The sequence below is a fragment of the Zea mays genome, chromosome 6, assembly GCF_902167145.1.
Source record: "Zea mays cultivar B73 chromosome 6, Zm-B73-REFERENCE-NAM-5.0, whole genome shotgun sequence".
Classification (NCBI taxonomy): domain Eukaryota; kingdom Viridiplantae; phylum Streptophyta; class Magnoliopsida; order Poales; family Poaceae; genus Zea; species Zea mays.
In genome coordinates, this window is record NC_050101.1 from 167,006,785 (window position 1) to 167,148,583 (window position 141,799).

Sequence of the window (141,799 nt, forward strand, 5' to 3'; positions counted from 1 at the left end):
TGGAGAGCTTCCTCTACCCTGTGTGGCTCAATAGAGGAAACAAAAGAGTAATGTTCACAAAAATGTGCAACACGAGACCGAGTGGTTACCCCCTTGTGAATGTCGCCGAGGATGGTGTCGACGGGATGATCTCGTTGGATTGCTTGGTGGACTCTTGGGTGTGGCGGCCTTGGTTCTTCCTCATCCTCCTTCTCTTGATCATTTGCATCTCCCCCTTGATCATTGCCATCATCTTGAGGTGGCTCATCTTCTTGATTTTGCCCTTCATCAACTTGAGCCTTATCCTCATTTTGAGTTGGTGGAGATGCTTGTGTGGTGGAGGACGGTTGATCTTGTGCATTTGGAGCCTCTTCGGATTCCTTAGGACACACATCCCCAATGGACATGTTCCTCAGCGCTATGCATGGAGCCTCTTCATTACCTATTTCATCAAGATCAACTTGCTCTACTTGAGAGCCGTTAGTTTCATCAAACACAACATCACATGAGACTTCAACTAGTCCAGTGGACTTGTTAAAGACCCTATATGCCCTTGTGTTTGAGTCATAACCAAGTAAAAAGCCTTCTACAGTTTTAGGAGCAAATTTAGATTTTCTACCTCTTTTAACAAGAATAAAGCATTTGCTACCAAAAACTCTAAAGTATGAAATGTTGGGCTTTTTACCGATTAGGAGTTCATAGGATGTCTTCTTGAGGATTCGGTGAAGATATAACCGGTTGATGGCGTAGCAGGCGGTGTTGACCGCTTCGGCCCAAAACCGGTCCGGTGTCTTGTACTCATCAAGCATGGTTCTTGCCATGTCCAATAGAGTTCGATTCTTCCTCTCCACTACACCATTTTGTTGTGGCGTGTAGGGAGAAGAGAACTCATGCTTGATGCCCTCCTCCTCAAGAAAGCCTTCAATTTGAGAGTTCTTGAACTCCGTCCCGTTGTCGCTTCTTATTTTCTTGATCCTTAAGCCGAACTCATTTTGAGCCCGTCTCAAGAATCCCTTTAAGGTCTCTTGGGTTTGAGATTTTTCCTGTAAAAAGAATACCCAAGTGAAGCGAGAATAATCATCCACTATTACAAGACAATACTTACTCCCGCCGATGCTTATGTAAGCAATCGGGCCGAATAGATCCATGTGGAGTAGCTCAAGCGGCCTGTCGGTCGTCATGATGTTCTTGTGCGGATGATGGACTCCAACTTGCTTCCCTGCCTGACATGCGCTACAAATCCTGTCTTTCTCAAAATGAACATTCGTTAATCCTAAAATGTGTTCTCCCTTTAGAAGCTTGTGAAGATTCTTCATCCCAACATGGGCTAGTCGGCGGTGCCAGAGCCAACCCATGTTAGTCTTAGCAATTAAGCATGTGTCGAGTTCAGCTCTATCAAAGTCTACTAAGTATAGCTGACCCTCTAACACACCCTTAAATGCTATTGAGTCATCACTTCTTCTAAAGACAGTGACACCTACATCAGTAAAAAGACAGTTGTAGCCCATTTGACATAATTGGGAAACAGAAAGCAAGTTGTAATCTAAGGAATCAACAAGAAAAACATTGGAAATAGAATGGTCAGGAGATATAGCAATTTTACCAAGTCCTTTGACCAAACCTTGATTTCCATCCCCGAATGTGATAGCTCGTTGGGGATCTTGGTTTTTCTCATATGAGGAGAACATCCTTTTCTCCCCTGTCATGTGGTTTGTGCACCCGCTATCGAGTATCCAACTTGAGCCCCCGGATGCATAAACCTACAAAACAATTTTAGTTCTTGACTTTAGGTACCCAAACGGTTTTGGGTCCTTTGGCATTAGAAACAAGAACTTTGGGTACCCAAACACAAGTCTTGGAGCCCTTGTGTTTGCCCCCAACAAACTTGGCAACGACCTTGCCGGATTTGTTAGTCAAAACATATGATGCATCAAAAGTCTTAAATGAAATGCTATGTTCATTTGATGCATTAGGAATTTTCTTCTTAGGCAACTTGGCACGGGTTGGTTGCCTAGAACTAGATGTCTCACCCTTATACATAAAAGCATGATTAGGGCCAGAGTGAGACTTCCTAGAATGAATTTTCCTAATTTTGTCCTCGGGATAACCGGCAGGGTATAAAATGTAACCCTCGTTATCCTGAGGCATGGGAGCTTTGCCTTTGACAAAGTTGGACAATCTCTTAGGAGGGGCACTAATTTTGACATTGTTTCCCCTTTGGAAGCCAATGCCATCCTTAATGCCCGGGCGTCTCCCATTATAAAGCATGCTACGAGCAAATTTAAATTTCTCATTTTCTAAGTTGTGCTCAGCAATTGTAGCATCTAATTTTGCTATATGATCATTTTGTTGTTTAATTAAAGCCATATGATCATGAATAGCATTAACATCAATATCTCTACATCTAGTGCAAATAGAAACATGCTCAACGTTAGATGCAGAGGGTTTGCAAGATTTAAGTTCTACAACCTTAGCATGCAACATTTCATTCTTAGTTCTAAGGTCGGAAATGGTAGCATTGCAAACATCAAAATCTTTAGCCTTAGCAATCAAATTTTCATTCTCTAATCTAAGGCTAGCAAGAGAAATGTTTAATTCTTCAATCCTAGCAAGTAAATTATCATTATTATCTCTAGGATTGGGAATTGAAACATTACAAACATGAGAATCAACCTTAGCATTTAAACTAGCATTTTCATTTCTAAGGTTGTCAATTATCTCACGGCAAGTGCTTAGCTCACTAGATAATTTTTCACATTTTTCAATTTGTAAAGCGTAAGCATTTTTAACCTTAACATGTTTCTTGTTTTCCTTAATAAGGAGGTCCTCTTGTGAATCCAAAAGGTCATCCTTTTCATGAATAGCACTAACCAATTCATTCAATTTTTCCTTTTGAGCTATGTTAAGGTTGGCAAAAAGGGAACGCAAATTATCTTCCTCATCACTAGCATTGTCATCACTAGAGGATTCATATTTAGTGGAGGATTTAGATTTAACCTTCTTTTTGCCGTCCTTTGCCATGAGGCACTTGTGGCCGACGTTGGGGAAGAGAAGCCCCTTGGTGACGGCGATGTTGGCGGCGTCCTCGTCGTCGGAGGAGTCGCTTGAGCTCTCGTCGGAGTCCCACTCGCGACAAACATGGGCATCGCCGCCCTTCTTCTTGTAATACCTCTTCTTCTCCTTTCTTCTCCCCTTCTTGTCGTCGCCTCGGTCACTGTCACTAGATATAGGACATTTAGCAATAAAATGACCGGGCTTACCACACTTGTAGCAAACCTTCTTGGAGCGGGACTTGTAATCCTTCCCCCTCCTTTGCTTGAGGATTTGGCGGAAGCTCTTGATGACGAGCGCCATTTCCTCATTGTCGAGCTTGGAGGCGTCTATGGGTTGTCGACTTGGTGTAGACTCCTCCTTCTTCTCCTCCGTTGCCTTGAATGCAACGGGTTGAGCTTCGGATGTGGTGGCATCATCAAGCTCGTTGATCTTCCTCGAGCCTTCGATCATGCACTCAAAACTTACAAAATTCCCGATAACTTCCTCGGGGGTCATTTTAGTATATCTAGGATTACCACGAATTAATTGAACTTGAGTAGGGTTAAGGAAAATAAGTGATCTTAGAATAACCTTAACCACCTCGTGGTCATCCCACTTTACGCTCCCGAGGTTGCGCGCTTGGTTCACCAAGGTCTTGAGCCGATTGTACATGTGTTGTGGCTCCTCCCCTTTGCGAAGCCGGAACCGACCGAGCTCCCCCTCAATCGTTTCCCGCTTGGTGATCTTGGTGAGCTCATCACCTTCATGCGCGGTCTTGAGTAAATCCCAAATCTCCTTTGCGTTCTTCAACCCTTGAACTTTGTTATACTCCTCTCTACTCAAAGAGGCTAGGAGTATTGTTGTTGCTTGAGAGTTGAAGTGCTCGATTTGGGCCACCTCATCCTCATCATAGTTCTCATCCCCTACGGATGGTACCTGCGCACCAAACTCAACAACTTCCCATATGCTTTTGTGGAGCGAGGTTAGATGAAATCGCATTAAATCGCTCCACCTAGCGTAATCTTCACCATCAAAAGTTGGTGGTTTGCCTAATGGGACGGAAAGTAAAGGTGTATGTTTGGAAATGCGAGGGTAGCGTAGGGGGATCTTACTATACTTCTTGCGCTCTTGGCGCTTAGAAGTGACGGAGGGCGCATCGGAGTCGGAGGTCGATGTTGATGCAGTGTCGGTCTCGTAGTAGACCACCTTCCTCATCCTTTTGTGCTTGTCTCCTCTCCGATGCGGCTTGTGAGAAGAAGACTTTTCCTTCTTCTCTTTGTGGTGAGAGGAGGAAGACTTTTTCTCCTTCCGTTTGGAGGAGTCCTTCTTCTTCTCCTTCCTCTTGGTGCGGGACTCTTCCGATGAAGTGCTCCCATGGCTTGTAGTGGGCTTTTCGCCGGTCTCCATCTCCTTTTTGGCGTGATCTCCCGACATCACTTCGAGCGGTTAGGCTCTAATGAAGCACCGGGCTCTGATACCAATTGATAGTTGCCTAGAGGGGGGGTGAATAGGGCGAAACTGAAATTTACAAATATAAACACAACTACAAGCCGGGTTAGCGTTAGAAATATAAACGAGCCCGCGAAGGAGGGCGCAAAACAAATCGCAAGCGAATAATGAAGTGAGACACACGGATTTGTTTTACCGAGGTTCGGTTCTCGCAAACCTACTCCCCGTTGAGGAGCCCACAAAGGCCGGGTCTCTTTCAACCCTTCCCTCTCTCAAACGGTCCCTCGGACCGAGTGAGCTTCTCTTCTCAAATCAAAAGCCGGGAACAAAACTTCCCCGCAAGGGCCACCACACAATTGGTGCCTCTTGCCTTGATTACAATGGAGTTTTGATCACAAGAACAAGTGAGAAAGAAAAGAAGCAATCCAAGCGCAAGAGCTCAAAAGAACACGACAAATCTCTCTCGCTAATCACTAAAGCCTTGTGTGGAATTGGAGAGGATTTGATCTCTTTGTATGTGTCTAGAATTGAATGCCTAGCTCTTGTAAGTGGTTGAGAAGTGGAAAACTTGGATGCCATGAATGGTGGGGTGGTTGGGGTATTTATAGCCCCAACCACCAAATGTGGCCGTTGGGAGGCTGTCTGTTCGATGGCACACCGGACAGTCCGGTGCACACCGGACAGTCCGGTGCCCCCTGCCACGTCATCACTGCCGTTGGATTCTGACCGTTGGAGCTTCTGACTTGTGGGCCCGCCTGGGTGTCCGGTGCACACCGGACATGTACTGTTTGCTGTCCGGTGTGCCAGCATGGGCGTTTCTGACCCCTGCGCGCGCAGAGCGCGCATTAAATGCGCGGCAGAGAGCCGTTGGCGCGGAGAAGACCGTTGCTCCGGAGGCGCACCGGACAGTCCGGTGCACACCGGACAGTCCGGTGAATTTTAGCGGACGAGCCGTTGGCGTTTCCCGAGGCTGGCGAGTTCCTGAGGCCGCTTCTCCATGGCGCACCGGACACTGTCCGGTGTACACCGGACAGTCCGGTGAATTATAGCGCGAGTGCCTCTGGAAATTCCCGAAGGTGGCGAGTTTGAGTCTGAGTCCCCCTGGTGCACCGGACATGTCCGGTGGCACACCGGACAGTCCGGTGCGCCAGACCAGGGGTGCCTTCGGTTGCCCCTTTGCTCCTTTGTTGAATCCAAAACTTGGTCTTTTTATTGGCTGAGTGTGAACCTTTTACACCTGTATAATCTATTCACTTGGGCAAACTAGTTAGTCCAAAGATTTGTGTTGGGCAATTCAACCACCAAAATTAATTAGGACTAGGTGTAAGCCTAATTCCCTTTCAGGAGGTCTGCTCGGTAAAGGTGGCGGCGCTAGTCTACCTAGACTGGTCCGACAAGCCCATCACCTTCGACCAGGGCGACCACCCCGACCGCGTGCCGAGCCTGGGGAAATATCTGCTCGTTGTCGACCCCGTCATCGGCAACGTCAGGCTCACCAAGGTCCTCATGGACGGAGGCAGCAGCCTCAACATCATCTACGCCGAGACCCTCGGGCTCCTGCGGATCGATCTGTCTTCGATCCGGACAGGCGCGACGCCTTTTCACGGGATCATCCCTAGGAAACGCGTCCAACCCCTCGGACAACTTGATCTGCCCGTCTGCTTTGGGACTCCCTCCAACTTCCGAAGGGAAACCCTCACGTTCGAGGTGGTCGGGTTCCGAGGAACCTACCACGCAGTACTGGGGAGGCCATGCTACGCCAAGTTCATGGCCGTCCCCAACTACACCTACCTCAAGCTCAAATGCCGGGCCCCAACGGGGTCATCACCGTCGGCCCCACGTACCGACACGCATACGAATGCGACGTGGAGTGCGTGGAGTACGTCGAGGCCCTCGCCGAATCTGAGGCCCTCATCGCCAACCTGGAGAGCCTCTCCAAGGAGGCGCCAGATGCGAAGCGCCACGCCGGCAACTTCGAGCCAGCAGAGACGGTTAAGTCCGTCCCTCTCGACCCCAGCAACGACGCCTCCAAGCAGATCCGGATCGGCTCCGAGCTCGACCCCAAATAGGAAGCAGTGCTCGTCGACTTTCTCCGCGCGAACGCCGAAGCTTTCGCGTGGAGTCCCTCGGACATGCCTGGCATACCAAGGGATGTCGCTGAGCACTCGCTGGATATCCGAACTGGATCCCGACCCGTGAAGCAGCCTCTGCGCCGATTCGACGAAGAAAAGCGCAGAGCCATAGGCGAGGAGATCCACAAACTGATGGCTGCAGGGTTCATCAAAGAGGTATTCCATCCTGAATGGCTTGCCAACCCTGTGCTTGTAAGAAAGAAAGGAGGGAAATGGCGGATGTGTGTAGACTACACTGGTCTAAACAAAGCATGTCCGAAGGTTCCCTACCCTCTGCCTCGCATCGATCAAATCGTGGATTCCACTGCTGGGTGTGAAACCCAGTCATTCCTCAATGCCTACTCAGGGTATCACCAAATCAAGATGAAAGAGTCCGACCAGCTCGCGACTTCTTTCATCACACCTTTTGGCATGTACTGCTACGTTACTATGCCATTTGGTTTGAGGAATGCGGGTGCGACATACCAAAGGTGCATGAACCACGTGTTTGGCGAACACATTGGTCGGACCGTCGAGGCTTACGTCGATGACATCGTAGTCAAGACGAGGAAAGCCTCCGACCACCTCTCCGACCTTGAAACGACATTCAAGTGTCTCAAGGCGAAAGGCATAAAACTCAATCCCGAGAAGTGCGTCTTCGGAGTCCCCCGAGGCATGCTCTTGGGGTTCATCATCTCCGAGCGGGGCATCGAGGCCAACCCGGAGAAAATCGCGGCCATCACCAACATGGGGCCCATCAAGGACTAGAAAGGCGTACAGAGGGTCATGGGATGCCTTGCGGCTCTGAGCCGCTTCATCTTGCGCCTCGGCGAAAGAGGCCTACCTCTGTACCGCCTCTTAAGAAAGACCGAGTGCTTCACTTGGACCCCCGAGGCCGAGGAAGCCCTCGGGAACCTGAAGGCGCTCCTTACGAACGCACCCATCCTAGTGCCTCCCGCTGCCGGAGAAGCCCTCTTGATCTACGTCGCCGCTACCACTCAGGTGGTCAGCGCCGCGATAGTGGTCGAAAGACAAGAAGAAGGGCATGCATTGTCTGTCTAGAGGCCAGTCTACTTCATCAGTGAGGTATTGTCCGAGACCAAGATCCGCTACCCACAAATTCAGAAGCTGTTGTACGCGGTGATTCTGACGCGACGGAAGTTGCGACACTACTTCGAGTCTCATCCGGTGACTGTGGTGTCATCCTTCCCCCTGGGGGAGATCTGAAAGGGAATTAGGCTTACACCTAGTCCTAATTAATTTTGGTGGTTGAATTGCCCAACACAAATCTTTGGACTAACTAGTTTGCCCAAGTGAATAGATTATACAGGTGTAAAAGGTTCACACTCAGCCAATAAAAAGACCAAGTTTTGGATTCAACAAAGGAGCAAAGGGGCAACCGAAGGCACCCCTGGTCTGGCGCACCGGACTGTCCGGTGTGCCACCGGACATGTCCGGTGCACCAGGGGGACTCAGACTCAAACTCGCCACCTTCAGGAATTTCCAGAGGTACTCGCGCTATAATTCACCGGACTGTCCGGTGTACACCGGACAGTGTCCGGTGCGCCATGGAGAAGCGGCCTCAGGAACTCGCCAGCCTCGGGAAACGCCAACGGCTCGTCCGCTAAAATTCACCGGACTGTCCGGTGTGCACCGGACTGTCCGGTGCGCCTCCGGAGCAACGGTCTTCTCCGCGCCAACGGCTCTCTGCCGCGCATTTAATGCGCGCTCTGCGCGCGCAGGGGTCAGAAACGCCCATGCTGGCACACCGGACAGCAAACAGTACCTGTCCGGTGTGCACCGGACACCCAGGCGGGCCCACAAGTCAGAAGCTCCAACGGTCAGAATCCAACGGCAGTGATGACGTGGCAGGGGGCACCGGACTGTCCGGTGTGCCATCGAACAGACAGCCTCCCAACGGCCACATTTGGTGGTTGGGGCTATAAATACCCCAACCACCCCACCATTCATGGCATCCAAGTTTTCCACTTCTCAACCACTTACAAGAGCTAGGCATTCAATTCTAGACACATACAAAGAGATCAAATCCTCTCCAATTCCACACAAGGCTTTAGTGATTAGCGAGAGAGATTTGTCGTGTTCTTTTGAGCTCTTGCGCTTGGATTGCTTCTTTTCTTTCTCACTTGTTCTTGTGATCAAAACTCCATTGTAATCAAGGCAAGAGGCACCAATTGTGTGGTGGCCCTTGCGGGGAAGTTTTGTTCCCGGCTTTTGATTTGAGAAGAGAAGCTCACTCGGTCCGAGGGACCGTTTGAGAGAGGGAAGGGTTGAAAGAGACCCGGCCTTTGTGGCCTCCTCAACGGGGAGTAGGTTTGCGAGAACCGAACCTCGGTAAAACAAATCCGTGTGTCTCACTTCATTATTCGCTTGCGATTTGTTTTGCGCCCTCCTTCGCGGGCTCGTTTATATTTCTAACGCTAACCCGGCTTGTAGTTGTGTTTATATTTGTAAATTTCAGTTTCGCCCTATTCACCCCCCCTCTAGGCAACTATCAATTGGTATCGGAGCCCGGTGCTTCATTAGAGCCTAACCGCTCGAAGTGATGTCGGGAGATCACGCCAAAAAGGAGATGGAGACCGGCGAAAAGCCCACTACAAGCCATGGGAGCACTTCATCGGAAGAGTCCCGCACCAAGAGGAAGGAGAAGAAGAAGGACTCCTCCAAACGGAAGGAGAAAAAGTCTTCCTCCTCTCACCACAAAGAGAAGAAGGAAAAGTCTTCTTCTCACAAGCCGCATCGGAGAGGAGACAAGCACAAAAGGATGAGGAAGGTGGTCTACTACGAGACCGACACTGCATCAACATCGACCTCCGACTCCGATGCGCCCTCCGTCACTTCTAAGCGCCAAGAGCGCAAGAAGTATAGTAAGATCCCCCTACGCTACCCTCGCATTTCCAAACATACACCTTTACTTTCCGTCCCATTAGGCAAACCACCAACTTTTGATGGTGAAGATTACGCTAGGTGGAGCGATTTAATGCGATTTCATCTAACCTCGCTCCACAAAAGCATATGGGAAGTTGTTGAGTTTGGTGCGCAGGTACCATCCGTAGGGGATGAGAACTATGATGAGGATGAGGTGGCCCAAATCGAGCACTTCAACTCTCAAGCAACAACAATACTCCTAGCCTCTTTGAGTAGAGAGGAGTATAACAAAGTTCAAGGGTTGAAGAACGCAAAGGAGATTTGGGATTTACTCAAGACCGCGCATGAAGGTGATGAGCTCACCAAGATCACCAAGCGGGAAACGATTGAGGGGGAGCTCGGTCGGTTCCGGCTTCGCAAAGGGGAGGAGCCACAACACATGTACAATCGGCTCAAGACCTTGGTGAACCAAGCGCGCAACCTCGGGAGCGTAAAGTGGGATGACCACGAGGTGGTTAAGGTTATTCTAAGATCACTTATTTTCCTTAACCCTACTCAAGTTCAATTAATTCGTGGTAATCCTAGATATACTAAAATGACCCCCGAGGAAGTTATCGGGAATTTTGTAAGTTTTGAGTGCATGATCGAAGGCTCGAGGAAGATCAACGAGCTTGATGATGCCACCACATCCGAAGCTCAACCCGTTGCATTCAAGGCAACGGAGGAGAAGAAGGAGGAGTCTACACCAAGTCGACAACCCATAGACGCCTCCAAGCTCGACAATGAGGAAATGGCGCTCGTCATCAAGAGCTTCCGCCAAATCCTCAAGCAAAGGAGAGGGAAGGATTACAAGTCCCGCTCCAAGAAGGTTTGCTACAAGTGTGGTAAGCCCGGTCATTTTATTGCTAAATGTCCTATATCTAGTGACAGTGACCGAGGCGACGACAAGAAGGGGAGAAGAAAGGAGAAGAAGAGGTATTACAAGAAGAAGGGCGGCGATGCCCATGTTTGTCGCGAGTGGGACTCCGACGAGAGCTCAAGCGACTCCTCCGACGACGAGGACGCCGCCAACATCGCCGTCACCAAGGGGCTTCTCTTCCCCAACGTCGGCCACAAGTGCCTCATGGCAAAGGACGGCAAAAAGAAGGTTAAATCTAAATCCTCCACTAAATATGAATCCTCTAGTGATGACAATGCTAGTGATGAGGAAGATAATTTGCGTTCCCTTTTTGCCAACCTTAACATAGCTCAAAAGGAAAAATTGAATGAATTGGTTAGTGCTATTCATGAAAAGGATGACCTTTTGGATTCACAAGAGGACCTCCTTATTAAGGAAAACAAGAAACATGTTAAGGTTAAAAATGCTTACGCTTTACAAATTGAAAAATGTGAAAAATTATCTAGTGAGCTAAGCACTTGCCGTGAGATAATTGACAACCTTAGAAATGAAAATGCTAGTTTAAATGCTAAGGTTGATTCTCATGTTTGTAATGTTTCAATTCCCAATCCTAGAGATAATAATGATAATTTACTTGCTAGGATTGAAGAATTAAACATTTCTCTTGCTAGCCTTAGATTAGAGAATGAAAATTTGATTGCTAAGGCTAAAGATTTTGATGTTTGCAATGCTACCATTTCCGACCTTAGAACTAAGAATGAAATGTTGCATGCTAAGGTTGTAGAACTTAAATCTTGCAAACCCTCTGCATCTAACGTTGAGCATGTTTCTATTTGCACTAGATGTAGAGATATTGATGTTAATGCTATTCATGATCATATGGCTTTAATTAAACAACAAAATGATCATATAGCAAAATTAGATGCTACAATTGCTGAGCACAACTTAGAAAATGAGAAATTTAAATTTGCTCGTAGCATGCTTTATAATGGGAGACGCCCGGGCATTAAGGATGGCATTGGCTTCCAAAGGGGAAACAATGTCAAAATTAGTGCCCCTCCTAAGAGATTGTCCAACTTTGTCAAAGGCAAAGCTCCCATGCCTCAGGATAACGAGGGTTACATTTTATACCCTGCCGGTTATCCCGAGGACAAAATTAGGAAAATTCATTCTAGGAAGTCTCACTCTGGCCCTAATCATGCTTTTATGTATAAGGGTGAGACATCTAGTTCTAGGCAACCAACCCGTGCCAAGTTGCCTAAGAAGAAAATTCCTAATGCATCAAATGAACATAGCATTTCATTTAAGACTTTTGATGCATCATATGTTTTGACTAACAAATCCGGCAAGGTCGTTGCCAAGTTTGTTGGGGGCAAACACAAGGGCTCCAAGACTTGTGTTTGGGTACCCAAAGTTCTTGTTTCTAATGCCAAAGGACCCAAAACCGTTTGGGTACCTAAAGTCAAGAACTAAAATTGTTTTGTAGGTTTATGCATCCGGGGGCTCAAGTTGGATACTCGACAGCGGGTGCACAAACCACATGACAGGGGAGAAAAGGATGTTCTCCTCATATGAGAAAAACCAAGATCCCCAACGAGCTATCACATTCGGGGATGGAAATCAAGGTTTGGTCAAAGGACTTGGTAAAATTGCTATATCTCCTGACCATTCTATTTCCAATGTTTTTCTTGTTGATTCCTTAGATTACAACTTGCTTTCTGTTTCCCAATTATGTCAAATGGGCTACAACTGTCTTTTTACTGATGTAGGTGTCACTGTCTTTAGAAGAAGTGATGACTCAATAGCATTTAAGGGTGTGTTAGAGGGTCAGCTATACTTAGTAGACTTTGATAGAGCTGAACTCGACACATGCTTAATTGCTAAGACTAACATGGGTTGGCTCTGGCACCGCCGACTAGCCCATGTTGGGATGAAGAATCTTCACAAGCTTCTAAAGGGAGAACACATTTTAGGATTAACGAATGTTCATTTTGAGAAAGACAGGATTTGTAGCGCATGTCAGGCAGGGAAGCAAGTTGGAGTCCATCATCCGCACAAGAACATCATGACGACCGACAGGCCGCTTGAGCTACTCCACATGGATCTATTCGGCCCGATTGCTTACATAAGCATCGGCGGGAGTAAGTATTGTCTTGTAATAGTGGATGATTATTCTCGCTTCACTTGGGTATTCTTTTTACAGGAAAAATCTCAAACCCAAGAGACCTTAAAGGGATTCTTGAGACGGGCTCAAAATGAGTTCGGCTTAAGGATCAAGAAAATAAGAAGCGACAACGGGACGGAGTTCAAGAACTCTCAAATTGAAGGCTTTCTTGAGGAGGAGGGCATCAAGCATGAGTTCTCTTCTCCCTACACGCCACAACAAAATGGTGTAGTGGAGAGGAAGAATCGAACTCTATTGGACATGGCAAGAACCATGCTTGATGAGTACAAGACACCGGACCGGTTTTGGGCCGAAGCGGTCAACACCGCCTGCTACGCCATCAACCGGTTATATCTTCACCGAATCCTCAAGAAGACATCCTATGAACTCCTAATCGGTAAAAAGCCCAACATTTCATACTTTAGAGTTTTTGGTAGCAAATGCTTTATTCTTGTTAAAAGAGGTAGAAAATCTAAATTTGCTCCTAAAACTGTAGAAGGCTTTTTACTTGGTTATGACTCAAACACAAGGGCATATAGGGTCTTTAACAAGTCCACTGGACTAGTTGAAGTCTCATGTGACGTTGTGTTTGATGAAACTAACGGCTCTCAAGTAGAGCAAGTTGATCTTGATGAAATAGGTAATGAAGAGGCTCCATGCATAGCGCTGAGGAACATGTCCATTGGGGATGTGTGTCCTAAGGAATCCGAAGAGGCTCCAAATGCACAAGATCAACCGTCCTCCACCACACAAGCATCTCCACCAACTCAAAATGAGGATAAGGCTCAAGTTGATGAAGGGCAAAATCAAGAAGATGAGCCACCTCAAGATGATGGCAATGATCAAGGGGGAGATGCAAATGATCAAGAGAAGGAGGATGAGGAAGAACCAAGGCCGCCACACCCAAGAGTCCACCAAGCAATCCAACGAGATCATCCCGTCGACACCATCCTCGGCGACATTCACAAGGGGGTAACCACTCGGTCTCGTGTTGCACATTTTTGTGAACATTACTCTTTTGTTTCCTCTATTGAGCCACACAGGGTAGAGGAAGCTCTCCAAGATTCGGATTGGGTGGTGGCGATGCAAGAGGAGCTCAACAACTTCACTAGAAATGAGGTATGGCATTTGGTTCCACGTCCTAACCAAAATGTTGTAGGAACCAAATGGGTCTTCCGCAACAAGCAAGATGAGCATGGTGTGGTGACAAGGAACAAAGCACGACTTGTGGCCAAGGGATACTCCCAAGTCGAAGGTTTGGATTTCGGTGAAACCTATGCACCCGTAGCTAGGCTTGAGTCAATTCGCATATTATTGGCCTATGCTACTTACCATGGCTTCAAGCTTTATCAAATGGACGTGAAAAGTGCCTTCCTCAACGGACCAATCAAGGAAGAGGTCTATGTTGAGCAACCTCCCGGCTTTGAAGACAGTGAGTATCCTAACCATGTTTATAGGCTCTCTAAGGCGCTTTATGGGCTCAAGCAAGCCCCAAGAGCATGGTATGAATGCCTTAGAGATTTCCTTATTGCAAATGGCTTCAAAGTCGGAAAGGCCGATCCTACACTCTTTACTAAAACTCTTGAAAATGACTTGTTTGTATGCCAAATCTATGTCGATGATATTATATTTGGGTCTACTAACGAGTCTACTTGTGAGGAATTTAGTAGGATCATGACACAGAAATTCGAGATGTCTATGATGGGGGAGTTGAAGTATTTCTTAGGATTTCAAGTGAAGCAACTCCAAGAAGGCACCTTCATTAGCCAAACGAAGTACACTCAAGACATTCTTGCTAAGTTTGGGATGAAGGATGCCAAACCCATCAAGACACCCATGGGAACTAATGGGCATCTCGACCTCGACACGGGAGGTAAGTCCGTGGATCAAAAGGTATACCGGTCGATGATTGGGTCGTTGCTTTATTTATGTGCATCTCGACCGGACATTATGCTTTCTGTTTGCATGTGTGCAAGATTCCATTCCGACCCTAAGGAATCACACCTTACGGCCGTAAAACGAATCTTGAGATATTTGGCTTATACTCCTAAGTTTGGGCTTTGGTACCCTCGGGGATCCACTTTTGACTTGATTGGTTATTCGGATGCCGATTGGGCGGGGTGTAAGATTAATAGGAAGAGCACATCGGGGACTTGCCAGTTCTTGGGAAGATCCTTGGTGTCTTGGGCTTCAAAGAAGCAAAATTCGGTCGCTCTTTCCACCGCCGAAGCCGAGTACATTGCCGCAGGACATTGTTGCGCGCAATTGCTTTGGATGAGGCAAACCCTGCGGGACTACGGTTACAAATTAACCAAAGTCCCTTTGCTATGTGATAATGAGAGTGCAATCAAAATGGCCGACAATCCCGTCGAGCATAGCCGCACTAAGCACATAGCCATTCGGTATCATTTTCTTAGGGATCACCAACAAAAGGGAGATATCGAGATTTCTTACATTAACACTAAAGATCAATTAGCCGATATCTTTACCAAGCCTCTTGATGAACAATCTTTTACCAGACTTAGGCATGAGCTCAATATTCTTGATTCTAGAAATTTCTTTTGCTAGCTTGCACACATAGCTCATTTGAATACCTTTGATCATATCTCTTTTATATGCTATGACTAATGTGTTTTCAAGTCTATTTCAAACCAAGTCACAGGTATATTGAAAGGGAATTGGAGTCTTCGGCGAAGACAAAGGCTTCCACTCCGTAACTCATCCTTCGCCATCGCTCCAAGAAAAGGACCTTGTCTTTGGGGGAGAAAGTAAAAGCCCAAAGCAAAAGGACCGGATTTCGTCTTTGGTATAATCTTAACTCATTTACTTATGACCAAAGGGGAAGAAATTACTTCGAGGGCTCTAATGATTCCGTTTTTGGCGATTCATGCCAAAAAGGGGGAGAAATGAGCCCAAAGCAAAAGGACCGCACCCACCACCAAATTCAAAAACTTAGTGCTTTCCAAAAGTATTTATCAATTGGTATCCTATTGTGTTCAAAAGGGGGAGAAAGTAGTATTTCAAAAATGGTATATCAAAACCCTCTTGAACACTAAGAGGTGGATCTCTTTTAGGGGGAGTTTTGTTAAGTCAAAAGAAAAGCATTTGAAACAGGGGGAGAAAATTTCAAATCTTGAGAATGCTTTGCAAATCTTATTAATGTACCTTTGACTATTTGCAAAAGAACTTTGAAAAGGATTTACAAAAGAATTTGCAAAAACAAAACTCGTGGTGCAAACGTGGTCCAAAATGTTACATAAGAAAGAAACATTCCATGCATATCTTGTAAGTAGTTATATTGGCTAAATTCCAAGCAACCTTTACACTTACATTATGCAAACTAGTTCAATTATGCACTTCTATATTTGCTTTGGTTTGTGTTGGCATCAATCACCAAAAAGGGGGAGATTGAAAGGGAATTAGGCTTACACCTAGTCCTAATTAATTTTGGTGGTTGAATTGCCCAACACAAATCTTTGGACTAACTAGTTTGCCCAAGTGAATAGATTATACAGGTGTAAAAGGTTCACACTCAGCCAATAAAAAGACCAAGTTTTGGATTCAACAAAGGAGCAAAGGGGCAACCGAAGGCACCCCTGGTCTGGCGCACCGGACTGTCCGGTGTGCCACCGGACATGTCCGGTGCACCAGGGGGACTCAGACTCAAACTCGCCACCTTCGGGAATTTCCAGAGGTACTCGCGCTATAATTCACCGGACTGTCCGGTGTACACCGGACAGTGTCCGGTGCGCCATGGAGAAGCGGCCTCAGGAACTCGCCAGCCTCGGGAAACGCCAACGGCTCGTCCGCTAAAATTCACCGGACTGTCCGGTGTGCACCGGACTGTCCGGTGCGCCTCCGGAGCAACGGTCTTCTCCGCGCCAACGGCTCTCTGCCGCGCATTTAATGCGCGCTCTGCGCGCGCAGGGGTCAGAAACGCCCATGCTGGCACACCGGACAGCAAACAGTACCTGTCCGGTGTGCACCGGACACCCAGGCGGGCCCACAAGTCAGAAGCTCCAACGGTCAGAATCCAACGGCAGTGATGACGTGGCAGGGGGCACCGGACTGTCCGGTGTGCCATCGAACAGACAGCCTCCCAACGGCCACATTTGGTGGTTGGGGCTATAAATACCCCAACCACCCCACCATTCATGGCATCCAAGTTTTCCACTTCTCAACCACTTACAAGAGCTAGGCATTCAATTCTAGACACATACAAAGAGATCAAATCCTCTCCAATTCCACACAAGGCTTTAGTGATTAGCGAGAGAGATTTGTCGTGTTCTTTTGAGCTCTTGCGCTTGGATTGCTTCTTTTCTTTCTCACTTGTTCTTGTGATCAAAACTCCATTGTAATCAAGGCAAGAGGCACCAATTGTGTGGTGGCCCTTGCGGGGAAGTTTTGTTCCCGGCTTTTGATTTGAGAAGAGAAGCTCACTCGGTCCGAGGGACCGTTTGAGAGAGGGAAGGGTTGAAAGAGACCCGGCCTTTGTGGCCTCCTCAACGGGGAGTAGGTTTGCGAGAACCGAACCTCGGTAAAACAAATCCGTGTGTCTCACTTCATTATTCGCTTGCGATTTGTTTTGCGCCCTCCTTCGCGGGCTCGTTTATATTTCTAACGCTAACCCGGCTTGTAGTTGTGTTTATATTTGTAAATTTCAGTTTCGCCCTATTCACCCCCCTCTAGGCAACTATCAAGATCATCCAGTGCCGAGAGGCCTCGGGTAGGATTGCAAAGTGGGCGGTGGAAATCATTGGTGAGACAATCTCGTTCGCCCCTCGGAAGGCCATCAAGTCCCAAGTCTTGGCGGACTTTGTGGCTAAATGGGTCGACACCTAGCTCCCGGCAGCTCCGATCCAACCGGAACTCTGGACCATGTTTTTCGACGGGTCGCTGATGAAAACAGGGGCAGGCGCGGGCCTGCTCTTCATCTCGCCCCTCGAGAAGCACCTCCGCTACGTGCTGCGCCTCCATTTCCCGGCGTCCAACAACGTGGCTGAGTACGAGGTTCTGGTCAACGGGTTGCGCATCGCCATCGAGCTAGGGGTCCGACGCCTCGACGCTTGCGGTGACTCACAGCTTGTCATCGACCAAGTCATGAAGAACTCCCATTGCCGCGACCCGAAGATGGAAGCCTACTGCGACGAGGTTCGGCGCCTGGAGGACAAGTTCTACGGGCTCGAGGTCAACCACGTCGCCCGGCGGTACAACGAGACTGCGGACGAGCTGGCGAAGATAGCTTCGGCACGAACAACGGTTCCCCTGAACGTCTTCTCTCGGGACCTACATCAACCCTCAGTCAAGACAAACGACACGCCCGAGCCCGAGAAGGCCTCGGCCCGGCCTGAGGCACCCTCGGCCCCGCCCGAGGCACCCTCGGCTACCAAGGGTGAGGCTCTGCGCATCGAGGAAGAGCGGAATGGGGTCACGCCTAATCGAAACTGGCAGACCCCGTACCTGCAATATCTCCATCGAGGAGAGCTACCCCTCGACAGAGCCGAAGCTCGGCGACTGGCGCGGCGCGCCAAGTCATTTGTCTTGCTGGGTGATGGGAAGGAGCTCTACCACCGCAGCCCCTCCGACATCCTCCAGCGATGCATATCCATCGCCGAAGGCCAGGAGCTCTTACAAGAAATACACTCGGGGGCTTGCGATCATCACGCAGGGAGCCCTTGTTGGAAACGCTTTCCGACAAGGTTTCTACTGGCCGACCACGGTGGCCGACGCCACTAGAATTGTCCGCACCTGCCAAGGGTGTCAATTCTATGCAAGGCAGACGCACCTACCCGCTCAGGCTATGCAAACAATACCCATCACCTGTCCGTTTGCTGTTTGGGGTCTGGATCTCGTCGGTCCCTTGCAGAAGGCACCCGGGGGCTACACGCACCTACTGGTCGCCGTTGACAAATTCTCCAAGTGGATCGAAGTCCGACCCCCTAAACAGCATCAGGTCCGAACAGGCGGTGGCATTCTTCACCAACATCATCCATCGCTTTAGGGTCCCGAACTCCATCATCACCGACAACGGCACCCAGTTCACTGGCAGAAAGTTCCTGGACTTCTGCGAAGACCACCACATCCGGGTGGACTGGGCCGCCGTGGCACACCCCATGACGAATGGGCAGGTAGAACGTGCCAACGACATGATTCTGCAAGGACTCAAGCCGAGGATCTACAACGACCTCAACAAGTTCGGCAGGCGATGGATGAAGGAACTCCCCTTGGTGGTCTGGAGCCTGAGGACGACACCAAGTCGAGCCACGGGTTTCACGCTGTTCTTTCTAGTCTATGGAGCTGAGGCCATCTTGCCCACAGACTTAGAATACGGTTCCCCAAGGACAAGGGCCTACGACGACCGACGCAACCAGACCAACCGAGAAGACTCACTGGACCAGCTGGAAGAGGCTCGGGACGTGGCCTTACTACACTCGGCGCGGTATCAGCAGTCCCTGCGACGCTACCACGCCCGAGGGGTTCGGTCCCGAGACCTCCAGGTGGGCGACTTGGTGCTTCGACTACGACAAGACGCCCGAGGGCGGCACAAGCTCATGCCTCCCTGGGAAGGGTCGTTCGTCATCGCCAAGGTTTTGAAGCCCGGGACGTACAAGCTGGCCAACAGTCAAGGCAAGGTCTACAGCAACGCTTGGAACATCCGACAGCTACGTCGCTTCTACCCTTAAGATGTTTTCAAGCCGTTCATATACCTCGTTTACATATGAAGTCTAACCATCAAGGAAGGGTCAGCCTTGCCTCGGAAAAGCCCGACCCTCCCTCGGGGGCTAGAAGGGGGGAACCCCCTCCGCATCAAAATTTTCCTCGGAAAAAGTGAAAGTCACCTAGAGGGGGGGTGAATAGGGCGAAACTGAAATTTACAAATATAAACACAACTACGAGACGGGTTAGCGTTAGAAATAAATACGAGTCCGAAAGAGAGGGCGCAAAACAAATCGTGAGCAAATGCGGAGTGAGACACGATGATTTGTTTTACCGAGGTTCGGTTCTCGCAAACCTACTCCCCGTTGAGGAGGCCACAAAGGCCGGGTCTCTTTCAACCCTTACCCTCTCTCAAACGGTCCCGCGGACCGAGTGAGCTTCTCTTCTCAAATCAAACCGGGAACAAAGCTTCCCCGCAAGGACCACCACACAATTGGTGTCTCTTGCCTTGATTACAAGTGAGAAAGAAAGAAGCAATCCAAGCGCAAGAGCTCAAAAGAACACGGCAAATCTCTCTCGCTAATCACTAAAGCCTTGTGTGGAATTGGAGAGGATTTGGTCACTTGAGTGTGTCTAGAATTGAATGCCTAGCTCTTGTAAGTGGTTGAGAAGTGGAAAACTTGGATTACTTGAATGTGGGGTGGTTGGGGGTATTTATAGCCCCAACCACCAAACTAGCCGTTTGGTGGAAGTTGTCTGTCGTATGGTGCACCGGACAGTCCGGTGCACACCGGACATGTCCAGTGCGACAGCCACGTCACCAGGCTGTTGGGGTTCCGACCGTTGGAGCTCTGATGCTGGGCCCGCCTTGATGTCCGGTGGCGCACCGGACATGCACTGTAGGGTGTCCGGTGTGCCAGCATGGGCGTGCCTGACCTCTGCGCGCGCTGGCGCGCATTTAATGCGTTGCAGGTAGCCGTTGGCGCCTGAAGTAGTCGTTGCCCCGCAGTTACACCGGACAGTCCGGTGTACACCAGACATGTCCGGTGAATTATAGCGGAGCAGCTGATACGAATTCCCGAGACTGGCGAGTTCGGAGCCGCGTCCTCTTGGAGCACCGGACACTGTCCGGTGTACACCGGACAGTCCTGAGAGCACCTAGAGGGGGGGGGGTGAATAGGTGATCCTGTGAAAACTTAAACTTATAGCCACAAAAGCTTGTTAAGTGTTAGCACAATTATTGCCAAGTGGCTAGAAAGGAGTCCCAACAAAACACAATACCACAAGAGATCAATCACAGAAATGACACAGTGGTTTATCCCGTGGTTCGGCCAAGACCAACGCTTGCCTACTCCACGTTGTGGCGTCCCAACGGACGAGGGTTGCAATCAACCCCTCTCAAGCGGTCCAAAGACCCACTTGAATACCACGGTGTTTTGCTTGCTTTTTCTCAATCCCGTTTGCGAGGAATCTCCACAACTTGGAGCCTCTCGCCCTTACAATTGAAGTTCACAAAGAAACACAGAGCAAGGGGGAATGAGCAACGCACACAAGACTTCAAAAGATCAGAGCAACAACACACACACAAGTCGCAACAAGAGCTCGCAACACAACTCAAAGAGTTCACAACTCCACAAGAGCTCTATATGCTATCACAATGAAACGAATGCGCGAGATCGATGTCTTGGTGCTTAGGAATGTTGTAGGATTGCTTGGTGTTCTCCTCCATGCGCCTAGGGGTCCCTTTTATAGCCCCAAGGCAGCTAGGAGCCGTTGAGAACAAATCTGGAAGGCCATCTTTGCCTTCTGTCGTCGGGCGCACCGGACACTGTCCGGTGCCCGATTTCCTTCCTAAAACAGCGCAGTCGACCGTTGCAGATGCGGGAGCCGTTGGCGCACCGGACATGTTCGGTGCACACCGGACAGTCCGGTGCCCCCTTCTGACCGTTGGCTCGGCCACGTGTCCCGCGCAGATCGCGCGGCCGACCGTTGGCCCGGCCAACCGTTGGCTCACCGGACAGTCCGGTGCACACCGGACGGTCCGGTGCACACCGGACGGTCCGGTGAATTTTAGCCGTACGCCGTCAGCAAATTCCCGAGAGCGGCATCTTCGGCCGAGGCATCCTGGCGCACCGGACACTGTCCGGTGCACCACCGGACAGTCCGGTGCCCCAGACCGAAACAGCCTCTTGGCTGTACACAACCAACTCTCTTCTTTTCTTCTTCTTCCTGTTTCTAATACTTAGACAAGTATATTAGTACACAAAACCAATGTACTAAGACTTAGAAACATACCTTTGCTCTAGATTTGCACTTTGTTCATCCATGGGCATTGATTCACGTTTAAGCACTTGTGTTGACACTCAATCACCAAAATACTTAGAAATGGCCCCAAGGGCACATTTCCCTTTCAATCTCCCCCTTTTTGGTGATTTATGCCAACACAACATAAAGCAACTAGAACAAGTGCAAAATCACTTAAAATAAAACTCAAATTGATTTTGATTCAATTTTGGCATATATGGATCATCCTTTGCCACCACTTGGTTTGTTTTTGCAAATCAAACTCAAATCTCTATCTCTAAGTCAAACACACATGTTGAAGCATAAAGAGAGTCATTCCAAAGGAGATTGATCAAAGATTTCAAAAACTCCCCCTATTTCCCATAATCAACACTTCTCCCCACAAGAAACCAACTTTTGACAAAAGAGACACTAAGAGACAATAAAAGAGTTTGACAAAATAAAAACTCTATTCTACTATTTTCAAAATCTCTCAAGTGGTAGCTGATCCATTTATCGCTTTTGCCTTTATTTTCTCCCCCTTTGGCATCAAGCACCAAAACGGGATCAATCTTGGCCCTTTAACCCCATTGCCTCACCAAAATCTTCAATAAGAATAAACAGGCAATAAGAGTCTAAAGATGAACTTGGAATAAGTTACCCTCTCATCGGAGTGCAGTGGAAGTCTTGCATGGTCCAAGTCCACCTTTTCCCTTTCAATCCTCCTTCGAGACTAAATCATCAAACTCAAGCACATGGTTAGTCTCAAAGGGTCAAGTTGTAACACATCTCCCCCTAAACATGTGCATCACTTTGCAACGGACTTGTGAGGTCCAGGGAGTGTTTGTACAACTTGAGCACCATAGTAAGCAACAAAATGCAAAAAGGAACATAAGCAAAAGCATAAATACATGTATGCTACAATTCAATCCAGGTTCCGCGAATCTAAGACATTTAGCTCACTACGCAACCTGCAAAAGGTCTTCTCATCTAGAGGCTTAGTGAAGATATCGGCTAGCTGGTTCTCGGTGCTAACATGAAACACTTCGATATCTCCCTTTTGCTGGTGGTCTCTCAAAAAGTGATGCCGGATGTCTATGTGCTTTGTGCGGCTGTGCTCAACAGGATTCTCCGCCATGCGGATAGCACTCTCATTATCACATAGGAGTGGGACTTTGCTCAGATTGTAGCCAAAGTCCCGGAGGGTTTGCCTCATCCAAAGCAGTTGCGCGCAGCACTGTCCTGCGGCAACGTACTCGGCCTTAGCGGTGGATAGAGCAACAGAGGTTTGTTTCTTAGAGTTCCATGACACCAGGGACCTTCCTAAGAATTGGCACGTCCCTGATGTACTCTTTCTATCGACCTTACATCCAGCATAGTCGGAGTCTGAGTATCCAACTAAGTCAAAGGTAGACCCCTTTGGATACCAGAGCCCGAAGCAAGGCGTAGCAACCAAATATCTAAGAATTCGCTTCACCGCCACTAAGTGACACTCCTTAGGATCGGATTGAAATCTAGCACACATGCATACGCTAAGCATAATATCCGGTCTACTAGCACATAAGTAAAGCAAAGAACCTATCATTGACCGGTATGCTTTTTGATCAACGGACTTACCTCCTTTGTTGAGGTCGGTGTGTCCGTCGGTCCCCATCGGAGTCTTTGCGGGCTTGGCGTCCTTCATTCCAAACCGCTTTAGCAGATCTTGCGTGTACTTTGTTTGGGAGATGAAGGTGCCGTCCTTGAGTTGCTTCACTTGGAACCCAAGGAAGTAGTTCAACTCGCCCATCATCGACATCTCGAATTTCTGCGTCATCACCCTGCTAAACTCTTCACAAGACTTTTGGTTAGTAGAACCAAATATTATGTCATCGACATAAATTTGGCACACAAACAAGTCACCATCACATATCTTTGTAAAAAGAGTTGGATCGGCTTTCCCAACCTTGAAAGAATTAACAATTAGAAAGTCTCTAAGGCATTCATACTGTTGGGGCGAAGGCAAAGACGCCACCCTTCGCTCGAGGCCTTCGCTGCAGCCGCTGGTCCGACAGAGACAAAGCGGGCAGGGACACCCTTCGCAGGACTCGGCACTTTGACGAAGGCCTGCGGCGACGTCCTACCACGGCGCGTCCTCGTTCAGTCCCAAGGCCCACGTGCGATCTGGCCCATTGTAACGGGCCCCGCGTGGCCGCCTCTGTATTACGGGCCTAACTTGTAAAGGAATACTTGTAATTACGGTCTGTAACCCTGCTTTATGGGAATATTCTGGGGATAAAATAGGTGTCTGAGGGCACATGCGTCCTTAACACAAGACGCTGGGCACTCAGATACCTATAAATACCCCCGCACAGTGCCCGTGAGAGGCTAGATCAACAGAGCTATTGCCCCCGTGCACGTAACCCTGTTGTCACCACCGTTCACCCTTGTTGGCCTTCTTGCTGCTGAGAGCGAGTACCAACATTTGGCGCCCACCGTTCGTGCTACGACAAAACCACCCGCGATGGCACCTAAGAGAGCTAACCCCAAGGCTGACGAGGCTGCGAAGGCAGCACTGCTGGCCGCAAGAAAGGGCAAGGCCCTCGTCCTCACCCAATCCACCCACCAAGAGCCCACTGAAGACAATGTTCCCCACACCGGCGAAGACGACACCTTCCGCACCTGCGGAACCGAAGGACAGTCACAGCCGCCCCCAGGCTTCGCCCCACTGGAAGGCGCGGACCTCTCCGAGGACGACGAGGTCCTCGGCGTCTCAACAGAAGAACAGCTGCAGCTGCGCGCCCTGCGCCTCAGGAACCGCAATCTCCAGAGGCAGAAAGAGATACTGGAGGCCAAGCGCCAGCGTGTGTCCGCATTAGCCAAAGTGCGGCAAATGATACGCGACGAGGAGCAGAAAGCCCAAGACCTCGAGCGCGAGATCGCGCTGATGCAGCGCGAAGGCCACCTCGGTCTACAGCAAGAGCCACCCCTCCAACAGCGCACACAACCGGAGGACACGCGCGAAGGCCACCTCGGCCGGCAGCATGGCCCACCCCTGCAACACCGGGCGCAGCCGGAGAACCCGCGTTTCCCCCAGCATGACTACGTCTCCCAGCACGGCGCGCCATTCCAAGGGGTCAACTACCTCGACGAGCGAAGTCCCCTGGCGCCACACCTACAAGTGACGCCTTGGCCGGCTAACTTTCGAGCGGGGGCATACCCCAAGTACAACGGCAGCACCGACCCGACGCAGTACATCATGAGTTACCAGGTCGCCGTTGCATCAGCCGGAGGAGACGACGCCACAATGGCGAAGTCTTTCATCATCGCACTAGAGGGCCCAGCACTCACCTGGTTCACCAGATTGCCTCCGCTGTCCATTGATTCGTGGAGAAGTCTCAGGGACAAGTTCCTCCTCAACTTCCAAGGCTACCGTCCAGACACCGACGCTTTGGCCGAGCTCTCGCTTTGCAAACAGCTGGAAAAAGAGACTCTGCGTGAGTATTACCGCAAGTTCTTAACACTCAAGTCACAGCTGCCCTCTGTCGACGATCAGATCGCTATCCACTACGCCATCAATGGCCTTCGGGCTGGCGTCCTCTACAGCCATTGTATCAGAGATCCACCAAAGAGCTTGCAGGAGCTATATCAGCTCTTCGAAAAATATGCCAAATCCGAAGAGCTCCACCAGCGCAAGGTTGAGTCACAGCGGAAGCCCAAAGATGCCCCGCAGTCCAGCCGCACCTGGACGAGGACTCCGCAACCAGACTCCGGTCGAGATGGCCGCAGTCAACAGCAAGTGCACAACATCGTCAACCAACAGCCTGCTGCTGATCCCCCTCGCCGCCAGGAATATCCCCCTCAGGGCCGCGGAAACGGAACTCGCGGCAGGGGTCGAGGGCGGGCGCAAAAGCCGCCGCGCCGATTCTATTGCCTTTTCCACGGCGAAGACTGCGCCCACCAGACCAAAGACTGCCCCGAGACGAAGGCCACCAGAGACAGAATGGCGCGGGCGCAGCCAGCAGACAATCCCAGAATTGTCGCGCATAATTACCAGCCACCCCCTCCACCATATATTCACGCTCCCGCTCCGCATCCACCGCACCACGCTTACCAACACCATCAGGAAGTACAAATCGTACCTCCTCCACCCCCACCACCACACCAGCAACATCAGAACATCCCCCATGCCCCAAAGCAGGAAGACTTCGCCGATCAACCATATCGCGGAGTCATTCACATGATAACAGGGGGGTCTAGCACTGACTTCGACACCAAGCGGCAGAAGCGGGACCACTACCGCAGCATCAACCATGTCGCCGTCACTGGCCCAGTCGTACAGACGAAGTGGTCCCACATACCGCTAACCTTTGACGCACGAGACGTCGACCTGCGCAGCGCCCCCCACATCGACGCTATGGTCATCAATTGCAGCGTGGCAGGCTGGGACTTACACAAAGTCCTAGTCGACAACGGCAGTCAGGCGGACATCATCTTCCTCCACGCCTTCGACCGCATGGGTATAAGCCACAGCTTGCTGAAGCCTTCGGACAACCCGTTGTATGGTTTCGGCGGCAAGGGCACCTTTCCAGTTGGCAAGATAGAGTTGCCCCTCTCCTTCGGTGTAGCGCCCAATGCCCGAAGTGAGCAAGTAACCTTCGACATTGTCGACATGGTATATCCATACAACGCCATCATGGGCCGGGGCTCCATCAACAAGTTCGAAGCTGCCATCCACGGGTTGTACCTATGTATGAAGATACCAGGCCCGCTAGGCGCCATCACAGTCTACGGCAACCAGCAGACGGCGCGCAACATTGAGCGGGACTTCGTGCCCGGTCAGAGAAACGTACACTGTCTCTCGACCCAGCGCGAGGTCCCTGCGCCGGCCAGCCCAACCGACAAGCAGCACGACAAGACGCAGTTGCAGTGCCAAGACGGGACCAAGACTGTCCCCCTCGATCAGGCCACACCCAAGCAGACAGTAACTATCAGCGAAGACCTCACCTCACTTGAAGAAGACAAACTTCTCTGCTGCCTGGCCAAGAATAAAGATGTCTTCGCCTGGTCTGCCCTCGATCTGGTCGGAGTCAGCCGAGCCATAATTGAGCACAGCTTGGGCATTGACCCTTCGGTGCGACCCAAAAAGCAGAAGCTTCGCAAAATGTCAGACGAAAAGACAGAGGCCGCCAAGGCGGAGGTGCATCGCCTCCTGGAGGCTAAATTCATCGAGCCAGTGGCTTACCCCACGTGGCTCTCCAATGTCGTGATGGTGCAGAAAAAAAGCGGAAAATGGCGCATGTGCATAGACTTCACCAGTCTCAATAAGGCCTGCCCAAAGGACAATTTCCCGTTGCCGCGGATCGACAAAATAGTCGATAGCGCGGCCGGATGCGAGGTCATGTCCCTCCTCGACTGCTTCTCCGGCTATCACCAGATATACATGAAGGAGGAAGACAAGGCTAGCACCAGCTTTATAACACCCTTCGGCACTTATTGCTTTTTCAGAATGCCGGAGGGTCTCAAGAATGCCGGATCCACCTTTTCCAGACTCACCAAAACAGTGCTCGAGGGGCAGGTCGGCAGAAACATATTCACATATGTGGACGACATCGTCGTCGCCAGCAAGAATAAGGAGGACCATCTCGCCGACCTAGCAGAGACATTCGCGAACATGCGAGATGCACGACTCCGCCTAAACCCGGAAAAGTGCGTTTTCGGTGTTCGCCAGGGCAAGATATTGGGCTACCTGGTGTCCCGCCGCGGCATCGAGGCCAACCCAACCAAGATCCAGGCCATCGTCGATATGTCGCCTCCGCAGTCTGCCAGGGACGTCCAGCGCCTGACAGGCAGGATGGCAGCTCTCAACAGATTCATCTCCAGGTCCGCCGAGCGAAGTCTCCCCTTCCTCAAAACACTCCGCGGAGCGAAGGACTTCGCTTGGGGACCGGAGCAAGCAGCGGCCTTCGCCTCACTAAAACAGTACCTGTCGGAGCTGGCCATCCTCACGAGCCCCGACTCCTCGCTCCCCTTATTGCTCTATGTCGCGGCTTCGCCGCACGCAGTCAGCGCGGCACTGGTACAGGAGCAGACAGTCGAGGGCGCAGTCAGACAGTGCCCTGTCTACTATGTCTCCGAAGTCCTGACACCGTCCAAATGCAACATGACAGAGCTGGAGAAGATAGCCTACGCAGTTGTTATGTCCTCGCGCAAGCTGCGTCATTATTTTGAAGCATTCAAGGTCCGAGTCACCTCAGACAGGGGGCTCGGCGAACTATTCAGGAACCCGGAGGCATCAGTGAGGATTGCCAAGTGGGCAGCCGAACTCTCCGGCTACCACATTTGCTTCGAGCCCAGAACAGCTATCAAGTCGCAAGTCCTGGCAGACTTCGTCGTCGACTGGACTGGGCCAGTAACGCAACCGGACCCATCCACAGAAAAGGTCTGGACCATCCATTGCGACGGTGCATGGTGTCATGCGGGGGCAGGCGTCGCTGCAGTTGTCACCTCGCCAGCCGGAGTCAAACACAGATATGCAGCACGCCTCAGCTTCGCTCTGGAATCCGACAAATGCACAAACAACATAGCAGAGTATGAAGCAGTCATCCTCGGCCTCCGCAAGCTAAGGGCCCTCGGAGTCACCACATGTATCATCAAAACAGACTCCAAGATAGTTGCCGGTCAGGTCGAGAAAGACTATGCAGCAAAAGACCCCGCCCTCATGCAATACCTCGCGGCTATCCGAAGTCTCGAGAGACAATTCAAGGGATTCACCCTGCAGCATGTGGATAGGGCCAAGAACGAGGAGGCCGATGCCTTAGCCAAGGCCGCCGCCAGGGGCGAGCCCCTGCCCTCCGACGTGTTTTTCCACACCATCGGCACCCCAGCTGTCCGGAGCCCCGAAGGGCTCCAGATAACTAATGATAGCGAAGGCCACCGTATAGTCAACCTAATCATGACAGAAGACTGGAGGGCACCAATAACCCTGTTCCTGCAGGGGTACTATCATCCAGCCGACGTCAGTGAGGCAAAGTGCCTCAGACACCGAAGCCGGGACTTCGCTCTGATCGAGGGCCAACTGTACAAAAAAGGGGTCAGTCTGCCAATGCTCAAATGCGTCACCGAAACCGAAGGCATGCAGATCCTACGCGAAGTCCACAGTGGCATGTGCGGCTCGCACGCAGGGCCAAGGGCCCTGGCTGCCAAGGTGATCCGTCAAGGGTTTTACTGGCCCGCAATGATCTGCGCCGCAAATCGGGTCACGAGGTCCTGCGAAGCCTGCCAGAAGTTCTCCCCTCGGTCAGGCAACCCCTCGCAATATACAAAGCTGATTGCCCATACATGGCCTCTCCAGCGCTGGGGCCTGGACATCGTCGGGCCCCTGCCCACCGCTCAGGGGAACCTTAAGTTCGCCTTCGTAGCTGTCGAATACTTCACTAAATGGATTGAAGCGAGGGCTGTTTCCACAATCACATCAAAGACTGCCCAAAAATTCTTCTGGCAGAACATCGTTTGCCGCTTCGGAGTACCGTCCGAGCTAACAGTCGACAACGGCAAACAGTTCGACAGCCAAGATTTCAAGGATTTTTGTTTTTCCATCGGCACCAAGCTTGCCTTCGCTTCAGTCTATCATCCGCAGTCCAACGGGGTCGTGGAGCGCGCCAATGGGAAAATATTCACAGCTGTCAAAAAGATGCTCCTCGATGAAAGAAAAGGCAGGTGGACCGATTTATTACCAGAGGCAGTCTGGGCGCTAAACACAACCGAGTGCAGAGCGACCGGGTTCACTCCTTTCCGCCTTCTATACGGATCGGAGGCAATGACCCCGCAAGAAATAAAGCATGGGTCCCCGCGTACAGTTCCGTCAGCCGTCCCCGACGTGGATGAGCCAACTTCAAAAGATCTCATTGACGGAGACCGGGTCTTCGCCTTACAGGCCCTGAACAAATATCAGGCCCAGACCAAAGCATGGCGCGACCGTGCAGTCATCCCGAGGGAGTTCAACGAGGGGGACCTCGTACTCATCCGAACAGCTCGGACGGAGTCCAAGGGCAAATTGGAGCCCAAGTGGGAGGGCCCCTTCATAGTCAAGTCAAAAGCTTCCCCCAGTGCTTACAGGCTCACAACGCCAAACGACGAGGACCTAGAGCACTCCTGGAACGTCGACAACCTTCGCAAATTTTTTGTTTGACCCATTTAGGGCCGATTTCGCCCTTGTAATTCGCCGCAAACAATCTTGTACCGGCCCGCACTCTTTTCCTCCCGGGGGGTGAGGTTTTTAACGAGGCGGAGCCATGTAATATATGTGAGAAAAATCCCCCGCAAAAGCATGTGTCGAAAAAAGACCGCAACAACGGTCTTCGGCATTCGACCAATTCGAAGTCACCGCGAGGCTAAGCGCTAGCCACCCTCGCGTGCGACCAATCCGCGCAGAAGTCGCCTAAGGGTGCAGCCGGACTTAGCACAACAAGTGCGCAAAAAACGAAGTCTATCGCGAAGACTATCCGCGCAGAAGTCGCCTAAGGGTGCAGCCGGACTTGGCACAACAAGTGCGCAAAAATCCGAAGTCTATCGCGAAGACTATCCGCGCAGAAGTCGCCTAAGGGTGCAGCCGGACTTAGCACAACAAGTGCGCAAAAATCCGAAGTCTATCGCGAAGACTATCCGCGCAGAAGTCGCCTAAGGGTGCAGCCGGACTTAGCACAACAAGTGCGCAAAAATCCGAAGTCTATCGCGAAGACTATCCGCGCAGAAGTCGCCTAAGGGTGCAGCCGGACTCAGCACAACAAGTGCGCAAAAAACGAAGTCCATCGCGAAGACTATCCGCGCAGAAGTCGCCTAAAAGGTGCAGCGGGACCAAGCACAAACGCGCAAAAATCCGAAGTCTATCGCAGGAGCCGCCTAAGGGCGCAGCCAGCACAGTATAACAAAAAGCAGAAACGACAGCAAGACCAATCAATCAATCACACCAGACAAAGTACACAGCGCCCTCGCAGGCACAGGCACGCGAGGGCACACAACTCCATTTTACAAGCCTTTACACATACACAAGCGAGGGCACCACGCCCTACATCGGCTCAACCTTAGGAATAATCCCCATCTCTCTATAATTAAATAACATTATCCTAAGCTCCTCACCCGCAAAAAGGCTTCGCAGCTCCCCTTCCCCTACACCCGAGGCGGCCGGCAAAGACAGCAGCTCCTGCCGGCCAGCCCTACTAACGCGAAGCCGAGCCCCTTCCTCCGCACTAATCCTACGCTTTGCAACCGCCCTTCGTCGTCGGTGCCCGGTGCTAGGACCGGGCACGCCTGGCGCGTCCGCAGCATGTGGTGCAGCCTCCGCCGCAGCCACGTCCAAGGCCGCAAAATAATCCAAGTCCTCCTCCGACGACTCCTCAGTCCACTCAACCGAGCTCCCAGAGTCAGTAACATCAAAAAACTCAGAAACAGACCCACCACATTCATTTCCATCTTCTGCGGTCGAAGCCGCCAAAAACTCAGTGGTAGCGGTTGCGTGCGCAGGCCCAAAATCTTGAACCTGCGCAGCAACCAAAATTCAGTACAACATCCAAAAATCCCTCAACCCTAAACACCACCTATGCCACCTGCGAAGGCCCGGCCGCTGCGGGAGCCTCCGCCGCTGCCTCTGCTGGATCTTCAGCGCTCGGCACAGCAGCTGCGGGGGCATCTGGCGCGCCTTCGGCCACCTTTGGGGGAAGGTCTTCGCCGGCCGCGGCAGATGCAGGAGCGCCCGGTGCATCTTCCGCAGTCTCCGGGGTCGGTCCCGGGGCGACTCCAGTCGCGGCCTCCGCAGGGGTCGTCTCCGGCTCAGGCAGCGCGCTGTTCAGCGCCCCGAAGTCGTCCACCCGCTCGCCGCGCTCCGCCTAAAACAAAACGCACAAAAACTCAGCAAACACACGCACAGACCGCATCCAGCAGACGCCGGGCAAACGACAACGTTACCTGAGCCCTCGCAGCCTCGGCCCGCGCCCGGACCACCTCACGACCGTATGAACCCCACATCCGGTCATAGAGGGCCCCGGCGGATTCCTTCACCACGGGGTCTTCGACCTCAAAGATATCACGCCCAAAATCCTCATCCACCTGGTCGAGGGCCTCAAAGTGCCGGCAGCCTTCGCGAGAGAGCGCGTTCATCGCTGCCTCGCAGGTGACCAGGGAGGTGAACGCCATCAACCCCGCCAAGACAGTGGGGAGCTCCTGCAGTTCCTCCTGCACCCATTCCAGACAGCGAAGCCCGGCCTCTCGCTCCGGCACCTCGAAGTCACCCGTCCGCACACCCAGCTCGCGATATGAAGTCATGAGCTGCGTGCGCGTCCGTTCGGCCTCCGCTCGCATCGCGGCCTCGGCCCCCTCCGCGCGGCTCTCCTGGGCAGTAAGCCGCCGCTGCAGCTCTCCGGCGAGCTCCTTGGCGATATTGCCTTCCGCCCGCGCCAGCCTGGCCTCCGCCTGCGCAGCCTGCTCTTTGGCGATGGCTTCGTTGGCCTCCCTCCTCTCCCCCGCCAGCTGGCGCCGGAGGTCAGCCTTCTCCTTCTCAAGGGCGGCCACCTTCTCCGCCAGTTTGCGGCACTTGCTGTCGGAGGCCGACTTCTCACGGACAGCGTCCGCATGTTGCGTCCGAAGTCTCTCGACCTCGGCAGACAATGCTGCCGTAAGGGCCCCCGACGCAGTGCGGCTGGTGAAGTCAGCCACCTGCAGAACACACGTAAGGTCGTTGTGTAAAAAAAAAATTGTATAGCTCGGCGGACCTGACTCAGCGCCTCCGTCGCTCGACTCAGCGCCTCCGTCGCTCCCTTCAGCCGACGGGTCGCCACGCCCGCCTCGTCTCTGACCAGCGCGAGGGCAGACACCTCGCCTCCGGCGCCAAGGGTCTCTCCCCCCGCCTTCGGCGCTGGCGCAGCCGTCGCGATCGCCGCGCCAGGCACAACTAGAGCAAGCGGGCCCTCGTCCGACCCTGCAACGCGTCAACAAATTAAAAAAAAGGTATATATATATTCATATAGACTTACCCCCAAGATAATCCTCCACATCAATCTCGGTGCCGAAGTCGGCAACGCGTTTGCCAGGCGGCGGTAGCGATCGGGCCGCCTTCGCAGCCTCCGCCACCCCGCTGACAGACGGCACCACCTTCGACAGCTTGGGGCCTCCGGCGCCCACCGTCGTCTCCGGCGCCTTGCCAGGCGCGGAGGCGCCCACCTTCGTCGGCAGCGGCGGCTTGCCTCCGCCAGAGGCCTCAGCCTTCGCCGTTCCCCGCTGCTTTTTCGGCCGGGCTTCGTGAACCCTCACAGTCGCCTGGCGTTTTCGCGCCGCGCCTTGGCGATCCTTGTCCATCACTGCCCACACAACATGACCGATATTTCACCCATAAGGAAAAACTTTCCACCGATGAACCATACGAGATGTAAAACAGTCCTCCTCAGCCGCGCAGGGGATAGGAATGTTTTTAGGCCAACAACCCCCGGTAACCCTCAGCATCCGAGCCGAAGACTCCCGGAGCTCGGGCGAAGACATCCTCTCCCCCGGGGCCGCACACGTCCTCATTAAATCTCTAGCGAAACTATCAGACACCCCAAGTCTTCCCATCGCAGTACCTAATTTTCTCTTTTTCGAGGAGGCGGCGGCCACCAGCGCAGGGTCGCCTCCAGTCTCCACCGCCGGCTTCTTCCCACGGTGGTCCGCTTCGTCTTGACCAGGGTAACCGTCGTACGGCAGTTGATTTAATTCGAAGACCCTGTTCAAACGTTCATTTGACCCGTGGATGTCAAAGCTGCGCTGGCCTTCCGTCCTCGGCACGTAACGCCCCACGAGCCGCACCGCCAAGCCCTCCGCATCACGCACAAAGGCGGCCGGGTCACGGTTTCGCAAATTCAGTGCGAAGGCAGGACTTCGCACCACCCTTCCTCCGTGAAAGGGCATCTGGCGAGGGCATACTTCGCCCAGCGCCCAGCCGTGCGCCAAGGGCCAGACCCCGTACGCCACGAACTCTTCAACTAAATCTCGACCGCTGCTCTGACCGGCGGCGCACCGAAGGGCCCCTTCGTCTGCATCCTCTTCTGCCACTTCATAAGGTGGATACGCAGAGTAATAGTGAGAGCACATTAAGGACACGGGGAGCCCTTCATGGCCTTCGACAGTAGCCTCAGCAACATAAAACCAAAATTCATTCCAATTGCCCCACTTGTTGCGGGCGCACGGGACCAACTCCACTACTGGCATTGTGGTCTTGCCGGTCTTCGGCGTGAATGTGCATGACCCGAACTGGGCAACTCCGTCCTCAACCACCCTTTTCTGCCAATGCAAACAATAATTCTTCGCAAAAACTTCAACTGACGGCTGTCCGCCGTACGAAGTCGTCGCCCAGACATACTTCGCCAGCGCCACTATGGCGTTCGGTGTCAGCTGATGTATTTGAACGCTGAATCTACGCAGGACTTCGCTGACAAAACGGTGCGCAGGCAAGCGGAGTCCGGCGACGAAGAACGCCTCGAAAACAACCAACTCGCCCTCCGGCTCGGGGACTTCCTCCGTCCCCGGAGCACGGGTGACCCCGCCGCCAAAGTAGCCCAACCGCTGCATATCTTCAATACGGGCTGACGTCATCCGTGACACACCAAATTCAACAGAGTCGCCGGCGCGCAACTCCTCCACCTCCACGTTACTCAACGTCTCCTCAGACGATGCGGCGGCCGGCGACGCGGCTTCGGCGGAGGAAGAAGAGGATGGCATTGCTACGTACCGTCGTCGGCGGCGGGCGGTCTGCTTCACTCGAGCCAGAACGCCGGCGAGCTAAGGGAGCAGCGGAGGAAAAGGAGCAGCAAGACGGCGGGCGGCTAGGGTTTTACGGAGCGCGGAAGGCAGAGTTCAAAAAGCGCCGCCCCCGCCCCCTTTTATAGGCGGGGCGCGGCTCTTCGGGAAACCCGCAATCCGACAGGCCGCGACGCTTCGGGAAACCCGCAATCCAACAGTACGCCGTCCATCAACGGTCACATCAAAAACCTCCGCGGAACCACTTCGAGCGAGGGCAGCGTCTCCGCCATCTAGCGACGTCTTCGGCACCAGGTGACTTTGTCGAACTGGTCCCTCGGAGGGCAAATGTTGGGGCGAAGGCAAAGACGCCACCCTTCGCTCGAGGCCTTCGCTGCAGCCGCTGGTCCGACAGAGACAAAGCGGGCAGGGACACCCTTCGCAGGACTCGGCACTTTGACGAAGGCCTGCGGCGACGTCCTACCACGGCGCGTCCTCGTTCAGTCCCAAGGCCCACGTGCGATCTGGCCCATTGTAACGGGCCCCGCGTGGCCGCCTCTGTATTACGGGCCTAACTTGTAAAGGAATACTTGTAATTACGGTCTGTAACCCTGCTTTATGGGAATATTCTGGGGATAAAATAGGTGTCTGAGGGCACATGCGTCCTTAACACAAGACGCTGGGCACTCAGATACCTATAAATACCCCCGCACAGTGCCCGTGAGAGGCTAGATCAACAGAGCTATTGCCCCCGTGCACGTAACCCTGTTGTCACCACCGTTCACCCTTGTTGGCCTTCTTGCTGCTGAGAGCGAGTACCAACACATACCATGCTCTTGGGGCTTGCTTAAGTCCATAGAGCGCCTTAGAGAGCTTACACACGTGGTCGGGGTACCGTTCATCCTCGAAGCCAGGGGGTTGCTCTACGTACACCTCCTCCTTGATTGGCCCATTGAGGAAGGCGCTCTTCACATCCATTTGGTACAACCTGAAAGAATGGTGAGCGGCATATGCTAGCAAAATACGAATGGACTCTAGCCTAGCCACAGGAGCAAAAGTCTCCTCAAAGTCCAAACCTGCGACTTGGGCATAACCTTTTGCCACAAGTCGAGCCTTGTTCCTCGTCACCACCCCGTGCTCGTCCTGTTTGTTGCGGAACACCCACTTGGTTCCCACAACATTTTGCTTCGGATGAGGCACCAGTGTCCAAACTTCATTGCGCTTGAAGTTGTTGAGCTCCTCCTGCATGGCCAACACCCAGTCCGGATCTAGCAAGGCCTCCTCTACCCTGAAAGGCTCAATAGAAGAGACAAAGGAGTAATGCTCACAAAAATTAACTAATCGAGATCGAGTAGTTACTCCCTTGCTAATGTCACCCAGAATTTGGTCGATGGGATGATCCCTTTGAATCATCACTCGAACTTGGGTTGGAGGTGTCGGTTGCGCTTCTTCCTCCATCACTTGATCATCTTGTGCTCCCCCTTGATCAAGCGCCTCCACTTGAGGTACCTGTTCGTCATCTTCGGTTGGAGGATGCACCATAGTTGAGGAAGAAGGTTGATCTCGTTCATCTTGTTCCTGTGGCCGCACTTCTCCAATCGCCATGGTTCGTATAGCGGCCGTCGGAACATCTTCTTCATCTACATCATCACAATCAACAACTTGCTCTCTTGGAGAGCCATTAGTATCATCAAATACAACGTCGCTAGAGACTTCAACTAGACCCGATGATTTGTTGAAGACTCTATACGCCTTTGTATTTGAGTCATAACCTAACAAAAACCCTTCTACAGCTTTGGGAGCAAACTTAGAATTTCTACCCTTCTTCACTAGAATGTAGCACTTGCTCCCAAATACACGAAAGTAAGATACATTGGGTTTGTTACCGGTTAGTAGCTCATACGAAGTCTTCTTGAGGAGGCGATGAAGGTAGACCCTGTTGATGGCGTGGCAAGCCGTGTTCACGGCTTCCGACCAGAAACACTCGGGGGTCTTGAATTCTCCAAGCATTGTCCTCGCCATATCGATCAGCGTCCTGTTCTTCCTCTCTACCACACCATTTTGCTGTGGTGTGTAGGGAGCGGAGAACTCGTGCTTGATCCCTTCCTCCTCAAGGAACTCCTCCACTTGAAGGTTCTTGAATTCGGACCCATTGTCGCTCCTTATCTTCTTCACCTTGAGCTCAAACTCATTTTGAGCTCTCCTGAGGAAGCGCTTGAGGGTCCCTTGGGTTTCAGACTTATCCTGCAAAAAGAACACCCAAGTGAAGCGGGAAAAGTCATCAACAATAACTAGACCATACTTACTCCCTCCTATGCTCAGATAGGCGACAGGTCCGAAGAGGTCCATATGCAGCAGCTCCAGGGGTCTTGAAGTGGTCATCACATTCTTGCTGTGATGTGCTCCTCCCACTTGTTTACCTGCTTGACAAGCTGCACAAGGTCTATCTTTTTCGAAATGCACGTTAGTTAAACCTACCACATGTTCTCCCTTTAGAAGCTTGTGAAGGTTCTTCATCCCCACATGTGCTAAGCGGCGATGCCACAGCCAGCCCATGCTAGTCTTAGCTATTAAGCATGTATCTAGACCGGCTTCTTCTTTTGCAAAATCAACTAAATAAAGTTTGCCGTCTAATACACCCTTAAAAGCTAGTGAACCATCACTTCTTCTAAAGATAGACACATCTACATTTGTAAATAGACAGTTATATCCCATATGACATAATTGACTAACAGATAGCAAATTATATCCAAGACTCTCTACTAAAAATACATTAGAGATAGAATGCTCATTAGAAATTGCAATTTTACCTAACCCTTTTACCTTGCCTTGATTCCCATCACCGAATATAATTGAATCTTGGGAATCCTTATTCTTGACGTAGGAAGTGAACATCTTCTTCTCCCCCGTCATATGGTTTGTGCATCCGCTGTCGATAATCCAGCTTGAACCCCCGGATGCATAAACCTGCAAGGCAAATTTAGGCTTGGGACTTAGGTACCCAACTCTTGTTGGGTCCTACAAGGTTAGTGCAAATTTCCTTAGGGACCCAAATGCAAGTTTTGTCTCCCTTGCATTTTGCCCCTAACTTCCTAGCAACTATTTTCCTATCCTTTCTACAAATAGCAAAGAAAGCATTTAGGGCATGATAAATTGTAGAAGGTCCATGAACTTTCATATGAGCATTAACAACATTTCTCCTAGGCATATTGTGAATAACATTTCTTCTACCAACCTTTCTATCATGCACAACATGAGAACTAGAAGCAGTCATAGCATAAGAATCATAAGCATGTGAATCAAAGGCATCATAACTTCTAAAAGCATTTCTAGAATTTTTCCTATCATGATACAAAAAGGCATGGTTCTTTTTAGCACTAGTAGCCATAGGTGCCTTCCCTTTCTCCTTAGCGGGAATGGGAGCCTTATGGCTTGTTAAGTTCTTGGCTTCCCTTTTGAAGCCAAGTCCATCCTTAATTGAGGGGTGTCTACCAATCGTGTAGGCATCCCTTGCAAATTTTAGCTTATCAAATTCGCTTTTGCTAGCCTTAAGTTGAGCATTAAGACTAGCCACTTCATCATTCAATTTAGAAATTAAAACTAGATGTTTACTACAAGCATCAACATTAAGATCTTTACACCTAGTGCACGTTTCAACAATTTCTACACAGGATGTTGATTTGCTAGCTACTTCTAGTTTAGTAATTAAGTCATCATTAACACTCTTTAAAGTAGCAATGTTTTCATGACAAGAAGATAATTCACTAGAAAGCACTTCATTTCTTTTAACTTCTAAAGCATAGGATTTTTGTGCCTCTACAAACTTATCATGTTCATCATACAACAAATCCTCTTGCTTTTCTAAAAGCCTATCCTTTTCATTCAAGGCATCGATCAATTCATTGATTTTATCAATTTTATTTCTATCTAATCCCTTGAACAAACTAGAGTAATCTATTTCATCATCACTAGACTCATCGTCACTAGAAGAATCATAAGTGACATCATTACGAGTGATTACCTTCTTCTCTCTTGCCATGAGGCAAGTGTGACGCTCGTTGGGGAAGAGGGATGACTTGTTGAATACAGTGGCGGCGAGTCCCTCATTGTCGGAGTCAGACGAGGAGCAGTCTGAATCCCACTCCTTGCCAAGATGAGCCTCGCCCTTTGCCTTCTTATAATTCTTCTTCTTCTCCCTCTTGTTCCCTTGGTCCTGATCACTATCATTGTCGGGACAGTTAGCAATAAAATGACCAAGCTTACCGCATTTGAAGCACGAACGCTTCCCCTTGGCTTTGGTCTTGCTTGGCTGTCCCTTGCGACCTTTAAGCGCCGTCTTGAATCTTTTGATGATGAGGGCCATCTCTTCATCATTAAGTCCGGCCGCCTCAATTTGTGCCACCTTGCTAGGTAGCGCCTCCTTGCTTCTTGTTGCCTTGAGAGCAAGGGGTTGAGGTTCGTTGATCGGTCCATTCAAGGCGTCGTCCACGTATCTTGCCTCCTTGATCATCATCCGCCCGCTTACGAATTTTCCCAGTACCTCCTCGGGAGTCATCTTCGTGTACCTGGGATTCTCACGAATATTGTTCACGAGATGAGGATCAAGAACGGTAAATGACCTTAGCATTAAGCGGACGACGTCGTGATCCGTCCATCGCGTGCTTCCGTAGCTCCTTATTTTGTTGATAAGGATCTTGAGCCGGTTGTATGTTTGCGTCGGCTCCTCGCCCCTTATCATCGCGAATCGTCCGAGCTCGCCCTCCACCAGCTCCATCTTGGTGAGTAAGGTGACATCATTCCCTCATGAGAGATCTTGAGGGTGTCCCAAATCTGCTTGGCATTGTCCAAGCCGCTCACCTTGTGATACTCGTCCCTGCACAAAGAGGCTAGCAACACAGTAGTAGCTTGTGCATTTTTATGGATCTGTTCATTAATAAATGAAGGACTATCCGAGCTATCAAATTTCATTCCACTTTCCACAATCTCCCAAATGCTTGGATGGAGAGAAAATAGGTGTGTACGCATTTTGTGACTCCAAAATCCGTAGTCCTCTCCATCAAAGTGAGGAGGCTTGCCAAGTGGAATGGGGAGCAAATGAGCATTTGAGCTGTGCGGAATGCGCGAATAATCAAAAGAAAAGTTTGAGTTAACCGTCTTTTGTTTGTCGTAGTCGTCGTCCTTGTGGGAAGAAGTAGACTCGTCGCTGTCGTAGTAGACGATCTCCTTGATACGTCTTGTCTTCTTCTTCTTCCCATCTTTACGTTTGTGGCCCGAGCCAGAGTCGTTGGATTTGTCATCTTTTGGCTCGTTGACGAAGAACTCCTTTTCCTTGTCGTTGATCACGATTCCCTTCCCCTTAGGATCCATCTCTTCGGGCGGTTAGTCCCTTTCTTGAAGAGAACGGTTCTGATACCAATTGAGAGCACCTAGAGGGGGGGTGAATAGGTGATCCTGTGAAAACTTAAACTTATAGCCACAAAAGCTTGTTAAGTGTTAGCACAATTATTGCCAAGTGGCTAGAAAGGAGTCCCAACAAAACACAATACCACAAGAGATCAATCACAGAAATGACACAGTGGTTTATCCCGTGGTTCGGCCAAGACCAACGCTTGCCTACTCCACGTTGTGGCGTCCCAACGGACGAGGGTTGCAATCAACCCCTCTCAAGCGGTCCAAAGACCCACTTGAATACCACGGTGTTTTGCTTGCTTTTTCTCAATCCCGTTTGCGAGGAATCTCCACAACTTGGAGCCTCTCGCCCTTACAATTGAAGTTCACAAAGAAACACAGAGCAAGGGGAAATGAGCAACGCACACAAGACTTCAAAAGATCAGAGCAACAACACGCACACAAGTCGCAACAAGAGCTCGCAACACAACTCAAAGAGTTCACAACTCCACAAGAGCTCTATATGCTATCACAATGAAACGAATGTGCGAGATCGATGTCTTGGTGCTTAGGAATGTTGTAGGATTGCTTGGTGTTCTCCTCCATGCGCCTAGGGGTCCCTTTTATAGCCCCAAGGCAGCTAGGAGCCGTTGAGAACAAATCTGGAAGGCCATCTTTGCCTTCTGTCGTCGGGCGCACCGGACAGTCCGGTGCACACCGGACACTGTCCGGTGCCCGATTTCCTTCCTAAAACAGCGCAGTCGACCGTTGCAGATGCGGGAGCCGTTGGCGCACCGGACATGTCCGGTGCACACCGGACAGTCCGGTGCCCCCTTCCGACCGTTGGCTCGGCCACGTGTCCCGCGCAGATCGCGCGGCCGACCGTTGGCCCGGCCAACCGTTGGCTCACCGGACAGTCCGGTGCACACCGGACGGTCCGGTGAATTTTAGCCGTACGCCGTCAGCAAATTCCCGAGAGCGGCCTCTTCGGCCGAGGCAGCCTGGCGCACCGGACACTGTCCGGTGCCCCAGACCGAAACAGCCTCTTGGCTGTACACAACCAACTCTCTTCTTTTCTTCTTCTTCCTGTTTCTAATACTTAGACAAGTATATTAGTACACAAAACCAATGTACTAAGACTTAGAAACATACCTTTGCTCTAGATTTGCACTTTGTTCATCCATGGGCATTGATTCACGTTTAAGCACTTGTGTTGACACTCAATCACCAAAATACTTAGAAATGGCCCCAAGGGCACATTTCCCTTTCAAGTCCGGTGAATTATAGCGCGCCGGCTCCGAGAATTCCCGAAGGTGAAGAGTTTACAGTCGATCTTCCCTGGTGCACCGGACACTGTCCGGTGGTGCACCGGACAGTCCGGTGCACCGACCAGGGTGCCTTCGGTTGACCCTTTGCTCCTTTGTTTGAACCCTTTCTCTTGATCTTTTTATTGGCTTATGGTGAACCTTTGGTACCTGTAGAACTTATAAACTTGGGCAAACTAGTTAGTCGAATTATTTGTGTTGGGCAATTCAACCACCAAAATTAGTTTTAGGAAATAGGTGTAAGCCTAATTCCCTTTCAAAAAGTCTTTCTGCCAGAATATCTTTCGTGCTTTTCGACTACTTCGGTAGTGGGATCATGAAAACGACGGAGTACACGTAAGCAGGCAAGGCCGACCGAGCCGAGGGACTCCTACGCCTCCGGGATACAGATACCTCACTCATCACCTTCTGCGAGAAGTAACTCGTGTTCGGATGAGCGATCCTGCTGACCGAACAAGCCTTAACGCTCAAAAGACTTTCTGCCGAAACGGTTTTCGGGTTTTCTCGGCTACGTCGATAATAGAATCCCGCGGACGAGCAAGAGTACACGTAAGCGGCAAGGCCGACCGAGCCGAGGGATTCCTACGCCTCCGGGATACGGATACCTCACTCATCACCTTCCGTGAGAAGTAACTCTAGCTCGGATAAACGATTCTGCTACCGACGAGCAAGCCCTGATACTCGAAACAAGAGGAAAAGAAACGCAGCTTTACAACGCGATGACAGTATGTTTGGGCCTCGGCGGCCGCAAAAAACATATGCATACTACAGGCGAACCGATCCTGCAGGCTCAGACGTCGATGGAAGGGGAGCAACAGCACCCTCGGCGTCAACACCACCTTCGGCGAAGTCCGACCGAGCCTCGGACGGCAACACGGTCAGAGGATCTCTGCTCCGAAGAACGACGTCAGCACCACGCCCGGGCCATCGCCGCCAGGGTCTCCTCCAGGAACCCGGCCCAAGCAGATGGCTCGGCCGGCCGCCCCGAAGCCTCAGCCAGCTGTCCCCCGAGGACACCAGCCCGGCTCGTGGCCTCGACAACTCGACTCCGGCGTTGGTCCCGCCAGTGGACGACCCGGCCAGGCCCCGGCCGACGAAGCTTCCTTTTTTGAGCCAACTCTGCCTCTGTCCACGCTGACACCGCTGCCCTCGGCCCTGGCTCACCGCAGAGCGGCCGAGGGTTTCTTCGACTAAGCAAGTGAAGCCTCGGGCGACAAGGCCGACCGAACCGAGGGATTCCTACGCCTCCGGGATACAGATACCTCACTCATCACCTTCCGCACAGAGCAACTCACATTTGGTTAAGCGGTTCGGCTAGCCGACAGGCGAGTTCCAGTGCTCGAAAATGAGGAAAAAACACGGTATTACACCCAAAAATACCTACATGTTCAGGCCCCGACAGCCACAATAAACAAACACCGGCACTCAAGGTGCCATTACAAACGGAACTCCGGTTCCACCCCCGCGGGTATGAACAACCTCCACATCGGAGAGCCTGTGGGACGACAGACTCCGGGCGACTCGCCAGCGACCTCCACAGCAGCAGCCATGGTCCCAGGACGGACGCAGCCACCAGAAGGCTCTCGTTCGCGCCCCCACTCAAGGGACGCGAACCAGATATTAAAGCCAAAGAGCCGGAGGTCGGTCCGCGGGTGGCGCTGACGGTCTCGTCGACGGAAAAGCCTACCTCTCCAGCTGCCACCACTTCAGCACCGACGGCGGCGTCCACCTGTCCACCAACACCGCACCGGCGGGCGCCAGCCGCTCCAAAGCGCACCGACAGGTCCTCACTCCCATCCTCGCCACGAAAACGAGAATGGAGTGAGACCTCCCGATGCGGCTGGCCACCGTCGCCCGGACAAAGGATGGAATGTTGCACCCTGGCTGGGTAGCAACAGTTCGCCTTCCCCGGCATGGCTGGGGGGCACCTCCTCCGCAGAGCTGGAGGATGGTTTCCACCCCCAGAAGCTAGAAGAGGCGGGATGCCAGCCCACGCGAAGGCAGGCCCCGGCTCGCCTCGCTCTCCGCCCCAGCAAGGATGATGAAGATCCTTGAAGCTGAGGGCGGGACTGAGGTCGCAGCCCAGCTCGCTTCTCCCCACCATCGAACTGGTGGTCACCGTCTTGGGTGACCACCGGTGAGGAGATGCAGCCGGGCTGCCTGATGAAAATCCTTGAAGCCGAGCGATGGCTGAAAGGTACCAACTTCTGCGAAGTTGCGTTCCTCCAACGACTGCAAGACAAAGCGACGCGAGTGCTCCCCATTCGGGGGCTCGGGAGGTGGAAGGACGCGATGCATGAAGGGAGTGCGAAGACATGGTTGCCATCCAAGGGAGTCGCCCTCCTTTTAAAGGCGACTCTCCCCACTTGCGTCCTCAGCCGGCACGGACTGAGTCTTCTCCAACACGCTCCAAGGTCCTCCCCCTACGACACGGGGGCTGGGTCCCACGCGTCATGCAAGCTGGCCAAGGACAGAAGAAGCCAAACCACCGCGCGCGGAGCGCACAACAGCCCAGCGGTTACAAGCATTCCTCCATTATCGCCCGGACTAGCGGGTGAAAGGGCGGACCGCCATGCAGGCGGCATGCAACCGCACCAAGGGGGCACACCCTTTCGACTTCGACGCGTCCAGCATGGAGGCCCAGGCCCACACGTCATGTAACCGTCGCGCCGGTTACTACGTGCGAGAAACTGCATCGCCACTCGCGCCAGTACCGTGCCTCCTCGACTGCGGAACCGGTGCCGCGACTCGAGGCGACCCTGCGCATGACCCGACAGTGCCAACCGAGCACATCGGTCACGGGTCAGTCAGCCGCGGGAGAAGGCGCGACGGTCGATACGGCCAGAAATGGGCCGGCAGTAATGGCGGTGGCAGGCGGGCGGAAGCAGCAGTCAAGTCGTCAGCAAGCTCACGCCCCCTCCTGGGACAGCGAGAGAACCCTCTCCCACGGCGTGAAGACGACGCGCCCGTGTTCCGTTCCTCGAACGGCTCGCGCACGCACAACGGCTGTCCCGCGAACCACTTGTCCCATCGCATTAACTTTGCGGCGGGACAGGCATCACCTTTGGCAGGCAAAGCAGGCGACGCTTCACCTCCGCCATAATGACCGCGTCAAAAAAAGGTGTGCCACATCATTCGATTTCGTATCCTTTTCCACTTCCTCTTTCTCTCTCTTGCCATAGGGACCGGGAAAGGGGATACTCCGAAAGGGATCCTTCTCCGCGAAGGAAGCGGGCCCTGAGCCCCCCTACTGATCAGAGGTTCGAAGGCTGGTCTCTCGGAAGGGTTCAACAGCCGCCTCAGAGCACTCGGGCTCCGCGCCCACTACTGGTCAGAGGTTCGAAGGCTGGCCCCTCGGAAGGGTTCAACGACCGCCTCAGGCCACTCGGGCTCCACGCCCACTACTGATCAGGGGTTCGTAGGTTGGCCCCCGAAGGGTTCGACAGCCGCCTCAGAGCACGCAGAGCGAGGGATGACCCTGGGTACGTTCGATACATAACCAAGGCTCGGGCTACCTCCCGAGGTACCCTAGGACATTTCCGAGACCGACGGGAACGATTTTGTAACGGAATCCCACCAGAGGGAGGCATCGAGCCCTCGGACCCCGTCAAAAGGGGACCGGGTCCGGCGAATCACCCGCATGTACTTTTGGAGCGCGCCTCCGGGCCACTAGCCGACCCCTAACGAATGGGGCACGGGCATCCACTCGGATTACCCGTTAGCAACTCACTGGAGACACCATGTCCGACGCCCTCCGAGGGCAACATGGCACTTTCCCCCCTCCTCCTTGCGGAAAGGCGACGCAGGGGCGTATGAAAAAAGTCGAGTCTGTCCTTGACCGTCCTCTCGCTCTGTGCGGAGGCTCGGGGGCTACTCTCGTAAACCCGGCTCCGGCCAAACCGTTGACAGCGTCAACATACCAGCCCGAGAACTTGGGACCTGACTAAGCACCCGGGCAACGACCAGTTCGCATGAGGGAACAACCAAAACGACCAAGCCATCACGAAAGGCACTAAGACCTCGAAGGAGTCAAAACACTCCTCCGAGGCCTCGGGGGCTACACCCGGCGGGTGCGCTCGCGCGCACCATCGGAACGAAATGCAACCGAGAAAGGCCGGTCCTCTTGCAAAAAAGTGCGACAAAAGCCTCCAAGCGAGTGCCAACACTCCCTTTGAGGCTCGGGGGCTACTGTCGGGGACCATAATTAGGGGTACCCCCAAGACTCCTAATCTCAGCTGGTAAACCCCATCAGCACAAAGCTGCGAAGGCCTGATGGGCGCGATTCAGGCCAAGGCTCCGCTCAAAGGACACGATCCCGTCTCGCCTGAGCCCGACCTCAGGCAAAGACAGCCGACCCCGGAAGATTCACGCCTCGCCCGAGGATCCCCTCAAGCAACGGACGCACCGTCGACTCGCCCGAGGCACAGCTCGGGTAGGCTTCGCGGAGAAGCAACCTTGGCCAAATCGCCACACCAACCGACCATATCGCAGGAGCATTTAATGCAAGGATCGCCTGACATCTTATCCTGACGCGCGCTCTTCAGTCGACAGGGCCGAAGTGACCGCAGTCACTTCGCCGCTCCACTGACCGACCTGACAGGAATACAGCGCCGCCTGCCCTGCTCCGACTGCCGTGCCACTCGCCAGAGTGAGGTCGACAGCGGCTAAGTCCAGCCTCGGGCGACATAGGAAGCTCCGCCTCGCCCGACCCCAGGGTTCGGCCCCCGTCTCGGCCTCGGAAGATGGACTTCGCCTTGCCCGACCCCAGGGCTCGGACTCAACCTCGACCTCGGAGGAATCGCCACCTCGCCCAAACTCGGGCCCGGATCGGCCACGTCGCCAGGGGGGCCATCATTACCCTGCCCCTAGCTAGCTCAGGCTACGGGGAACAAGACCGGCGTCCCATCTGGCTCGTCCCAGTAAACAAGTAATGATGGCACCCGCACGCTCCATGACGACGGCAGCTCCCAGCCCCTTACGTCAGCAAGGAGACGTCAGCAAGGATCCGACAGCCCCGACAGCTGTACTTCCACAGGGCTCCAGCTCTCCTCCGACGGCCACGACATCACATGAACAGGGCAGCAACACCTCTCCGACAGCCATGACGGCATGTACATAGGGCACTAGCTCATCTCTGCTAGACACGTTAGCACATTGCTACACCCCCATTGTACACCTGGGCCCTCTCCTTACGTCTATAAAAGGAAGGTCCATGGCTCTCGTACAGAGGGTTGGCCGCACGGGAGAACGGGCCGACGCATAAGGCTCTCGCTCTCTCTCTCCCACGCGAACGCTTGTAACCCCCTACTGCAAGCGCATCCATCCGCCCTGGACGCAGGACAACACGAAGGCCGCAGTTTCCCCTTACTGTTCTCCCCCCTTTGTGTCCCGTCTCGCGCCGACCTATCTGGGCTGGGACACGCAGCGACAATTTACTCGTCGGTCCAGAGACCCCCGCGGTCGAAACGCCGACAAATACTAATTCCCTTTGCTTTTTTGAACATTTTTTTCTGAATAAGTAGCTTCAGTTTTGGCTGTGCCTGTTTGTTTTTTATCTGTTCCTTTGCTGAAGCTGGAAGGTGCTGCTCGTTTAGTGCTATGTTCTCTTTAGAGTCTTCGTTCGATCTAGCCAACTTTATTCCATTCAGATTGCTAGTTAGAGTAAGGTGTGCTTGTGATCATGTCTGGTGAGCCGGTGACTGTTCCCAGTTTCGAGAAAAAGATAAGCAATCTGTTGGCTGGAGTAAGTTTCTAGCCATAGTCGCTCCAGGTGTTGGCTGCGCACCAGTTGTTGCTATAGTGTTTTGAACCACAGCAGCAGCCGTTCGTCATCAGCGGTCAGAATACCATTAGCTTATACATACATGGTTCGAATTTGCAGATCTGTGTCCCATTCTTTCTATGCTTTGTGTTTTGGAAACGCTGCAGGCTGCACCACCTAAAGTTGGCCTTCCCGTCAGAAGTACACCTCAAAGAAGCACAATGTTCTGAACAACAGGAGACACTGAGAGCTGGGAAGAGTCCGAGATGGCTTATGCAAGTCCCGGGTCAGTGCATTACTAATGTGGATATTGTTTTTTTTTTCTAAAAAAAAAGGTTCTAGACAATCCTGTATCTGAACATCAGTACAACAACGAAACCGTAATCGTGGACCATAGATTTATTGGCACTGACAAAAACAAGACCCACTAATTCAGAAAGAGGAACTTACAGAAGCTGTCCTGCTGCTGCACAATACAAAACCTCGGTGGCATATAGAACTAAGAGTACAAGAACGTAAATACGAGGAAATGCTCTCTGCATGCTTGCTTGAAGCGGACCCCCTATATCCGCTTCAGAACCTTCTCAGCGGCCTCGACGGTCTTCTCGATGTCCTGGGAGGTGTGCGCCAAGCTGGTGAACCCCGCCTCGAACTGCGATGGAGCGAAGTACACGCCCTCCTCCAGCATGCCACGGTAGAACCTCCCGAACTTCTCGGTGTCGCTCTTCTTGGCGTCCCCGAAATTGTGGACGGGCCCGCCGGTGAAGAAGAAGCCAAACATTCCTCTGATATGTCCTCCGCACATCTCATGCCCTGCTTTCGCACCGACGTCCAGTATCCCACGGACGAGTTCGCCGGTGATCTTGTCCAAGTACTCGTAGGTGCCGGGCTCTGTCAGCCGCTTGAGCGTGTGGATCCCAGCGGTCATGGCTAGAGGGTTCCCGCTGAGAGTTCCTGCCTGGTACATCGGCCCTGCGGGGGCAACCATCTCCATGATGTCCCTTCTCCCACCGTAGGCACCAACGGGGAGGCCACCCCCGATGATCTTGCCCAAGGTCGTCACGTCAGGGGTGATCCCGAAGTACTCCTGAGCTCCACCGTAAGACAGACGGAAGCCGGTCATCACTTCATCGAAGACCAGGAGCGCACCATCCTGTCTGGTCAAGTCGCGGAGAGCGTTAAGGAAACCAGGCTGTGGGGGGATGAAACCAGCGTTGCCAACAACTGGCTCGAGGAAGACGGCAGCAATCTCCCCCGCGTTGTCCTCGAACAGTTTCTTCACTGCCTCGACATCATTGTAGGGTGCCGTTAGAGTCTCGTAGGTGGCCCCCTTGGGGACGCCAGGGGAGTCTGGGAGGCCAAGGGTGGCGACACCACTGCCAGCTTTGACAAGGAAGGAATCGGCATGGCCATGGTAGCAGCCTTCGAACTTGATGATCTTCTCCCGCCCGGTGAATGCGCGCACGAGGCGGAGCGCTCCCATGCAGGCTTCTGTCCCTGAGTTGACAAAGCGGACCATTTCGATACTTGGCACGGCAGAGATGACCATCTCAGCCAATACGTTCTCCAGCAAACATGGAGCACCAAAGCTAGTTCCTTTCTTCAGAGTTTCAATCAATGCAGCATTAACCTGAATCAAACAAGATATAGTACGGTGATTTAAATTTAGCTTTGTCAATTCTCAAGCCAGCTTAAGCCAAATGTTGCCGAATCAAATATAGTATTTTTCCAATATTCCACAGTGGTTCAAAAATCACACTATAAGTTGACAAATATTTGAAGTTGAAGTAAAGCTATAAACCGTCATGGATTTCACCAATTTGATTTACAAAATCAGACCAAGAAAATTTTATGATACATATAGAGGTTCAGAAATTTTAGAACAATCACAAATGGGATGGAGATTAGTCTAATTAATCAACTATTAGGCCCCGTTTGTTTCCTTTCATTTCGAGGAATTGGAATCTTACTAATGGAATAGACTATTTTTTTAGAATATGACATTCCACCACTTTCCAAAGTTATCATATAAGCCTACCTCAAATTCATGGGTTGAGAGATGGAAATTGATTCTATAGATTTACATGATATTTTCCGATGTACAACTTATATCACATTCTTCTACTTGCGCCTTTATAACATAAATGTAGTATATAACTATCTCTCTCACATGATTTAGGATAATATACAAATATATTATATATATAAATATATAAACTTAATTAGTTATGTCTAAAATATAATTATTAAAATGGAATTCAATTCCAACGAAACAAACGGGCCCTTATAGGAAATACAAGTATGCTACTCCATCAACTATCATGAAAGAACAAAGAGATAGGAAACAGAAGCAGACCCATAGATTAACTAACAAAATAATTATGATGAAATACTTCATATTCACATAAAACATATTGGCCAGAACCAACATAATCAATTATGTACCTTATCATCTGCATGGCCGATGATTGCAGGACCCCAGGAACCAACGTAATCAATGTACTCATTCCCATCAACATCCCACATACGAGAACCCTTTACAGAGTCGAACACTACTGGCTGCCCACCAACAGATTTGAAGGCACGGACCGGCGAATTAACACCTCCAGGCATCAGCTCCTGAGAAAGTGAAACATCAGTCAATGAAACATCCAAAACCATGGGCAAAAATGATGACAAGATGACTGAGATCTCAAAAGGTGAAAGATCCTAACACTGGTCATTGTGATAATAGTTCCCACCATTTCATGATATTTTTATATACAATCAGGGTTGTACTCACAAGTCACCTTTTGTGCAGTTTACAGCTACAGATCCAGGACCAGGACTAAAGCATGACTCACGAAAAATGGCTACTAACTTCATAAAGGTATGGTATTTTACCGGTTTGTCACATCAAAAGTAATGCTTGCTGCACCTAGGTAATCCTATCTCAATAGGATTGCTTTCATCTACATGGCTTACTCATGTGTCAATTGGGTTGAGGACTAAGGCTGACTCCAATTCTTCTTATACATCGCCCCTTATTTGTACTTTCTAATATATCTTACTATATCCCCCTAAAGATCCTCCCCTTACATACAGTTCGTCTCCAACAATTCCCCTTATACAACACCCCTATCTAACTAAGTTAATGAACACGTATTTATCATTTTTGAAATTTTAAAAAATCATACAATATTTGTAGTATCATAATATATATTATCATTATGTCACAGGGCTTAATTAAGGTTAAAAACATGCTAATTAACATATAGGGGAGCATATTGCCCACCCTATATATACAAGGAGATTCCTATCTCCCTATACACAGGGGGAGTAGGATGGCAATTGGCAATGGGTCGGGCTCACATCGGATGGAGAAAAAACCCGCCCTCTGATCGAGTGGTACGATCGCATCCATGAAGTCTACCTAAACCCGTCTGTGATGGCACCCGCGGGTGCAATTCCAAACCCACACTCGAACCCGTCAGGTTTCAGTCCACCCACGGGTTTTTACTAAGTGTACACTTTTAAACAGTAAATCAACTATAAGCAATTATGTACCACCAATAATTGAGTTATACATATGAATGTTAAGCCTTCTCTCATTAAGCAGCAACAAAACATTTTCATGAATCATTAGCTAAGTTACTTTTTTTTAAATAATTACTAGTGTATATCATTTTTGCGCAAAATAAAGAATGAACCAAATTTCGAATCGAGTGCGGGTCACCCACGGGTTAAAATAGAAACCCACACCCACACCCACACCCACACCCGCAAAACTTTGGATCGAGTGCGGCCGGGTGCACATGTGAGTCAAAATCTTCGCCCACACCCACACCTATCAGGTCGGGTATAAGTCGGATTTTAGGTCTGCAGCTTAAATTGCCATCCCCGGGAGCTACAGGGGAGTTGTTGGAGACGAGGTCCCCCTAAAGCTCCCTTATGTTCGGTTGAGAGAGCTTTACGGTGTGCTGTTGTTTACGGTGTGCTGGTGGAGTTTGCCTTACTAAGCTCACAATATCGGGCCCATTCCAGACCCTTTTCCCAGCCCCCGGTTTCCGCGTTCCACGCCATCTTTGACAATCCACCTCTTATTGCGTTACCAGCAACCCTTGGCGGAAATACAGAAAAGAAAAGCGAACCGATCGGCCACAATTTCCACGACAAAGACAAACAATGCATTCCCCAGCTGGCCGCAAGCGACGTCTCTTCTTCCGAATTCACACCTCAAAAGCGACGAGGGCCTCCGAAACGAACGGGAACCCTGGCAGACGGCATCTAGGAGACGCGGAGCGAAGGAATTAGAGAGGGCGGTACCTTGGCGGCGTTGAAGATCTCCTCGGACTTCTGCACCGTGTACGCCTTCTCGCCCTTCTCGAGGGATATCGCGGCCCGCACCACCGACAGCCGAGCGCGGCGTCCCGCAGAAGCCCTCCTCGGCGCGGCCGGCCGGGCCGAGACCCCGGACGCCACGGCGGCGGCTGCTGCTGCTCCGGCCATACTTGGGCTTGCTCGTCTCGCGCGATGTCGGAGGTGGAGCAGATGAGGGGGGATAAGAAATTTCAGAGGGGTTTGCGGCGATTGGGTCTTAAAGCTAGGCCGGGCCTACCAATGCACCGCACGACCTCTTCTCTGTATTAATTTTTTTTTACCCCGCCTTTGTAACTTGTAATTGTAAGCGAGACGTCTGGTGGCGCTTACGTCCAGCCTGCAGGTAGGCTGGGCCGAAAATTTTATCCCAAAATCGCTTTTGGGTTAGGTGGTCTGTGGGCTGCTACTTCGCCTCCGTACTAGGGCGGAGGTGCAGGTCTCAAGCCCGCTAGCTTACGCTATACATAAGCACATATTTCTTTTTTTTATAAATATAAAATATTTAAAAATATTAAAAACTATGGGTCACAAGTTTACAACCCAATCCTCGGGCGCTATTGCAGACCGAGCCTGGTGTAGTTGTCTGGTGGACAAGTATTCTACAGAATATGAACAGATTTCTTATACAAGATCGAAAACATGAACAAACAGGCAACAGCTAGGGCTTGCAAGTTTTTAAGGCATGTACAGTGGTGTTTAATGGGGAGGCTCTTAAGGTGTTTAAGGGGGTTATTTGCAAAAAAATCTTAGAGCCGTCTCTCCGTGAAAAGACGTCTCTGGCTCGTAAACCAAGTAGCAACAGACACCTCTAGAGATGGCAATGGGTAAATACCCATCGGGTATTACTACCCCATACCCATACCCACGACACAAAATTAACCCTATCGGGTCACCCATATACACTGGTGGGTATGGATTTACCCCCATACCCATACCCATGTGGGTATGGGTCACCCATCGGGTCACCCGTACCCACAATTAAACATCTATCAAAATATTATATTATACAAATGTCAAGTATATCCATCTAAATATCAGTACAAAATTTCTAGCATCATTTAACCATCCATTCAACACACCAAAGATAGTTGGATAAAGTAGTAACACTAGGATAGTACTAAATAGCACATTACATGTTCTATTACATGGTCATTAAATTGTTGTTAAGCCTTCTATGACATTATGGCCTAAAAGGTTGTTAAATAGTAAAAAAGATGGATGACTAAAGTCCAAGTTCAGGCTTAGGCTAAGTTTATATTGGGTATTTTATACCCACGGGTTAACGGGTATGGGTAAAGACAGAACGTTCTAATACCCGTTTACCCATTGGGTGAAGTTTATTGCCCAATAACAGACCCACGAGTAGAATATTTAGCTCACATACATACCCTAATGGAGTAAATACCCATCGGGTATCGGGTCGCGGGTACCCATTGCCATCTCTAGACACCTCACTTCCCGCTGTACGAATTTGTCGTCTGTTCTATCGATCTGATGCTATATAAATACATTTAATTCTGTATTTATTAATAAACTATGTTTATAGACACTCCATTGTACAATAGAGTCTCTTAGTTGTCTCCTGTGCTTGAGAACCGTTTTGGTGTCTCTCCACTATACATGTCCTAATGCTTATTATTATAGGTTTTCTGGAATTGTCCGAGCTTACAGCACCAAAATTAGTTGCATTAAATCGACCAAGATTAATAAACGGTCAGCTGCATGTTATTATTGTCAAAATAGAAGTGCCTAAACTCGTCCGTTGTTACTTGCTTGATAAATCGGGGAAGAAACGTACAAGCACCATGTCGACAACGACAGACTGACTTAGGCTATATTTGTTTCCCTCCTAACTTATATATAAGCTAGATTATAGTGAAAGTGTAGGAGGATAAAATATCTCTTTGAAACATAAATAAGCTAAAATAAACTAGTATTGGGTAGTTTATTTCAGTTTATTCGTAACCTCGAAGTGATATTTTACCCTCATATCATTCTACCATAATCCAACTTAGATCACTGGAGCACCATCAGCTTGCAATTGCATTGCAATGTCCGACACGTGACCATGTCTGACACCACCATCTCCTCTCTCCATCCTTGCGTTCATTTCCTGCCATGGAACTCGGAATGATGAAGCAGAGGGTTTATATGCTTATTTCCACGGCCAAATCACCTCATATGCACAATCAGCGCCACGCCGCCAACGCCACGTAGGAAGAGTCCATCAAGGAGCAACCCATTTAGAGCTTGTTCGGTTATTTGCAATCCATATGGATTGGAGGGGATTGATATGGATTGTGAGAGATTTTGACTTACTAGGGATTGAAACCCCCTCAATCCCTCTCAATCCATATGAATTGGGGTTGAACCGAACAAGCCCTTGATTGAAAACATAGATCCTATATTCACGAGAGAGCCGAAGATGCCTCTTTTTGGACTCCCGACTTCACTCCGTGTCTGAGAGTGCTCCTCTCTATTTTTAGGAAGAAGACAATAGAGAATTTTCTTGTTTGGTACATTTTTTGAAGTAGCTATTAAAAGAGCATTTGAAAGAGCCCTACCAAAGAAGACACAAGTGACACACTTGAACGATATTATAGTGCCAGAAATGTATTTTGAAAATATATTTTGAGAGTTTGTGGACCGAAGGGGTACACTTAAATAATACTAGGGTGCCAGAAATGCATTTTGATAGTTTGTGAACCTAAATGGCACCTCCAGACAAGTTCAAGGGACTACTATATATTCAACTCTACAATATATGTAGCAGACATGGTAATCTACTGAGCTGAGACTTGTGCGCACCTGATGATCCAGTCAATGATGCGAAGTGGCGTGCACCTGTACATGGAGCTTCTTTTCAAGATTTTCTATCCAGCACGGGCCAAACAACGTTGACTAGAGAGGCAATGGAAGGATATATAATAGTCCAATATGTGCCCTTCAATCGCCTTTCCAGGAAGTTGCCATGGTTGATTCCTTCACTTTGTTTCCAGAAGCACAGTTACACGTGAGGAATTAGCAACTTATCCCATTTCAGAACCCATTTCCCAGACTTGCAATGGCATGACAAAAAAATCAGACTTATTTCTTCGGAAAAAATATGTTACTAAATTCTACAGGTAACAAGAGCAACGACTTCAGGGTCAACAACAACAACAACAACAACAACAAAGCCTTTTTTGTCCCAAGCACGTTGGGGTAGGCTAGAGATGAAACCCCGTATGAAAACCTCAGAGCTCAACCCCCAAAGAACAGAAAAGGGAAACAAAGGCAAAGGAGAACCGAAAACAACGAAACGGGGAAACACATAAAAGAGATAAAACCCACAAGGACCAGCAAGATCTAAAATGGACACAAGAAAAGGTCAAACGATTAAGGAGGAAAAGCGAAACTATCAATCAGGGTTCTGGCACGTGAATGGTACAGAAATAACTCTGAGTGCCCTCAACCACCACACCAGCAGTTCAGCATTCCCCATTTGCATTGCTAGGGGAGAGACAATAGAGAGCCAAAGAGGGGAGAAAAGACACTATGCCGATTGGAGAGGTTGTGCTATCTGCCTTCACGCAGGCACTCTTTGAGAAAGTGCTTGCTGCTACTATCGGAGAGCTGAAACTCCCTCCAGATGTCACTGAAGAACTGCAAAGCTTATCGAGCATCCTGTCAACAATTCAATTTCATGTCGAAGATGCCGAGGAGCGGCAATTGAAGGATAAGGCTGCACGCAGCTGGCTTGCCAAGCTCAAGGATGTCGCGGATGAGATGGATGACTTGCTTGATGAGTATGCAGCCGAGACTCTGCGATCCAAACTAGAAGGTCCATCCAACCATGACCATCTGAAGAAGGTTAGGAGCTGTTTCTGCTGTTTTTGGTTGAACAAGTGTTTCTTTAATCATAAGATAGCGCAGCACATAAGGAAGATTGAGGGGAAACTCGATAGGCTTATCAAGGAAAGACAAATTATTGGTCCCAACATGAACAGTGGGACCGACAGGCAGGAGATAAAGGAGAGGCCCAAAACAAGTTCGCTGATCGATGACTCAAGTGTGTTTGGAAGAGAAAAAGATAAGGAAACCATTGTAAAGATGTTGCTGGCCCCTAATAATAACTCAGGCCATGCCAACCTTTCTATTATTCCCATAGTGGGCATGGGGGGACTAGGAAAGACGACTCTAACACAGCTCATCTACAATGATGAAAGAGTAAAGGAGCATTTCCAGTTAAGGGTGTGGTTGTGTGTTTCTGAAAATTTTGACGAGATGAAGCTTACCAAGGAAACAATTGAATCAGTTGCTAGTGGATTCTCATCAGCCACAACAAACATGAACCTGCTCCAAGAAGACCTCTCAAAAAAGCTGCAAGGTAAAAGATTTCTTCTAGTCCTTGATGATGTATGGAATGAGGATCCTGAAAAATGGGACAGATATCGTTGTGCTCTACTTAGCGGGGGAAAGGGAAGCAGGATTATAATTACCACGCGAAACAAAAATGTGGGGATACTAATGGGTGGGATGACTCCTTACCATCTAAAGCAGCTATCAAACGATGATTGCTGGCAGTTGTTCAAAAAACATGCATTTGTAGATGGTGACTCCAGTTCACACCCAGAATTAGAAATAATAGGCAAGGACATCGTGAAGAAGTTGAAAGGCCTGCCACTAGCTGCAAAAGCAGTCAGCAGTTTACTATGTACCAGGGATGCAGAGGAAGATTGGAAGAACATACTAAAGAGTGAAATATGGGAATTGCCATCAGACAAGAACAACATATTGCCAGCTCTGAGATTGAGTTACAGCCATTTGCCAGCCACACTGAAGCGATGTTTTGCATTTTGTTCAGTGTTTCCCAAAGATTACGTCTTTGAGAAAACAAGGTTGGTTCAAATATGGATGGCCCTTGGGTTCATTCAGCCTCAAGGAAGGAGAAAGATGGAAGAAATTGGGAGTGGCTATTTTGATGAATTGCAAAGCAGATCCTTCTTCCAACATCACAAAAGTGGATATGTCATGCATGATGCCATGCATGACCTAGCACAGTCTGTCTCAATTAATGAATGCCTTAGATTGGATGAAGGCCTAAGGCTGCATGATCCCCCGCACAGCAGCAGCCCTGCAACTGCAAGAAATGCCAGGCATCTATCATTCTCTTGTGACAACAGAAGCTGGACCCAGTTTGAAGCTTTTCTTGGATTTAAGAGAGCTCGCACACTTCTTCTACTAAATGGATACAAATCGATAACAAACTCTATACCCAGTGATCTGTTCATCAAGTTGAAGTACCTTCATGTGCTTGATCTGAACCGACGAGACATTACTGAGCTGCCTGATTCTATTGGTAACTTAAAATTGCTTCGATATTTGAATCTTTCAGGCACTGGAATAGAAATGTTGCCTTCATCAATCGGTAGGCTCTTCAGCCTGCAAACATTGAAGTTGCAAAACTGTCATTCACTAGATTACCTCCCAAAGACCATAACCAATCTCATAAATCTTCGATGGCTAGAAGCAAGGACGGAGTTGATCAATGGCATAGCTGGAATAGGGAACTTGACTTGCCTTCAACAGCTGGAGGAATTTGTTGTCCGTAAGGACAAAGGATACAAGATCAGTGAATTGAAGGCAATCAACGGGATCACAGGACAAATCTGCATTAAGAATCTTGAGAGCGTGGCAAGTGTGGAAGAGGCTGATGAAGCTTTGCTAACAAAGAAGACAAACATCAACAATTTACACCTTATATGGTCCGAAAGTAGGCGTTTGACTTCAAAAACAGCAGATAAAGACATGAAGATACTTGAACACCTCCAGCCACATCATGAACTCAGTGAGCTGTCAGTCAAGGCCTTTGCAGGCATATACTTTCCAAATTGGTTAAGTAAACTAACTCAATTGCAAACCATCCACCTGTCTGACTGTACAAACTGTTCAGTTCTACCAGCACTTGGAGTACTTCCCCTACTCAAGTTTTTAGATTTCGGGGGTTTCCATGCCATTGTTCACATCAACCAAGAGTTTTCAGGAACCAGTGAGGTCAAGAGGTTTCCATCACTGAAGGAACTGGTATTTGAAGACATGTCTAACCTAAAAGGTTGGACTTCTGTACAAGATGGTCAGTTGCTTCCATTGCTCACAGAGCTTGCAGTGATTGACTGCCCACTACTAGAAGAATTTCCATCTTTCCCATCATCAGTAGTGAAGCTCAAAATTTCTGAAACAGGGTTCGCTATTCTTCCAGAAATATATACTCCAAGTTCTCAAGTTTCATCATCATTGGTATGCCTAGAAATTCACCAGTGCCCAAATCTTACATCATTAGAGCGAGGACTGCTTTGCCAGAAATTATCAATGCTCCAGCAATTAACCATCACCGGTTGCCCAGAATTAACTCATCTGCCAGTTGAAGGATTCAGAGCCCTGACTGCTCTTAAGAGTATTCATATCTATGATTGTCCAAAGCTGGAACCATCCCAACAGCATAGCTTGCTGCCCTCCATGCTTGAAGATTTACGCATCAGCTCATGCTCCAATCTAATCAATCCTCTTCTTCGAGAGATTGATGGGATATTCTCAATGACAAATCTTGCCATAACTGATTGTGCCAGCCTTCGATATTTTCCAGTAAAGCTTCCTGCCACTCTGAAAAAGTTGGAGATCTTCCATTGTAGCAACCTAAGATGCTTGCCTCCTGGCATAGAAGCGACATCTTGTTTGGCAGCTATGACAATTTTGAAATGTCCTCTTATACCGAGCTTGCCAGAACAGGGCCTCCCACAATCACTGAAAGAATTGTACATCAAAGAATGCCCGCTGCTAACAAAGAGCTGTAAAGAAAATGATGGTGAAGATTGGCCTAAAATTGCTCATGTACCAACCATAGAGATTGAAGATGATAGTACCATGACCGACTGGAGCATAAGAAGATCATTCTATACACATCATAGTGACACAGGAGGTACGGACTAGATGAATTTTCAGCAGCTACTGTTTCACACACACACACACAACAACAACAAGCTCAAAACTATTTTTGGCAAATGTTTGTATACTCGTTTTTCATCAATTTGGTATGCTGCATATACTTAATGCTTGATTGCACTTTATATGTCAACCATAAAGAACCAATATACAAACATACACAAAAAATCAGTTGCAAAGTAGTACATGCAAGATTTCAACCTTTGTGTTTGACATCTAGCTGTAGCAGTATATATATCTTAGAATAATGCACCTAGAAGCAGCCAATTACAGTACAGCAAGCAAACTAAAATGAAACAACAATAGACAACCGTGTGTACCTTTACTATTGTGAAAACCTAATGTTCCATGTTTTCAAAAAGCCTGTCGGCAACAGTTTACTTCATATCATCAACCATGCCCAAGTCATATTTTCTCAGGGAAAACAAAAAAAAGGTTTTAATTGTGCTACAAGCAAGTCTCCCATGCGTGAATGCATAGCAACAAGTTTACAGAGTATACTATCCAGGGTACTAACATATTTATCAAAATGTTGATGACTGTATCTCGTGCTTCATTATTGAAGTTAGGGGAGCTCTGTTAAATATGTAAGATCTGCAATTTTGTTCTGCATAAAAAGGATTCGGATTTCTCAGTTATATACTTATTTTCTTCGTTTACAGATCATCACTGAATTATGAATGTTGCTTCAAGAACATTATACCTGATAGGTTCCATCCAGCATCAGATTGCAGTATCCAAATGTATGAATCTACAGCTAGATGGTTCAGTCAATACTTCTCAAGAAAATAAGGTATTTTCACTAGACAACATCACAAGAATACTGGCAAGTAGCCATGTCAGTTTCTTTCTTCTGTGTAACCACATTCCAATCATCAGGAACCTGTGCCTCTGATAGTACCGCCATGTCAAGGTATTATGTCGCGGATCATTAGTTTTTTTTGGTTCTTTTCTTTTTAGCTTTTTGAGGGATTTTGTGGTGCTAGCATGAACCTTTGTATATAAAACTGAGAGAAAATTTGGAGGCATGCAGAAGTTACAGGGTGGAAGGTACTACGCTTATCCTCAAACTTTCATCTACTGCACTTTGTCTTCTTCTGCATCGTGAAGACTACCGCTTCACAAAGTATATACTCATGGTACTCGACTTATCAAATGCGTCATGGCAACTTTCAAGAGCTAAACAAACATTTTCTCAGGTAAATTTTTACCTAGAATCCGAAGAGAGAAAAAAAAGCAAAGGTGGTTGGCTAATTGTCATCATCCCCGGCGCAATAAATGCTAGTAAACAAGCAGAGCAGCCTACGAGAACGGCATAGAGCACTCAATAGCGCCAAAAGGTAATTCATCATACGGGTGGAGGAGAGCCATGGCCCACGGAGATTGCGCGGGTCTCCATAAGATTGACTGAATGAGCATGCGGATGGCGGAGAATCCGCGATAAGCGAAAAAAGCAACAATGAGCTCACCGCCTCCAAAGCGAAGGGAGCATTGCAGTATCATGACTCCTGGTACTGCTTGCACTTTTCGATTAGGGTTTAGTAGTTTTAGTTCTTTATTTTGCTTCTAAAGCAAAGAACTAAAACTACTAAACGCTAACAAAGAAGTTCCAGCAGTAGCAAGATTCATGACATGCAGACTCCCCTGCAATTCGTCCTCTCTCCTCCTCCCTGGCTCCACTTTATGGCGCTGGCGGCTATGGGATGGTGTAGTTGCGCGAGGTGATGGTTGGGCACCACCGCACCGGGGTGTTGTGGTTCATCTTCCCTGGCGAAGAAGTTGGTTTTGTGGCTGGTGCGCAGCGCCGCCGTCACCGCCGCCCGCCTGTGAGCCTCGGGATGACAGTTACGCGGAGCTTGATCTTCAGATTTTAGTAAAGGGCTGAATTCCATTTGATTGGGTCCCCTTGATCTCCGTCTGCCCAATATACGTACTCCCTCCGTTTCATTTTAGTCGCTGGATAGTGTAAAATTGCACTATCCAGCGACAAATAAAAAGAAACGGAGGGAGTATTGCCTATCAGGACATACAGAACGGGCTGGTCAGAAAGTGCTTCAGCTTTAAAAACATAATTTGGTAAAGTTCGTGAAGCAGTAAATTTTTAGAAAGACTTTCGGTGTGGTATAAGGACATGTGCAGTTCGATTTTCCAAATATTAGAAACGGCTACAAGATTGTATGACACAATCCTAAGACATTTGATTATAAATGTAGCTAAAAGACAATATATATAAACAGTCTTGAAAAGACGGTGGTATTTTTTCAGTTTGATCTCTTAGAGACCCCACAAGACACTCTATATTAAATAGAATTGTACAGACCCTAAGAGCAGTCCCAACTATCCACGTCATCCAGTTTCTATAGCATTAATTTAACTTCCACATAAACTAAAAAATGTGTGGCAAACAATTAAATGAAGAAAGAGTAAAAACTAGATCTTGTATAAGACTTGATTTCAATACAATATCCAAGACAACATAAAAGAAAAGAAGTATTAAATTCAGTTAAGTAATATTAATATTTGTATTGGAGAGATAGTGTCTAGTAGTAGTTTTTAAATGACGTAGAGGTCATAAAAACTATAAGTATATTTTGGTTTGAGACTGCTCTAATACTTGTTCGATGACTCATATGCTTACTATCACTAGTTCATTAAACGAGTTATGTAGTTGTCTTTTTTATGAGCCAAATCGTCCGTTTTGAACGTTGTTTCGGCTGATACGCCATTGGCCTCCTCATAGAAATAGACAGACCGTAGGCTCAGTCAGAACTCAGAAACAGCATCCACTCCAAAAGCATAGCGACCGGTTTCGCCGGCAGCCATCAGCCATGCACAGCCTTCTGCCCATCCTCCTCTGCTCGTTTCTCCTCGCAACGGCAGCCAACGCCGACAACCCGTTCTACACAGGCTGTCCGAACAACACGAACTACACGCGCGGCAGCGCGTTCCAGGCCAACCTCAACGCCCTCCTCGCATCCCTCCCCTCCGCGGCCGCCGCGTCAGCGGGTTTTGCCACGAACACCACCGGCACCGCGCCCGACCAGGCGTATGGCCTCGCGCAGTGCCGCGCCGACGTGAACGCGTCGGACTGCCGCGCGTGCCTCGACGGCTCGACGCGGGACATGGCCAGGGTGTGCCCAGGCCAGAAGAGCGCCATGCTCATCTACGACGCGTGCCAGCTGCGGCACTCCAACGCGAGCTTCTTCGGCGCCGTCGACGCGTCGGTCGTGGTCTGGCAGCCTAACGCGCAGAACGCGACGCAGCAGGAGCAGTTCACGACGCGGCTCGGCGCGCTCATGGGCAGCGTCACGGAGAGGGCGGCGTACGCGTCCCCGCGGAGGTTCGCGGTCGGCTCGGCCGCCGTGACGCCCTTCGTGAACGTCTACGGCATGGCGCAGTGCACGCGGGACCTCGCCGGCGACGACTGCAACCGCTGCCTCGTCGGCGCCGTCTCGTTCATCCCGACGTGCTGCGACGGCAGGCAAGGCGCCCGCATCGTGTACCCGAGCTGCTCCATCCGGTTCGAGGTGTATCCGTTCTACGACGCCCAGGCTGCCGACGCGGCGATGTCGCCGGCACCGGCACCGGGAGCCGGATCCGTCAACGGCAGCGACCAGTCGGGCCTAGGAGAAAGCGGTGAGTCCATGGTGTCCACTCCTGTCACTTTCCTTACTGCTGCTGCCGCGGGCACAAGAAGACACGGTGCTGGTGTTCTTTTCGTTTCAAAAATGGACAAAAATGGCTACCTAAATTTGGAAGTTGACTCGACCGGCGACTTCGTTTCCAAAAGACTAGTCGACTAGATCTATATTACTCCATCCGTTCCATCCGTTCATAAATGTATGACACCATTTATTTTTTAAAAAAACTTTAATCACTCATCATATTAAAAAAATAACGAGTTATCATTCATGTTTTTTATTTGTTTTATCACTTAAAGAGTTTGTGCTTAACTTAAAATTTTTATATTTTTTAATAAGATAAATGATCAAAGTTTTCGAAAAATTCAACGGTGTCATATATTTGTGAACGGGGTAGTATTACGCTACAGAAAAAACAAAAATGTGATTGTCAGAGGTAAATTCCAACCAGGTAGCAGAATGCACCCGTCTAATTTTAAAAACAAAGAAGCCATATAAGGTTAGTCTGTCAAAGATGCAAGAACACGAGAATTTACAATGGTTTAGGTCGTTAAAGTGTAATACGCTACGTCCACTATAAGACGTATTGTCGAGAGCTTGAGTGTGGTGAAGTTGAGACTGAGTGAACTCGAGAGAACTTGTGTGTGCTTGAGTCTAAATAAACATGTTCCTTTGTTTCGCATTTGTCCTCCCTTTTATAGTCAAGGGTGGCACATAGAAGGATGTTCATTAGCCCTGACAGGGTCCAGCGAACTAGTATTAAATATATACTATATAGAGCAGTAAGTGCAACTGTAGACAGAGGTCTTCTCCACGGACGCTATGCGGATCTTCTGACTAGACGTGTTCTCCGCTCCGTTTGTCGGCATGCGCCTGTCGCGGAGTGTACCTTGTACGCTGACATTTGTAGGGGCCGAGCACGCTGACATGCGGGGGAGTTAGACTATCTCCAACAGCTTACTTGTCTCCATACTCATATTCAAACTCCACTCTGCGAACAGTGCAATCTATAGTGCATAACAGTGCAAACACATTGCCTTTAGATAAACTATGAATAGACTGCTGCAGGCGGTCTTATGGTGATGGACCTGATTTGTCGCCACTAGCCGGTGCTGCAGTGGCCGCTTTACCCGAGGCAGCGACAGTTCATGATAGTGTTGCCCACGCACGCGGCGCTGAGACACATCCGCTCGCCTCGGTAACACGTGGCTTAATGTGCGAGCCATGCGGGCGGCGCTGATAGACAACTGCCCGCCTCGATAACCCGCGGAACAGTCATTCGAGCCTGCACGGTCTGTCCAAAGCCTGCCTAGCCCTGTGCATAGTAGGGCATGCCTTAGTCGCTCGCATTGAATGTGAGCGCCGAGGCCCGAGCTTGCTTCCAACTGAAGGTTTGTGTCACACGCCCACGAGCCACGTGGCGTCTTCAGACCTCTACCTGAGCGGAGAGTGGGGACCAAGATTGTAGACTGCCTTGAAGCCCTGGCCCCCTTGGTTGTGGGCTGTGGCCAGATGACGTATGGGAGGTTCGGACCCTCTTACGGGGGTCCGGATGGCACACGTGGAGGTTCAGGACCCTACGGGGTTTGTACTCATGGTAGTAGTCTATGGTCATTTTTTAGCCTTGGAGCGCGTGACGGCACCGAACCCATCCTCGAGTAGGGAGTGGGTCTCGAGGTCAATGACCCCGTTAGATAGGTCCGGATCCTAGATCTGGATGCTCAGTTTCTAATACACGGTTAGAAGTAACCACACATACATTTTCTTAAAACTGAACAAAAATGGCAACCTAATTTGAAAGTTGATTCCACCAGCGACTTCTTTTTTGAGAACATGAGATCTGTTTCTCTATTATTACGCTACAGAAAAAGGTAATTTTTCTGTGGAACACTAATGGGGTGTTTGGTTTGAGTAATGAGCTAGTCCATCATCTTCTCACTCCTAACTTTTTTGTTTGGTTTGTGGAATGGAATGAGTTGATACATCACCACCCCATTCCTCATAGTTAGTTAATTAGTACTAATATGTGGAATGAAGTTATCCTACCAAATTTGAGGAATGGACCCATGATGCACCACTTCATTTTGAATGGAGTGGTTCTTCAAACCAAACACCCCATTAGATTTCCACGGCGACAAAAACGTTGTGGCTCTGAACTCTGCTGTTGTTCTTTTGGACTTGCTCGCGTCTTTGACTAGGTTAAACTGCTAAAGAGTCGATTCTTCAGTTCTAGCACCCACGAACGGAAACGGTAGTGAAAACCTTCTCCCGTTTTCGTTATTTTTTTACTAAAAAGGAGCGCAGAAACGGTATAGCCGAAAACGGGAACGGTTACGAGATATGTGGTTATATGAAAACAAATTAAAATGAACGGATATGTAACGAAAACGGACATTAAACGAAAACTTTATCCGAAATGTGCAATATTGTACCATCACTCACCAAACTACAATATTATAAGTTTAGGACACAATAAATTATGACCTCATAGGTTTAAAAATTGACAAAAAAAACATATGTTTTTTAAAGATCAATATCTTACACAAAGGTAATACTTTTTTCGTCAACATTCTTCAATCATGAACTCCAAACTTGTAGATACATAGAACAAGACTAAGTACCTTATACCGTTGTAACATGCTAACATAGTAACATCAAAGATTATGCAAACATGACATAGAAGGTAGGGCTAAAATGGTACTTTTTGTATATTGTTTTATATGTTATCTATAAACGAGATTATATAAACGGGAAAATGATAAAATCCGGATAAAAACGGGATTTTGGAAAAACGGCAGAAAACACTGAACCATTTTCGTTCTCGCATATATACTATCTCGTTTTTGTACCATTCCCGTTCCCGTTTTTGACCGGATAAAAACGGAATACAATACGGTACAAAATGAGATTTTTTTCGTCCCTACTAACAGCCATGGGTTAAACCTAAGGCCATGTTTGGTTTCTTTAGTTTAGGAACTAAAGTTTAGTTAGGGGACTAAAGTTTAGTCCCTAACATGTTTGGTTCTCAGGACTACAATTGGTAAGAATATATTAAATGACTCATAAGAAGACTGAAATGACCTTTAACATTATCATGATATTAGCACAATTAAACTAAATGAGGAGCAAATGTGAAATTAATATGATGTAGTCTCTTTTAGCCACATCTTAAGAGACCAGAGACTAAAGCAATTTAGTCCCTTAAACCAAACGGGTCCTAAATGTGATGGCACAAAGGGAGTGGAAATTCTATACTAGTGGCAATGATGGAATGACTAATTTTTGGGTGGTGAACAACGGATGAGTGCAGTTTTTAATGGCTTGTAAGGGATTGGCTCTTCTTCAATTGTGTCCACCGTTTGTTCAGGGAGCGGCAGTCACAAGGTCCGGGCAGCTCTTCTTGTGGCAATTCCTGTCGCTGTTGCGCTGCTGCAAGTTGCTGTCTTCCTCTTCCTCCGCAAGAGGAACAGACAACCGCACAAGCATGTGCAGGTTGCAAGCAACGGTAAGTGTGCTGAAACCATGTCCTTATTGCGGTTGAAGAAAGAACAGCGCGGTAAAGCATTCAGGCTTGAGTTTTTCGAATTCCCTTTTCGTGAACAGTACACGAAGATGAAGAAGACATGACAAGCTCAGAGTATCTCCTCTATGATCTGAGCACCCTACGAGCTGCCACGGACAACTTTTCGGAAGAAAATAAGCTCGGCGAGGGAGGGTTTGGGCCAGTGTACAAAGTAACTCTGAACCTGCCGGGACATGAAGATTAATCTGACTAACCGGCTCTAAAGCGCCTGGTTTTGACCTGATTGCGATGCGACTTCCAGGGCACGCTGCAAGACGGGCAGGAGATTGCAGTGAAGAGGCTGTCAGCAACTTCGCAGCAAGGGCAGGTGGAGATGAAGAACGAGGTGGTCCTGTTGGCGAAGCTCCAGCACAGGAACTTGGTACGCCTGCTCGGCTGCTGCACCGAGGAACACGAGAGGCTCCTCGTCTACGAGTTCCTCACCAACAACAGCCTCGACAAAATCCTCTTCGGTGATTCATTGTTTCATTGAGACTAGCAGTACACTTGAGAGTCAGATCACATACACTGATAAAACTGAGCTGGCAGATCCAGCACGGCGGCAGGAGCTGGGCTGGGGACTGAGGCAGAGGATCATCGAGGGCATCGGCCGCGGGCTCCTCTACCTCCACGAGGAATCGAGGCTGACCATCATCCACCGGGACCTCAAGGCCAGCAACATCCTGCTGGACGCGGACATGAACCCCAAGATCTCCGACTTCGGCTTGGCCAAGCTGTTCAGCCTCGACTCCAGCGTGGGAAACACCAGCCACATTGCCGGAACATAGTAAGTCCACAGCGATCTCCAGTTCCCGAAATGCATGCTGAACGCCTCAAGACTCCTGTGACATTCACCGCCCGCGTCTTCCATCTTGGATTGCAGCGGATACATGGCGCCGGAGTACGCCATGCACGGCCTCTTCTCGGCCAAGTCGGACGTCTTCAGCTACGGCGTCCTTGTCCTCGAGATCGTCACCGGCCGCCGCAACTCGTACACGCATGCTTCAGGACCGTCTGAAGATCTGCTTACATTTGTACTATACTGGAACCATCTTAACGCATCAACTAGAACTAACCTTTTTCGGTATCCTTAAACGTTATGCATGATGCCATGGTGGGCAGGTTTGGACGCACTGGAGCCGTGGGAGCGTGCAGCCTCTGCTGGAGGGGTGCCCCGACGAGGGGCTCCGTGCGCAGGAGATGCTGAGGTGCATCCACGTCGCTCTGCTCTGCGTCCAGGAGGATCCGCTCGACCGCCCCAGCATGGCATCGGTCGTCGTCATGCTCAACAGCCGCTCCATCACGCTGCCGGCGCCCGGCGCGCCAGCGTACGCGGTGCCCCGCCGTGGAACCACGGTCAGGAGCGCGGCTCGCCAGGGCCTGGTGGATGCCGCGGCATCTAGGGAGCAGTCCGTTAACGGCGCCTCCTTTTCTGACATGGAGCCGCGCTAATGAATCTGCTGCACTGCAACATGGACGTCAATCGTGATGTTTTATTAGGTTCAATTTTGTAAGTACGATTTTTGAATTACTGGAGTTGTTTAAAGTAGGTTTGTATCGTTGTGTTGCCACGGTAACGGGGGGAAATCGATGGAATGAAATAGCATGATCTTAGCAATATTGTAATGTTTTGGGCCACACTGGAAAATATATAAGTATATTTTTTAAGTAACATTATGAAGGCAAACATTTAGAAGAACGCAAAAACACATAGTTCAAGTAGGTACTTTTTTTTGAAAGGAAGGGGCAAAAGACTTGACGCAACGATATATATTAGATTAGGGAAGAAAGAAAGGGAGAATACAAAACCTGAGCAACTGGAGGCAAGAAGAAAAGAAAGAAAAAATAAAAAGAATTAAAAAGAAAACAAAGAACCACTAGTCAAGTCCAACAAGACCTCAGCTACTAGCAATATCCTTGACTGCAAGAGCAACTTGATCTACACTTCTATGCTGACTTTGAAAAATTCTGTTATTTTTTTCCAACCATAAATTCCACCAAAAATGAATTAGCAGACCGTCGAAACATCTTCTTGACTGTCTGTTGCAAAGGCTACGCAGACCCGTCCACCAATCGTACAAAGATGTGGTACTGGGAATCCCAGTCAGGAAAGGAAGGTTGGCCCAAGACAACACTTTGTTCCACACCTCTCTACTAAAGTGGCAATCCTTGCATAAGTGGAGAATTGTTTCTGGGGCCGAGTTGCAGAGACAACATATTGGGTTGCAAGGCCAACCCCTTTTATGAAGGTTATCGGCAGTTAGGATTCTCTTATGTAGTAGTGTCCAAGCAAAAAAACGGCACTTCGGTTCCACTTTAGCCTTCCAAATAGGACAGAGATTCATTTTACTATAATTGGCTGAGAATTGGATTTTGTATGCACTGTTTGCACTGTACTGCCCATCTGTCGTCCATCTCCAAGAAATGGTGTCCTCCAAACCGTTAAGCTCCTGCATGTTACCTATGGCCTGCCAAAGAGAGACGAACTCTCTTAGCTCCCCCTCACCCGTGTATGGGGAGCATAATCATATTCAATTGTTGTTAGTGAGCGCTTTGTCAACCGTGATGTTCTTCCTCTTTGCCTTCTTGAATAGTGATGGTGCAATGTTCTTAGGGGCTTGGCCTTGGATCCAACTAGATTTCCAGAATTCAGCTATCTTTCCATTGCCAACCGTCACAGTTGTGGAAGCGTTGAAGAGATCTTCATCAGTTTTGTCACAAGGAAGCTTCATGGCAGTCCACGCCCTGTCTCTACTCTTCCATCGCAGCCATAGCCATCTTAGTCTTAACCCCCTCGCAAAACGATCAAGATCCAGAATTCCAAGACCCCCTTGTTCTTTGGGAGGCAAGTTATGGGCCAGTTGATAAGACAGTGACCCCGTTGCAAGCTTCTGGATTGCTCCCTTTCCAAAGGAAGTTTCTTCTTATTTTGTCAATTGTTTGCATCAGCCATTTTTGAGGTGAAAAAACCGTTAGGTGGTAGATTGGTTGTGCGGATAGCACTGATTTTACTAGAGTTTCTCTACCAGCCTTGGACAGCAGTTTGCCTTTCCAGCCTGCCAACCTGTTGTTGATTTTTTCGATTAGAGGTTGGAGATCAATCCTTTTTACCTTCCTGTAATGAAGGGGTAACCCAAGGTACTTCCCGGGTAGGCTAGTGTAATTGTCAGGAAACACATCCATTAGCGTTGGCCATAATGATGCTGGATATCGAATTGGGAAAAATTATGTTTTGTCATAGTTGATCTTTAGCCCTGAACACCCCTCGAACGCGTTGAGGATCCCTTTCAGCACCTCCAAGTCTGATTTGTCAGCTCTAACAAATACGCCTGCATCATCTGCGTAGAGAGAGCACCGAAGCTTAGCCCCTCTAGGCAGCACCTGTCCAAGCAGTCCATCGTCAGTGGCCTTCACAATCATCCGATGCAGCGGATCCATCGCTAAAATGAAAAGGAAGGGGGATAGAGGGTCTCCTTGTCGCACCCCACGCCTGTGTTTGATTGCATTTGAATGTTGCCCATTTATAATTATTCTTGAGGAGGAGGATCCCAGGATGTCAGCTACCCAATTGCGCCATTTCTGGGAGAACCCGCCGGCTCTTAGCACATCCAGGAGATATGCCCAATTCAGGGTGTCAAAAGCTTTAGGGATGTCGAGCTTGACAAAGAGAGTTGTGTGTGTTCTGTTCGTGGTGTGGCTAAGATATTATCATACAGGGGCGAAGCTAGGTTGTATCTAGCGGATGCAAATGCACCTCCTAAAAATGTAAATTCTATAGATGCAGTTAAAATTTCATCATATATGCATCCCTAGAAAAAATTAGTATGCATCCACTAGACCAATTGCACCCTCCTCAATTTTGCTCTAGCTTCACCACTGTTATCATACAGTCGTAGAAATGATACGATCATGCATGTACTCCTGTTTAGGAGAGCTTCTCTTTAGGTGCAGCACCCACACCGTGATATTACGGCTCCTTTTTGGAAGAGCTTCTTCAATGCTCTAGACCAGGTGGAGACACAAAAAATACTGACATTTTTTTTGTTGGCCCGTACTTTAACTTTGACCCACATTAATTCCAATTTTGTGCCCCATGTTATTTTTTACTTTTCCCCGCTACGTTTGGTTTGGTTTTTCTACACCACGTTAGATGCAGTTCGTTTTTATCTTAATCTATATAAATTTAAGAGAATTAGATAGGTTTAAATCCATAGTAAATTAAAATCTTTTAAAAAATTTCTACCCGTTTAATCCATATGGCCGAAGGCCTTAGGTTTTCGCCGAAAATATGGCCTTTGCGCGATAAAAATCATGGCCCGAGTCCATGAACAGTAGGAAAATAGGAATCCCTCTGAAAAATTGTGTTTCGAAACTAGCCCTTAAATAAAAAACTAGTCGGTTGCCCGTGCGTAGCGACGGCTTACAACAATACCCACGTAAACTATCCATAAAAAAAATTCAAGATTTTTTATTGATTGTCTCCGCTCTGTATAAAATATTTTTTGATTTGGCTAACTGATGTTATTGTTTACTCCATACAAATATGTCTTGATACAACACGGCCAATGAAGTGAGCGGTTAGAAGATAGTTCACAACGATTGACTGAATGAACAAAGATTATAAAATGACATAATTCCATCATACAAAGACCAATTAAGAGAAAGTTTGTGAGATCAAGTTTATAAAATAAGTCCCATGAAGTCAAACTTATAAAAAAATAGATCAAAATATGGAGTGATTGCTAAAATCAGGCATCAATAAAAATTGGATGCACTCCATATAAATTACGCTACTTCGTAGCAATTACTAACGTTTAGAACCAATAAATAACCTTTCATTTTGTTGTTAGTGTGACAAATCATTGCTGCTCCATCCAATTCAACAACCTCAAACACCATGTAGTCTATTGCGCCAATGTGGTCTCAGAAACGACCTAATGCTTGCAGAGCAAAGAACGTCGTGCAGTGTTTGGGCTGTAGCCTCGGCCCTTAGTGCTGGCCCGGCCCGACACGATTATTTTTTTATTTTACAAAAAAACGTATATACCTATATACAGTTTATATTCAATATTAAAAACATCTTAGCGTGATGTTCTACTGGTTAGACAGTTTCACCCAGTGTCTCCCGCCCTTCTTCCATCAGGGACGGGCTAATGGGCTGGCCCGACACAATTAGCATGCCGTCATGACGTGCCTGTGTCATAGTTGTCGTCCACGTGCATCTAGCCCATGTCGGACGTCGTTACGCTGATTTAATTAAATGGATCGACGGGCTAACGGGCTGGCCCGACACAGTTAGCAGGCCGACATGACGTGCCTGTGCCATAGTTGTGGTCCGCGTGCATCTAGCCCGTGTCGGGCATCGTTTGGCATCTATAGACGTGCAGCGGATTAATTTGAAATATCTGTGAGGGGTTATTTGTAAAAAAAAATGTCCGCGTGCATCTAGCCCGTGTCGGGCATCGTTTGGCATCTATAGACGTGCAGCGGATTAATTTGAAATAACTGTGAGAGGTTATTTGTAAAAAAATAACGCACGACGTGTGCTTTAAGTATAATATAGATATAGATTATGATTAGGACAAATTTTAGCCAAATGCACTCTGTTGAATTCGCTCTAGCTTCATCATTGACCCACAAGATCTGGTAAACTGGCCTACGATACGAGAGGAGCATCCGAAAGTGAGGATGAGTCTGTCTCTTTCTTTGTTTCTTAAGAGAGGAGCATCCGAAAGTGAGGATGAGTCTGTCTCTTTCTTTGTTTCTTAAGTTAGGCTGTGCGCAGAGGAGAGCTGTAAACGTTACGCTATGAACATAGAGTAACACTTGGAGTAAAAATCTTCTGCAGCCGCTTACTGGATGTCGTGCGCTACCATCGAGTAGACCCGTCCAAACGCTAAATACAGCGCATCCCGCTCGCATGCGCTAAAACGAGACGGGGGTGCACGGCTCCGCGCGTCACTGGGTGAATGGTCTATCCACTGTGCGCGACAGCGACCCGCCGACGATGGATTTTTTTTGGGATAAAAAAGTGTGGGAAAAATGATAGAATATGTGGTAGTTGGTATAGGGTAGATATTTAGGGTGAATATGAACGCGGAGTATTATAGGATAGAGTAGAGAATCTCGCTGACCAGGATGAAATATTCTTTTTAGAGTAGAAATTTAGGGTTCCATGAGTACGGATAGCCTTAGTACTCCTGTTCTTGTTCTTTTCATATACTCCGGTAGTCCTGTTCCTGTTCTTGTTGCAGTTCCCAAAAAAATACCACCTGATCCTCAAACCAAACGCACACGCACTATTGCACGCACGAACAAATGGCTGAATATATATCTGAAGCAACTAAAACATCACAACCATCTTGCGCACAGCATATATCAACCATATTGGCAAAAAGTTAATTTCGGTAGTATTTCATTTCATGTTTCGTATCATATTTCACATCCAATTAACCTTTGCAGTTACGGAGTGACCACATACCAACGTTCATTTGATCGTCCTTTCTGACGCAATCCAAGTCATAGTAAGCCACACCAACCCATGACCACAACAGGGTGAATTCTGCAGAAGAAGATGGCTCAATCTGCCATCGTCAGAAAGAGACCTCACCTCACCAGTCAGTCAGTCACCATGTATCGTCCGCAGCCGCTCTGGCGTTGGTGCGCACGCGCTCGAACGCCTCGACGGGGACCGTGAGCGTCCCGGCGCGCGCGCGCCACCGGGCGCCGTGCCGCGCCACCTTGCCCGACACGTCCTCGACGGCCTTGAGGAACTCCTTTGCCTGCGCAGGCGCGAGCACCTCCCTGGCGGCGGCCTCCACGGCGCGCCACCGCAGCTTGTCGGCCCTGCGCGCGGCGCGCGCCATCTTGCACATCTCCTCGGCGGCCGTCTCGGCGACGCGGTCCTTGGTCTTTTCGCACGCCAGCTTCATGGCGTAGGTGGCCTTGTACTCGGCCACCTCTTCGTCTAGCGCGGCCTCGCGGGCGCTCAGGCGACGGGCCGCGGCGGAGAGCGCGTGGCGGGCGTGTACGGGCAGGGACGGGAACAATGCAGGCAACAGCGCCACGAGCATGCAGGACGGGCGGAGGTCCCCGCCGAGCCAAGAGAGCGCGGACACGGCGAGCGGCGGGTCGTCGGGGCGCGCCACCAGGCCGGGGACGTCGCGGGGGCGGACGGGCGGGCCGGCGGCCAGACGGTAGTAGCGCTCGCGGAGGCGGGCGAGGTCGGCGGTGATATCCATGGCGGCCGCCGCGTTGTCGCTGTCGCTTGAGTCCGAAGACAGGAGGCGGCGGTGCGCCGTGGGGTCGGAGGCGCCGGGGGCTGACGACCATGGGAAAACAAGATGGTAGAGAATTAGACAGCAAGACCACGAGGATTGGTTGGTTTGAGGCCAAGAATCGATGAAAGAACACCAAGAACCCAATGGTTGAAGCCAGAAGGATTACTTACAGCAGGGGATGAAGCAGGGGAGGCAGGAGAGGAAGCCCTTCTCCTTTTTCTTCTCCTCTTTCTTGGCGCTCTTGCCCGCGCCGCCGCTGCGGTGGTACCCGGCGTCGTAGCCGAAGTAGAAGTCGTCGGCGTCTTCGCCACCCAGGGGGCTCAAGAACGGCATCGCGGTATTGGATGCGCCCAGCCCTGCTCTTCTCGCCCGCAGAGAAACGTGCTGGACTGCTGGTGGATGCAAGATGTTTAACGGCGCCCGGCCCAGCGGTGAGACGAGACGCGAGGAGGTGCGATGGCAGTATGGCACAAAGGAGCGTCTCACCGTATCTTCTGCTCCTTCTACTTTATACTAGGCTACAGGAGATTTGATGCCAATAATCTCATTGTTCTAATAAGGTCCTGTTTAGGGCTTGTTTTGGATCTATCTGGTAAACCATTTGTCGGATAATTTTAGCATCTTAGTCTTCAATCAGACAAGCTATAAATTGGACAGTTATTTGTCCATTAGCCATTTGACCATGTTAATAGGTACTAATAGATTATAAAAAGAGAAAAAAAATACGATCTCTCTATCCTCATCGGTTTCTTTACTATCTCTTCTGGCTAATTAAGCAAGACTACAAATATACCCTAGCTAATTGTTTCCGCTAGCAAACAATTAGTTGATCTAAAGAGGGCCTTAGTTTCTTTAGTTTTGGAACTAAATTGTAGTCTAACTTATTTAGTTGCACGGACAAAAAATTATTAAAACACCTGAAAAAGGGCAACATTGTTTTGCACTATATATAGTATTGCTTGTAGAGTAAAGTTTGAGACACTCTCTCTATCCTAGTATATAAGGTGTAATCACTTTTTATTCTAGTTCCATATTATAAAGTGTGTTTTTCCTAAGTATATACGTAGATCAATGCAATAGTATAGAGAGAATTAAAAAATGTTTCTTGGTCTTTGAACCAGTAATAATTACGCTATATATTGAGACAGATGGAGTAGAAGGTGGGATAAAAGATGGGATAGAAGAGTTAATGTTGATGGAGGTAGCCTTCAACTATCTCCGGTAGGCTCTCTATCTCATTCACTATTTCAAACTCCACTCTGTAAATAGTGCAATCTACAGTGAAAACAGTACTTTGCACGGTCGTTTACACGGTCTGTTGGATATGTCTTTAGAGTATAAATAAGGTATAATAAAAATGTTGAGTGAAAAGAGGTAGAAAACTATTTTTATACAAATAACACTCTAAGTAAAAGTCGCGTTTGAATTCCCGAACATTATTACTTATAGGACGACCTTTAGAAATATTTCTGAAATACTCTAAAAAAGTTATTTTCATCCAATCTATATTGTTCATGACTAGTTAGTGCCGATACATAAAACCTAAGGCTGTTTGATTAAGGTCCGTAGCTTGTCATGGCCCATGCGCGGTGACACCGTGAGTGTGGTGTGGCATCAAAAACCAACGCCACACTCTATATTGAGCATCTAATTTATTTTTTTGTTGCCTCAACTTTTCCGAGGCATCATTTTATGTTGTCACTGATTTCAGGGTATGTATAGAAGCAAAAGGAATGGAAGGGCTAAATTGAATAGGAAGGAAAATTTAGTCCCTCTAATCTTTTCATTTTCCTAACACCCAAACAAGCCCTTAATATGGCTAATAGGGACGCGGAAGGCGGAACCGAGTAGCCCTTGAGTAATGTCAAAGATCGTTGTTGGAGCATCAACTCGCAATCATCCATCACAATAGACCCAAACCTTGCAAAAGCCTATGATATCTTGCCTATTTTGGACAGAGTCCAGGCACTGGGATCCTCTACAGACACTTCCCAAGAAGTAACTGCAAATGGATCATTGACATGCGGGTCCGATCTTGGTTTGGATCCACATGTCAGCGATGGGAAGTAACCGCAGAGGATTGATTTTCCAGAGTCTAGGGTGGCCCATATGTACATTGATATGAGATTGTAGGGGTTTAGTTTCAACTTTGATTATTAAAGATGGGTTACACCAATATATAAGGTTTTAGAATTAAGATCATCATCCTTGGGTGAACTCTTTTAAATAGAGTGAGAACAAAAAAGCGTAATTAGGTTGATGATAGCATGCGGTTCACTTAGTGTGCAAACTATGTTTGAATCCTTTGGACTTTAGGATGCTACAAATGGTATTAAAGCTGATCTTAGTGGGCATACTCGTGTAATCTATATTTGGAAGAGGGCTCCGATTACCATGACAAACATCGTTACGGTGACCCAATGAGGTTGCACACCTCTGTATAATTAATTGTATTTGTGGACAACAAAATTACAATATTACAACAAACATGTTGATGTTGGTAACGTGTATAGCTTAGAAATAAAGATAACTATAATTACATATGCAATCTATCTCTAAGCAGTATGAATATATATTTAACAACCTTTTGTTGTAATTCTCTATTTTCGTTTTAATAAAGGGAGCATATTCTATGTATAAAACTCCCTTCGTTTATAAACATACAAATCTAATCTGGGCCTTTCGTCCAAAAACATGAGGTCTTTTTTTAAAATATGCAGCTGGACCTACCTGAGAGAGGAGAGCGTGGAAAGTTTTTTTTTATATAAAACATACCATTCGTTGATTGTTGGACGCTAATGGTTCGTACCGTCCTATTGCCTAAAGAAAATAGACTTGGCCCACTTGGTCTTTTACAATATTCGTGCTAGTTGAATCAAACAAGCATGTCAGAGCTCATCTTTTACAAGCGTCTGAACAAAATCCCGACGAGAAGTTCCACAAACACTTTCCATGGGACAATTTCGAATACAAACTGTACTCCCGAATTCAAAACGAAGATTAAAAAAAACGAACACAAAGCATCATTGTTGTCCATCGATTGATCGGCGGTCCGGCATCCACGCCGATTCAGTGATTCAGTGACTCGTACAGCATCAACGAGGGTGCAACTCAGACACGGAAGCTTCGTTGATAGAAGGCTCCCGAGCTGCCGCCATGGGACCCTGGCGACCCAAGCTCATCCTCCGCGGCGGGTTCTCTGATGCCGTGACCGCGCGGCCGGGCACCGCGTACGCCGGCGCGGCGGGCGCCGGTAGCGTGATGGAGCGGCTGTTGAGCATGACGACGACCGATGCCATGCTGGGGCGGTCGTGCGGATCCTCCTGGACGCAGAGCAGAGCGACGTGGATGCACCTCAGCACCTCCTGCGCACGGAGACCCTCGTCGGGGCACCCCTCCAGCAGAGGCTGCACGCTCCCACGGCTCCAGTGCGTCCAAACCTGCCCGCCATCATGGCATCAAATCACGCACCATAACGATAAGGATACCAAAAAAAAAGTTGTTATGCGTTAAAAGATGGCTCCAGTACAGTACAAAGGTAAGCAGATCTTCAGACGGTCCCGAAGCATGCGTGTACGAGTTTCGGCGGCCGGTGACGATCTCGAGGACAAGGACGCCGTAGCTGAAGACGTCCGACTTGGCCGAGAAGATGCCGTGCAGGGCGTACTCCGGCGCCATGTATCCGCTGCAATTTTCGAAGACGTTCAGCATGCGTTTTCCGAGACTGGAGGCGCGCGCCAAGATAGATGCTGTTGACTTACTATGTTCCGGCAATGCGGCTGGTGTTTCCCACGCTGGAGTCGATGCTGAACAGCTTGGCCAAGCCGAAGTCAGAGATCTTGGGGTTCATGTCCGCGTCCAGCAGGATGTTGCTGGCCTTGAGGTCGCGGTGGATGATGGTCAGCCTCGAGTCCTCGTGGAGGTAGAGGAGCCCTCGCCCGATGCCCTCGATGATCCTCTGCCTCAGTCCCCAGCCCAGCTCATGCCGCCGTGCTGGATATGCCAGCTCAGTTTTATCAGTGGATGTGATCTGACTCTCAAGTGTACTACTGCTAGTCTGAATGAAGCAAGCAGTCACCGAAGATGATTTTGTCGAGGCTATTGTTGGTGAGGAACTCGTAGACGAGGAGCCTCTCGTGCTCCTCGGTGCAGCAGCCGAGCAGGCGCACCAAGTTCCTGTGCTGGAGCTTCGCCAACAGGACCACCTCGTTCTTCATCTCCACCTGCCCCTGCTGCGAAGTTGCTGACAGCCTCTTCACCGCAATGTCCTGCCCGTCCTGCAGCGTGCCCTGGAAGTCGCATAGCAGTCAGGTCAAAACCAGGCGCTTTAGAGCCGGTTAGTCAGATTAATCTTGTTGTCCCTGCAGGTTCAGAGTTTACTTTGTAGACTGGGCCAAACCCTCCCTCGCCGAGCTTATTTTCTTCCGAAAAGTTGTCCGTGGCAGCTCGTAGGGTGCTCAGATCATAGAGGAGAGACTCTGAGCTTCTCATGTCTTCTTCATCTTCGTGTACTGTTCACGAAAAGGGAATTCGAAAAACTCAAGCCTGAATGCTTCACCGCGCTGTTCTTTCTTCAACCGCAATAAGGACATGGTTTCAGCACACTTACCGCTGCTTGCAACCTGCACATGCTTGTGCAGTTGTCTGTTCCTCCTGCAGAGGAAGAGGAAGACAGCAACTAGCAGCAGCAGCGCGACAGCGACAGGAATTGCTACGAGAAGAGCTGTCCGGACCGTGTGACTGCTGCTCCCTGCACGAACGGTAGACAAAATTGAAGAATGGACAAAGCTGTCACTTGGCTTTAATCTAAATAGCTTCTACTGATTCTACAGTGTTTTGTTTTTATTGATTACAGCTGCAGCCCTTTAGAAGGGTTGGCTTTAATCCGAAGTGCCCGTTTAGCCTCGTCAAAGACGCTAGCAAGTCCAAAAGAACAGCAGCACCGTCTTGTGGCAGCCGCAGAGTTCAGAGGTCAGAGCCACAGCGTCAACTATCAAACATCAAACGCGTAAGCCGGTAAGCCTAAGGAAAGTGACAGGACTACGGATCTCAAGTCCTAGAACCATTCAACGTTTCGTCGCCGTGGAAATCTAAGTGTACCACAGAAAAGAACACCTTTTTATGTTTTTCTTTAGCGTAATAAACTAATAATAGAGAAACAGATCTCATGTTCTGGAAAAAGAAGTTGCCGGTGGAGTCAGCTTTCAAATTAGGTTGCCATTTTCGTCCGGTTTGAAGAAGCAAAGATTGAAACGAAAATGTCCAAAATCAAGAAATAAACTAGTAGAAGTGGTCCCTCGACGGTGGACACCAGAGGTGTGTGCCTCACGGACAGTGGACAATGGACACGTTAACGGCGGCTTAACGCGGCAAGAGTCGCAAATGTGGACTGAATAAAGGGACCGAAGACGTTGGCCGTTGTTGACTCACCGGTGTTTCCGTCCACGGAGTGCCCGCTGCCGTTGGTCGGCCCGCCTCCGGGGACGGGGGCCGCGGCCGGCGACATGGCCTCCTGGGCGCCCAAGGCGTCGTAGAACGAGTACACCTCGAACCGGATGGAGCAGCTGCGGGCGATGACCCGGCCGCCCTGCTTCCCGTCGCAGCAGTTCGGGATGAACGCGACGACGCCGTCGAGGCAGCGGTTGCAGTCGTCGTCGGCGAGGTCCCGCGTGCACTGCGCCATGCCGTAGACGTTCGCGAAGGGCGAGACGGCGGCCTTCCCGGCCGCGAACATCCGCGGGGACGCGAACGCCGCCCGCGCCGTGAGGTTGCCCATCAGCGCGCCGAGCCGCGTCCTGAACTCCTCCGGCTGCGTCGCGTTCTGCGGGTTCCACGCGCAGAACCTCACCGACGCGTCGGCCGCGCCCAAGAAACTCGCGTTGGAGTGCCGCAGCAGGCACTCGTCGTAGATAAGCATGGCGTCCTTCTGGCCGGGGCAGGTGGCGGCCATGTGCCGCGCAGCGCCGTCCAAGCACGCGAGGCACGTCGACGCGTTGACGTCGCCGCGGCACTGCGCGAGGCCGTAGGCCTGGTCGGGCGCGGCGCCTGTGAAGTTGTCGGCGAACCCGTACGACGCGGCCGCGGCGGCGGGGAGGGAGGAGAGGAGCGCGTCGAGGTTGGCCTGGAACGCGCCCCCGCGCGTGTAGTTCGTGTTGCTCGCGCACTCGGTGTACCACAGGTCGTAGGCTATGGTGGTTGCGGCGAGCAGGGACGAGCTGAGGAAGAGGAGGAGGGGGAGGAGGCTCCACATGGCTCCCAACCCCGGGGATGGCAATGGCAGCTGCATGCTACGGTGGAGGTTGCTGGCTCGCTTCGCTTGCCTCGCCTGACTCTCGTTGGCCAGTCTTGTATCCTCGTGAACAAAGGAAGGTAGACGGGAAAAAGAACAGAGAGAAAAAATGTGCTGATACAATTGAAGTTAAAGCAGCGTATGGCCCGACAGGCTTCGTAGGCCATAGTAGTAGTAGCTTTCACGTTCAGCCCGTTGGGCTCTACATATCACCATTTCCATTCGATGGGCTTACACGTAGTGGCGTAGTGCTCTCCAGCTCTCCTCCTGTCTGTTGCCTCTACCCGCGGCCCGCGGTGTCCGGCGTGTGCTGCCAGCCGTCTGCCCATCTCTCCATGTTTTACTAGCTCGCCCACGTGTGCTGCTATGATCCTGGAGACTGGAGAGGGAGACATCGACAGTGGTAGTATGCAAAGAGGAGCTTATTATTTTAAACGGTAAATATTTTTTTTTATAGAAGTAAAATAATTTTAAGAAAAAAAAAACTTGGAAGCCTAAAGCAAGAAAATACCATACACTAAGTCAAACAATAGTTTTATTAATACTCTTGTGGAGTATGAAACAGATGTTGCCCTTGAAGAATATAAATCACAACATATGTAAACTAAATCAAATATTAAAAATTAAAAATTCTAAGTTATAATATATTCATGAATGAATATTGAAGTCTAAAGTAGGGCATGCATGCCCTGGAAGCACGAATAAATTCATTGAATAACTTTATAGTGAATGACATTATCTGATTATGTATATCACACAATAATCTATCATTGAGTAGAGACTATCTCATAGAAGAGAATTGGTTTCATTGAAAATAGAAAGATCCTTGATGGGAGTAATCCATGAAAAAATTACTAGCCAATTCTTGAATAAAACATCACTCCCTGAAAATGATATAGACACGAGAAAAGCAAAGGAGGAATCATGAACATCATGCATGTGCCACACAAACACTTATAAAGTGCATATTGAAAATCTAGCAACGAAGTGATGATACCCTCGTAGAAAGTATAAGGACCGTGATGGTTTTGAATTGAATTATCCCCTAAATAACAAATTCAAGCTTGGATTTATTATTTAGGGCGGGTTTGGGAACTCATTTTTTTAAGGGATTTTCATTTTCCCAAAGAAAATTAGTTAACTTTTCCTCGGGGGAAATATAAGCCCTTGGAAAAACGGTGTCCACAAACTAGTCCTTGGTGGTGCAATCAAAATCCTGAAAGTTTTTTGAACATATAGTTTGAAAATCCACTGAGGAAGAATTATAGCTATTCAAACCCTAGCATAAGATTCGATGCACTCCCTAGAAGATATTAAATGTTATAACTTCTTTACCCCCATAATCGTCGGGAAAGATTTACTACCTCGAAGGATAAATTTGATTTGCAAAATTAATAACAGGTCATTTATGTATGAAGCATATGCCATTGTTTACACATATTATAATTTTTTTAAACAACGACGAGGCAACTTTTTAAAAAGATACGGTGTTGTGTTACTGCATGCCATTTATTAAGCACACATTTATAAAAAGGTATAATTTGAACAATAAAGTTTAAAGAAAATGAGAAGCATATTTGATTGAATCTATCTTGAAGGTAAATCACTTTCGAATTAGAGATTTGAGAGACATGTTTTTTTTGTTCTAAGGATAGCCATATCTAATTTTGCAAAACCTTTTAGCTCCTCTTGAAGTTGCGCTAATATGGCCGATGCAAATTTGGTCATTCTGCTCACACCCTTGGTCCCCTGTCCTTGCTTCCTAATCTCAGGGCTTATTTGGAAATTCAAATCTCTTTTGAAATTGAAGTAGGGCTTATTTGGAAATTCAAATCTCCTTCCTAATTGAAGTAGGTTGAGAAAGAAATGAACTATTCTTTCTCTCAGTTCTCTCCAATTCTGAAGGAGGTTTAAGTTTCCAAACCAGCCAAGGAGGTTTAAGTTTCCAAACCAGCCATGTGGCTCTGATAAATTGGCACCTCTGCAGACAACGTTAACCTTGCATACTGGAAATTGAAGTAGGTTGAGAAAGAAATGAATTATTCTTTCTCTCGGTTCTTTTCAATTCTGAAGGAGGTTTAAGTTTCCAAACTAGCCATGTGGCTCTGACAAATTGGCACCTCTACTGACAACGTTAACCTTGCATACTGCAGAGCGAACATATATTACAGGCATGCCATTCTAGAAAGCATTTTTGGTGTTCTGTTCTCATCTGGTGCCGCCTCAGCATTAACACGTACTTTGTCAACGCAGTCATTAGCAGTCCCGGTATACGCAAACACCTGTCGTTAATTCAGCCTTCAGTTCTTCAGAGACGTTTGACTCCCAATCCCAAGCAAGCACGCCATCGGTCGACCGTTCCCGTTCCGCGTTCGGGTTCTTCGGAGAATCAAACGCTGCATAGCCCTGTTGCGTCGGTCACCTTGTCTAGAAACCGTGTACCTTTGTCCTCTCTATCTGATGCGCCACTGTCACGGTGCCAAGTGCCATGTGACATGCACAGACAAAGAAGTACGTAGTGCACGTTTTAGCTGGCACGTTAGCATCAGACCTGTGTCTTTCTGATCCGTCATCGTCAACGCCCCCGGTCTAATGCCTTGATGAGTAGTTACACCCTGTTACGACCTAACCTGGCCGTCTAAGTACTCTGTACTTGCTTCAAACTCTTCCAATTTTGATGAAAAATAACGAACGCTACACTCCAGTGGTATAGTTGTAGACTCATGTACGACTACAGTTATCTAATGACTTATAATTATTAGTTTAAAACAACAGTCATAGATTAACAATGGTCGTAGTTCAGTTGCACGGCTAGATCGTCCGTGATAAATAAGCTGCTTCGATTAGTTTTCGATAAAGTACATGTAAATCACCGTCACGTCTGTAGGAATTTCACAGTCGTTTGATTCATAAAATATAACGTAAATGGCAACGATAATGATTACCAGCGACAATAAGTTTGAATAGCACGATATCAACTTATCGTGTGATATCTAATTACGGTTGGATTTAAACAAACATAGTTTAATGTTATCAGTTATCGTTCGCGTTACAAATATGTAAACCAAACAACACCATAGTTCAGTGTATTGTCGACTCTAGCACGCGAGAAATCGTTATCCAGTTATGTTCTTCCCTTCAACGTGCTCCTCTGGACTAATGGCTCTAAATTTTACACTATAAAAATTTAAGAACCAGATCATATTAGGGGGTCGGACTCTATTTCTATTTATTTTTAAATTAAAATTAATTAAGATCTCAAACGAATTGTGAAGAAATATTTGGGTCGTGGTCTATTATCACCCCTACCTGAACCACACCCATGCAAAAATGACGATTAAAGTTCAATTTATTTATCTTCTAGATTATATAATCTAGCGTAAATAAATTAAAGGGCAGACAAACAACACGGATTATTAAGTAAATTATATAATCTAGATACCTAGATTATGGTAATCCACAAACATCTTATTAGGTGTTTATATAATTCATAAGCTGGATTATATAATTCCCTAAGAAAACAAACAGTGCCTAAAGCGCTCCTCCAGAATTTTCGAGTGGCAAATAATGTTAAACAGAGTGTGAATGTGAATAGTAAGCCACAGATGTAATACATAAAAAAATGGCAAATACTATACAAAAGGTGCATCATTAACCATAGGCACAAAGTGATGATACAGCACATCGATCAGTTTTATCAGCACGCAGCAACCCTTCCCAAGAAGAAGCTTCCAAAACTGAAAAGGGAGAACGAACGCGCAAGGGCTGCGAATCCTGACAACCCAGTCGCCAGTTGCCACTCCCGTCCTTCTAGATGTCCTTCCGTGTCTTTTCTTTGCTTAACCCGGGGCATCGAAGCCCAGGTTAGCCGCCCACACGTCATCCTCCTCTATCTACAAAAGCGACGGCGCGGCACACCATCAGCCTCCCAGGCCAGGCACCGCTCCCAAAACCTCACGAGCAAGCGCGCGCGGCCACGAACACCATACGCGCTGCTCGCTCCCTGTCCCGGCCGTCGCCGCGCGAGGCGGAGAAAAGAGAGTGCGGATCGCCGATCCATGAAGGAGGCACTCGCGCTCGTGGGCAGCGCAAGGCGGCTGTCCGCGCCGGAGGAGGATGAGCTGCTGGGCCTCCTCGCGGGCTTCCCCGACGAAGACGGCGGCGGCGGCGGCGGCTCCGACCGCGAGCTCTCCTTCTCCGACCTCGTCGAGGCCGGCGCCAGGCAGGCGATCGCGGACGCGGACCTCGGCGCCGCCAAGGCGCCGTGCGGGGATCGCCCTTGGGCGGCCGTGGCGCTGCCGTCGTCGCATGAGGCCGCGGGCGCTGCGGCATCCAAGCAGCCGGCGGCGAGGCAGAGGGCGGCGCGGCGGAGCGGCGGCAGCAGGGGCAGCTGCGGCGGAGGCGGCGACGGCGTGCTGCTCAACTTCTACGTGCCGGGGCTTCTCACCAGGAGCATGACCGCGCCGAGGCCCAGCCGCGGGCCGCCGTCGCCCGGGGCCGTGCAGGGCGCGCCGGCGAAGCCTGTTGCCGCCGCCGGAAAAGCCAGCAGCAGCAGGTCAGTGCCCAACGCACGATCACACGCGGTTACAGATGTTTTCATGAAAGCTTTAAATTTCTACTGTTAATCGCTACTGCATTTCGTGCTTCTCTGTGTACCAGCAGAACTAGTCATGCGTACATGTGAATCCATTTATATAAAAAAAACATCAGCATCTGCAGTTAAGAGTCTGCAATTGACACTGGCAGTTGACTAGTCACTTAGATGACAAAGCGTTACTGACATTCTTGGATGATTTTTTTTTTGCTGGTACTCAAATTGGTTTGTTTGAAACGCATGCACAATTATTACGTTATGGAAATCAGGCCCTAATCCAGCAATATACTACTGCTGTACTGCATCTGCATGGTACCAATATATGTCCTCGTCAGTCACTTTTCGTTTGGTCAGCATGAGTGTATCTGAAAACCTGTTTTTTTCCAACCACATGCCGCTGAAAGTTATCATCGATGGATGCATTTTCCCCCCCTCGCTCCTCATGGGACCGGTATCCAACGGTTCCTCCATCCTTTTGACCTATATTAGCTTTGTGGAGTCAACAATGGAACAACCTACTATGACCTAATGACCATGAAAGTAAGGAAATCTGACCGAATTACACAGAACCAGTCCACCCTTGCCCGTCAGAAGCTTCTTCATTGACACATCTTTTCAGGAACAGTTCGATTGCTAAAAACAGTTTCGCATACTGTTCATTCTCCGCTGCTTCAGATTCGGTTGTGAATTGTGATATTATATGTGTACGAAGCTGACAGAACCGACACCCGATCTTTCAGGACGCAGACGGCCCAGGGCATCGGTTGCTGGCCGGCGCTGTGGGGACGCGGGCGCCGGCCAGCCAAGGCCTGCAGCTGAAGCTGAGAGACGACCGCCGTCGCGCGCCACCAATCGGAGTCCGGACTCCGGAGAAGCAAGCTTGCTTTCTTTCTTTCATGAGCTTTCGTTCTTGAATCTACAGCAGTCTACAACCGACCTCAGACCCCCTGCTACCTGCACCTCTGTAAAATAACGCCGTCGCCGTCGTCGCCATCTCCCTTTCTGGTGTGCGTGTGACGCAGCGATCTCTGTCGCAGCTCTTGACGTCTGAACCGTAGCTCCTCCCGCTTTGAGCCGGCGCGGGGCGCGGGCCTCACGTTCCAGCTGCCGCATTGCACGTGTTCAGAGAAAGCGAACAGAACAGAACAAAACCCGACCCAGACCCTGAAGAGTCTGAATGAGTGGCCCATGGCCAGTGAGACGCGCTGCTGCTGGCAAATCAGAGGAGGTGCAGTGTAGGCATCGGGGGGAAAAATGTCTTCTTGGGCTCGTGCTGCGGCTTCGTGCTTGTCAATCGTCTTACTACTGTTAATGTGGACTGTGCTGTGTTTTCCGAGCTGTGGAGAGCGCCTGAGACGCCACATCGCACGACGCGGCACACATGAGTACGTGACACATGGGTCTCGGAGCTCAGCGTAGCCAATCCGGCAGCCGAAACGACTGGTCGGTGTGCCAGCGATGGGACTACGACATGACGAGCGAGCGAGGCATCGATGTGCCGTGTCGTACGCTGCTGGCTTCCAGGTTCCAGCCCGGGGATGTGGCCGGTTTCCGCGGAGAGGCGCGTCCGTTTCTGGCGACCTGAAATCGGCCGTCTCGTCAGGGAGATAAATCGTGCCCCGTACTCCTTCCGTAGCATAGCATAATCACATAATTGATTGTTCATTGAATCATTGTTCTGTTCACCTCAAATCTACAAGTGCAATTGTTTTTGAGACGAAGTGGGCACTTCGTGCACCTCTCGAGTCTTGACTCCGTCGCGTCACGTCACGTCCAGTCCGATGCTGGGAAATACTGTTGCAAGGAAATCTGACAAGGACGATTCACCAACACGAACAAGCTGGAGCGGGGAGCCACCGTTAATCTGCTCTCTAAACTCTGTAAAGGGAACAATGCAAACAATCTTATATACATCTACATTTGCATTCCCCACAAGAGTAGATTTTTTGTATAGTTCAGTCTATGCACCCAGCAAGTAGCAAAAGGGTTTCTAGCTAGGTTGATTAAGTGGTCTGAGTAGCACTCTTTAAGTACTTAGTTCGAATCCTAATTGGAGAGAATTTCAGATTAAGTTTTAAAAAGTCACTTATTGGTTTTTTTGGTTGTGTGTATATAAGGAGGCGAACCCTAATGTAGGGGTTGGGAGCGCTTAAAGCACGAGTAAAGATCCGACTTACAAGGGCATACCCTCATGCTATATGAGGGACTAGCTTTCGTGATCTTTATTAGTCAGAGCTCCGATTGAGTTTCTTCTTAATGTAATATTGTGGGCCGGTCTTTCCCCTACTAGCCGAGTCTATGCACCTAACAAGTCTTGTTCACCAGCACCGCTTAGTTTTATCTCTTTCTAGTAGTAATAGATTATACGTTTTTTTACTACTAGAGACGAACAAAAGTGACCAGTGATGCTGAACTAAAGACACGGATTTAAAAGTCTTTTTATTTTGGATGTGGTGAAGGGTCGTAACCATTTTCGCTGTAGTTTATTGTGGCTTTAGTCCGTCCGCAACTGCGACTTATATAGTATTTTGTCTCTATGGATTGCAGCTACAATCCAAAGCTTGACACCATCCTCCACGATCAACAGATCATGCAAGCGCTCTCCTCCCCTCCCGCACTCTACGAATCCCTGAGGTTCTAGGGTTATCTCCAACTCTCCTATCACATCTTTTATTTTAAAGCTTTCTATAAGGTAAAACAATATTTTACATGATTATATACACATCTGTTGGCCACCGCCTAAAACTTCATTGTTGATTCGAGTGGCATGGATGGGGGTGTGGTGCTCATAAAGCTTTTTTGTACAATGATGATCAGGGAAGTCCTGAATAGAATGGTCAGCTCCCATGCTGCTGCTAGTTATGCGAAGCTGAAGACTGTCTACCAGAAGTACGCCAAGAAGCAGTTTCGGCGTGTACTCTGCAGACTGCACCCACTGGCTGCCCTTCCCGACCTTGTCTATAATTTTTTACTAGCTCACAGATAATGGAAGGAATTTGGTTGAGTTTGCTTTGAGTTTATACACTGCTTCGTCATTTTTGTACTATCGACTATTCACAATTACATGAATGCTTCGTGATTGACTGAAGCACATTTGTTTGAAAGAGAAATGAAGCAGCAATTGTTTCAAAGAACCCAGTGACCCACTTTCAAAGTTTTTTATTTATTTAAGAAAATGCTTTGTTACATTGTTATTGACTGGAACGTTTCCTTCTTTCGGATGATTTCACGAAGTGAATTTAAAAGAACGAAACTTGTGAGGTTTTCGAATGTTCTGAGCTTTCATATGAACAATTAAAAGAGCTACTTTCAATTGGATGCAGCAGCATGTTTATTGTTGCCGAAAGATTCTGCTAACATTCAGATATCACACTAACTCCGTGAGAATCGATCACAATTCACTGCAGCTACAGCTGACTCCGTTTGACATTCGGAGATCTCAACGTGAAACGAAGTTGATGAAAGACGTAACATCTTTCCACGAGGATCCACCCTCTTCAGACGCAGCCCGAGCCGCGTCCTTCCACAGTGTCACTCGCTTCCTCATGTCCTGGAACTCCGCCGCGTCAGGGCGCATCAGCCTGTCCACGGCCGAGGCTATCTCACCTCTCCCGATGACGCCGTCGGCGCGGGCCATGTCCCTGAGGCCGATGCCATTCTTCCACACCTCGGTGACGAGCCGGCTATTGGTCGGCTGGTCGAACGCGATGGGCAGGGTGAGCATGGGCACGCCAGCGTACACCGCCTCGAGCGTCGAGTTCATGCCGCAGTGGGTGAAGAACCCCCCGACCGAAGGGTGGCACAGCACCCTCAGCTGGTTCGTCCATGGCACGATGAGGCCGGCGTCGGGATCGCGGATCAGGCCTCGCACGCGGGAGCACGCGTCGGCGTCGCGGAGCACCCACAGGAACCTGGCCTTGCTCCCGGCCAGGCCAGCGGCGATCTCGTCGAACTGGGCGGCGGACACCGAGAGGAAGCTGCCGAGCGAGACGTAGAGCACCGAGCCCGCGGGCTGTGCGTCCAGCCACGCCATGTAGTCGTCACCGTCTGGGCTGGCCTTGTGCTCTTGCAGTGCCATGAAGGGGACGCAGGGCCCAACTGCGTACACTGGGCAGTTTTGCCTCATAGCGCCGATGGCGTCGCTCTCGAGCTCTTGGAAGGTGGTGAAGACGATACATTGTGCTTTCTTTACAGAGGAGTGGGCTTCAAGGATTTTGTCTAGAAGTAACGCATCGGTGTGTGTAGGCGCAAGATCGGCGAACCTGATTGATTTCGTGCCAGGAATGTAGTTTTCAACAAAACAAGAACCAGTGATATCTGCATAAAGAGCGCGAGATGAGTTTGCAGAAATGTTGACATGCCAAAGAAGAACAATGTTTGTACGAGTTGCGCAACTGCTAGTACCCGGAGACGCGCCGCCGCCGGCCGCCGCGGGTGGTAGCAGGTGGAAGTTGTACTGCACCGCGAACATGGTGGCGCTAATCGGGCACATGATGCACACAGGCACGCCCCTCCGCTCGCCGACGCCTACGGTCCACGGCACGAACATGTCGGCCACAATAGCCGCGGGCGCCGGCGGCGCGAGCCTGTCGAGAAGCTGCTCGAACGGCGACGCCATCTTGGTGTACACGGCCTCCATGAAGCCGACCATGTCGTTGGCGCGGCCGTGCTCGGAGGGGATCACGTTTGGAATGGCCTCAAAGCGAACGCGCAGGCCGAGGTCCGGCAGCGCCGCCGGGGCGCCGAGGAGGCTGAGCCACTCCTCGGTCACGATGATGGTGATGGTGACGCCGTCTCGAGCTGCCAGGAGGCGGCATAGGTTCAGCATCGCGTTGACGTGACCACGGCCCGGGTACGGCACGGCCACGATGTGGCAGGGCGCCGCCGCCGTGGAGCCCATTGCTCCACCTGGTCGAGGCTAGGTAGCAACTAGTTAGGTACGCTGAAACCCTAAGGTGGTCATGTGAACTATCCGCCATTGGCGGTCCACTATTAAAGCTGGCCACAGCTGTCCTGCTAAATGGGTGTCCCAGGCAAATGGATCTCTTGCAAAAAAGGGCTTCGTCAAGGAGACCCACTGTTAGGGGTGAAAACGGGCGGATACGGACGGATATTAGCTCATCCTGTATCCTACCCTAATGTATTTAAAACGGATTCGGGATCGGATACGGATAATTAGAAACGGGACGGATACGGATACAGGGACCGGATATTTATCCGGGCGGATAAGTGACGGATACGGATATTATTTGATCGGATATCGGATACTTGTCGGATAATGCATTAATTGGTTATCAAAAAATATTCTTGTTCGACCACGAAATTGCAAGTAAATTAATACTAATAAGCATTTAATAGAAGATAATCTCAAGTTCCCACGTAAAAATGGTAAAGTGAAGTATTGATTATGTTGAAACTTGGATACTTAGAGTGATTTCACGTGTAACTCACGCAATAAATGGAAATAAAATAGAAGAAACGTTGACATCCTGTGGATTTTATGGTCCCATTATTTTTTATGACTATATGTGGCCATATGTTGTACCTTCGTATAATTTCATAGATTTCTGAGGCTATTTATACATTATTAATTTCTTTCTACATAAAATCATCAAAGTATAATTAAAATTCATAAATACACTAGTTTTGATCCAAAATTGCAAAAAGCTTACCAAAACAAATAAACATTCTATTCAAATAAAACCTCAAGTCGCCACATGAAAATGATAAGTGAAATATTAATTATGTTGAAACTTCGATACATAAAATGATTTCACATGTAACTCACGCAATCAGTGGGAGTAGAATGGAAGAAACACTAACATATTGTGGATTTTATAGTCCAAATGTTTTTGAGAACTATATGTGGATATATGTTGTGTCCCCGTAAAAATTCATGAATTTTTTAGGCTATTTGGTGTATTATTAATTTCTTGTTGTAGAAAATCATCAAAATACAATTCATAAAAATATTGTAGCATCGACCGAAAATTGCAAATAAGTTACCAATATTAATAAATAGTTTATAAAAAGATAATCCTAAGTTCCTACATGGATATAATCTTAAGTCCCCACATGAAAATGATAAAGTCTATTATTTTGATATAAATTTAGACATTATTTTAATGATTTTGGCCTAAAGATATGTTTAAACAAAAATGTGATGTACTACAAAGTTATAGATCTCTTCGAGCTCTACAATTTTCATATAAATTTTATCTTCATCCGATTTCATATGTAAAAGTTATGATTTTATAACTATATTATTTTGCAGAAAAAGAAAAAACGGGTACCCGAATTCCGGGTACCCGTATCCGACCCGAATATCCGGGTATTTACCGGGTAGTACTCGCTCCGTATCCGACCCGAATCCGAAGCCATACTATCCGGGTATTACCCGTATCCGTCCCGAATCTAAAAAATACCCGTATCCGTATCCGAAAAATGGTCCCGAATCAGTATCCGTATCCGGTACCCGTTTCGGGTACCCTACCCGTTTTCACCCCTACCCACTGTCCCCTTACTTGTTCATCCTTGTCGCTGATGTGCTGCAACAACTTTTGACTAGAGATTGCGTCATCCGTCATCCCCTAGCAGCACACCGACCGTGCACTGTACTTCAGTATGCCGACGACACACTTATCGTAGCAAGAGCAAATGAGTCGGCTATGGTGCGACTCAAGGAGCTACTCCGAAGTTTCACCCGGGCGACTGGTCTGGACATAAACTATACCAAAAGCACCTTGGTTCCTATGCATGTGCCTGCACTGGAGGTTGCTCAGTTTGTGAACATTCTTGGCTGCACCGAAGGGGCTTTCCCTCGGTCCTACCTTGGTCTCCCCCTCTCTAATGAGAAGCTTAATTTGGCTGCCTTCGCTCCCATCATTGCTAGTGTTGATCGCTATCTATCAGGGTGGTGGGCGAGCCTCCTCAATCACCATGGCCGCCTTGTCCTTGTCAATTCTGTTCTGGACAGCCTTCCTGTTTATGCCATGGGAGCTCTAGTCCTTCCCCAGGGTGTGGTGGAAGCTCTTGACACTAGGCGCCGGGCTTTCCTCTGGGCAGGAGAGGAAGGCATCTCAGGAGCTAAATGCCTAGTGAATTGGAAACGTGCCTGCCTTCCGAAAAAAGATGGCGGCCTTGGCATTCGTGATCTCCGCTTGCAAAACACATGCTTGCTACTAAAGCTTCTGCACCGTGCTCACAACTCTCCAGATTCAGCATGGTCCTGTTGGCTACAAGTGGAGTTTGGTGGGCCTTTATCTGCACCAGACAATGCCACAGCGGGTTCGCATTGGGCGGCCCTTCGTCGGCTCCTCCCAGACTATCGGTTGCTGACCACGGTGGAGGTTGGTGATGGGCGTACTACGGCTTTCTGGTATGACTGCTGGCTGCCCTCAGGGCCCCTCGTGGAGGCAATGCCGTCGCTGTACACACACGCACGACATAAAAATGCCTCAGTCAGCGACGTTCTTTCAAAAGGTCTGCGCCTCGCCTTCGTCTCTCGGCTCTCAACGGTAGCTGCTGCTGAACTGGTGCAATTGATGGGGCTGCTTGATGGTGTGGTGTTAACAAATACCCCAGATGTACGTGTGTGTCCCTGGGAAGACAGATTGCATAAGCTTAGCTCCTCATCTGTCTATCGTGCAGTTGTCTCCAATGGAGAAGGCTGTGAGTACTATAAATTCATTTGGGAGAATTGTGCCCCTCCTAAGGTCAAATTCTTCGGCTGGCTGTTGGTGCAAAATAGGATTCAGACCAAGGAGAACCTCCTCAGAAAACATTGCGTTGATGACAGTGTATGCGAGGTCTGTTCGTTGGCTGTGGAAAGTTCATCGCATCTGATCGCTGGTTGTCCTTTCGCAGCTGGTTTCTGGGCAAGGTTGGGGATGAACATTTCTGAGGAGGATGCGCAACAACTTTGGCATGTTCAGCCCCCTGTTCACATGCCCACCGCACACTTCAATACCTTCCTCCTCCTATGTTGTTGGCGTCTCTGGAAACACCGTCATGATGTCGCCTTCCGCTCGCTTTCCCCGTGTTATACGCGTCTCATGGCTGGCTGCCGTGAGGACGCGGAGTTGTGGTCTTGTAGATTACCTCACTCGGATCGTCATGTGTCCCTTGCCTGGGTGATGGTATTCTCCTCTTCTCCTCCTCTGTAACAATCTTATCCGACATGTAACTTGACCATGTATAGGCCCTTACTAATGGCAATGAAAAGGTGGGGTACCTCTCCCCCCCGAATTTCTCAAAAAAAAAGCTGGCCACAGCTCGAAAAGATGATCAAACGGAGAAAAAAATTGCACCCAACTGTAAACGGACAAAACTGCATGGTCCACACGTGCACGTTAGAACATCTCCAACAGGAGGAGATCTAAACGGGGTTCTAATTTAAAAATATAGGAATTTAACATAAAAAACATGCTCTAACAGAATCCTATTTTATAAAAATTCATCAATTGATTATATCGAGTCCTAAACATAGTACCCAGCCCTATCCTTATTTTAGACACTATTTCTAACCTTTTATTTCCTAAATAGTATGGTCTATCTTCTAATAATATGATATAGGGCTTAACTGTTTGAACTGCAAACATTTTTTGACCCTATACACTTTAAATTAGGTTCTATTTTAATTTTTAGGACTTTGTTATGAATGCTTACTTAGCGCATGTTTAGAAGCACATATTTTCTAAAAAATTAGTTTATAGAAGCTAGGGTTTTTTTCCAAATATGCTAGTTAATGTCTTAATTTATAGAAATTAGATTCTCAGTTTCTTAAAAACCAAGAAACTGACATTCCAGCTAAACCATTTTTATAAATTTAATTGTCATGTCCTTGTTAATTTCACAGAATTTATATCTATTACCAACCACTATTAAAAAAAGAAAGGATATACTAGTCATTGTGTATCAAAAAATTAGAAACTATAAACCAGATTCAATCACCCTCAAGTAGTTTTCTTTCGTAAACCACTTTTCAAGAAACTAGTTTTTTTTTAACTGGGCGGCTTCCAAACATGCCCTTGGTTGCTTTAGGATTAATGGTATGGACATGTGTCACCAATCGAAATATCGAATGGAGCATGTTTGGTTGCACATAATTTTTTCCGATCAAATTAGTTCATTAGCTAAGGTTGCCAGCTGAAATCGACTAAAACTTGGTAAAAGACGGTTGCCCTTATCTTTTCAATGTAGTCACTGGTCTCCACTCAAAGTAGGGGCACTACAAGAAACCAATAGTTCAACTAACTTATTAGTTGGAGGTTGCAAATAGTCCCCAACTATCAGTTAGCTCGTTAATGATCACTTGGTCCATTGCATCTAATAATTTATTAGCTGATTAACTATTACCTCAAAGTAGGGATGAAAATAGGATAGAAAAATTCCGTATCGACCAATATCATATACCGTAATAATCGATTGTATACCACACAAAAAACAGTAACATACAAATTCCCAAGAAAAAAAGTGGAAGGAATGAGAATGGAGACGGCTGAGGCATTTTCTCGACCATATGTACATATCCTATATTTATAGAGGAAAATCAGGTCGGCGTTTCTCATTTTATTTGTATAAGAAATTAAGCCCACCAACCACACTCATTCCAAATTTCCAATGCCTCATGCAAATCATATGGACTTCTGTGAACGGTAGGTCATTGCACTTGTAGATTTTTAGGGAAACTTATCTATTTATATATCTTGTTTGAGTGTGTGTGACTAGAGTTTAAACATATTTGTGGTTGTTATGTTTGAATTTATGAACTACTATCTCCTTCTAGTATGGCTTGTTAGTTAGCAACTTATTTATGGTTATAATATTTCAACTTATGACTAGGGCTGGATATTGAGCCAGCTCGACTCGGCTCGTTCGAGCTCGAGCTGGCTCGTTAAGCTAACGAGCTGGCTCAGCTCGGCTCGTTAAGGTAGCGAGCCACAAAGTCAACTCGGCTCGGCTCGTTTACGAGTTCGAGCTGGCTCGTTTAGCTCGTGAGCAAGAGCAGAAAAAATAATATGTGTATAATAATCAAATTCTAGTTAATTTCAAACTAATTCAACAACAGAAAATAGTAATTATACTCATAGTTTCACAGACCACATCAATATAACACCAAATTAACATAACTCATCACTCATCAATTCACTATTCACACACATGTTCAGCAGTTTAACCCACACTTATATTCGCATAGACCAATTTTATACATAGACATGCATAATTCATCAATCATTAGTTTAACTTATAGGTTATAGACACCACACATACATATAACATATAACATATTCATCAATTGTTACGTACATGATATGTATATAGTTTTGTTTTGCTGAAATGTGATAGCTCATTTAGCTCGCGAGCTGGCTTGTTAACAAACCGAGCTAAGATGTCAGCTCAGCTCGTGAAAAAATTCAAACGAGCCGATCCAAGCCGAGTCGAGCTGGCCACGAACCGAGCGAGCCGACGAGCCGCGAGCATTTTGTCCAGCCCTACTTATGACCTCATTTGTTGGATTGTGCTACTACTGTTGGTCTGGGTGTTTGGCTACAGCGACTAGCAATGTACTCATGCTCTTGTCGTGTAGTCGTGGCAGCATGAAATGGTGAATTATCATGCATATTGAAACTTTAAATGATTATATATAAAATATCCTATTACTTTAAGGTTATGGTGTGTTTGTTACGTTGAGCTTAACGTTTGGAGTGGTTAGATGTATTGATATTTTCAATGTTAATTTCTAGTTCTCCACCGTTATCGAGAATGTGTTCTCGATCGATTGTATTGTTTACCGTTATCTCGCTACTCATGGATTTGTTTTCCTGACTGACTATCCTATTATCCTTTCTAATTTCGATCTAAGTATGAATTTGAAAGTTGTTGGAGGGTTTTTTATCGTTCCGTCCATTTTGGCCCTCTTTGGATACCCCAACTAAATTTCAATCCACGCCACATCAGATATTTATATATTGGTTAGAAGTATTAAATATAGTCTAATTACAAAACTAATTACACATATGAGGACTAAATGACAAGACAAAAACATTAAGTCTAATTGGTCAATGATTCAGTGATGTCATGTTATAGTAAATATTTATTGAATATGGAATAATTAAGCTTAATAAACTTATCTCGCAATTTAGTATTTAGCTATATAATAAATTTAATAATTAGACCATATTTAATATTTATAATTGGTTAAAATATTTGAACTAAATTTTATTAGGAAAACCAAACACCTTCGGCTCAAACTAATCCTAGTTTGAATCGGTCTCATGCCATCTCCAGTAGCTCTCCTATCTTAACTTCTACCTCACTTTTTATTTTAAATCTTTCTCTATAAATAGTGTTGCTTATGGTTATATGCACCGATCTCACAACCTCAGATGGTGGTTTCTCTGCCCGTTTGCCTCGATATCTGACTAATGACGATGATGGACTGCACGCCGTTTCTGACACCTTCCATTACTTTTGTGAACTCAAAGTTCAGGGTCCTATGAATACGATGCCAGTCTGTCTCGACATCTGGCGAATGGAGATGGTGGACTGCCTGCCCTACACGCCATCTCTGACACTTTCTATTACTTTTCTGAACCAGTTCAGGGTCCAATGGACACTAGAGGAGAGAGCATTTGTGTGGTTAGGATAGCGTCTTCTTTTCAAGCACAGCTGCACAAGATCCAAACCAGCCCAACAAGTATCGGCAAGGACCAGGCTTTACAATCGTGTCAAAGACTGGCGCAAAAAGAGAAAGGGCCTGCTCAATTTGGGCCCGGCAAGAAGACGACCATGGGTCAGCTCAATGTGGGCTCCTCGAGGTCCGATACTCCGATATCTTCGACGAAAAAAATCCATCTGACACCTGTCAAGTCTCAACTATTTGTGTCAAGTCACTCAACCAGAAAACCAGATTTCCACACTCCCTTAACTTTAACCATCTGATTTACATCCTTAGGTCTTATTCGTTTTGTTCGGAACGGATCTTCTGGAATTGTTTCACCTGGAATGTTAATTTTATTTATATTAAAACTGATCACCTGAAATAGTTCTATGTCCTAATCCTAGCTAACCGAACGGGCACTTAAACAGTTTCAAAGGTGGTTTTGGCTGATGCGGTCTTGTCCTATATGACAACACGTCAGCTCAAAGTAAATCAGATTTCTGTGATAATTCAGAAGGATCAATCAAACTTTAACAAAAAAATGTCGATTATTTTTTTCAAAAAAATATTCAAATGCTTTTCTGGAACAAATGTACAGTTTAAAAGTACTAGAATCTAATTTAATATTAGGAATTCATAGAAAACATGTTGTAGCTCAGAAAAAATATGAAACAAGTTCTATATTCTTCTTAAAGGGAAAAAGTATAAATTACTCTTCTCACCTAAGGACAATATTCACATAACCTCTAAAGTATTTTTTTAATTTTATTTTACTCCTCCACTCCTTCGAATTGATTCAGTTTATCATTTAACAAAATTTGTTTTTTATTTATTTTACGTATAAACTGAATTTCAGTTCATTTTTTGTTGGTTAATAATTAATAGCACTATTTAGCATTAAAAATATGTTACGATTTTTTATAGATGTTTTGATAGGTTATAGATCATATAAGATAACAAGTTAATAACTTTAAAGGTATAAAACTAAAAATAAAATAATGATAAAAAACTTACCAAAATTTTTAAATATAATTAATTGTTTAAACATTATAAACTTTAAATTTAACTTATACAGGAAGAAAACAAAAAAAAACAACTACTCACGAGCCAGTGAGCCACTAATCGGACACGCCGTTTTCGGAACACACGGCTACAACAATCCAGCAAAACACTGCCCGGGTGGGCCCCACTTTACTCACATGTCACTCTAGAGACGACAGACGACGCCATAAATCCGATCAATCCAACGCCCTATAAAATCCAGCCATCACCCGCCTCTGTCCCGTCCCAGCTCGAACAGGTCACCTGAGCTCTGAGCTCCCTGCTACAGTGCTACCACTGTACCACCAGCTATTGCTGGCTTGCTGCCATCTTCCTGTGAGCGTGAGAAGTGAGACGGCTGCTAGGATCGGAATAGGATCACCATGGCGTGGCCGCGGTGCGGTGGGTTCGTGGAGAAGGCGAAGCCCTACATCGCCATGATCTCGCTCCAGTTCGGCTACGCCGGGATGAACGTGCTCACCAAGGTGTCGCTGAACCAGGGCATGAGCCACTACGTGCTCGTCGTCTACCGCCACGCCTTCGCCACGCTCTCCATCGCACCCTTCGCCCTCGTCCTCGAGAGGTACGGGTACCCCGCCTTCAGTTCAGTTTCAGTAACGTCCGGCCCGGCTGCCTGTTGTTATGGAAAATGCATGGCTGCAGGAAGAAGGTGAGGCCCAAGATGACGTGGCCAATCTTCTGGCAAATCTTCGTCCTTGCCATGCTCGGGTTAGTAGTCTGCTCTGCTAGCTGCACGCATGCATCTTGTGGCCGCTGCCAGTAAATAAACTGACAGATAGTGATCATGCCCGTCGTCGTTTCTGCAGGCCGGTGATCGACCAGAACTTCTACTACGCGGGGCTCAAGTTCACCGGCCCCACGTTCGCCTGCGCGATGAGCAACATCCTGCCGGCCATGACCTTCGTCCTGGCAGTGATATTCAGGTGGTGGCGCACTTGCACTTTCGAGACGATCGAGCTATAAACGCTGACCGCCCAATGCGATCGAGCAACCGTCTGGTACGTACCGAACGACGGTGTCTGATCGTACGTGTGTGCGTGATGGCGCGTGCAGGATGGAGAAGCTGCAGATGGAGAAGGTGAGGTGCCAGGCCAAGGTCTTCGGGACGGTGGTGACCGTGGCCGGCGCGATGCTGATGACGCTCTACAAGGGCCCGCTGATGCAGCTGGCGCGGACGACCAGCAGGCACGCGTCGGCGTCGGCGTCGCCCGCCGCGGAGATCATCATCAGCGGCAGGGACTGGTTCCTCGGCTCGGTGTTCGTCGTCGTCGCCACGCTCGCCTGGGCCTCCCTCTTCGTCCTGCAGGCGCACACCATCAAGCAGTACTCGGCGCAGCTGTCGCTCACCACGCTCGTCTGCTTCGTCGGCACGCTGCAGGCCGTCGTGGTCACCTTCGTCATGGAGCGCCGCACCTCCGTCTGGACCATCGGGTTCGACATGAACCTGCTCGCCGCCGCCTACGCCGTAAGGATCCAATCCGGCCATGGCCAATGACTCCGCCACTCGATGCATGACGACACTTAGCTTGACGCGTGCCGTATGTTCCGTTCGTCCAGGGCATCGTGACGTCGAGCATCGCGTACTACGTGCAGGGCCTGGTGATCCAGAAGGCCGGGCCGGTGTTCGCCTCGGCGTTCAGCCCGCTCATGATGATCATCGTCGCCGCCATGGGCTCGCTCATCCTCTCCGAGAAGATCTACCTCGGGGGCGTCCTCGGCGCCGCGCTCATCGTGGCAGGCCTCTACTCCGTCCTCTGGGGCAAGCACAGGGAGACGCAGGAGAAGGAGGAGGCCGCCGACGCCAAGATGGCGCTGCCGACGGCGGCAGCATCCTCCATGCAAGACGCTGCCGCCGGTGTCGCTGTAGATGGTGCGGGGTGCAACGTCGGGAATGGCGTGACGAGGTCATCCTCCAATGCCGCCGCCGCCGCTGCTAGTGCAGTTTGATTGGCCTCATCAGGCTCCCAATAATTTGCCTCCGGTGAATGGCGCGCGGGCGTCATGTCATCCGTGATCGAATGCTGAACTGTTCGTCTAGCTACGACGAGCACACTGTTCTTATTAGGGAAATGGTGCACAGCTAGCTGTTTGGAAGTTGGAATTGAGATTTTCGGGAAGAACTCTACGGTTCGATCGCTACGTACAGAGCTCCTGCATGCGTTCCAAACACGCCGGTTTCATCGCCAATGCAAAGGCGCACGCACCCAACACGGCTGAAACTGAAAGCGTGGCATGCATTTTTGCTTTTGTCATCGCCGTATTTGATTTAGTTGGCAACTACGCTGGAATGTACTAGTATTTATACCTTAGCATCCCAAGCTGTAATCGCTTATTCGCTTGTATGGTAGATGAGCGGTTGTGTGTACCACACTATTTACAAAATACTCCCTCATTCATACAATGGTATTCTTTTTAGACTAACCATATATTCATTAGTAAATCTAGGAATGTGGTCGATATACTCCGTAAAAATATACTTAGGTAGTTTTCATCCATATTCAAATAAATGATAATGAATCTAAACATATACTTAGATAGTTTTCTGTAGCATTAAGTGATCGATCAACCAGTTTAAGGCTCCTTTGGATTGCAGGAATATTTCATGTTCCCTACGTTTTCCGGTGAAATTTAATTGGTTCCTGTAAAATTGGTGCATATAGTTTTTTTTTTTTGAATTTCGTGCATTCCTCAAAAGGGCCCTAAGGTCATGTACAATCCTATTTAATATAGAGCCTCTCGAGAGGGTCTCTAAAGAGCTAAGTGAAAAAAATACAAGAGACGAGCTCGTCTTTTCACGACTTTCCATACATTGTGTCTCTTGTTTGTATTTATAATCCAAGGTCTCAGGATTGTACCATATAGATTGTACCATATAGTTTCTTAGTCGTCTCTTATATATACTTAGAAAACCGAAGTTATAGATGTCCTAAGTTCGTTGCTATCCCAACCATGGGTGAGTTTGGGCAGCTAGAGCTAGTTTGACAACCATATTAAGGAATTTCCATTTTTTCAAGGAACGAAATTAGTTCATTTTTACTTAAGGAAAATGAAAAACTTTTGGGAAAATGGAGTTGCCACACTAGACCTCATATTTGTAAGAGAGCATATAACCTTTCTAATTAGCAACTAAAAAGGGCAACGGAATAAATCAACCCACATCATGTTCCACTGCGACTTTGTGCGCGCCTTCTGGACTGCAGTGGGTGTTAAAATTAACGCCTCCTCCATCAGCTCCGGTATACATCTGCTTCCCCGTCCCAGCTCCATCTCTAGCGAAGTTTTCCCCCACCTACATTGCTCTGTGTAGCTGGCACTTATGGAAGCAGCGAAACCAGTTCGCCTTTAGAAGAGAGCTGACTCGAGTTGTTTGTACTCTCCGTACCCCGTCTGTGGGCTTACAGGCTTTAAACTCTGTAATAGGAGCCTCGCTTTGGCATGGTGTGAATCCCTCGTCCTCGGCGTTACCCACATGTAATCCTCTGTCTACTGTACTCCCCCCTAGGGTCTTAGCAATGCCTTTGCAATATATCAGGTGGGAGATTCCCCCCTCCGTCCGTCGACAATAAAAAAAATGAATTAGTACCTTGACTTTTCATGTCATTATCCCTTGGCTACTCTTCGCTAACAACACGCATCAGATCTTCTTTATTGGTTGCAGATGCACCATCAGAAGTTCACTTTCTGGTGATCCACTTTTGTAGGTGTGGAGAGATATCATGATCCACATGAGAATTGATTTTAGACTAGTAATACAGTGCACTGCAATTTCCCGAAAAAAAAACTGTTATTACTCGTGTATACTCCCTCTTATACTAATAATACATATCAACCACATCCTTAGATTTACTAATAAATATATGTTTAGTCTAAAAAAGAATTACTGTACTATTTTAAGAGGAGGGGGGGTACTTTTCAAGTGGAATACCAAAATACGCAACTGCTCCATGACGAGAAGGACGAGATCACCAGCAAGTTTACCACCAGGAGGAGAGGAGAGGAGAGGAGAGGGAGAGAGATCATAAGCGCTAGCCTAGCTATCTAGCTAGCTGATAAATTATCACGGCCTGCTGCTGATAATAACTGATAATAAACAATACCCAACCAGGAACGGTCTCGCGTAGTCGCATGGAAAAGGAAACCACTTGTCGTCCACTCATGCATGCTGGATGCTGAACCAGGAGGAAACCTGCGCCTGCAGCCAGATTCGTGCGTGCGCCGCGCGCGAGCATTTCTCCGCATAAGCTGTCCAGGTACAGTATCCCACATCCGTCGTCTCTGCCGGTCCTCTTTTCGTTCGCAGACGCGGGGCTGAACTCCGATCCTTTACACGTCGAATCCACTCTCACGTGACACTTGCAGCAACTCGCAACAGTGCTTTTATTACGTTGGCAGCCTAACCACCGGGCCCCTCTCCGCACCAGATCAACAGCAACAACAACCAGCAGATGGAGCCATGGAGGGGCATCCCTGCTGGCCTGAATCGCTCGATCGAGCTCTCAAACGTACGTACCTGATGGGAGGGAGGTGTACGCCGTACGTGTGAGAACGTACCGTACCTGAACTCCATTACCGTCACCGAGCAATTAATTGTGTCCTGGGAAAAGAAGAGCTTTCGCTCAGGGCAACCATTGCTCGACGCCGACGTACGGCGGCGGCAAGTTGCTGCTTATTCAGGCCTCCCTACTCAGACAGCACCGACGACGGCAAGGTCCGTCGTCGTGCGTCACCGCCCGCACGTCTTTTTTGCCTAAAATAAGCGGAGTTTTGGGATGGGGAATGAGGTGCCGGCACAACAAGGCGCCGGATCGATTCGCCCCCGCATGCTTTTGGGGCATATGAGAGCGAGGGATAGAGATGCAATTCGGCAGTGACGACGTCTTGCTGGGATCGCGATGAAGCAATGGGGGAGAACCGGAAAAGGGCTTGGTAGGGAGGATGGCCAATGGCGGTGAGGGGTCGTGGAGATGACCGAGATGGAGGGGAGGAGCTTGGTGGTTACTAGTGTTAGTGTCATGCATTGCAACCTTCGAAAGGGCTGGTTGGTTCTTGGTTGGTATGGTGTCTCGATCGGTGATTGCAGCTTTCCACGCCGGCTCCCTCAGAAGTCAGATGGGAAAATCTCTCGTGCTCCGGTTTCACATACTACTGGGCTGGGCCATAGATCTGATCAAGATACAGAATCAGGCCGATAATTCCCAGGCATGGGCTGCTAGGACATTAGGCCCGTTGAAGAGGCCACAGAACAGAATAGCGCAAAGGACCACCGCGCGGCCGGGCCAAATTGCAGCAAAACAGAGTCCCCGAACACGAACACAACCACTCCCTCTTGGATTTGGGCCTCTACGGGCGGCTCTACTCAAATCCCTTCACTTCGTTCCGTTGTTCGACCTGTTGAATCGAAGCGATCGTGCACGTGGGCGAGTGGGGTGGTCATTTGTCTCTCTCTTTTCCAGGTGGACGTGGACCCGAGAAGACCTCGAGCTGGCTTCACTAGTCAGGACTCAGGACCTAACTGCAGCTGAAACCGCCCGAAGGCCTATCGTCCCACGGAAAATAAGGCCCACAGGAACCCAACGACCACGTTTCTCCGTTCTCCCTCTCACCAAACATGGATGAAGCAGCAACCAGCCGACAAGCAGCGAAGCTAGAGATGAAGATTGGTTTCATGTTATATACAAAAAAGGAAAAGGAATGATATGTTTATTTCGCTGTCTAACTTACCACATATGTTTTTATGTGTAAAGGTTATTCTTTAACTCCGACAATTAAACTTATCTTTCTTACAAAAACAAGTACACAACTAGCTATAGGCTAATTTGGCAACATTGACCGGAGGTAGCAATTACATTTTTTTAAAAAAAAATCTAAGTTTCACTTGTATCTGAGGATCAAAAGTTTTTTATCTCTGTCTACCACAAATTTTGAATACCGAATGGGCTTGGGTTCAATCGCATCATTCTAGCCATGTGCTCTTCTGTACCAGTGACAAGGCTTGTAAAATACAAGGGATCGGTCAACAGTACGATCCACTCCCAAGTTGTCAACAAGCCTTTAAATCAGCAGGAGCACCTGGTATCCTCCATGGCTCCATCCATCCATCCTCCAGGGGTTGGTCAACTATGGACCTCAGAAATTTGGGCAAAAACAACAGCAGGTGCTTGTGCTTGGATTCCTGCAGAGCACACAGCTGCATATTATTCCGGAATCATATTAATGAAAACAAACCTTTTTTTAGTCCCGGTATGGAAAACGCTCGATTTTTATATCTAAATTATTTAAAGAAAAAAAAAACAGTGAGCTGAAAGAAAGTGGGAAGACGAGGAAACGGGCATTGGGGCAAGTCAGCGGGCCCCGCTCACCTACCGCCAACCGCCCCCCGATCCCCCTCCGCCTCTCCACTCTTCCTTTCCCGCCGTATAAATTCGCCGAACACGGCACCACCATTCTCCACCAACCCCCGGCGCGGAGCAGCCATGGACGCCTCCCTCCTCCTCTCCGTCGGCCTCGCGCTGGTGCTGATCCCGCTCTCCCTCTCGCTCCTCAACCGGCTGCGCGTCGGCCGCCTGCCGCCCGGCCCGCGGCCGTGGCCCGTCCTGGGCAACCTGCGCCAGATCAAGCCCGTCCGGTGCCGGTGCTTCCAGGAGTGGGCGGAGCGGTACGGGCCCATCATCTCCGTCTGGTTCGGGTCCGGCCTCACCGTCGTCGTCTCCACCTCGGAGCTGGCCAAGGAGGTGCTCAAGGAGAACGACCAGCAGCTCGCGGACCGGCCGCGGAACCGCTCCACCCAGCGGTTCAGCCGCAACGGGCAGGACCTCATCTGGGCCGACTACGGCCCGCACTACATCAAGGTGCGCAAGCTCTGCAACCTCGAGCTCTTCACGCCCAGGAGGCTCGAGGCGCTGCGCCCCATCAGGGAGGACGAGGTCACCGCCATGGTCGAGTCCGTGCACCGCGCCGCCACTGCCCCGGGTTAGTAAGCTCAGATCCCACCACTGTTCCTCTCTCACTCTCGATCCCGGACAATGTTAGGTAGGCGCAATTTGTACAAAATTGGGGGTGTTTGGTAAAAAGATGGAGGATTCTTTCGTGCGAAGACTCGTTGGTCGGGCAACCCCGCCCGATTTTGCCATGGTGTCGCTGTGCTGGTGGGTTGGTGACCAGAGCAGCTGCTGTGTCGTGTTGACTCAGCTTTAAGCGGTGCTGGGATAGTGGGATTTACTGTGTCTAGTGGCTTTCTGGCCGCTTGGTGGCGAGTTTACGCCTATCTTTCAGTAAAATGCCAAACCTCGGTCCGTAATTTCGTAGGTTTTGTGACAATTTTGTCATAAGACCGAAGGTGTCCACATGGTTAGCACGATGTTAATGAGGTACTATATCGCTAATATTTGCTAAATTAGTCTGCACAGCGGCACCACCAGTACTGATAACAGTTCAGCTGCATTAAGCTGACAAACTGTTCGTCTGCTATAAAGTGACAGCTGTTTGCAGCCACTAGAGCAGTATTTTGTGAGAGAGATCACAGCCACAGCCGCTGCAGTACCTTAGCCAAACTTTATGTCAACCAGATCATGAGGTTAAACAATTAGGTTGGGATTTCTATGAGCTTTAGTATCAATGGCAACACAGAGCTGTTCTTCTTGGTCTAGGTGCCGTGTAAGTGTTTGGTTGCGTTTCAGCTAATTTGTTGGTTTCCACATTATGCTCCGTTAAAGAACTTCTCATAAACTAATAGACAGAGATTAGAAACATTTTATAACGTAATGCTGGTAAACAGTGCGAAAGGGCCTCTAGCCTAGTGGTTAAGGCTTCCGAGTAGCACCACCAAGTCCCGGGTTCGATTCCCCTCGGAGGCGAATTTTCAGGCTTGGTTAATAAAAATCCCATCAATGTGCCCCATCCACTTTTGGGTTACGATGTCATGTGCGCCATTCTCCGGTTGGACCGTTGCAGAGTGGACGGTTGACGCAGGCCTGCTAGTGATCGGGGGGGGGGCAGGGTTTGGTGCGGGTTTTCTTGGCCGGGACCAATGTTTTGGTCTCTTAATATAATATCGGGAGGGCGGTCATTCCCTCCCTGGCCGAGTTGATGCTTGTAAACAGACTATCATGTACATGTGAGAGTGGCATGTAAATTTGGCATCTTTTTAATTGTATGATGACCATTCTTTGTGGTAATAGCCCACCTTATTGGTCTACCAAGCATTTTCTGTTGGCATTGTACCAGCTTGACCAAAAACCTGCAACCTTAATTTGATTTGTCATCAGCTGTATCTCATAAATCATGTTAGGGATCAACTCATGGGAGTTGGGATAGTATAAATGTGGTGACAACTTACAAATGTACAAAATTTAGGTGTCCATTAATGCAAAATTATGTAGTTCCCTTGTGCAATCTGAGAGGTTGCCTTGTGGCATTTTGCAAAAATGTTACCTGGATTTGTCTGATATTCTGAAGGCCAGACTATATTAATACCAATGGAGTTCTAAATGAATCAAACTTGCTGACTTTGAGCTCAGTCAAAATGGGGACTAGATTTTAATCCTTAAGCAGACTTTAATATAATATTATCATTTGATTATTGAAAAATCAATATATATTGTTATTTCAATGCAATCAGTGAGTGGATCTAAACTGATTGCTGCAGCAATACAGCATTACCCAAAAAGGAGGAGTTCAGGTAGTAAATTGCATGGGAACCATGTTTCAGGCCGTGGTATTATTCTGAATGGATAATCAGCACTAGTATTAGTTTTTATTTTCTGGTATTCACGAGAAAATATTAGTATCATATTCTCCATCCTTGACATGTTAGCTGCAAAGCAAACCACTTGCTGATATTTGACTTTATTTAGCACAATATTGATTGTTCCGGTGGCTATTGATGTAATTCATTAGGCACCCGTTGTCTTATTCTCCTTCCTGTTTTGTAATATTAGATAGCATTTTTACATTCTTTAGCAAACATTCTGCTCCATTAATGTATTTCATGGAACAGTCTACAGAAATGGAATTACAACATATTTCTGTGGATGACATTAGTGAAGCAGTCAGCTATCTACTCTGTTAGAACCCAAAATCATAGTTTTAAACTGTTACTTAATCTTATGTTGTATTCAGGTAATGAAGGAAAGCCAATGGTAGTGAGGAAGCACCTTTCTATGGTGGCCTTCAACAACATAACAAGGCTGGCATTTGGGAAGCGGTTCATGAATGCAAACGGTGATGTTGACGAACAAGGGCGTGAGTTTAAGACTATTGTGAACAACGGGATCAAGATTGGTGCATCTCTCTCTGTTGCTGAGTTCATTTGGTATTTGAGATGGTTGTGTCCACTTAATGAGGAGCTTTACAAAACTCACAATGAGAGAAGGGACCGCCTGACAATGAAGATCATTGATGAGCACGCTAAGTCTCTCAAGGAGAGTGGTGCCAAGCAGCACTTTGTGGATGCACTTTTCACTCTCAAACAACAGTATGACCTTAGTGAAGACACAGTTATTGGACTTCTATGGGTACGTTGGATCACTTTTCTCACAGATTACTCATTTGTAGCTGGATTTCTTCTTACTAGACAGGATCCCAGTGAAAACCTAATTTTTTCTATAATGCACACATGCTGCATACCATTGAATACGGTTATTGATTTATAAAAGTTACTGTATAGTTCAGTATCAGCTTGTAGTTTGTGTCAGAGCGAGACATCAGTCTTAGGGTAGGTGCAAGGAGGTGGGATTTGGAAACTATGTATGTTTATTTTGTAGTTGGAAATGGTTGCACTCTATGTTCATTTTACTTTTACCTGCCACCAACACGTGGAATGTGCAAAGGTTAGGCCAGTTAGCTAATATGCCACTAGGTGACTGCCAATTGATTTGTAAAAACAATCGATCCTGGTAATTCTTGATGGTGCTGCGAGTACTAATCTTCCATGGTTTGTTCATCATGTTCAGGATATGATCACTGCTGGAATGGACACAACAGTCATCTCAGTCGAGTGGGCGATGGCAGAACTGGTCAGGAACCCTAGGGTGCAGAAGAAGCTGCAAGAGGAGCTCGACCGTGTGGTTGGCCGTGACCGCGTCATGCTAGAGACCGACTTCCAGAACCTCCCCTACCTACAGGCCGTTGTCAAGGAATCACTCCGGCTGCACCCGCCGACGCCACTCATGCTCCCGCACAAGGCCAGCTCGAACGTCAAGATCGGAGGTTACAACATCCCCAAGGGCGCCAACGTGATGGTGAACGTGTGGGCGGTGGCGCGTGATCCCAAGGTCTGGAGCAACCCGCTGGAGTACAGACCGGAGCGCTTCCTGGAGGAGAACATCGACATCAAGGGCAGCGACTTCAGGGTGCTGCCGTTCGGTGCTGGCCGGCGTGTGTGCCCGGGCGCGCAGCTCGGCATCAACCTCGTGGCCTCCATGATCGGACACCTTCTGCATCACTTCGAGTGGTCCCTGCCGGAGGGCACTAGACCAGAGGACGTCAACATGATGGAGTCCCCCGGTCTCGTCACGTTCATGGGCACACCGCTGCAAGCTGTCGTCAAGCCGCGCCTGGAGAAGGAGGAGCTGTACAATAGGGTCCCAGTTGAGATGTGAGGTGCCTGCAGCCGCTTTGAATTCACTGCTCGATTTGTGTTTTTCTCGCTGCTGCAGCTGCTGCTTCTTTCAGCTTTAAGCTGTTGAACTGAGTTGTTCGTGTTGTAAAATATGAGGTGCTAGATGCATTTCGAATCTCATAAAATTGTTACATGTAGTTTGTCATAGACTTGCACAATGTGTCTTTATACAATAGTATAACACGATTCAACAATTCCCCTTCGAACTGAAATTTAGTACTGCGTTTATATTCATTTACATTGTGGTATTACATTTAAAAAAAACATGGGGGAGACCCCCTACTAGGATTTATGAGAAAGCGAAAGTGGTTACAGAGAAAATCAAGAAAACTACACCTAGGCTTCTAGCCATCAACTAAGAAGATAACGAAATTAGACTTTTGCTTGGAGACTGACTCCTGCAAACTCTTCTGCAAAGATGTCTTTACACCGCTCCAAGGTTACCGGTCTGTTCTTGAGTTATGGGACAATCCACATTGTCCAGGACATCGAAGTTAGAATCTCACTAGTATCTAACGCGCGCCCTGCGCGCCGTATTTTTTTATATTCTTATCAAAATTTATATATAAAATAAAAGGAAGAATGATATATATATAGGTATTGTTATAACATAACTTTGTTAATTTTTTATAATTAAACTGAAGATACGATGATATGCATACCAATTTGAAGTTATGCATTATTGAAAATATATATGTTACAATGATCCGTTATCTTCAGAAAGCAGGTAGCACAATGTAAAGGATATCTATACGTGCATGTATTATACCTAGTTACAAAACAATAAGATGTTAAAGAAGGAGATTGAAAAGGGTCTTATGCCAAACGAACACAGGAAGACAAAGAGTCCATCGAAATAGACAATTGGTGCCAAGGTATCAATTAGCAACCAAACATTTATTTTATTTTATTTTGGATGCGAAGGACGGCGAGCTTATTTTCCAATCATCCATTCAACGCAATGGATGTGCTCACAAACTTTCTTTTGATGTACACCAACTTATAATGGTCTAGGATGCAAAACTTGTGTAAATGTTCTAGCTCCTTTGTGCTAAAAGGATTTAAAAGAAATAAGGTTGAAGTACTATAATAAATTACTATCAAGTGATTTACAAATTGAAACAGATTAGACGTCCTGAGCGTCATATAACACAGTTTTTCCATTTTTTAGGCAGCGCCAAATCAACAAGCAAGCTTTGTTTTTGGGCACCAAAGGCAGCAAGCTAACATTATAGAGTGATTAGATTACATTCATTACATATTTTGTTGGGAACAAAGCATGGTTAGAACATACGAGCCTTTTCATGTCACTTTCAACAACACAAAACAATAAAAACATTGGCCAAAGAGGGCTAGATCAGTTGTAAGTGCTTCTTTTTTCTCTCCAAAACACGGCTGAATATGGATGCGTGGAAAACATTATATTCTAAGGTGGACCAAGGACAAATTTGAGATCGTTAGTTTTTTCTCAAAAAATGGAGAGAACAACTCTTTCAGAACCCTGCATCGAAAGGGGCATCTTTGTCGTGCTCCTACTTCCACACCAAATGCAGCACCTTTTCCCACCCATGGAATCGATTCACTTGGATTCGCATTCACTCCAACTCTTACAATAACTGAAACCTCTGACGAGGAAATGCAAAACGCATGGCCGCGCCGTGGAGGAGACAAACAATAGTACCTCAATGGTGGCGAGCGGGGCCTTGTTGAGCCGTTTGAGGTGGTTGCGCACCTGCTGCCGTCACACTGTAGCTGCCGACGGCACTGCCTCAACGTCAGTGGCTGGCCTCCGGCATTCCCTGCCGCCTCCGCTCTGTCGAAGAAGAGCGCCGCCACCAGGCTAGTGGAGCAAAGCACGTCCCCGTCGCTGCCATTGATTCAGTTTCAGTGCCACTCCCCATCCGAGCAACCGAAACGACGATGGTCATACACACGGGTTTTCTTTTTTCCAATCGCGTCTTCTAGAATGCTTCCTTCGTGTGGAGAAGCCAAAATTCGTCCTATCCTAGGACGATGGCCGTTGAAGGAGAATCGTGTGGATGAGGTGAGAAAAAATGACATGGACGCACGAAAGTTCAGTTTTCCGTCCGTCTTTAATATATAGAAAATACTCCAATCAACCAATCCTCCAATCTGCAGATCTAAAAACTCAACATTTGATCGCAAATGGGCAGGCTAAGAATAGGCGCATGACACTCTCTTTCAACACACAAAGCACACAATTATAGTGTTGAGCACCGTTTGTGGTATTCGGCACGGCTAGACGGCCAACTCTAATGACTGGACGGTCCGGCCTACGAACAGTCCATCCTTAGACGTGGATAGTCTACGATTAGATCAGATCAGGTGGATTAATTCCTACTAGTCGGTTGCCCGTGCGTTGCGACGGCTTACAACAATACCCATGTAAACTATCCACCAAAAAAATTCAAGATTTTTTATTGATTGTCTCCGCTCTCTGTATAATATTTTTTTTTGATTTGGCTAACTGATGTTATTGTTTACTCCATCCAATATGTATTGGTACAACACGATCAATGAAGTGAGCGATTAGATGAGAGTTCACAACGACTGATTGAACGAACAAAGATTATAAAATGACATAATTCCACCATACAAAGGTCAAATAAGAGAAAATTTGTGAGCTCAAGTTTCTAAAACAAGTCACATGAACTCAAACTTATAAAAAAGATAGATCAAAATATGGAGTGATTGTTAAAGTAAGGCATCAATAAAAACTGGATGCGCTTCATATAAATTATGCACTTCATAGCAATTACTAACGTTTAAAAACAACAAATCTATACTATACTTAAAGCACCGGTTTCAACGGTCGTCGTGCGTCATTTTTTTTACAAATAACCCCCCTCACAGCTATTTCAAATTAATTCGCTGCACGTCTATAGATGTCAAACGACACCCGCCCGACACGGGCTAGACACGCGGGCCACAACTATGGCACAGGCACGTCATGCCGGTCTGCTAACTGTGTCGGGCCAGCCCGTTAGCCCGTCGATCCATTTAATTAAATCAGCGTAACGATGCCCGACACGAGCTAGATGCACGCGGGCCACAACTATGGCACAAACACGTCATGCCCGCCCGACACGGGCTAGACACGCGGGCCACAACTATGGCACAGGCACGTCATGCCGGTCTGCTAACTGTGTCGGGCCAGCCCGCTAGCCCGTCGATCCATTTAATTAAATCAGCGTAACGATGCCCGACACGAGCTAGATGCACGCGGGCCACAACTATGGCACAAACACGTCATGCCGGGCTGCTAACTGTGTCGGGCCAGCCCGTTAACCCGTCGATCTATTTAATTAAATTAGCGTAAAATGTTAAAAAAATGGTGCAGTAGGTGGGGTTCGAACCCATGCCGTGATGGATTCTTCCCATCAGGGCGAGAGACACTGAGTGAAACTGTCTAACCAGTAGAACATCACGCTAAGATGTTTTTAATATTGAATATAAATTGTATATAGGTATACACGTATTTTTTAAATAAAAAATAATTGTGTCGGGCCGGGCCAACACTACGGACCGAGGCTACAGCCCAAGCACGACACGACGTTCTTTGCTCTTGCAAGCATTAGATCGTTTCTGAGACCACATTAGCGCAATGGACTACATGGTGTTTGAGGTTGCTGAATTGGATGGAGCAACAATGATTTGTCACACTAACAGCAAAATGAAAGGTTATGTGTTAGTTTTAAATGTTAGTAATTACTAGGAAGTAGCGTAATTTATATGGAGCGCATCCAGTTTTTATTGATGCCTGACCTTAGCAATCACTCTATATTTTGATTTATCTTTTTTATAAGTTTGACTTCATGGGAATTATTTTATAAATTTGATCACACAAACTTTCTTTTATTTGGTCTCTGTATGATGGAATTATGTCATTTTATAATCTCTGTTCATTCAGTCAATAGTTGTGAACTCTCTTCTAATCGCTCACTTCATTGGCCATGTTGTACCAAGACATATCTGCATGAAGTAAACAATAACATCAGTTAGCCGAATCAAAAAATATATTATACAGATAGCGGAGACAATCAATAAAAAATCTTGATTTTTTTATGGGTAGTTTAAGTGGGTATTGTTATAAGCCGTTGCAACGCACGGGCAACCGACTAGTAACCTTTTATTTTACTGTTAGTGTGACAAATCATTGTTGATCCATCCAATCCAGCAACCTCAAACACCATGAAGTCTATTGCACCAATGTATTCTTAGAAACGACCTAATGCTTGCAAGAGCCAATAACGTCGTGTCGTGCTTGGTTTGTAGCCTCGGCCTGTAGTGCTGATCCGGCCCGACACGATTATATTTTTTTATTAAAAAACGTATATACATATATACAATTTATATTCAACATTAAAAACATCTGAGCATGATGTTTTACTGGTTAGATAACTTCACCTAGTGTTTCCCGCCCTTCTTCCATCAAGGCATGAGTTTGAACCCACCTTCTACACCGTTTTTAACATTTTACGCTGATTTGTCTGGCCCGTACCGGACAGCTGTTTTGTCATCTATAGGCGTGCAGCGGGTTAATTTGAAATAGTTGTGAGAGGTTATTTATAAAAAGATGACGCGAGACAATTTAAGTATAGTATAGATTTCCACACGTGTTTATCTCTATAAACTAATGGGAGTTGTTAGAGGACGCCTATGAACGGATCTAGACATCCCCTTATATATTTGAAGGGATACGGTCGGTTGAAGAACCAACAATCGAACCAAATCAATATATCTCTCGTTCCTTAAACAATTTTTGCCTATTTGATGCTCTCTAATTTCTTTTTTTTAAAACGAACCTATTCATCCTGCTAAAAATAAAGATAATGATGTTTTCGATGAAGACAGAAGAAGAAAAAAATAGATGACGGAGTTAGTGGCATGACGTGGGATCGCGTCTAAGGCCTTATCTCACTCACAGTCACAGCTCACAAGGCAAACTCCAAAACGTTAGCCGGGGTTTGTTGCACCCAAATTTGGGAGGATTCTAGGCGCGTCCGGTGTGCTCGGTGAGCCGTCGGATTCCCTACCACTAGACGGACGGCGGACACAGGAGGTCAACAGCGCCACGGCTCTGCCCGCCCACCCAACCCCGCTCTGGCAAGCGGGCCCCACGTCCCGCCTGCGGATAGAACAAACGAGACGCTGCGCTGAACGCGCGGAGGACCACCGACGCGGGGCCCATGCCTCGCCTCCCGCGTTCTACCCGCGCGCTGTGGTGAGGTCTCCGTGGGAGAGAACCAGCTCCGTGGACCCGGTCTGTTTTACACATAGGCGGAGCAGGCCACTTCGCGTGCTGTCAGTGCGGTGTTAGACTATGCACCGGGTCCACGGTTCAGATCCCGCGGGACGCAGAGAGGAGGAGGCTTTGGCCCGATTCGCGCGGCCCGGCCCCGGATCGAACGATTTGGGGGACGAGGTGTTCTATTTCACAAAAGAGGCAAAAAACAAAAGCCGGTAACGGAAACCCTAATCCCCCCAAATCCCGAATCCCTCTCGAATTTCTATTTAATGTTCCTGTTCTTCCCCTCCGATCCGATGTCCCCAACTGCGCTCCCCGCGGCGATCAAACACCGGATCGCGGCACTCGCCGCCGTTGAGGAGGAGGTTTCCGGCGCTGCTTCCAGCGCCTTGCCGTCAGCACCATGAGGAAGAAGCTGGACACGCGTTTCCCCGCTGTAAGATTCAATCTCACGTCGTGCGATCGGTTTGAGTTCCCGTAATCCTGATTCCTGTGCATATGTGTAAGTGGTTGCTCGATATGTGTGCCTGTGTTATGCATGTGGCTGTTTGAATTTCACATGGTGTAGTTTCCTTACGGCTTCGCTTATTTTCTCTTCCTCGTGAAAGGTTTCCCAATGATTTTTCTGCATTGGTATGCTCTAAGCTTGTGGTATGCATCGTTGTGTTTCAATAAACTGTTTGTGGTTCGATCAGTACATACATCAGCACCTTACTAACAAGGTTCCGGGATCGATGGGGTCGAGGAACAGGAACGTAGTACATGGTACGGTACTTAAACAAGATTTTAACACTACATGGATGAGATTGTTTTCACGTTCACGGAACGAATGTTTCTGGAACGAGGAACATGTTCCTGGTTTCTAAGATCAGGACACTTCAGGGCTTTGATTGGTGATTTGACGAATTCGCTTAGATCTAAGCAGTCGATCTGTACAAATTCTTGGAATTTTTAGGTCTTGTTGCCTACCACCAGCATTCCTGTGATATGTTTTTGGCGTGGATCAGGTTACCTCAGAGGGGGTCTTGTTTGAGTAGATTTAGTTTTGAGTCTTACATGCTTAACTACCAGGTCATAATTCTATGATTCCTTATAATTTAAGGAATGATGAAGAGAAGAATTGTTGGTGTATGGATGCATTCAGAAGTTTCCATTTGGATGTTAGTTAAGCTATAGTGTTGCCAGTTTAATTATTATCGATTGTCTGCAGGCCCATAAAATTCTAGACATATGGCGGTTGGTAGTGTGGATTACTGGATTATCAGCTTAGTTTTGTGAGAATACTGGTTTTGTGATACCATCTGATTCCAAACATGGTATAATCACCTGTACAATTTCTATTCAAAAGAAATTGTGTACACATCAGTTATTTTGCAATGGCGTTTTATCGGTATGTTATGCATTTGTAGATTTAAATATTTAGGCGGAAAAGTATGTTTCACATGGAATCCCACATGTGGGGCATAGTCATTTGGGATGCAACCTTCACTATCATTTGCTCTGAAATTATGTTCCTACATATGCTAGGATTGATGTTTAGTTGTTTACCACCTCATGTAGCAAAGCAAGTAGACAGATTAATTGCATACCACTTCCATTTTTTCTTGAAGTTGTGGAATGGAAAGGCAGCTGATGTTTAGTATGGGATAATCATAATTATGAACATTGCTTCAAGTAACTTCTTGACTATTCCCTTGTGTTGATCTAATGCCTGACTTATAGTTTTAACATACAGCCTCGGATTAAAAAGATCATGCAAACAGATGAAGACGTTGGCAAGATTGCTCAAGCTGTACCTGTTCTAGTGTGTAAGTGAACCCACTATTTGGTTACTAGTTACTACCAATTACCTAGATAACTGTTTGTCATCCTACTATACCATTTTTAGCCATGTAGTTCTTTGACTAATTAGTAATCACTGCAGAACGAATCTTTTATTCCCGCCAATGTTATGATTCTGTCATCCAATAATCGATTAGGATTTAATTTACGAGATCAAAAGGACAAAAGTACATGCAACCAAACTATATTTTCATGTAAAGCGCATACTTTCCATGCTTGTCAATGTATTACTTTATCAGAAATAGAATGCTTTAATTGGATCTCTGATTTTGACATTGGTGCCAAAATATTGTTATGTAATGTCGGGTTGTTGTCGACTCCTTCCTGGGTCAGCAGTACAGGGGTCGCCATTAGTTCAGGAGTTAGTTAGAGGCGTCGCCATAGGTCCAGGAGTTAGATCTAACTAACACCTGGAGGATAAGATCTAACTAACTCTTGGAGTTAGATCTAACTCATTATTAGGATCAGATAATCTTGTTAGTTACCTTGAGGATAAGCAGAGCAGCCACACTTGTGCTATAAAGGTGCGATTAGTTTGTATTAGGGGGTTTTCATCAAGAAAAGTTTCCCGGTTGTGGGAACTCCTTGGTCACCGTGGCTGACCACACCGCCTACGACGGTGCCGGTGGAGTTCCGACGGCCAGCCGGAGTCCTTATCCTTACCCCCTAAGATCTCTCCCCCAGTCTAGCTCCCTCCTCTACTCTCCCCTACGCAGCCCCAAGAGGCCAGGTCGTATCATGGGTGTTCTCTTCGGAAAACTTTGGAGGATGTTGAATAATGTAGTAGAAACATTAAATTGGTCCATAATTCTATTTGGTAGTGAATGTAGAGTTAACCAGGACTAGTATTTTTTAAATAGTACGGGTAATCTATCTGTTGTGAAATATGCCTTAATCATATATTGATATCTGTACTCTAATTTCTGCTTTGTCTTTCGCTGGTGATACATTCACTTCTCTTTATTTGAATTGGCTTGCAGAGTTTGAGATGATGTCTGCATGCTGTGCAATGCAACTCTTGTCTGCCATTTTGACTAGTTTATTGTATTTTTGTAGTCTGTTTTTCTATATATCAATATAATTTCTTTTAGCGAAGGGAAGGCCTGGTGCAATGGTGAGAGCTATCTCACTGAGTGTTCGAAGTAGCCTCTCTGCATTTGCGGGGGGAAGCCTTGCCTCGGTTTATCCTTTCATAGACCCCACTCATGTGGTAGCCTCCAGCACTGGGTCTGCCCCATATAATTTATTTTAGCATTGGCGACATTTTGTTTAGGTTATCTAACATCCATGTCTAATGTCTTCAATGTCCTTGATTTGTAGCCAAAGCATTGGAGCTATTTCTGCAAGATTTATGTGATAGGACATATGATATTACAATTCGGAAGGGGGTCAAGACTGTGGGTTCTTCCCATTTGTAAGTTTACACGGCCCATCTTGTCATATGGAGTTTGGACATAGTTTTTCATTTGATCAATGTAGGAAGTAGTAGTAAGTTATAGAAAATACCTGAGTGCATAGCCCTATTTGATTATCATAAAAAAGCTTAGTCTTTCCTTTGTTGCTCGTTGATTTTGCATGTTACATGTAGGCTATTGTACAGGCAAGCAATAAACTTTAGTATGTATTGGTATTGGCAAGAAAACCCTTGCTTTGTCTTGGCAGGAGCATGGGTTCTGTACATGCATTCCTATCCAGCTAAACAGTTTTAAGTTATTATCTAGTGATCTTGTGTACTAACTGCTGTTTAGGGTCCACATTAGTTTTGTTCGGATCCTGTAAATTCTTTCTTTGTGGATATTTATAACGATCCTAGTCTTGAGAAATAAGGATTAAGGGTGTCATATGGCCTGTTAATTGATGGGAAAAAAATATAGACAAGTGCTGGCGAGGCATGGGGTTGAGGTATAGGTTGCATTGTGTCATTGTATGGAGAAAAAATGGACTTACTGGATTGTAGTATCATTTTTTGCATGTTATTAATTCATCATTTCTTTATCTCATTAAATTTTATGCTTAATACGTTCAGGAAACAATGCATACAAACGTACAATGTCTATGACTTCTTGAGGGAAGTAGTCAGCAAAGTTCCAGACATTGGTCCTTCTGATGTTATTGCTGATGATAAGCTTGGCAAAAGGAGGTAACTTATTTATCTTGTAATTAACAAGGTTCTTGCATGTTTCAATCATTTTCTACAAGTGTTAATATTTGTTGAATTGTCATCAGGAAAGCCGAAGAAGATGGAAGTGAGGAAGAATTGAAGAGGACAAGAAATGTAAGTCACTATTATTCATAACTCTATATGGATGTTGTATATTTCACAGCTCTTGTACATCTTTCAGAAAATTTGGTGAAATAACCAATTTCACCCCTGAAAATTTACTGGAGGCTCAATTCTTTCCCTGAACTTTCATGGAGATCATTTCGATTCCATAACTTTCTCTTTTGGTGGCTGAAACCTGTCCCTGCTTTTCCATCTGGCATGCCACATTGCATGCCTTGTCACCCATGGACATCCGATGCTGTTTCATCACAGATGAGATGCCTATTTTGCTCTTGTTATGGGAATGGACGAATAATATCCCAGCCCAATCCACTATGAGCATTCTTACCTATTTTTTACCCTTTTTGTTTCTTTACCAATATGTTACTTGCCTGTCTCCTTCGATGCCCTTTCTTTTCTTATTGGATTATTGTTAATCATACTCTCATCTATATACAAGTTCTATAGCTGCCAAGGGAGCGGAATAGTCATTGGTTGGAGATTACATCATACATTCCTTTAGCAAAGTAGCAAAACAAGCGTTTTTGCTCGACAAAGCTATATTGGAGCCAAAAAAAAAGAGAGGAAAATTTAGTGACTAGATTGGTCTATTTCAACCGATGTTGATATTAATTTAAAGTATTTGTCAGAACTTAGTTTCCTGCTGTTCCCTTCGTATTATCGAATATAATCATCCCATTTTTTATTGATCCTTAGATTTTCTGAGCTCATTTTTCTGAATGAGTTGCTTTTGTGTAGGAGACAGAAAGCCATACAAGCAATGGCAGAGGCCGTGGGAGAGGTCGTGGGAGAGGTCGCCGTAGTGTACGTGGACCTTGGCGGGAGGTGGTCACAAGTCCTGAACAATTCAAGGAGGAGAATCAATCTAGCAAGGTAGCCAGCCTAAAGGTGGAGGTAGCAGATGAGGTCTCGAATGTAACTGAAGCAAAACAGGACACTACACCAATGAGCAATGCCAGGCCTTCCTTAAGGAACATTGACTTGAATTTAGATCCAACCGATGAAGAGGATGAGGTTACAGTGCCACCCGAACCCCAGCTGTCAGCTCCAGCAACTAGTTGCGCTGCAGCCACTGCAGCACCTGGACCATCTGTTCCACGGTTAAGGGAAGGAGCAAAACTCAAGGACTTCTTTGGTGCTTGGGAACTGGCTGACATGAACAAGATGGAGATGGACCCTGTCCAGTTTGCTCTGTCAACAAACCATAGATTGGAGGAGGACGAGGATTATGACAATGAAGACTAGCTCCGCCGTTATATAGCTTCAGAGTTGATGAGTAGGAATAGCAGGACAACTGTAGGTTCAGCTTAACTCTGTAGCAGTTCTCATGTATCATATAGCCGCCAAAGCTGCCGATGTAGCTTATAATGTCCCAGAGGTTAAGGTCGTTTGACTAGTTGACTGTAATGTTCTCAAGTTAGGTTCTATTAGCAGCTATTGCTTTCGCAGATAGTACCGTTTGTACATTCCAGTTGCTCTCCAGTTTTATGTTATCTATCCTTCTGCTTTCTTGGATAGCTGAGACCTGTTGGCGGATGTATCATGTATGGCAAGTTGGCAACAAAAAGCAAGAAGGCTTTCAGATTCCTTAGCACATCTCATTCTATTACAGTGGTCAAATATCTCATTAGGGTACAATACATGTGGGTAAGACGCTGGTTTATTCATTATATCATACTTTTCCAGTGGGATGACAGTTAAATTCTTTCATTGTTGTGCTCCAGCCTCCAGCGAAAAGCCTGTGCGCCTTGAAGAAGAAAAAAACACATCATGGCACTGGAAGATGATACCTTTACTACCTCAAATATGGTTATGCAAGCACAAGGTGAACCGGTTCTACAGAACCATGTGAGTGTTGTTCCCGTATGGTATTTCTTGTGCTAGTCCCTCCCTGTAAAAAGATCCTGTACCTCAGGCGACCGCGGCGTCTCCGACGAGCTCGAAGCTCTGCAGCTGCTTGAAGTTCTCCCACGCCTTCTCCCACACCTTGGCCTCGTACAGCTTCTTTTCGCCGCCGCCGGCCTCCTTCACCTCGACGGTGAAGTGGTGCAGGGTCCCGGCCACGACCTGGTGCCTCACCTTCACCAGCCTCTCGAATTCCAGCATCGCGTTCTGCGCGTGTATTATGCATCCATGTGAGGGCTCCGATCTCAAAACTTAAAAAAAAAATGTGCGGAACGCGTCTTACGGTCTTGCTGTTGTGCTCGGCGACCGCGAAGCGCGCGAGCTCGATGGCCTCGAGGTCGTTCTCGCGGCCCACCGGTGCGTCCCGGACGTCGCCCACCATCCCCACGGGCCGCTCATTGTGTACCTCAGCCATCGATCGCTGCTGTGGTCCGGTGACGGTGAGCGGCGCTGTGCAGGGAGGGGGAAAAAGGAGAGGAGAGGAGAGACGAGACGGATGATGCCGGCCACTATCGCTGGTAGTAGTAGTAGTAGTGCAGGAGCGGGCATATTTTATAGCAAGAGGGAACAAACTAAAGCAATGGCTTGTGGAAGGTGTTTGCGCTGGTCGCCGTTTGCCGGACGATGCGAATACGGTGACGGGGACGGGGGCGGGGGCGAAGGATGCTGCGGTACCAGCGCCGCGTCGTTGACGGCGACTCGACCACGATCTGATGCTTTGCGAGGAAGCAAAGCGGTGCGGCGAAGGAAAGCTGTGGAACCGTCGGTATTGCTATGGCTCCATGGATGGGTCCCACCTCCGGTCCCCTGTGTTGAGAAACCCTAATGAAGGGTTACGTGGGCAAATATCGAATATAGCCCTGAGGGCTATCGCGTCTCTATATATAGAACATGTACCCCTCATATGGAATGAAGATGAGAAAGAGGCCAGAGGTCCAACCATATATCCAGTGTCTCGTGTGTTTCCTCTGTCGTGTTTATGGGAAGGGAGACGGGTCTTCCACAACTTCTCGCGCCTCTACTGCTGACGGGGGGAAGGGAGCGGATCTGGTGATCCGTGGTAACGTAGTTCTCAACACGTTATCAGCACGCTCTACCTCGACGTTGCTGCGGGATTGGATCTGCATCAACTCTCCGTCAATCCGACAGGTCTCCGGCCTAGCCAAACTGTCTTACGCGACAGGCTTCGATTCCTCTACACAATCGAATGGTATGTCCTTCTAAGTAGATTGGATCTGCTTGTTCGTTGGAGAAGAACATGCGACGACAGCTCTGGTCTCGCGCTACATGAATCGTCCTGGCAGTTACGGCCTGCAGCCGAACGTCCGAGCCCACGCGCAGCGTTCGGTAGTCCCTGCGCCTGCATGCCAGCATGAACGACGCGTCGAAAGCCGTGCTCACGTCGGCAGCGACACCCGCGCCGTCAGTCGCGCCCTCATCGAGCTGAACCATGTCGTGCCGAAGGTCGTGCTGCGCTAGTAGCCACGTCCGCGCCGGAGACGCGCCAGAAGTCGCGCCCATGCCGACGTGCCCACACCACAGTTGTACCTCCCACGGCAAGGTCGCACGCCACGCCAGTCGCCGTGCTGCTCTAGGCCCCACTGCGCGCCAGGATGCCCATGCGCCGCGCTAAGAGAAGGGCCGATCCACCGGATCTCCTTTGACCGCGTAGGAGCAAGCGGTTAGCGCGTGGGAAGCGGTCTTGCACAGTTGCACTCTTGCTCCCGAAACCTCTGTAGCGACCGAATGAGAGCCCATTTGTGTTACTTGCGCGAGGAATAAAGTGGAGAGTGCCCAGTCAAAACTCTCAAAGCGGTTGTCTCGTATTGCACTGAGAAAGAATGCAGATTCGCATGCATGCATGCATGCACAGACGGTGATAAGCATAAAAGCTCTCGCACGTCTGCCTCCCATAGTGAAAAAATGGCATGCATGGCGGCCGGCTTCTCTTTCCGTTGAAGGATTGCATGCTCACACCGCGCACTAAGAAAAGAAAAGCATCCATTTATTTGTTTTATTTATTTCTTGTTGTAGATTACATATAGAATAAAGCATGTTTAAAATGGAAAATTGCTTTTTTATATCGATTGTGTTATGCTCATGAAGTTTATTTTTCTGCTTTCATAGTAAATAATTAGCAGAAAATAATTAAATTGCATATGAAGGCTATGTTGCGTGTTTTTAAATCGCTCTAAATTTTTATGGTGCGTTGAGTTTCTGATTCACGCCGAGCGATTAAATATTATAGTGGGTACCCGGACACACTGATCAAAGTTATGTTATCATCGGCTGAGTTATGACATTAGCTGAATATTGACTGCGCTCTGGCAACACGACGCAATATTTGTGCCGTTCGAACTTGGTTGCGTCATGTGATTGCTATGTCGCGCTCTCCATTAATCGGATCGCTCCCGTTGAGTCAGACCGCCATCGCTGAGTCGCGTATTTTTCGCATGCCCTGTAGGCACTGTCTGTCTGTCGTGATCATCGAGCCACAATTGCGCTTGTTGCACACGTTATGTGGACTTATCGTGTACCCCAATTACCGATTCATAATTGTGTCTGTTGCGCTTATTACGAAGGCTTGTTGTGTTGTCGTAGCCCTGATGGCCGCACACGTGTTGACACCTGATGCTAGAGCTTGTACTCGCGTGGATTGTGGTGGGTTGTTAGGCCCCTAAAGTCACATTATGAGCAACTTCCATAAAAATTTTGTTTGGCCCTATATTTTATTTGACTGTGTTGTGTGGCATTATATATTTATATATCGCCAAGTGGCCATAACAACTATATCAAGCTCTATAATGCTTGGAAATCTGGGAAACTAAATTGAAATACAATAAAAACACAGATGAGTTAATTTTTTTGCGCTCTCTCCTCATGCATATAGTTTTACCCGAAGTAACCTGAAGAAATTCGATATTAATGCATGGAAGCCTTTTTGGCACAGAAGACATCACAAATTGGGATTCTATTAGTAAGCAAAAAGACCTTACCAAATAATTTAAAACCAGAAATCTCAGTCATACATTGCTCAACCAGATGTTAGCACATTGCTCTCTTTGTCGTTGAACGACATAAAACAAACTATGAGATAAAAGGACATGTAATCGTCAGGAACACGAAGTTGCGAGTATACCGATAGGTTATTCTGAGAATTTTTTCACTATGTTGATGTGAAAACCATAGTGTGTTCCCGTCGAACCACTTTACTCGTCCTGTTTAGGACCTCTATGCTTGTGTTGCATACATCTCTCAGAATTGTAAATACTATAGTCGCTGAATTGACTAGGTATAGTCCTTTGACTGGTATGGTATACAGTAAGCCAAATGGTAAAGGTCAATACTGAATGGAAATAAAATTGGGGTTTATGTAGCAGAACTACATTGGATTTCACCCCTTGACATGCTTACCATAATCTATATATGATCTACCAGAAGTCAGAAGAGTAGAAAAATAGCCATGAAATCCCACATCAACACAGAGCTTGAAGCTAAATTAGACATTAATATGTCCTTGGTCCTTGGCACCAGAAGAGTCATATGTCTTGACCACTAGACTGCTAGTGATGATAATTTGTGATAGAAATATGAAGATCTTGTAGAGTCTTGTTGTATCCTCTCTACTCCTGATAATTTCTTCGTATGAGAGCAGTAATATCTGTTGTTGAAGATGGATCCTAGGCGGATACCAGTATTGTTTCGTTCTTGCCAAGCAGTTATCATCATTTGCTTCATCAAAAGCTGGTTATATGGTGATTTTTCCCGGATAAAATGAATTCTTGGCCTTGTCTGTTCTAAAGCTTCTCTTTTTGCTGAACAATATGAAGAGATCGAAATAATGCTATATAGAACAATTTGGTATATAATATGAGGAGAAATGTTTGCCCTGCTGGCAACACCACATAATTAACTATTGTTATAAGTTTTCTCTCAAAATTATTATACCTAAAAATGTTGCATAAATCGATACTCAATTTCAAAATGGTATGAGTAAATGGGTAACCCATGGGCAATGATAAAAACGAGCTGGACTATACATCTCTGCATATAAAAATCTCTGCTTGGCAGCATTGGTCTGATGCCGTGCACTTTACCGCCATTGTATATGCGCAAATTCTCCTATGTGCTTGAAAGCACAATGCAACCAATGAATGTTCTTGTGAGCGCTAGACCTGATGGTCATTGTCCTTGTTGATCTGAAGTCAACTACTTGCTCCAAATGACAAATGGTGTGCATGAGCCCTAAAGTATTTTGTTTTTATGGCTAACATATTGTTGCGCGTATCAGTCTAAATCCTGATGATTGACTGTATATTTGGTGATAATAACAGCAAGTTTGCAGAATTGTAACCACGAAGCAACTTGTTGTTGCGTGTCTCACTGGATGTTGAGACTAACCCTTCATGTTGAAGGAAAAAGATGTAGTATTCATGCCACTACATTAATCTAAGTCCAATGCTCACTGCATAAAACCCCTATCTGTAATGTGCGTAAGATTTCCCAAATAAATCACCACAATAGCATACATTGGCCACAACTGGATGATTGTGGTTGGGGATATTATCTGTATGCTTTTAGAACATCTCGGCATTAGGGGGAGGAATGCCCATATAATGTAATGCCTCAATATTCTATTAAACGCACAAAAGCCAAACTGAACCTGTCATTCGGTGTGTACTCCTGTGTATATGGAGTTTGCCAGAAATCGTTGAGGAGTAACCATATTGGTCTGAATGCTTCTACCTGATGTAGATGTGGATATACCCGGGATTAATATCATATCCACATTTGACTTATTGGTATTTGATCTATTCTCGGGGACGCCTGCGAATATGATCCATCAGCCTTAGTCAAAGCATATGCTCTGATTGCAGATTCACGTGGTCTGTAATAACTCTCCTCCGATTAATTCACCTTGATGGTGATCTGCCTCACGAAGAGGTTCATCTTGATGATGAAATTCCTAGCAATGCGCGCAATATCATTGTGCTGGGAATACGGAACAATGAATCTTTCGTTTTGGGAAATGACGGAGATCATTATTAAATGTGGGAGACAAATATGTCGACACTTATCTTGCCTCTATAGATTGCAAAGGGATCCAAAACAAAGTCCTAGGCATGAGTGCATGAAGCTCTCTTATCGGGTCATTGATAAATGCAATCGAGGCTGAACCAATAATCGCAAAATGAAAGTCGCGAGCTTGAAGTTCGAACATTTATGGGCACTGCTGAAATAATGTGTGGTGAATGCGATGGTTCAAGTGGTCTTGTGAGAGACCTATCCCACATATGTGTTGAATAAACACTGTTTCACTATATAATATATCTGGCAAATGGCATGAATTAAATTATGCAGTTAATAGGATTCTGAAGATCCGTCATGAGATCCTAGGAGGATCCATATCTTTGAATTATAAATATGCAACATATAAATCTCATACCGAATAATACATTCCTGACGAATGAACACTCTTCTATGTAGAGAGAATATCTCCTAGATGAGATTATAGTTCCTTGATGGAACCTTTCCAGAAGAAATAAAGTCTGTGTTGAACACCAAAGTTTGATAATCCCTATAAAGGGATAAAGACCCATACAGACCCGAAAAGGAATAAGATGAGGTACCAAAGGTCTTGAAGTTCACCAAATAAGCACATGTGCATTCCACGAGTTTTACTCATGGTATTTTCCACTTGATGTGGAATTACGGTATCCTCTAAAGCCCCGATGGCAGAAACCTATAAGGTTTAGGTGTTACTGGCAAAAATATCCCCATTGTGCCAGAATGACAGACTATAACGATGTATCTGATCGATGAAAAATCCCTGATGGATTACGATCTTTGATGGACTTTTGTTACACCATCATAGAAGTTGCGATGGATGAACGCCTGGAGAGATGTGTCATATTTAGAATATGTACTATTGCAACTATATTATCCCCTAAGTTCTATTGAAGGACATGTTATTTGCTTTGCACAACTATATATAAATTATGGTGTAAGATAGAAAATAATAGCACCCAACCTCATCCATTCTCATTATTCCAGATGAACAATGAGACATATATCTTGAAGAATATGCTTGAGTTATGAGGGATAACGACTTTGACGGATGTCATCGTCGGGGGGAGCGAATGCTTATATTTGAAAGGGAAATGTGCCCTTGGGCCATTTCTAAGTATTTTGGTGATTGAGTGTCAACACAAGTGCTTAAATGTGAATCAATGCCCATGGATGAACAAAGTGCAAATCTAGAACAAAGGTATGTTTCTAAGTCTTAGTACATTGGTTTTGTGTACTAATATACTTGTCTAAGTGTTAGAAACAGGAAGAAGAAGAAAAGAAGAAAGTTGGCTGTGTACAGCCAAGAGGCTGTTTCGGTCTGGGGCACCGGACTGTCCGGTGGTGCACCGGACAGTGTCCGGTGGTGCACCGGACAGTGTCCGGTGTGTCAGGTTGCCTCGGCCGAAGTAGCTGCTCTCGGGAATTCGCCGACGGCGTACGGCTAAAATTCACCGGACTGTCCGGTGTGCACCGGACTGTCCGGTGAGCCAACGGTCGGCCGGGCCAACGGTCGGCCGCGCGATCAGCGCGGGACACGTGGCCGAGCCAACGGTCGGAAGGGGGCACCGGACTGTCCGGTGTGCACCGGACATGGCCGGTGTGCCAACGGCTCTCGCATCTGCAACGGTCGGCTTCGCCATTTAAGGAAAGGAATCGGGCACCGGACACTGTTCGGTGTGCACCGGACTGTCCGGTGCGCCCGACGACAGAAGGCAAAGATGGCCTTCCAGATTTGTTCTCAACGGCTCCTAGCTGCCTTGGGGCTATAAAAAGGACCCCTAGGCGCATGGAGGAGAAACCCAAGCAACTCTTGAGCATTCTTGATCATCCACACTAAGTCTTTGCGCATCCGTTTGTGATTCTAAGTGATTCGAGCTCCGTTCTTGTGAGAAACTGTGAGATAGTCTTTGAGCTCGATTCTTGGCCGTGTGTGTGCGCATTTCGCTGTGGATTTGTGTGTGTTGCTTCCCTCCCTTACTCCGTGTTTCTTTGTGAATCTTAAGTGTAAGGGCGAGAGACTCCAATTTGTGGAGATTCCTCGCGAGTGGGATAAAGATAAGCAAGGCATAACACCGTGGTATTCAAGTGGGTCTTTGGACCGCTTGAGAGGGGTTGATTGCAACCCTCGTCCGTTGGGACGCCACAACGTGGAGTAGGCAAGTTTTGTACTTGGTCGAACCACGGGATAAATCACCGTGTCTCCTCTGTGTTGAATTCTCTGTGATAGTCGTATTGTGCAAGATCTCCTCTTTAGCCACTTGGCAATTATTGTGCTAACCCTTAACAAGTTTTTATGGCTATAAGTTAAGTTTTTACAGGATCACCTATTCACCCCCCCTCTAGGTGCTCTCAATTGGTATCAGAGCCGTTCTCTTCACAAAGGGACTTACCGCCCGAAGAGATGGATCCTAAGGGGAAGGGAATCGTGATCAACGACAAAGAGAAGGAATCCTTCGTCAACGAGCCGAAGGACGACAAGCCTACTGACTCCGGCTCGGGGCATAGACGGAAGGAAGGGAAGAAGAAGAAGACAAGGCGCATCAAGGAGATCATCTACTACGACGATAGTGATGAGTCTACTTCTTCCCAAAAGGATGATGACAACGACTACAAAAAGACGGTCAATTCGAACTTTTCATTTGATTATTCTCGTATTCAACATAGTTCGAATTCGCATTTGCTTTCCATTCCTCTTGGCAAACCTCCACACTTCGATGGGGAGGACTACGGATTTTGGAGTCACAAAATGCGTAGTCACTTATTCTCTCTCCATCCAAGCATATGGGAGATTGTGGAGAATGGAATGAAATTTGATAGCTCGGATAGTACTATGCTTATAAATGAACACATTCATAGAAATGCACAAGCTACTACTGTTCTCTTAGCATCTTTGTGCAGGGAAGAGTACAATAAGGTGAGCGGCTTGGACAATGCCAAGCAGATATGGGACACCCTCAAGATCTCTCACGAGGGGAACGACATCACCATGCTCACCAAGATGGAGTTGGTGGAGGGCGAGCTTGGACGATTCGCCATGATAAGGGGAGAGGAGCCAACTCAAACTTACAACCGGCTCAAGACCCTTATCAACAAAATAAGGAGCTACGGAAGCACGCGTTGGACGGACCACGACGTCGTCCGCCTAATGCTCAGGTCCTTTACCGTTCTTGATCCTCATCTCGTGAACAATATTCGTGAGAATCCCAGGTACACAATGATGACGCCCGAGGAAGTACTTGGAAAATTCGTGAGCGGGCGGATGATGATCAAGGAGGCAAGGTACGTCGACGACGCGTTGAACGGTCCACTCCACGAGCCTCAACCCATTGCTCTAAAGGCAACAAGGAGCAAGGAGTCGCTACCTAGCAAGGTGGCGCAAGTTGAGGCGGCCGGGCTCAATGATGAAGAGATGGCTCTCATCATCAAGAGATTCAAGACGGCGCTAAAAGGTCGAAAGGGACAGCCAAGCAAGGCCAAGACCAAGGGAAAGCGATCATGCTTCAAATGCGGTAAGCTTGGTCATTTTATTGCTAACTGTCCCGAAAATGATAGTGACCAGGAGCAAGGAAAAAATGGGAAGAGAGAGAACAAGAAGGTTTACAAGAAGGCCAAAGGCGAAGCACACCTTGGAAAGGAGTGGGATTCGGATTGCTCTTCGTCCGACTCCGACGACGAAGGACTCGCCGCCACTGCCTTCAACAAATCGGCTCTCTTCCCCAACGAGCATCACACTTGCCTCATGGCAAGGGAAAAGAAGGTAATCACTCGTAATGCTAATACTTATGATTCTTCTAGTGATGATGAATCTAGTGAGGATGAAATTGATTACTCTAGTTTATTCAAAGGATTGGATAGAACTAAGATAGCTAAGATTAATGAGTTGATTGATGCCTTAAATGAAAAGGATAGAATCTTAGAGAAACAAGAAGACCTTTTATATGAAGAACATGATAAATTTGTTAGTGCACAAAATTCACTTGCTCTAGAAGTTAAAAGAAATGGAATACTTTCTTGTGAACTTTCTACTTGTAATGAAACCATTTCTTCTTTAAAAGGTGAAATTAATGTTTTAACTGCTAAACTAGAAGTAGCAAGTAACTCGTGTGTTGAAAATATTACAATTTGCACTAGGTGTAAGGATTTTGATGTTAATGCTTGTAGTGAACACTTAGTTTCAATTTCAAAACTAAATGATGAGGTGGCTAGTCTTAATGCTCAACTTAAGACTAGCAAGAGTGAAGTTGATAAAATAAAATTTGCAAGGGATGCCTACACGGTTGGTAGACACCCCTCAATTAAGGATGGACTTGGCTACAAAAGAGAAGCCAAGAACTTAACAAGCCATAAGGCTCCCATCATCGTCAAGGAGAAAGGGAAGGCCCCTATGGCTAGTAGTGCTAAAAGGAACCATGCTTTCTTGTACCATGATAGGAGACATGCTAGAAATGCTTATAATGCTTTTGATTCACATGCTTATGATTCTTATGCCATGACTGCTTCTAGTTCTTCCTATATGCTTGGTAGAGATATGACTAGGAGAAATGTTATTCATCATGTGCCTAGAAAGAATACTATTCATGCTCCTAGGAAAGTAGTAAATGAACCTTCTACAATTTATTGTGCTTTAAATGTTTCCTTTGCTATTTGTAGAAAGGATAGGAAGATAGTTGCTAGGAAGTTAGGGGCAAAATGCAAGGGAGACAAAACTTGCATTTGGGTCCCTAAGGAAACTGTGACTAACCTTGTAGGACCCAACAAGAGTTGGGTACCTAAGTCCCAAGCCTAAATTTGCCTTGCAGGTTTATGCATCCGGGGGTTCAAGCTGGATTATCGACAGCGGATGCACAAACCATATGACGGGGGAGAAGAAAATGTTCACCTCCTACGTCAAGAATAAGGATTCCCAAGATTCAATTATATTCGGTGATGGGAATCAAGGCAAGGTAAAAGGATTAGGTAAAATTGCAATCTCAAATGAGCACTCAATTTCTAATGTGTTTCTAGTTGAGTCCTTGGGATATAATTTGCTATCTGTTAGTCAATTATGCAACATGGGGTATAACTGTCTATTTACAAATGTAGATGTGTCTGTCTTTAGAAGAAGTGATGGTTCACTAGCTTTTAAGGGTGTATTAGACGTCAAACTTTATTTAGTTGATTTTGCAAAAGAAGAGGCCGGTCTAGATGCATGCTTAATAGCTAAGACTAGCATGGGCTGGCTGTGGCATCGCCGCTTAGCACATGTGGGGATGAAGAACCTTCACAAGCTTCTAAAGGGAGAACACGTGATAGGTTTGACTAACGTGCAATTCGAAAAAGATAGACCTTGTGCAGCTTGTCAAGCAGGTAAACAAGTGGGAGGAGCACATCACAGCAAGAATGTGATGACCACTTCAAGACCCCTGGAGCTGCTGCATATGGACCTCTTCGGACCCGTCGCCTATTTGAGTATAGGAGGAAGTAAGTATGGTCTAGTTATTGTTGATGACTTTTCCCGCTTCACTTGGGTGTTCTTTTTGCAGGATAAGTCTGAAACCCAAGGGACCCTCAAGCGCTTCCTCAGGAGAGCTCAAAATGAGTTTGAGCTCAAGGTGAAGAAGATAAGAAGCGACAACGGGTCCGAGTTCAAGAACCTTCAAGTGGAGGAGTTCCTTGAAGAGGAAGGGATCAAGCACGAGTTCTCCGCTCCCTACACACCACAACAAAATGGTGTGGTAGAGAGGAAGAACAGGACGCTCATCGACATGGCGAGGACGATGCTAGGAGAGTTCAAGACCCCCGAGTGCTTTTGGACGGAAGCCGTGAACACGGCTTGCCACGCCATCAACAGGGTCTACCTTCATCGCCTCCTCAAGAAGACGTCGTATGAGCTACTAACCGGTAACAAACCCAATGTATCTTACTTTCGTGTATTTGGGAGCAAGTGCTACATTCTAGTGAAGAAGGGTAGAAATTCTAAGTTTGCTCCCAAAGCAGTAGAAGGGTTTTTATTAGGTTATGACTCAAATACAAAGGCGTATAGAGTCTTCAACAAATCATCAGGTTTGGTTGAAGTCTCTAGCGACGTTGTATTTGATGAGACTAATGGCTCTCCAAGAGAGCAAGTTGTTGATTGTGATGATGTAGATGAAGAAGATGTTCCGACGGCCGCTATACGAACCATGGCGATTGGAGAAGTACGGCCACAGGAACAAGATGAACGAGATCAACCTTCTTCCTCGACCATGGTGCGTCCCCCAACCGAAGATGACGAACAGGTACCTCAAGTGGAGGCGCTTGATCAAGGGGGAGCACAAGATGATCAAGTGATGGAGGAAGAAGCGCAACCGGCACCTCCAACCCAAGTTCGAGCGATGATTCAAAGGGATCATCCCGTCGATCAAATTCTGGGTGACATTAGCAAGGGAGTAACTACTCGATCTCGATTAGCTAACTTTTGTGAGCATTACTCCTTTGTCTCTTCTATTGAGCCTTTCAGGGTAGAGGAGGCCTTGCTAGATCCGGATTGGGTATTGGCCATGCAGGAGGAGCTCAACAACTTCGAGCGCAATGAAGTTTGGACACTGGTGCCTCGTCCGAAGCAAAATGTTGTGGGAACCAAGTGGGTGTTCCGCAACAAACAGGACGAGCACGGGGTGGTGACAAGGAACAAGGCTCGACTTGTGGCAAAAGGTTATGCCCAAGTCGCAGGTTTGGACTTTGAGGAGACTTTTGCTCTTGTGGCTAGACTAGAGTCTATTCGTATCTTGCTAGCATATGCCGCTCACCATTCTTTCAGGTTGTTCCAAATGGATGTGAAGAGCGCTTTCCTCAACGGGCCGATCAAGGAGGAGGTGTACGTGGAGCAACCCCCTGGCTTCAAGGATGAACGGTACCCCGACCACGTGTGTAAGCTCTCTAAGGCGCTCTATGGACTTAAGCAAGCCCCAAGAGTATGGTATGAATGCCTTAGAGATTTCTTAATTGCTAATGCTTTCAAGGTTGGGAAAGCCGATCCAACTCTTTTTACTAAGACTTGTAATGGTGATTTGTTTGTGTGCCAAATTTATGTCGATGACATAATATTTGGTTCTACTAACCAAAAGGCTTGTGAAGAGTTTAGCAGGGTGATGACGCAGAAATTCGAGATGTCGATGATGGGCGAGTTGAACTACTTCCTTGGGTTCCAAGTGAAGCAACTCAAGGACGGCACTTTCATCTCCCAAACGAAGTACACGCAAGACTTGCTAAAGAGGTTTGGGATGAAGGACGCCAAGCCCGCAAAGACGCCGATGGGAACCGACGGACACACAGACCTCAACAAAGGAGGTAAGTCCGTTGATCAAAAAGCATACCGGTCAATGATAGGGTCTTTACTTTATTTATGTGCTAGTAGACCGGATATTATGCTTAGCGTATGCATGTGTGCTAGATTTCAATCCGATCCTAAGGAATGTCACTTAGTGGCGGTGAAGCGAATTCTTAGATATTTGATTGCTACGCCTTGCTTCGGGCTCTGGTATCCAAAGGGGTCTACCTTTGACTTAGTTGGATACTCAGACTCCGACTATGCTGGATGTAAGGTCGATAGGAAGAGTACATCGGGGACGTGCCAATTCTTAGGAAGGTCCCTGGTGTCATGGAACTCTAAGAAACAAACCTCCGTTGCCCTATCCACCGCTGAGGCCGAGTACGTTGCCGCAGGTCAGTGTTGCGCGCAACTACTTTGGATGAGGCAAACCCTCCGGGACTTTGGCTACAATCTGAGCAAAGTCCCACTCCTATGTGACAATGAGAGTGCTATCCGCATGGCGGAGAATCCTGTTGAACACAGCCGCACAAAGCACATAGACATCCGGCATCACTTTTTGAGAGACCACCAGCAAAAGGGAGATATCGAAGTGTTTCATGTTAGCACCGAGAACCAGCTAGCCGATATCTTTACCAAGCCTCTAGATGAGAAGACCTTTTGCAGGCTGCGTAGTGAGCTAAATGTCTTAGATTCGCGGAACTTGGATTGAATTGTAGCATACATGTGTTTATGCTTTTGATCAGGTTCATTCTGCATTCTGTTGCTTATTGTGGTGCTCAAGTTGTACAATCACTCCCTGGACCTCACAAGTCCGTTGCAAAGTGATGCACATGTTTAGGGGGAGATGTGTTACAACTTGACCCTTTGAGACTAACCATGTGCTTGAGTTTGATGATTTAGTCTCGAAGGAGGATTGAAAGGGAAAAGGTGGACTTGGACCATGAAAGACTTCCACTGCACTCCAATGAGAGGTGAGAGCACCTAGAGGGGGGGGTGAATAGGTGATCCTGTAAAACTTCAAAACTTAAGCCACAAAAACTTGTTAAGTGTTAGCACAATTATGGCCAAGTGGCTAGAGAGGAGTCAAAACACAATAACCACAAGAAATCAATCACAGAGATGACACGGTGGTTATCCCGTGGTTCGGCCAAGTACAAAACTTGCCTACTTCCACGTTGTGGCGTCCCAACGGACGAGAGTTGCACTCAACTCCTCTCAAGTGATCCAATGATCAACTTGAATACCACGGTGTTCTTGCTTTTCTTTTCTCAATCCCGTTTGCGAGGAATCTCCACAATTTGGAGCCTCTCGCCCTTACAAAAGATGTTCACAGAGAATCACGGAACAAGGGAGGGAATGAGCAACGCACACAAGACTTCAAAAGAGCAACACGCACACAAGCAGCAATAAGAGCTCGCAACACAACTCAAAGAGTACACAACTCCACAAGAGCTCTATATGCTATCACAATGAATCGAATGCGCTAGATCAATGTCTTGGTGCTTAGAAAGGTTGTAGGAATGCTTGGTGTCCTCCTCCATGCGCCTAGGGGTCCCTTTTATAGCCCCAAGGCAGCTAGGAGCCGTTGAGAACACATCTGGAAGGCTATCCTTGCCTTCTGTCGTCGGGCGCACCGGACAGTCCGGTGCACACCGGACACTGTCCGGTGCCCGATTTGTTTCCATAAAAAGCTCATCCGACCGTTGCTTTCTGATGCAGATCTGCGCACAGTTGGCGCACCGGACATGTCCGGTGCACACCGGACAGTCCGGTGTACCTTTCCGACCGTTGGCTCGGCCACGTGTCGCGCGCCGATCGCGCGGCCGACCGTTGGCCCGGCCGACCGTTGGCTCACCGGACAGTCCGGTGCACACCGGACAGTCCGGTGAATTTTAGCCGAAGTCGCCGGAGAAAAACCCGAGAGCGGCTGGTTTGCTCCGCGCTGGTCTGGCGCACCGGACACTGTCCGGTGCACACCGGACAGTCCGGTGCCCCAGCCCGAAGCAGCCCTCCACTCCTCTTCTTCTTCCTGTTTCTAACACTTAGACAAGAATATTAGTACACAAACCAATGTACTAAGGCTTAGAAACATACCTTAACTTGTGATTTGCACTTTGTTCATCCATGGGCATATTTTCACATTTAAGCACTTGTGTTTGCACTCAATCACCAAAATACTTAGAAATGGCCCAAAGGCACATTTCCCTTTCAATCTCCCCCTTTTTGGTGATTTATGCCAACACAACATAAAGCAAGTGGAACAAGTGCAAAACTACTTCAAATAAAAACTAACTTTGAGATTTATCCAATTTTGGCATATATGGATCATCTTTTGCCACCACTTGGTTTGTTTTTGCAAATCAAACTCAAATCTCTATCTCTAAGTCAAACACACATGTTGAAGTATAAAGAGAGTCATTCCAAAGAAATTTGACCACGGATTTGAAAAACTCCCCCTTTTTCCCATATCAACATTTCTCCCCACAAGAAGCCAATTTTTGACACAAGAGACAATGCAAGAGTTTTGACAAACCAAAAGCTCTACTATACTTTTTCAAAATTTCTCAGGTGGTAGCTGATCCATTTATTGCTTTGGCCTTTATTTTCTCCCCCTTTGGCATCAAGCACCAAAACGGGATCAATCTTGGCCTTGGAACCCCATTGCCTCACCAAAATTTTCAATTAAGAGCAAATGGCAATAAGAGTTCATGAGATGGACTTGGAATGAGTTACCCTCTCATCGGAGTGCAGTGGAAGTCTTGCATGATCCAAGTCCACCTTTTCCCTTTCAATTCTCCTTTGAGACTAAATCACAACAACCTCAAGCATATGGTTAGTCTCAAAGGATCAAGTTGTAACACATCTCCCCCTAAACATGTGCATCACTTTGCAACGGACTTGTGAGGTCCAGGGAGTGTTTGTACAACTTGAGCACCATAATAAGCAACAAAATGCAGAATGAACATGATCAAAGGCATAAGCACATGTATGCTACAATTCAATCCAAGTTCCGCGAATCTAAGACATTTAGCTCACTACGCAGCCTGCAAAAGGTCTTCTCATCTAGAGGCTTGGTAAAGATATCGGCTAGCTGGTTCTCGGTGCTAACATGAAACACTTCGATATCTCCCTTTTGCTGGTGGTCTCTCAAAAAGTGATGCCAGATGTCTATGTGCTTTGTGCGGCTGTGCTCAACAGGATTCTCCGCCATGCGGATCGCACTCTCATTATCACATAGGAGTGGGACTTTGCTCAGATTGTAGCCAAAGTCCCTGAGGGTTTGCCTCATCCAAAGTAGTTGCGCGCAACACTGTCCTGCGGCAACATACTCGGCCTCAGCGGTGGATAGGGCGACGGATGTTTGTTTCTTAGAGTTCCATGACACCAGGGACCTTCCTAAGAATTGGCACGTCCCCGATGTACTCTTCCTATCGATCTTACATCCAGCATAGTCGGAGTCTGAGTATCCAACTAAGTCAAAGGTAGACCCCTTTGGATACCAGAGCCCGAAGCAAGGCGTAGCAACCAAATATCTAAGAATTCGCTTCACTTCCACTAAGTGACACTCCTTAGGATCGGATTGAAATCTAGCACACATGCATACGCTAAGCATAATATCCGGTCTACTAGCACATAAGTAAAGTAATGACCCTATCATTGACCGGTATGCTTTTTGATCTACGGACTTACCTCCTTTGTTGAGGTCGGTGTGTCCGTCGGTTCCCATCGGAGTCTTTGCGGGCTTGGCATCCTTCATCCCAAACCGCTTTAGCAGATCTTGCGTGTACTTCGTTTGGGAGATGAAGGTGCCGTCCTTGAGTTGCTTCACTTGGAACCCAAGGAAGTAGTTCAACTCGCCCATCATCGACATCTCGAATTTCTGCGTCATCACCCTGCTAAACTCTTCACAAGACTTTTGGTTAGTAGAACCAAATATTATATCATCGACATAAATTTGGCACACAAACAAATCACCATCACATGTCTTTGTAAAAAGAGTTGGATCGGCTTTCCCAACCTTGAAAGCATTAACAATTAGAAAGTCTCTAAGGCATTCATACCATGCTCTTGGGGCTTGCTTAAGTCCATAGAGCGCCTTAGAGAGCTTACACACGTGGTCGGGGTACCGTTCATCCTCGAAGCCAGGGGGTTGCTCCACGTACACCTCCTCCTTGATTGGCCCGTTGAGGAAAGAGCTCTTCACATCCATTTGGTACAACCTGAAAGAATGGTGAGCGGCATATGCTAGCAAGATTCGAATTGACTCTAGCCTAGCCACAGGAGCAAAGGTCTCCTCGAAATCCAAACCTGCGACTTGGGCATAACCTTTTGCCACAAGTCGAGCCTTGTTCCTCGTCACCACCCCGTGCTCGTCCTGTTTGTTGCGGAACACCCACTTGGTTCCCACAACATTTTGCTTCGGACGAGGCACCAGTGTCCAAACTTCATTGCGCTTGAAGTTGTTTAACTCTTCTTGCATGGCCAACACCCAGTCCGGCTCTAGCAAGGCCTCTTCTACCCTGAAAGGCTCAATAGAAGAGACAAAGGAGTAATGCTCACAAAAATTAACTAATCGAGATCGAGTAGTTACTCCCTTGCTAATGTCACCCAGAATTTGGTCGACGGGATGATCCCTTTGAATCATCGCTCGAACTTGGGTTGGAGGTGCCGGTTGCGCTTCTTCCTCCATCACTTGATCATCTTGTGCTCCCCCTTGATCAAGCGCCTCCACTTGAGGTACCTGTTCGTCATCTTCGGTTGGGGGATGCACCATAGTTGAGGAAGAAGGTTGATCTCGTTCATCTTGTTCCTGTGGCCGTACTTCTCCAATCGCCATGGTCCGTATAGCGGCCGTCGGAACATCTTCTTCATCTACATCATCACAATCAACAACTTGCTCTTTTGGAGAGCCATTAGTCTCATCAAATACAACGTCGCTAGAGACTTCAACCAAACCCGATGATTTGTTGAAGACTCTATACGCCTTTGTATTTGAGTCATAACCTAACAAAAACCCTTCTACAGCTTTGGGAGCAAACTTAGAATTTCTACCCTTCTTCACTAGAATGTAGCATTTACTCCCAAATACACGAAAGTACGATACATTGGGTTTGTTACCGGTTAGTAGTTCATACGACGTCTTCTTGAGGAGTCGGTGAAGGTAGACCCTGTTGATGGCGTGGCAAGCCGTGTTCACGGCTTCCGACCAAAACCGCTCGGGGGTCTTAAATTCTCCAAGCATTGTCCTTGCCATATCGATTAGCGTCCTGTTCTTCCTCTCTACCACACCATTTTGCTGTGGTGTGTAGGGAGCGGAGAACTCGTGCTTGATCCCTTCCTCCTCAAGGAATTCCTCCACTTGAAGGTTCTTGAATTCGGACCCGTTGTCGCTCCTTATCTTCTTCACCTTGAGCTCAAACTCATTTTGAGCTCTCCTGAGGAAGCGCTTGAGGGTCCCTTGGGTTTCAGACTTATCCTGCAAAAAGAACACCCAAGTGAAGCGGGAAAAATCATCAACAATAACTAAACCATACTTACTTCCTCCTATGCTCAGATAGGCGACGGGTCCAAAAAGGTCCATATGCAGCATCTCCAAGGGTCTTGATGTCGTCATCACATTTTTGGTGTGATGAGAGCCTCCCACCTGTTTCCCTGCTTGATAAGCTGCACAAGGTCTATCTTTTTCGAATTGAACATTAGTTAGACCTATCACGTGTTCTCCCTTTAGAAGCTTGTGAAGGTTCTTCATCCCCACATGTGCTAAGCGGCGATGCCACAGCCAGCCCATGCTAGTCTTAGCTATTAAGCATGCATCTAGACCGGCCTCTTCTTTTGCAAAATCTACTAAATAAAGTTTGCTGTCTAATACACCCTTAAAAGCTAGTGAACCATCACTTCTTCTAAAGACAGACACATCTACATTTGTAAATAGACAGTTATATCCCATATTGCATAATTGACTCACAGATAGCAGATTATATCCAAGAGACTCAACTAAAAACACATTAGATATGGAGTGCTCATTAGAAATTGCAATTTTACCTAAACCTTTTACCTTGCCTTGATTCCCATCACCGAATATAATTGAATCTTGGGAATCTTTATTCTTGACGTAGGAGGTGAACATCTTCTTCTCCCCCGTCATATGGTTTGTGCATCCGCTGTCGATAATCCAGCTTGAACCCCCGGATGCATAAACCTGCAAGGCAAATTTAGGCTTGGGACTTAGGTACCCAACTCTTGTTGGGTCCTACAAGGTTAGTCACAATTTCCTTAGGGACCCAAATGCAAGTTTTATCACCTTTGCATTTTGCCCCTAACTTCCTAGCAATTACTTTTCTATCCTTTCTACAAATTGCAAATGAAGCATTTAAAGCACAATAAATTGTAGAGGGTTCATTCACTACTTTTCTATGAACATTTGCAACATTTCTTTTAGGAACAACATTTCTCCTAGTAACATTTCTATCATACACATAAGAGGAACTAGGAGCAAACATGGCATGAGAATCATATGAATCAAAAGCATCATAACTTCTATTTCTAGTTTGTCTTTTATCATGATACAAAAAAGCATGGTTCTTTTTAGTGCTACTAGCCATAGGAGCCTTCCCTTTCTCCTTGGCGGAGATAGAAACCTTATGGCTTGTCAAGTTCTTGACTTCCCTCTTGAAGCCAAGTCCATCCTTAATTGAGGGGTGTCTACCAACCGTGTAGGCATCCCTAGCAAATTTTAGTTTTTCAAAATCACTTTTGCTAGTCTTAAGTTGAGCATTAAGACTAGCCGCTTCATTATTTAACTTTGCAATAGAAGCTATGTGTTCACTACAAGCATCAATATCAAAGTCTTTACATCTATTGCAAATAACAACATTTTCTACACAAGTTGTTGATTTACTAGCTATTTCTATCTTAACATTCAACTCATCGTTAATGCTTTTTAATTTAGAAATTGTTTCATGGCATGAAGATAATTCACAAGTAAGCATCTCATTTCTTTTAACTTCTAGAGCATGAGATTTTTGAGCTTCTAAAAATTTATCATGCTCTTCATACAATAAATCCTCTTGTTTCTCTAAGAGTTTATCCTTCTCATTCAATGCATCAATTAATTCATTAATTTTGCCAATTGTAATTCTATCTAGACCTTTAAATAAACTAGAATAGTCTATTTCATCATCGTCACTAGAATCATTATCACTAGAAGAAGCATAAGTAGAGTTTCGAGTACTTACTTTCTTCTCCTTAGCCATGAGACACGTGTGACGCTCGTTGGGGAAGAGGGCCGATTTGTTGAAGGCGGTGGCGGCGAGTCCCTCATTGTCAGAGTCGGAGGAGGAGCAATCTGAATCCCACTCCTTTCCTAGATGCGCCTCGCCCTTGGCTTTCTTGTAGTGCTTCTTCTTCTCCCTTTTGTTCCCCTTTTCCTGGTCACTTTCATTATCAGGACAGTTAGCAATAAAATGACCAAGCTTACCGCATTTGAAGCATGATCTCTTCCCCTTGGTCTTAGTCTTGCTCGGCTGTCCATTGCGACCCTTTAGCACCGTCTTGAATCTCTTGATGATGTGGGCCATTTCTTCATCATTAAGACCGGCTGCCTCAATTTGCGCCACCTTGCTGGGTAGCGTCTCCTTGCTCCTTGTGGCTTTGAGAGCAAAAAGTTGCGGCTCGTTGATCGGTCCATTCAAGGCGTCGTCCACATACCTTGCCTCCTTGATCATCATTCGCCCGCTGACGAATTTTCCTAGGACTTCTTCGGGCGACATTTTGGTGTACCTGGGATTCTCACGAATATTATTCACCAAATGAGGATCAAGAACGGTAAAGGACCTGAGCATTAGTCGGACGACGTCGTGGTCCGTCCATCGCGTGCTTCCGTAGCTCCTTATTTTGTTGATAAGGGTCTTGAGCCGGTTGTATGTCTGAGTTGGCTCCTCGCCCCTTATCATCGCGAATCGTCCAAGCTCGCCTTCCACCAACTCCATTTTGGTGAGCAAGGTAACGTCATTCCCCTCATGAGAAATCTTGAGGGTGTCCCAGATCTGCTTGGCGTTATCCAAGCCGCTCACTTTGTTATATTCATCCCTGCACAATGAAGCTAGAAGAACAGTGGTAGCTTGTGCATTCTTATGGATTTGCTCATTAATGAATGAAGGGCTATCCGAGCTATCAAATTTCATTCCACTTTCCACAATCTCCCAAATGCTTGGATGGAGAGAAAATAGGTGAGTACGCATTTTGTGACTCCAAAATCCGTAGTCCTCTCCATCAAAGTGAGGAGGCTTGCCAAGTGGAATGGGGAGCAAATGAGCATTTGAGCTATATGGAATGCACGAATAATCAAAAGAAAAGTTTGAGTTAACCGTCTTTTGTTTGTCGTGGTCGTCGTCCTTTTGGGAAGAAGAGGACTCATCGCTGTCGTAGTAGACGATCTCCTTGATGCGTCTTGTCTTCTTCTTCTTCCCATCTTTTCGCTTGTGGCCCGAGCCCGAGTCATTGGACTTGTCATCCCTTGGCTCGTTGACGAAGGACTACTTCTCCTTGTCGTTGATCACAATTCCCTTCCCCTTAGGATCCATCTCTTCGAGCGGTTAGTCCCTTTCTTGAAGAGAACGGCTCTGATACCAATTGAGAGCACCTAGAGGGGGGGGGGGGGGTGAATAGGTGATCCTGTAAAACTTCAAAACTTAAGCCACAAAAACTTGTTAAGTGTTAGCACAATTATGGCCAAGTGGCTAGAGAGGAGTCAAAACACAATAACCACAAGAAATCAATCACAGAGATGACACGGTGGTTATCCCGTGGTTCGGCCAAGTACAAAACTTGCCTACTTCCACGTTGTGGCGTCCCAACGGACGAGAGTTGCACTCAACTCCTCTCAAGTGATCCAATGATCAACTTGAATACCACGGTGTTCTTGCTTTTCTTTTCTCAATCCCGTTTGCGAGGAATCTCCACAATTTGGAGCCTCTCGCCCTTACAAAAGATGTTCACAGAGAATCACGGAACAAGGGAGGGAATGAGCAACGCACACAAGACTTCAAAAGAGCAACACGCACACAAGCAGCAATAAGAGCTCGCAACACAACTCAAAGAGTACACAACTCCACAAGAGCTCTATATGCTATCACAATGAATCGAATGCGCTAGATCAATGTCTTGGTGCTTAGAAAGGTTGTAGGAATGCTTGGTGTCCTCCTCCATGCGCCTAGGGGTCCCTTTTATAGCCCCAAGGCAGCTAGGAGCCGTTGAGAACACATCTGGAAGGCTATCCTTGCCTTCTGTCGTCGGGCGCACCGGACAGTCCGGTGCACACCGGACACTGTCCGGTGCCCGATTTGTTTCCATAAAAAGCTCATCCGACCGTTGCTTTCTGATGCAGATCTGCGCACAGTTGGCGCACCGGACATGTCCGGTGCACACCGGACAGTCCGGTGTACCTTTCCGACTGTTGGCTCGGCCACGTGTCGCGCGCCGATCGCGCGGCCGACCGTTGGCCCGGCCGACCGTTGGCTCACCGGACAGTCCGGTGCACACCGGACAGTCCGGTGAATTTTAGCCGAAGTCGCCGGAGAAAAACCCGAGAGCGGCTGGTTTGCTCCGCGCTGGTCTGGCGCACCGGACACTGTCCGGTGCACACCGGACAGTCCGGTGCCCCAGCCCGAAGCAGCCCTCCACTCCTCTTCTTCTTCCTGTTTCTAACACTTAGACAAGAATATTAGTACACAAACCAATGTACTAAGGCTTAGAAACATACCTTAACTTGTGATTTGCACTTTGTTCATCCATGGGCATATTTTCACATTTAAGCACTTGTGTTTGCACTCAATCACCAAAATACTTAGAAATGGCCCAAAGGCACATTTCCCTTTCAAGAGGGTAACTTATTCCAAGTTCATCTCTATGATCTTATTGCCTTTGTACTCTTCATTGAAGATTTTGGTGAGGCAATGGGGTTATAGGGCCAAGATTGATCCCGTTTTGGTGCTTGATGCCAAAGGGGGAGAAAATAAAGGCCAAAGCGATAAATGGATCAGCTACCACTTGAGAGATTTTGAAAATAGTAGAATAGAGTTTTTGTTTTGTTAAACTTTTTTTGTCTCTCTTGTCAAATGTTGGCTTCTTGTGGGGAGAAGTGTTGATTATGGGAAATAGGGGGAGTTTTTGAAATCGTTGATCAATCTCTTTTGGAATGACTCTCTTTATGCCTCAACATGTGTGTTTGACATAGAGATAGAGATTTGAGTTTGATTTGCAAAAACAAACCAAGTGGTGGCAAAGGATGATCCATATATGCCAAAATTGAATCAAAATCAATTTGAGTTTTATTTGAAGTGATTTTGCACTTGTTCTAGTTGCTTTATGTTGTGTTGGCATAAATCACCAAAAAGGGGGAGATTGAAAGGGAAATGTGCCCTTGGGCCATTTCTAAGTATTTTGGTGATTGAGTGTCAACACAAGTGCTTAAATGTGAATCAATGCCCATGGATGAACAAAGTGCAAATCTAGAACAAAGGTATGTTTCTAAGTCTTAGTACATTGGTTTTGTGTACTAATATACTTGTCTAAGTGTTAGAAACAGGAAGAAGAAGAAAAGAAGAAAGTTGGCTGTGTACAGCCAAGAGGCTGTTTCGGTCTGGGGCACCGGACTGTCCGGTGGTGCACCGGACAGTGTCCGGTGTGTCAGGTTGCCTCGGCCGAAGTAGCTGCTCTCGGGAATTCGCCGACGGCGTACGGCTAAAATTCACCGGACTGTCCGGTGTGCACCGGACTGTCCGGTGTGCACCGGACTGTCCGGTGAGCCAACGGTCGGCCGGGCCAACGGTCGGCCGCGCGATCAGCGCGGGACACGTGGCCGAGCCAACGGTCGGAAGGGGGCACCGGACTGTCCGGTGTGCACCGGACATGGCCGGTGCGCCAACGGCTCTCGCATCTGCAACGGTCGGCTTCGCCATTTAAGGAAAGGAATCGGGCACCGGACACTGTCCGGTGTGCACCGGACTGTCCGGTGCGCCCGACGACAGAAGGCAAAGATGGCCTTCCAGATTTGTTCTCAACGGCTCCTAGCTGCCTTGGGGCTATAAAAAGGACCCCTAGGCGCATGGAGGAGAAACCCAAGCAACTCTTGAGCATTCTTGATCATCCACACTAAGTCTTTGCGCATCCGTTTGTGATTCTAAGTGATTCGAGCTCCGTTCTTGTGAGAAACTGTGAGATAGTCTTTGAGCTCGATTCTTGGCCGTGTGTGTGCGCATTTCGCTGTGGATTTGTGTGTGTTGCTTCCCTCCCTTACTCCGTGTTTCTTTGTGAATCTTAAGTGTAAGGGCGAGAGACTCTAATTTGTGGAGATTCCTCGCGAGTGGGATAAAGATAAGCAAGGCATAACACCGTGGTATTCAAGTGGGTCTTTGG

The 141,799-nt window shown here is 47.6% G+C and overlaps 11 protein-coding genes across 13 annotated transcripts; 6 read left to right on the forward strand and 5 right to left on the reverse strand.

Annotated features, from left to right (window-relative positions):
* Window positions 1–47,003: 47,003 nt before the first annotated feature.
* LOC100193482 (Glutamate-1-semialdehyde 21-aminomutase 2 chloroplastic) lies at window positions 47,004–51,187 on the reverse strand. The gene is made up of 3 exons (NM_001358757.1): window positions 50,981–51,187; window positions 49,121–49,294; window positions 47,004–48,305 (listed from the first exon to the last, which is right to left on the reverse strand). The coding sequence occupies exons 1-3, from the start codon at window positions 51,161–51,163 to the stop codon at window positions 47,238–47,240; spliced, it is 1,425 nt and encodes a 474-aa protein (NP_001345686.1). The 5' UTR covers window positions 51,164–51,187; the 3' UTR covers window positions 47,004–47,237.
* A 1,408-nt stretch (window positions 51,188–52,595) lies between these two features.
* LOC103631582 (putative disease resistance protein RGA3) lies at window positions 52,596–59,071 on the forward strand. The gene is made up of 2 exons (XM_020539604.2): window positions 52,596–57,992; window positions 58,678–59,071. Exons 1-2 carry the CDS (start codon window positions 54,572–54,574, stop codon window positions 58,686–58,688), a joined length of 3,432 nt encoding a protein of 1,143 aa, XP_020395193.1. The 5' UTR covers window positions 52,596–54,571; the 3' UTR covers window positions 58,689–59,071.
* Window positions 59,072–60,798: 1,727 nt separating this feature from the next.
* On the forward strand, window positions 60,799–66,761 carry LOC100280312 (uncharacterized). Its single transcript, NM_001153238.1, is given in 7 exon segments — window positions 60,799–61,651; window positions 65,024–65,161; window positions 65,260–65,390; window positions 65,481–65,691; window positions 65,768–66,005; window positions 66,102–66,252; window positions 66,341–66,761. Coding segments are annotated over 7 exon segments (2,007 nt in total). The 5' UTR covers window positions 60,799–60,843; the 3' UTR covers window positions 66,671–66,761.
* Window positions 66,762–71,588: 4,827 nt separating this feature from the next.
* LOC103630534 (uncharacterized) lies at window positions 71,589–72,959 on the reverse strand. The gene is made up of 2 exons (XM_008651587.4): window positions 72,669–72,959; window positions 71,589–72,539 (listed from the first exon to the last, which is right to left on the reverse strand). Exons 1-2 carry the CDS (start codon window positions 72,829–72,831, stop codon window positions 71,845–71,847), a joined length of 858 nt encoding a protein of 285 aa, XP_008649809.1. The 5' UTR covers window positions 72,832–72,959; the 3' UTR covers window positions 71,589–71,844.
* A 2,387-nt stretch (window positions 72,960–75,346) lies between these two features.
* Window positions 75,347–78,912, reverse strand: LOC103630536 (putative receptor-like protein kinase). The gene is made up of 7 exons (XM_008651588.4): window positions 77,929–78,912; window positions 77,108–77,248; window positions 76,879–77,009; window positions 76,577–76,787; window positions 76,260–76,491; window positions 76,033–76,183; window positions 75,347–75,938 (listed from the first exon to the last, which is right to left on the reverse strand). Exons 1-7 carry the CDS (start codon window positions 78,782–78,784, stop codon window positions 75,594–75,596), a joined length of 2,067 nt encoding a protein of 688 aa, XP_008649810.1. The 5' UTR covers window positions 78,785–78,912; the 3' UTR covers window positions 75,347–75,593.
* Window positions 78,913–82,714: 3,802 nt separating this feature from the next.
* On the forward strand, window positions 82,715–84,693 carry LOC100275468 (uncharacterized). The gene is given in 2 exon segments (NM_001149533.1): window positions 82,715–83,342; window positions 84,122–84,693. Coding segments are annotated over 2 exon segments (576 nt in total). The 5' UTR covers window positions 82,715–82,845; the 3' UTR covers window positions 84,201–84,693.
* Window positions 84,694–86,668: 1,975 nt separating this feature from the next.
* On the reverse strand, window positions 86,669–88,373 carry LOC100285511 (indole-3-acetate beta-glucosyltransferase). 2 transcript variants are annotated; one of them, XM_008649743.4, is made up of 2 exons: window positions 87,777–88,373; window positions 86,669–87,698 (listed from the first exon to the last, which is right to left on the reverse strand). In XM_008649743.4, the coding sequence occupies exons 1-2, from the start codon at window positions 88,279–88,281 to the stop codon at window positions 86,821–86,823; spliced, it is 1,383 nt and encodes a 460-aa protein (XP_008647965.1). In that variant the 5' UTR covers window positions 88,282–88,373; the 3' UTR covers window positions 86,669–86,820.
* Window positions 88,374–96,327: 7,954 nt separating this feature from the next.
* On the forward strand, window positions 96,328–98,226 carry LOC100285026 (uncharacterized). Its single transcript, NM_001157921.2, has 5 exons — window positions 96,328–96,667; window positions 96,748–96,813; window positions 96,912–97,028; window positions 97,159–97,570; window positions 97,663–98,226. Exons 1-5 carry the CDS (start codon window positions 96,468–96,470, stop codon window positions 98,050–98,052), a joined length of 1,185 nt encoding a protein of 394 aa, NP_001151393.2. The 5' UTR covers window positions 96,328–96,467; the 3' UTR covers window positions 98,053–98,226.
* Window positions 98,227–102,573: 4,347 nt separating this feature from the next.
* Window positions 102,574–106,932, forward strand: LOC100274274 (putative cytochrome P450 superfamily protein). The gene is made up of 3 exons (NM_001148638.1): window positions 102,574–103,074; window positions 105,223–105,617; window positions 106,056–106,932. The coding sequence occupies exons 1-3, from the start codon at window positions 102,579–102,581 to the stop codon at window positions 106,701–106,703; spliced, it is 1,539 nt and encodes a 512-aa protein (NP_001142110.1). The 5' UTR covers window positions 102,574–102,578; the 3' UTR covers window positions 106,704–106,932.
* Window positions 106,933–111,923: 4,991 nt separating this feature from the next.
* LOC100284240 (dr1-associated corepressor) lies at window positions 111,924–117,709 on the forward strand. Of its 2 annotated transcripts, none has more exons than XM_008649714.4 (6): window positions 111,924–112,428; window positions 113,715–113,800; window positions 115,155–115,248; window positions 115,861–115,974; window positions 116,061–116,109; window positions 116,857–117,709. In XM_008649714.4, exons 2-6 carry the CDS (start codon window positions 113,746–113,748, stop codon window positions 117,361–117,363), a joined length of 819 nt encoding a protein of 272 aa, XP_008647936.1. In that variant the 5' UTR covers window positions 111,924–112,428; window positions 113,715–113,745; the 3' UTR covers window positions 117,364–117,709.
* Window positions 117,681–118,567, reverse strand: LOC732752 (cystatin 3). Its single transcript, NM_001308500.1, has 3 exons — window positions 118,307–118,567; window positions 118,029–118,230; window positions 117,681–117,865 (listed from the first exon to the last, which is right to left on the reverse strand). Exons 1-2 carry the CDS (start codon window positions 118,436–118,438, stop codon window positions 118,030–118,032), a joined length of 333 nt encoding a protein of 110 aa, NP_001295429.1. The 5' UTR covers window positions 118,439–118,567; the 3' UTR covers window positions 117,681–117,865; window position 118,029.
* Between the last annotated feature and the right edge of the window lie 23,232 nt (window positions 118,568–141,799).

Bases quoted from the DNA above. Each gene is read 5' to 3' on its own strand.
- LOC732752 (NM_001308500.1), bottom strand. From the start codon at position 118,438: ATGGCTGAGGTACACAATGAGCGGCCCGTGGGGATGGTGGGCGACGTC. The intron at 118,231-118,306 runs GTAAGACGCGTT...ATACACGCGCAG, and splicing joins CCGAGCACAACAGCAAGACC to AACGCGATGCTGGAATTCGA.
- LOC103630536 (XM_008651588.4), bottom strand. From the start codon at position 78,784: ATGCAGCTGCCATTGCCATCCCCGGGGTTGGGAGCCATGTGGAGCCTC. The intron at 76,788-76,878 runs GTAAACTCTGAA...TGCGACTTCCAG, and splicing joins GGTTTGGCCCAGTCTACAAA to GGCACGCTGCAGGACGGGCA. The intron at 76,492-76,576 runs GTGACTGCTTGC...TGGCATATCCAG, and splicing joins CCTCGACAAAATCATCTTCG to CACGGCGGCATGAGCTGGGC.
- LOC100193482 (NM_001358757.1), bottom strand. From the start codon at position 51,163: ATGGCCGGAGCAGCAGCAGCCGCCGCCGTGGCGTCCGGGGTCTCGGCC. The intron at 49,295-50,980 runs GTACCGCCCTCT...TCACTTTCTCAG, and splicing joins AGATCTTCAACGCCGCCAAG to GAGCTGATGCCTGGAGGTGT. The intron at 48,306-49,120 runs GTACATAATTGA...TGTTTGATTCAG, and splicing joins TCGGCCATGCAGATGATAAG to GTTAATGCTGCATTGATTGA.
- LOC100284240 (XM_008649714.4), top strand. From the start codon at position 113,746: ATGCAAACAGATGAAGACGTTGGCAAGATTGCTCAAGCTGTACCTGTT. The intron at 115,249-115,860 runs GTAAGTTTACAC...TAATACGTTCAG, and splicing joins ACTGTGGGTTCTTCCCATTT to GAAACAATGCATACAAACGT. The intron at 115,975-116,060 runs GTAACTTATTTA...AATTGTCATCAG, and splicing joins GATAAGCTTGGCAAAAGGAG to GAAAGCCGAAGAAGATGGAA.
- LOC100285511 (XM_008649743.4), bottom strand. From the start codon at position 88,281: ATGGGCTCCACGGCGGCGGCGCCCTGCCACATCGTGGCCGTGCCGTAC. The intron at 87,699-87,776 runs GTTGCGCAACTC...CTCTTTATGCAG, and splicing joins CGCGTCTCCGGGTACTAGCA to ATATCACTGGTTCTTGTTTT.
- LOC100285026 (NM_001157921.2), top strand. From the start codon at position 96,468: ATGGCGTGGCCGCGGTGCGGTGGGTTCGTGGAGAAGGCGAAGCCCTAC. The intron at 96,814-96,911 runs GTTAGTAGTCTG...TCGTTTCTGCAG, and splicing joins TTCGTCCTTGCCATGCTCGG to GCCGGTGATCGACCAGAACT. The intron at 97,571-97,662 runs GTAAGGATCCAA...CCGTTCGTCCAG, and splicing joins TGCTCGCCGCCGCCTACGCC to GGCATCGTGACGTCGAGCAT.
- LOC103631582 (XM_020539604.2), top strand. From the start codon at position 54,572: ATGCCGATTGGAGAGGTTGTGCTATCTGCCTTCACGCAGGCACTCTTT.
- LOC103630534 (XM_008651587.4), bottom strand. From the start codon at position 72,831: ATGCCGTTCTTGAGCCCCCTGGGTGGCGAAGACGCCGACGACTTCTAC. The intron at 72,540-72,668 runs GTAAGTAATCCT...CATGGTCGTCAG, and splicing joins CCCCTGCTTCATCCCCTGCT to CCCCCGGCGCCTCCGACCCC.
- LOC100274274 (NM_001148638.1), top strand. From the start codon at position 102,579: ATGGACGCCTCCCTCCTCCTCTCCGTCGGCCTCGCGCTGGTGCTGATC. The intron at 103,075-105,222 runs GTTAGTAAGCTC...TGTTGTATTCAG, and splicing joins CCGCGCCGCCACTGCCCCGG to GTAATGAAGGAAAGCCAATG. The intron at 105,618-106,055 runs GTACGTTGGATC...CATCATGTTCAG, and splicing joins CAGTTATTGGACTTCTATGG to GATATGATCACTGCTGGAAT.